This window comes from Polyodon spathula, chromosome 11 (assembly GCF_017654505.1).
Source record: "Polyodon spathula isolate WHYD16114869_AA chromosome 11, ASM1765450v1, whole genome shotgun sequence".
NCBI classification, from domain to species: domain Eukaryota; kingdom Metazoa; phylum Chordata; class Actinopteri; order Acipenseriformes; family Polyodontidae; genus Polyodon; species Polyodon spathula.
Window position 1 is genome coordinate 600986 of NC_054544.1, and position 121896 is coordinate 722881.

The 121896-nt window shown below is 43.6% G+C and overlaps 4 protein-coding genes and 1 non-coding gene across 34 annotated transcripts in view; 3 read left to right on the forward strand and 2 right to left on the reverse strand.

The window, feature by feature from the left end:
- Positions 1-3827, forward strand: part of LOC121322918 — a 54498-nt gene extending 50671 nt beyond the window's left edge. For 3 of the 4 annotated variants that reach the window (XM_041263520.1, XM_041263523.1, XM_041263524.1), the window contains 4 exons: positions 157-361; positions 1245-1822; positions 2097-2242; positions 2646-3827. In XM_041263520.1, the coding sequence (XP_041119454.1) occupies positions 157-361; positions 1245-1822; positions 2097-2242; positions 2646-3444 (1728 nt within the window). In that variant the 3' untranslated portion in view covers positions 3445-3827. The remainder of the gene's footprint in view (positions 1-156; positions 362-1244; positions 1823-2096; positions 2243-2645) is intronic. The other variant, XM_041263522.1, reaches the window with a different exon arrangement.
- Positions 3828-9744: 5917 nt separating this feature from the next.
- On the reverse strand, positions 9745-14619 carry tsn (translin). 2 transcript variants are annotated; one of them, XM_041263525.1, is made up of 6 exons: positions 14394-14616; positions 14168-14261; positions 13069-13165; positions 12653-12768; positions 12248-12327; positions 9748-12139 (listed from the first exon to the last, which is right to left on the reverse strand). In XM_041263525.1, the coding sequence occupies exons 1-6, from the start codon at positions 14610-14612 to the stop codon at positions 11909-11911; spliced, it is 837 nt and encodes a 278-aa protein (XP_041119459.1). In that variant the 5' UTR covers positions 14613-14616; the 3' UTR covers positions 9748-11908. The 2 variants fall into 2 exon arrangements, with proteins under 2 accessions (XP_041119460.1, XP_041119459.1); XM_041263526.1 differs by lacking the exon at positions 12248-12327 and having other exon boundaries at positions 9745-12139; positions 14394-14619.
- A 3423-nt stretch (positions 14620-18042) lies between these two features.
- On the forward strand, positions 18043-22015 carry LOC121323656 (MKI67 FHA domain-interacting nucleolar phosphoprotein-like). The gene is made up of 6 exons (XM_041264843.1): positions 18043-18270; positions 18827-18955; positions 19380-19488; positions 19918-20129; positions 20353-20412; positions 21314-22015. Exons 1-6 carry the CDS (start codon positions 18151-18153, stop codon positions 21464-21466), a joined length of 783 nt encoding a protein of 260 aa, XP_041120777.1. The 5' UTR covers positions 18043-18150; the 3' UTR covers positions 21467-22015.
- Positions 22016-23382: 1367 nt separating this feature from the next.
- Positions 23383-121525, forward strand: LOC121323149 (CLIP-associating protein 1-like). Of its 26 annotated transcripts, none has more exons than XM_041263982.1 (45): positions 23383-23436; positions 27375-27927; positions 49695-49773; positions 50560-50663; positions 51620-51711; positions 54371-54446; positions 55486-55583; positions 56629-56693; positions 68031-68180; positions 68692-68765; positions 74418-74510; positions 74716-74861; positions 75549-75684; positions 76521-76591; positions 76735-76794; positions 77380-77457; positions 77775-77942; positions 78979-79028; positions 79254-79418; positions 80875-80898; positions 84001-84105; positions 84361-84387; positions 84742-84897; positions 87935-88042; positions 91754-91816; positions 92556-92659; positions 92886-92909; positions 93529-93773; positions 94438-94501; positions 95218-95220; positions 95690-95853; positions 95951-96029; positions 97122-97265; positions 99316-99411; positions 101865-102008; positions 102303-102409; positions 103402-103518; positions 107512-107659; positions 108953-109190; positions 112342-112398; positions 116965-117155; positions 117584-117712; positions 119348-119554; positions 119771-119887; positions 120960-121525. In XM_041263982.1, the coding sequence occupies exons 2-45, from the start codon at positions 27745-27747 to the stop codon at positions 121044-121046; spliced, it is 4836 nt and encodes a 1611-aa protein (XP_041119916.1). In that variant the 5' UTR covers positions 23383-23436; positions 27375-27744; the 3' UTR covers positions 121047-121525. The 26 variants fall into 26 exon arrangements, with proteins under 26 accessions (XP_041119916.1, XP_041119919.1, XP_041119926.1 ...); XM_041263985.1 differs by lacking the exon at positions 23383-23436 and adding an exon at positions 25913-26060 and having other exon boundaries at positions 79257-79418; XM_041263981.1 differs by lacking the exon at positions 23383-23436 and adding an exon at positions 25914-26060.
- LOC121323727 lies at positions 48993-49119 on the reverse strand. The gene has a single exon (XR_005951169.1). It is a non-coding gene; the product is annotated as a U4atac minor spliceosomal RNA (small nuclear RNA).
- Positions 121526-121896: the final 371 nt, after the last annotated feature.

Sequence of the window (121896 nt, forward strand, 5' to 3'; positions counted from 1 at the left end):
ATCTAAAGAGACATACACACACACACACACACACACATACGTACAGACAGACAGACAGACAGACAGACATATATACACATACAGAGAAACAAAATAGAAATGTTCACCCTGCAGAACTGCTCCCTTTTCAAGGTGTCCCCTCCACTATCCTTTCAGCACCCCAGCCCTGCTTGCCGGAGATCCAGCTCAGGCGCTGCCTCTGACGCCTCCGAGTCCGTGAAGGCTCAGAGAGAGTGCCGGCTGCGGCCCCACTTCAGCGACCCCATGCCTGCCGACGCTGCCAAGAGGAAGCAGCTGGAGATGAAGATCGCCGCAGCAGCCCGGCTTCACAGCCAGCGACGGCAACAGGAGAGAGAGGCCGGTACGAGCTGAAAGCACAGCGCAACACATTGGGACAGACAAAGGCAGAGCGTGAAATAGTCTGGGGCCTCTCTATGCAGTGTGTGGTAGCTTACATGATGTGGACGAACAGACATCAGACTCACTGTAGTGACTTGAGCCGGATTCTTTTCTAGACCAATGCCACTCTGCATTCTATATGCTATTCTTCATTCTATATGCCACTCTGCATTCTATATGCTATTCTTCATTCTATATGCCACTCTGCATTCTATATGCTATTCTTCATTCTATATGCCACTCTGCATTCTATATGCTATTCTTCATTCTATATGCCACTTTGCATTCTATATGCTATTCTTCATTCTATATGCCACTCTGCATTCTATATGCTATTCTTCATTCTATATGCCACTTTGCATTCTATATGCTATTCTTCATTCTATATGCCACTCTGCATTCTATATATTCTTCATTCTATATGCCACTCTGCATTCTATATGCTATTCTTCATTCTATATGCCACTTTGCATTCTATATGCCACTCTGCATTCTATATGCTATTCTTCATTCTATATGCCACTCTGCATTCTATATGCCACTCTGCATTCTATATGCTATTATTCATTCTATATGTTACTCTTCATTCTATAGGCCACTCTTCATTCTATAGGCCACTCTTCATTCTATATACCACTCTACATTCTATATGCCACTCTTCATTCTATCTTCAGTTAACATGCAGCAATTGTTTTAATATTTTTAGAGGCTGTGGTCTCACTATACAGCACTGTAGATGCGGCTTGTCTGTATTGCTTTAACCATTGCCTGCTTGCAAAAGTAGAAACCCTTTTAATTTAAGCCCAGAAAAAACTATTCAAAAATTGAACTTGCTTTCTCCCCAGGTCTGGTTGTTGCCAAAGCGAACAGCGTTCACAACTGCGGGTCAGAGCCCAGAACAGGGCAGGACGGGGGCAGCACAAACACCCCCCACCGAGCCAAGCAGCGTTGGAGCAGCCTGAGCAGCGACAGCGGGGTCGTGGGGCTGACCAATGACAAGGAGGAGGAGGAAGAGGAGGAGCTGCGGAGCGAGGTGGAGCGAGCGGACAGCGGCATCGGAACAGCCATGGCACAGAACTGGAGGAAGAGGCAGACAGATATCAAAGCCTGGGAGTCTCACAGACCGTGCTCGGACTGCGGGGAGCGGGACTCGGTGTCAGAGCCCGGGGCGGGCAGGAGGGACAGTCTGTGTGATAAATGTGCGAAGCTGAGGATCGAACGTAAGGAGGCCATCCTGGAGTTCATGAGCACGGAGTGCAGCTACGGGGAGGATCTGAGGATCATCAGGGAGGAGTTTTACATCCCCATGCAGACGGCTGGACTCCTGACCTCCGAGCAGCTGTCTGTGGTGTTCAGCAATGTCCAGGAACTCCTAGAAGTGAATGAGAAGTTCACAGAGCTTCTGCAAGCTGGTATCGATCAGGTGAGCTGGCAACACCATACTTTGGATTTTATACTGTCAACAAACCAAAGACAATTGCATTCATGAATTTACAATCAGTGTTACACTCTAACAATACACAGAATACAAGCCAAGACAAAGAATCGTATTTTCTGCTGTATAAAACAAATCTCAGATGGTGGTGTGATCCACAGGGTGGTCCAGTTACATTATTTGTCTCACTTTGTTTTTCTCTGGAGTGCTGTGACTTCAGTGCTTACAGTGTGTCTGTCAATGTTTGTTTGTTTTTTTGCAGGGAGATGAAGATCTTCTGAGTGTGTGCATTGGCGAGATATTTTTAGAGTTTGTCAACATGCTTCCAGCATTTCAGACCTACTGTCTCCAGCAATCCACTTCAATCAACATGCTGAACACCTTGGAGAAAGAGAAAGAGCTGCTGAGGTGTGGAGAACTAAACCACATTGTGAGGGTGTAACAAAGTCAGGCTTCAATCACAGTGCCTGTACAGAATAGACTGGGCTTAGTAGTAAAATGCTTTGCCTATCCATCTTTACTGCTGTATTTCTGATCAGAATACTGTGTTTTTTTATTCCTACAATATCATTTTCTGCATAGTCCTTTTTTTCGATTAAATATTATTTCATGTGTAGTTGATATTTCATGAATGGTTTTCATAACTGTTGCTAATTTCATGTACGTTACATACTGTAGGGCTTTACTAGCAAAGCACAGCTTTGTTTGTGTGTAAACAGATCTAATGGAGTAATTGTGTGCAGGATCACTATCGAACCCGACGCTACGCTATTAATGTCCTTCTTTTGTTTGTTTTTTGTTGTTGTTACAGGATCTTTCTCGACGTCTCCCAAAATGATAACAGCGCTCTGCGGCGCATGAACCTGCGGTCCTTCCTGATGGCGCCGCTGCAGAGAGTCACCAAGTACCCCTTACTGCTGAGCCGGATCAGCAAAGCCACCACAGAGAAGCACCCGGACCACAGCAGCCTGCAAGAGGCCAAGAGCCGCGTGGAGTCCCACCTGGAGCACATCAACATGAAGAGCAAGCAGGAGGGCGGCTCCTGGTCCCTGCGCTCCTTCCGCCGGGACAGCCGCAAGAACAGGAATGTGATCAACATCGAGATGAGGGAGCTTTCCTTGAAGAGCACGGGCTGGCCGCGAGAGAGCACGCGCTTCGTCATGGAAGGCCAGATGCAGCTGTCCCAGCCCGCAGACGGGCAGTGGGTCAGGAAGGGCAGCAAGGCCCTGAAGTTCCAGAGCGTGCATGTGCTGCTGATGATTCACATGAACCTCGACGGGGGGGTATCTTTGGACAGCTCGGCCCAGCGGGAGCCTGTGAGGGAGGCCGTCCTGGTGCTCATCAAGGACAAGAGCAGCGGGAAGTTGGCAGTGCTCAGAGAACCCGTCCGTCTCAGCAACTGCGTGGTGTCCGCAGACCCAGACTGTGACGACACCTTTGAGCTGCTCGACATCCAGCGTGAGGCCTTCGTGCTCCGAGCGGCCGAGAGGTCCCGGACGCTGCAGTGGTTCCGCCAAGTCAAGAGGTACTCCCGCGAGCTGGGTCTCTGGAAGAAGAGGCGCAACGCCCTGCCGAACATCATGATCAGCACTGTGCAGACCCGCTCCTAACATCACACTGTGCAGACCCACTCCTAACATCATGATTGGACCTGCTCCTAACATCACACTGTGCAGACCAGCTCCTAACATCATGATCAGCACTGTGCAGACTGGCTCCTAACATCATGATCAGCTCTGTGCAGACTGGCTCCTAACATCATGATCAGCTCTGTGCAGACTGGCTCCTAACATCATGATCAGCAGTGTGCAGACAGGCTCCTAACATCATGATCAGACCGGCTCCTAAAATTATGATCAGACCGGCTCCTAACATCACACTGTGCAGACTGGCTCCTAACACCATGATCAGACCCACTCCTAACATCACACTGTGAAGACCAGCTCCTAACATCACACTGTGCAGACCAGCTCCTAACATCACACTGTGCAGACCCGCTCCTAACATCACACTGTGCAGACCAGCTCCTAACACCATGATTAGACCCGCTCCTAACACCATGATTGGACCTGCTCCTAACATCACACTGTGCAGACCAGCTCCTAACATCATGATCAGCACTGTGCAGACCAGCTCCTAACATCATGATCACACTGTGCAGACTGGCTCCTAACATCATGATCAGCTCTGTGCAGACCAGCTCCTAACATCACACTGTGCAGACCAGCTCCTAACATCACACTGTGCAGACCCGCTCCTAACATCATGATTAGACCCGCTCCTAACACCATGATCAGACCCGCTCCTAACATCACACTGTGCAGACCAGCTCCTAACACTAACATGATCAGACCCGCTTCTAACACCCGCTTCACACTGTGCAGACCAGCTCCTAACATCACACTGTGCAGACCAGCTCCTAACATCACACTGTGCAGACCAGCTCCTAACATCACACTGTGCAGACCAGCTCCTAACATCACACTGTGCAGACCCGCTCCTAACACACATGTGCAGACCAGCTCCTAACATCACACTGTGCAGACCCGCTCCTAACACCATGAGTAGACCCGCTCCTAACACCATGATCAGACCAGCTCCTAACATCACACTGTGCAGACCAGCTCCTAACATCACACTGTGCAGACCAGCTCCTAACATCACACTGTGCAGACCAGCTCCTAACACACACTGTGCAGACCCGCTCCTAACATCACACTGTGCAGACCCGCTCCTAACATCACACTGTGCAGACCCGCTCCTAACATCACACTGTGCAGACCAGCTCCTAACATCACACTGTGCAGACCAGCTCCTAACATCACACTGTGCAGACCAGCTCCTAACATCACACTGTGCAGACCAGCTCCTAACACACACTGTGCAGACCCGCTCCTAACATCACACTGTGCAGACCAGCTCCTAACATCACACTGTGCAGACCAGCTCCTAACATCACACTGTGCAGACCAGCTCCTCCTAACCGCTCCTAACACACTGTGCAGACCCGCTCCTAACATCACACTGTGCAGACCCGCTCCTAACACCATGATGCAGACCCGCTCCTAACACACACTGTGCAGACCAGCTCCTAACACCACACTGTGCAGACCAGCTCCTAAACACACACTGTGCAGACCAGCTCCTAACATCACACTGTGCAGACCCGCTCCTAACATCACACTGTGCAGACCAGCTCCTAACATCACACTGTGCAGACCAGCTCCTAACACCATGATCAGACCCGCTCCTAACATCACACTGTGCAGACCAGCTCCTAACATCACACTGTGCAGACCAGCTCCTAACATCACACTGTGCAGACCCGCTCCTAACACCATGATCAGACCCGCTCCTAACATCACACTGTGCAGACCAGCTCCTAACATCACACTGTGCAGACCAGCTCCTAACATCACACTGTGCAGACCCGCTCCTAACATCACACTGTGCAGACCAGCTCCTAACATCACACTGTGCAGACCCGCTCCTAACATCACACTGTGCAGACCCGCTCCTAACACCATGATCAGACCCGCTCCTAACACCATGATTAGACCCGCTCCTAACATCACACTGTGCAGACCAGCTCCTAACATCACACTGTGCAGACCAGCTCCTAACACCATGATTAGACCCGCTCCTAACACCATGATCAGACCCGCTCCTAACACCATGATTAGACCCGCTCCTAACACCATGATTAGACCCGCTCCTAACACCATGATTAGACCCGCTCCTAACACCATGAGCAGACCCGCTCCTAACACCATGATTAGACCCGCTCCTAACACCATGATTAGACCCGCTCCTAACACCATGATTAGACCCGCTCCTAACACCATGATCAGACCCGCTCCTAACATCACACTGTGCAGACCAGCTCCTAACATCACACTGTGCAGACCCGCTCCTAACACCATGATCAGACCCGCTCCTAACATCACACTGTGCAGACCCGCTCCTAACATCACACTGTGCAGACCAGCTCCTAACATCACACTGTGCAGACCAGCTCCTAACATCACACTGTGCAGACCAGCTCCTAACATCACACTGTGCAGACCAGCTCCTAACATCACACTGTGCAGACCAGCTCCTAACATCACACTGTGCAGACCCGCTCCTAACATCACACTGTGCAGACCCGCTCCTAACACCATGATCAGACCCGCTCCTAACACACCCGCTCCTAACACCTGTGCAGACCAGCTCCTAACATCACACTGTGCAGACCAGCTCCTAACATCACACTGTGCAGACCAGCTCCTAACATCACACTGTGCAGACCAGCTCCTAACATCACACTGTGCAGACCAGCTCCTAACATCACACTGTGCAGACCAGCTCCTAACATCACACTGTGCAGACCAGCTCCTAACATCACACTGTGCAGACCCGCTCCTAACACCATGATCAGACCCGCTCCTAACATCACACTGTGCAGACCAGCTCCTAACATCACACTGTGCAGACCAGCTCCTAACATCACACTGTGCAGACCAGCTCCTAACATCACACTGTGCAGACCAGCTCCTAACATCACACTGTGCAGACCAGCTCCTAACATCACACTGTGCAGACCCGCTCCTAACATCTAACACCATGATGCAGACCCGCTCCTAACATCACACTGTGCAGACCCGCTCCTAACATCACACTGTGCAGACCAGCTCCTAACATCACACTGTGCAGACCAGCTCCTAACATCACACTGTGCAGACCCGCTCCTAACATCACACTGTGCAGACCCGCTCCTAACATCACATCACACTGTGCAGACTGGCTCCTAACATCATGATCAGCTCTGTGCAGACCAGCTCCTAACATCATGATCAGCACTGTGCAGACTGGCTCCTAACACTATGATCAGACCCGCTCCTAACATCACACTGTGCAGGTAGACTCAGGATATGAGCACACACCCACCTGGAGGACTGCCTCCAAAACACTGGGTCCCGAGACCAGTGGAGCACAATGCAGCCACTACTTGTTGTTCAACTTCTACTTTTTTTTTTTTTTTTTTTTTTTTTAAATGGATATAAAGTAAGAAAGTGGAGGAAGTTGGATCGTTAAAAGAAATTACAAGAGAGCCCTTGTTAGAATTAAATGCAAAACTGAAAACGCAAATGAAAAACAATGGCTTAAGAATGGGCCCACCTGGAATTGAGCAGTTTCATTGTTTGGTTTTGTTAAAGAGAACAATCACTGGCTGAGACCATGAATGTGGCTTTTGGTGTCCTGTCCCGCTGGTGAGATGAGGTTACAAGCCCTATAACCATAAATGCAGATGAGCCCGGCTCTTTTGCACTGTGGTTAAGATGCTCGTTTGCGGTATGCAGGGTCACGGGGTCGCTGGTTTGCGCCCAGCCTTCACCCTGTTACACTGAAATAAAAAAAAAAAACATTTTACCTTTTGGAGAAGGAATAATGAAGAACAAAAAAGATATATTCTTACTGTTGGGTTTCTGCGTTAAGTTCTTTAACGATCAAGCATGAGTGATAATTAATAAGGGGTAAAAATGTTATTTTGTGAACGTGCACAAGCTACTGAAAATATGTTATGTTATATACCACATGAACTGTGACACTAAACCCTTCTCTGAGATCTTTTTTTTGTTTCTCACTGCAAGTTTGTTGGAGTGTTCAGGATACCTGATAAAGGGAAGATCAATCCTGTTGAATCTGTAGTTCTGTCTACTTTTATTACTGTATTTAGCAATAATATTTATTTTCATGTATGCATCTGCAGCACAATTTGGAAAAAGCGTAAAAAAAGAAGGCATTTCATCCAAAATAAATAACGTAAAATGTACTGTGAACCAAGACTGGTTTAAATGAATGGGCTCAAAGTATTATAGAACACCCCTTGATTTCTGTAACATTGTGAACATACTGTTTCGTTTGCAAATTCATTTTTAAAAACAATCGCGTTACTGTTATGATGTTGTTATTACCCCAGGGTCATAATCAACTGATGGATTGCTCCTGAAGCAATCTTACTGAGCGTTATGTTGTCCATGTTCCTGTGTAAACTCTTCTACAGCCCTGCCAGGAGGGGTAATTGAAACAGCAGTTACAAAAGCTGCCAAGAACAGGTAAAGCCTATTGATAATGAAATGTGCTGCAGATAATAAACCATAAATAGAGGGAGTGATTCACATTTCACAAATACTCCAGTGAATAAGAGCACAGTACATGGTGTTCTATTCATTCCAGTATGTTTGTGAGCACAGCACTGACTGGATCTCAAAGAGCCTGTGTGTGATGAAGCACTGCAGCGCTGTACCAGTTCAGAGCATAGAAACCGTGTGGAGCACAGCACTGACTGGATCTCAAAGAGCCTGTGTGTGATGAAGCACTGCAGCGCTGTACCAGTTCAGAGCATAGAAACCGTGTGGAGCACAGCACTGACTGGATCTCAAAGAGCCTGTGTGTGATGAAGCACTGCAGCGCTGTACCAGTTCAGAGCATAGAAACCGTGTGGAGCACAGCACTGACTGGATCTCAAAGAGCCTGTGTGTGATGAAGCACTGCAGCGCTGTACCAGTTCAGAGCATAGAAACCGTGTGGAGCACAGCACTGACTGGATCTCAAAGAGCCTGAGTGTGAAGCACTGCAGCGCTGTACCAGTTCAGAGCATAGAAACCGTGTGGAGCACAGCACTGACTGGATCTCAAAGAGCCTGAGTGTGAAGCACTGCAGCGCTGTACCAGTTCAGAGCATAGAAACCGTGTGGAGCACAGCACTGACTGGATCTCAAAGAGCCTGTGTGTGATGAAGCACTGCAGCGCTGTACCAGTTCAGAGCATAGAAACCGTGTGGAGCACAGCACTGACTGGATCTCAAAGAGCCTGAGTGTGATGAAGCCGTGTGCACCTTTATGGAGACATTATAATGTATCTATTAGAATAGTTACAGCAACCTCCATGAGACTTCAAGATGGTGACCATTTTTTATGTTTAAATTTGTATTATTGTTTTTTTTTTTTTTAATAACATTTAAGAGACCTATAAGTTACCTCTGCCTTTTGTGTGAAATACTGTGAATTATATAAAAAGTGACTGTAAACTAATATCTTGTCGTAAATTTGAACCGCTTCTGGAATACCGAGAGTATTATCTTGCCAGTGCCCTTGGTTTATATGCAAATGTGACAACATGAGTGGTGATTCCAGTCTTCTCTTCCTGGATGCTTTCGGGACACATGGATTCTGAAGAGTCTGAACAGGACAGCTTGTGACCCAAACAGACAACTGGAATAACGCTGCAACTGGAGGCAGTTTATACACAGCACAGCTGAGGGGTGGGATGATGTCATTGCTTCTTTAGGGTTACAGCAGGGATGGACACTCCTACTGCACAGCAGTTTCACTCACTCCAGGTTTTAATATGTGCTTGATTAGCCAGTGTGTAGGTAACAAACTCAGTTGTGTCTTATTACACTCACAGTAAACCCAGGAATGGATCAAACCGCTATGCAATAGGAGTCCGTCAGTAGCAGAGTCAGTGTGTGTGAAGCATGTACTGACTCACACCGAAATAGCCAAGCCCACTGCCTGCCTGCTTACTCTACTCACCAGCTTGGGTGCTATAATTATTGTATTTTGTATTGTGTAGCCTGACATGCATCGAGTACCAGTGAATATCTCAGCGCCACAAAGCACTGCCTTTTATGCGTGATGCAATATTTAAAAAAGACTTCAAATGAATATGTAGGTCTTGGTTGGACCTCATGTTTACGGTGTTTTGTGGTGTCCAAACTGGATAGGTATTGCAGTAGCAATACTAACAGAGGGGTTCGGATACAAGAGGAAAGCTTCACGATGGCAGGAAGCGCAATGCACAGCGAAACAATGTTAAGCCATCAGTGTGTTTTGTTCAGCTTGTATGATCCTGAACCAGGCTCAGACCGTTTAATCAGCTTCATATGTCTTTTATTAAAGGCTTTTTCATTACATTTTTGAACAGGCTTTACAAATCAGTCCAAAAATAGAACATTAAATCTTATTGCTGAACACATAAGCCGACAACAACTAGCGCACTTTCTAAAACAGTTTAACATTTTCACAATTACAAAACAGAAATAAAGCATGTCTACGCAATTGAACAGAGCGGTCTCTCAACGTCACACCAAGTGCTTCCATGAAAAGATGTTTTTCCCATTTCTGAAGCCCTTTCATCGTGTTAAGTGCACGCACTGCGCTGTCAGGATAATCAAAACAGACTCCTGCTTTTCATTTCGTTTCTTTAAACACAACGTTCCTGTTCTGCAGTAGTGGAGTTTATACCAACTGAGGCACAGCCACGCAACGGACCTGGCTGATTCGGGAGTAGCAGTTTCAAAAGTATATAGCATTCACTTAAACAGATACATTATGTTATTGAGGCACGTATGCATCTGGCTGGTTTCCGATCTTTACTGGTGGAGATTCCTCAGTGGACGTTACCAGGCTCTCACTGCACAAGCATCCTTACTTTGCACGCGATAGAAATGGAGAGCTGTAGAGCGAATCACTGCATTGTTGTGACACAACACTGCAGACACAGCAGCGACCAGTGCACAAGCACTGAGGCCACCCTAATGTCAAGGACACATTGTTTAACTGGGAATTGAATAAGACATTATGTAGACGATAGAGAGAGATAGTTTTATTGTAATGTATTAAGACTTTAAATATAACTTAAATGTTTATTTTCTCAGAAACTGAAGGGAAAACAAGAAGGAACACGAGACAAGGTATATGTAAACGCTGACTGTACTTCAGCTGCCCAAACAGTTTTTTCTGTTGTCTAAAAGAAGAATTTTCTCTCTCTCTCTCTCTCTCTCTCTCTCTCTAGTTGGCACACAGATTTGCTGAGGTAAGGATGTGAACAATAACCCTGTAATTCTAAGGTTCTTGGGCAGTAATGGAAACTCTTAAGCAACAGGTATATGATTCAGTGTCTGCTCCACACGCATGCAGCTCCTGACTGACAAACACAGCACTGATTGAGGTCTCCTTTTACAAGCACATTATACAAGTTCAAAACCATACAGTTCATGTGATGAAAAACAAACAAAACACTTTGGCATACATTATAATTCAAAAATAGTGTTACTGCCATGCTTGTGAGTATCGAAAGCAAACTAATGAAACAGAGCAACGGAGTAACGGAACAGAGTAATAGGTTTCACAGAGGGGACACGGTTACCTTGAATGTGTAAATATACACTAGCCATGCACCAAAGTGTAAAGTAACAAAATGCCTCTTTCTAGCGTGCCCAACTGTGTAAATTTAAAACACAATAAGAAAGAGTCTGTATCGAACCATTTAAAAGATCTAAATGTCACTATGAACTGTATCGCTGGATGTGTTCTGTGATTAAGTTCTACAATAGCAGTAAATGAGTGTCCTGGAAGATGAGGTGGTGCATATCAAAGATTTCAGGAGAGTGAGTGTGGACAATAACTACATTGTATTCAATACATGCATGCCTACAGTACATGTTTATAAGGGATATTGTTTGAGATTTCCGGGAACATTTCTAAAACGCCATTTATAATGCACCATGAAATCGAGATTGGTGCAAAAAAAAGGCATCATTTTGAAATATGGCTACACTGTATCACTAAATCATTAATACAACAAAACCTTGCAACAGGCGCAGAGCACAGCAGAGCAGAGCGCAGCATCAATTGCTATTGCTTTGCAATGCACGGTGAGGCTTATGAGATGTAGCAGGGGGTTATTTGTATTCACTATCATTACGTTTTCTCTGGAGGAATTTTAACGCAATAGGAAACAGAGTAGAGTTACTGGTCTACTCTGAAGATGTATGGCGACTAAGCGGCGACCATTTCAAAAACGTTTGGTTGCCCCTGTTCTTCACACCATTCGCAAATTACAAGTTAAATGAACAGAGCAATGCAAAGAGAATGTAGCTTTATTCTGAAAGAACATGGCGTTGTTCTGAGAGAACGCGGCTTTGTTCTAACAGAACACAGCCGTCCCCCTTGTTCCCTTGTTTTGAATACTGGCTCCTATCTAACACAAAGCCGAGTGATCGCGTTCCCGGCCCCCTCTCGTGTTTCTATTCCTCTCCGCCGCTCCCCGGCTCCCTGGCCAGCCCCCTGATGGAGAGATCGTACACCACCTCTTCGATCTTCTTCACGTCGTACTTGAGCCCGTCGTAGCGCTTGCGCAGTGGGTCGTTCTTCAGGTTCAGCAGGCGGAAGCCCGAGTCCAGCTCGTTGATGAAGTTGGAGATTCGCAGGGGCCGGCTGTAATCTCCTGCAGTGACGCTGTTCACAGCCAGTCTGGACTGATTGGAAAAACAAACAAACAAACATGGGGATGCTTTCACAGCAGCCGTTACAATTCCACGGCTCCACAGCCACTAAACAAAAATGCTTTCTTTCCAGCTTCTTACCAGCTCACTGGCCATAGTCAGAACCCCGGACAGATAATCTTCAATGTCAAGGTGAAAGCCCTTTTCTCTGTTCACTTCAACTGCAAGAGAAACAGACAGAGCAATGAAAGGAGTACGCTCCTAACAGTACTGCAGGGTCATCGGCACGGACTCTATTGAAATGGTAATCAGCATTTTAAAAGTAGGCATAATGAAAGCATGCGGGCGCTTTTTAAAAATCACTCATGGTCTCCTGATATTACAGTGGGAAATAAAACTATACTAACAGAGTGATTAATATGGAAAAAATAGATCAAACATCACCTTTTAAAAGATCATCATTAGAAATAATCTGATTACCACTGAGGGTGGCTGATCCTTTTATACTTAGATTGAATTGTATAGAATACAGACAAGTGAACTCACTGCCTAGTATCTGTGTGACCTCTTCTCGAGTCACGAGCGTTTCACTTTCCAGATACACAACGAAGGCTGCTAGAAACGCCAGACGCTGCAACACAAACCTCCAGTGTTCATGAAACCTAGAGAGAGACAGAGGGACAGAAAGAGGGACAGAGAGACAGGCAGAGCGAGACAGACAATAAGTACTCTCATTACTGGATTTCTCTCATTGGTCTAACCAATGAACACAAAAAACAGACTGCAGTGACATCTAGAGGCACTACTGGAAAGACACTTTAATCAGCTAAAAAGAGGAGGGGAGCCTGTCAGTATTTTATTGCAAATATAAGAAAGTTAGCATCATTTTGTATTTGTGGGACACATGTCCCTTGTACCTTGAAGGGTTAAACAAAAGACTGCAGGTTCTTGATAAGCCTCACCTGTAATACTGCTCTGCAGGAAACTTAGTCTTCAGGTCTCCCAGGTGATTCCTCACTGCACAGAACAGCTCCCGGCCCCTTTGGCATTTACTAGGAACTGGGGAAAAAATGAGTTACAGGCTGTGTGATCACTGATATTCCCGAGCGAGTTACAGGCTGTGTGATCACTGATATTGCCGAGCGAGTTACAGGCTGTGTGATCACTGATATTCCCAAGCGAGTTACAGGCTGTGTGATCACTGATATTCCCGAGCGAGTTACAGGCTGTGTGATCACTGATATTGCCGAGCGAGTTACAGGCTGTGTGATCACTGATATTCCCGAGCGAGTTACAGGCTGTGTGATCACTGATATTCCCGAGCGAGTTACAGGCTGTGTGATCACTGATATTCCCGAGCGAGTTACAGGCTGTGTGATCACTGATATTCCCGAGCGAGTTACAGGCTGTGTGATCACTGATATTCCCGAGCGAGTTACAGGCTGTGTGATCACTGATATTCCCGAGCGAGTTACAGGCTGTGTGATCACTGATATTCCCGAGCGAGTTACAGGCTGTGTGATCACTGATATTCCCGAGCGAGTTACAGGCTGTGTGATCACTGATATTCCCGAGCGAGTTACAGCGAGTTACAGGCTGTGTGATCACTGATATTCCCGAGCGAGTTACAGGCTGTGTGATCACTGATATTGCCGAGTGAGTTCAGCTGACAGAACCTGGAATAACACAGCTCTGGTGTAGCAGTAGAGGAACTAAATGGTCACTGCAGACCTCTCACATCAGGACTGGAAATAAGACTCCTATTGCATAGCACTTAAATTCATTCCTGGTTTTACTACGAGCCTGATTTATCCCAGGGTGTAGGTAACAAGCTCAGGTGTGTTTAAACTCCTAGTCTTATTCTCATCCCTGCATAGAGTGCACATTTTCATATCTTTAATGACAAATACTCCCCCTTCACCCCATAAACTCTGCTCAAGATTTTAGTTAAGATAAATAATTGCGTTCCTTAAAAACACCTCTGTATATTTCCCAGAGTCTCATGATGGCAATATTATCATTCATAACTGCAACAGCGTTGAGCTGTACTGTGGCACTCACTGTCTTTAAAGCCTGACGCCTGATGCACGCTCTGGAGCACAGTAAGAATCTCTCTCGCAGTTTGTTCCAGTCCCTGCACGACTTTTCTGATATCCTGCATGAAATTAAATCAGAAAAACAACTTCGTATTCACACATATTTCATTAATAACAGCCTCGCTGCAGCACAGTAGCAATAAATCAATCAACAAAATCAATCCATCTAGGCATTCGTATTGCATTGGTACCTCTCTCACATCCTGATCGGCACTGAGGAATCCCTGAATGGCGCTGAACATTTCATTCACCGACATTTCAGTGACACGGGTTGCAAACGACACAGATGAAGAGGAATTACTGAGAAGTGATAAAAACGCGTGTGATCGAAGCGCACAATCCCAGACAATACGAGCCACAGCAAGCATGCGGCAGCCGCTGGCGGTCCTTCTCGCCTCGTCGCTTACCATTGGTGTAATAAGTGTGCACCCTGGAAATACACCGCGCCCTACCGTAAAGGAATTTCTTTACAGATTCAGGTAGCTTCGCGTGTCACGTGTCACCCATTTGAATGGTGTGATTAATCTGTGGAGGTGAGATGTTGTTATTTGCAATAATGTGATGTATATTGCGTCAGGCATAGCCTATCTGCCTTTATTATCGTTTTCATTTCTGTCCAATGTTATACAAATAGTCAGGCGAACGACGGGAAAACGTGAACTATAAATATTGTAGTGCGTGTCCTAGAGCACTCTGCATGAATGCATTATAATTACATCAATACCTTTTCATTATTGCTGATTGTGCATGTGACTGAAACTACCGGCACTCTTTCCTAATCTCAATTGTGTTACTATATTGTTAACTCTAAGCAAATGCTATGCTGTATGAGATTGCTCAGCGTGAAACACAGAAAAAGTGTATACCCAACATGTCCACAAGGTGGCAGCATGTTTCGCTGCAACTAGATTAGAATGGTAGATTATTTTGGAACGGTAAAGGAGTAAATAAATAATAATAATAATAATAATAATAATAATAATAATAATAATAATAATACAACCTTGCGTGACACAAATGTACTAATGTGTTACTGATATTGACAAGATTTCACTTTTATAGAGCAAAATATGTGGAGAAGATAAAATACCACCCCCCCCCCCCCCAAAAAAAAAAAAAAAACAAAAAAAACCAAACAAACCCCCAAACAAAACAACCCAATGTATTGAAATGTGAACCATTCCTAAAACTCACTGTGTCTACGGTAGATACATGTAAATATAACCATGAACAAGACAAACCAAAGCTTCAGTAATTGTGTAGAAAGGGAAATATGTCAGACATTTGTTAGTTCTGCAGTCCATGCTCTGAGGATATCTGAAAAACTGATTGCTGTTTGGTCGAAGTCAAGTCTCTGCCTTTTGAAGACAGTTTTTTTATTTTTCAATATATCCTATACTACACTTTCGTATACTGGAAGGTAAGCATATATCTGAATTTAATATCTCTTTTATATTGATGCATTGCTATAAGGTATAGAAATTATGTTTTAGTCTTAAGAAAGTGACCTATATATATATCAGTATCAGTTTGTAATAGCACAGTATTTCCAGCAGTGTGTACTTGCTTTATAACCTTGCTCTATTGCTCAGTGTCAGTTTGTAATAGCACAGTGTGTAATTGCTTTATAATCTTGCTCTAGTCCCGTTGCTCGCACTGCTGCTCAGGCATGTAGACTCATTACCCCAGACCTCCTCAGGGTTTATACTGTGGGAAGCTCACTTGATATTCTTTACATCTACAATAAGTGGTGGTTGTTTTTAGCTTTTTGCATTTTACTGCCTAAGAGCTAAATGTATAATAACCACGTTCGTATTACTGTATTGAAGTACTAATGCTGTTAAAGCCAGGCTTCCTATTAGCAGGGATCCAAAGTAGCTTGTAAATACTCAAGCCATTTAAAGCATTTAATAAACCAAAAAGAGCACTTGTACTGCTCTGATTCATTAAAACATCAAATTAAATGAGTCTGTGTGTTTTTCTTGATTATTAAAAAATCATCTGGATACGTTGCAAGCCCAGTGCACGAACAAAACCACTAGAGGCATTTAAAACATTTCTGTCCTCCTTGAACATCTCCCCTGAGTTTAAGAGTGTGCTCAGAGCATATAATCAATAAAAAGAGTATGTGAGAAAAATCTGACAGTTTAATAAGAACAGAAGAATGAGAAGAGGCCGCTATCTCTGTTCTTAATTGCAACATGATCAGCCAAGGTTGGTAATATATTCCCTGCGGCGCGGCTCCTCCAGCACGGTAATATATTCCCTGCGGCGCGGCTCCTCCAGCAGGGTAATATATTCCCTGCGGCGCGGCTCCTCCAGCAGGGTAATATATTCCCTGCGGCGCGGCTCCTCCAGCACGGTAATATATTCCCTGCGGCGCGGCTCCTCCAGCACGGTAATATATTCCCTGCGGCGCGGCTCCTCCAGCACGGTAATATATTCCCTGCGGCGCGGCTCCTCCAGCACGGTAATATATTCCCTGCGGCGCGGCTCCTCCAGCAGGGTAATATATTCCCTGCGGCGCGGCTCCTCCGGCAGGGTAATATATTCCCTGCGGCGCGGCTCCTCCGGCACGGTAATATATTCCCTGCGGCGCGGCTCCTCCGGCACGGTAATATATTCCCTGCGGCGCGGCTCCTCCGGCACGGTAATATATTCCCTGCGGCGCGGCTCCTCCGGCAGGGTAATATATTCCCTGCGGCGCGGCTCCTCCGGCACGGTAATATATTCCCTGCGGCGCGGCTCCTCCGGCACGGTAATATATTCCCTGCGGCGCGGCTCCTCCGGCACGGTAATATATTCCCTGCGGCGCGGCTCCTCCGGCACGGTAATATATTCCCTGCGGCGCGGCTCCTCCGGCACGGTAATATATTCCCTGCGGCGCGGCTCCTCCGGCACGGTAATATATTCCCTGCGGCGCGGCTCCTCCGGCACGGTAATATATTCCCTGCGGCGCGGCTCCTCCGGCACGGTAATATATTCCCTGCGGCGCGGCTCCTCCGGCACGGTAATATATTCCCTGCGGCGCGGCTCCTCCGGCACGGTAATATATTCCCTGCGGCGCGGCTCCTCCGGCACGGTAATATATTCCCTGCGGCGCGGCTCCTCCGGCACGGTAATATATTCCCTGCGGCGCGGCTCCTCCGGCACGGTAATATATTCCCTGCGGCGCGGCTCCTCCAGCACGGTAATATATTCCCTGCGGCGCGGCTCCTCCGGCACGGTAATATATTCCCTGCGGCGCGGCTCCTCCGGCACGGTAATATATTCCCTGCGGCGCGGCTCCTCCGGCACGGTAATATATTCCCTGCGGCGCGGCTCCTCCGGCACGGTAATATATTCCCTGCGGCGCGGCTCCTCCGGCACGGTAATATATTCCCTGCGGCGCGGCTCCTCCGGCACGGTAATATATTCCCTGCGGTGCGGCTCCTCCAGCATGGTAATATGTTCCCTCTCTCTCCTCTCTCTCTCCTCTCTCTCTCTCTCTCTCTCTCTCTCATCACACACGATTCTAATTGGTGCTCGGTTCCCTAAAGTGTTTAGTTGTTATGAATCACAGTTCAACAGTGTTCAATATGTATGTGTAATGTATTGTAGGCACCATAGCGCTACAGTTTTCATGAATGCATGCTTCTGTAATATTCATTTTACACGTGTGTGTTATCATACAGTGTTGTTAACGAAATCAAATGATTCATTACACACACACACACAACAGAAGAGTAGTCTACAGTACACTGTACTTCTGCATCACCTGATCATTAGGATATACTCCTCCTCGTCGAATGAGGGCGCTAGCACACATGCTGTAGTCTAGTATATTGTGGACCCGGAGCTCCTCTGTCCTGTCTTTGGTAGCTTGTTTTTGACTGAGTGGAGCAGCGTGGTTGGAAGTTGTCGTGTGGATTTCCAGTTTCCAAAGAAAAAAAATACGTTTTTCAAGCAATGACTGAATCAGACTCGACGTCCGCTCCTGCGGGCAAAAATCTGCTCTCCCTGGACCCGGCGCAGGAGACCGCATTTCGGAAGAAAGTGCAAGAAGTGAAGAAAAGGCGACCAAAAAAGGTAGAGCGTGTTTCAATGTGAATATCCCATTGGGCTTGGCGTGCCCGAGTCGAAAGCCCCAGTGATACCTCACTGAGAACACACACTTCATATATATGCGTAAACGGCCGTTAATAACACTGCTTTTAACAGTGTTTCATGTATAAAGTGGGTAGCCTACAATTGAGAGAAAAGAGCACTTGGTGCGTGTGTGTGGGTGAACATGTACAGACAGCCTGTTACTCTAAATATTCTGGATCAGTATTTTCACAACGCCACAAATCTGTGATCATGATTGATAAACGATTAATAGAGAGTCTGGAGAAGGAACGTGTGACGCGTTCAGCACGTCACCGGTTCTACGGTCGCTAGGAAGAAGTATGGTACTGAGAAATAAGTTTACAGAACGAGTTTCATGTATTTTAAAATGCTTAGCTAAACATGCAGAGAAATATTTGTCAATAATTTGGTAAATGTTAATGTTTGTAATGAGTGCTTCCAGTTACTATGTTAACTCAAATGGGTTATTTCTCCTTGCAGAAAGTTGTCGTGTATTGAATTTTTTTTTTTTTTTCAGTATGAGAAATTGACACCAGGAGTGATTTACCTGGGCCACATCCCTCAGGGCTTTTTCGAGCCCCAGATCCGGATTTACTTCAGCCAGTTCGGAAGCGTTAAAAGGGTCCGACTGTCGAGGAGCAAAAAGGTACCCCTGCGCGTCTAGAGCAAGCAGCTTGGCAGTTATGGTGAAGATCAGGCATGGCTTCGGTTATATCTATCCAATGCTAGGGATGGCAATAAGACTCCTGTTGCATAGCAGTTTCACCCATTCCAGGGTTTACCACGATTAGCCACGGCTTGGCTTATTAAACCTCTAGTAAAACCAGCAACGGACTGAACTGCTATGCAAATATCCATCCCTGAATCCCAGCATAAGAGAAGGCCTTGTCTTAGTCTCCTTGCAGCTACTCTGTGGTGTTACTGGCATGTAAAGCGTTAGTGGGACATTACTGTTTTTGGCAATTGAATTGGCTTCTGGATCAACCTTAGCGTTGGATTTGACTGAATGAAGTCTTGCAGTGAACAGTTATTCAGCTACAGTAACTGTGCATGTGTTGTGTGTTCTTCAGACTGGCCGCAGTAAAGGCTATGCGTTCGTGGAGTTCGAGTGTGATGAAGTAGCAAAGATCGTGGCAGATACCATGAACAACTACCTCCTCGCTGAACGGCTCCTCAAATGTGAGTACAGCAGGAATCTGCAAACGAGAACTGGAGTCAAGGCAGTGACAGTTTTTGTACAAGCTATGCACTCAGAAAATACAAAATGAGACTCTTGATTGCAAGGTACTGTTATGTGCTTGCAAGACCACACTGTTTCTAGTAGCAGTTTTTCTAAAATGAAATTGTGCAGTTCTCTTTTGGAACTGCACTGGGAGTGACGACATATCGGGAGACACGCTTTCAGGGTCACCAAGACTTCTCAGGAATATCACAGTTCCACTGTTCAACAGGGTAGCCATGGTCATTACAATAGCGCACTGTTCTCTGCAACTTTCAGTGCAAGTGTCGTGTGAAATAGTGATGCCTGTGTGCCTCTGTCTATCTGTATGAGTGATGTGCTGCTGGGGGTCTGATTTGCTTTGTGTGTTGTTTCTTTTCATTGTGTAGGTCATTTTATCCCCCCTGAGAAGGTGAATCCAAAGCTTTTCATTGGAAGTCAAACCCAGTTTAAGAAGCCTTCCTTCCCGGCTGTTAAACGATACAACAAGAAACGAAGCGTCCAGGAGAGAAGGAAAATGACAAGCAAGCTTTTACACAAAGAAACACATTTACGCAAAAGACTGGCACAGAAAGGAATAGATTATGACTTCCCTGGATTTGTGAGTCCTCCATACAGCTCCTAACAGCTTCTTAATTGTGCCTGTTATATATTTAAATAGACAAAATGCATTTGACTCTTTCAGTACCTGCTTAAGTGACACAAGTTTCTCTATAGAATTATATTGCACACACTGTATTCATGTTTTTGTAAACCTCAGTAGGTGGTTAATTATTAAGAAGCACATTTTCATTTATGTGATATTGTTTTCCTATGTCCAATAGGCCGCACAGGTACCTAAAAAGAAGGCAGCAGAAGACATGAATACATCCGTCAGCAGACAGGTGTGTTTGATCAGGGCCGTTCTTCAGAGAAGCGCTTTCTGACTTCTAGGTTATGTTACTGACACACGTTTGCATGTGTCCTGACCTGTTACATTCAGAATGGCTGGGCGGAGATGAAACTATATTAAGCTTTGGTACAAGAAGCCTTTCCACATATTGCAAATGTAGTTCATTGCATTCACAGTATTGATGCAGGGGTGGAAGTAAGACTCCTATTGCATTGTACACCCATTCCAGGTTTTACTATCGGCTTGATTAGCTACAGTGTGTATAAGTAACAAGATCAGGTGTGTCTTTTTAAACTGATAGTAAAAGCAGGAATGGCTCAAACTGCTGTGCACTGGGAGGCTTATTTCCGTCCCTGCGGTGCCTGACGGGGAGAGATTTATTAGTAATGCACTGTCATGCAGTGTTTAACTTTTTAAGGTGCACAAAGAATTGAGCAGATCCGACCTGTCAGTACATTTTTAAACCCGGTTTCATGCACTCGTTTATATTATATATATATATATATGTGTTAAACCTGTTGCAGGAATGTTACTAATGTACCTTGATTTTAATTTTAGTAGTGTGCCGTTTGATTATTCACGTACATCTTTTGATGTCCTGCTTCATTTAAAAATGTCCAAAATGTCCATATTGAATGTGTGACTTTACAGTTGGATGAGCAATAAGAAGTTAACCTATGTAGGACACCTGACGTGTCATAAAATGCACACAGACATGGCACTGGACGTTTCATTCTGCAGAACGCAAATGACATGTTATCACAGTGGTTTTTAGACATTCAGGCACATTTTTATGTGACCAGTATTTATCAATTGTGTAATTGCAGTGCAGTAAAATTGTGCTATTGTGTTGTGTTTTGTGTTGGTTAAATACGATTTTTGTTTGTTTGTAGGATCTTACTCCAGTCTGCACACCCAGTGTAATAGAGCGCAGAAAATCAATGAAAATTGAAGAGGGCGAGGAGGGCAATGACACTGAAATCATCATTAAAGCCACACCTGCGCCAAAGAAATCAAAAAACAAAAAGAAAGCAAAGTCATCCTGAACAAACAAAACAACATGAAAACGGACTGCTGGCTAGGAAATGATCTTTCAGTGAAATACTAATTTGGACCCATTTTCAGCAGCACTCGCTGCTTTTTTTAAACAAACAAAAAGTAAATCCCTTTGTATAGAAATGCTCGACGTTGCCTGACGTGGGGAGGCAGTGGAGAATGCAATGTGGGGTTCTGTGCATTGAGAAAGGGCAGCTGGCTTTATTCTTGGGTCACCCTGAAAGTGCACTGGACTCTGCAGACAGGGTGTAAAATACTTCACTTCAAGGTGTAAAATACTTAAAGTGCAGCAGTGCTCATTCTGAACATGATGGGAGTTCCTGTGAAAGCTAGGTTTGTTTTAGTTTTCTGTCAAATTCTCTTCTCTTTCTGTGGAGATGTGATCTAGGACATGAGGTGAATACAGCCTCAATTGAAGAATCTTATTTAAATAGAAAAACCCATTTACTTGAAAACGTACCCCTCGCCCACTCCCTGCCTCCCGCTCCGAAAATGTTGAAATAACATCATTTTGTTACAATAAAGTGTATGTAAGGGAATTTGTTTGTTTTGTTTTTTGTTTTTGTCTTTTGTCCAACATTTTACTTGTATTCTGGCATGTAAAGGGCACATTATGTAGGATACAGAGATATATTTAAGCAGAGCGTACTAATAAATAATATTTCATAGTCACAGTGTCGCCTAAACAAAAGTCTCCTGCTCTTGGCAGCTAGCAAATCGCTCGAGTGTCCAGCCCGTTGTCTTCTGCCTCCCCTAGCACTGTAGAGTCTGTCTTGTATAATACCCTTCAGGGACTTCAGTTGCATAGCAGTTCCATCTGTTACAGGTTTTATTACAAGCTTGGTTAACCTAAGTGTACAGGTAACAAGGTGTCTCTTATTAAAGTTGTAGTAAAAGCAGGAATGGATCAGATGGCTGTGCAATGTGGGAGGCTTATTGCCATCCCTGCCTTTGCTTCTGGGACTCCATGGCTTTGGGCCTGCTCTTGATTTTATACGCTAGACTCTTGTTTTGTTACTCCCACCCCTCGTCTGAGTTATTCCAATACTTGAGAGGATTGTTCAACCTTACCAGAGGGTTACTATCAGTTAGGTGTGCATGTCAGGTCAGGGTCCAGTGGTCTTGAAGCTGAAGAAAGATTGGTGACAGAAGTACCACGCCCCTGACTGTTAGAGACAAGGTTTCTGAACCAAACCAGGATTGTTCCTGATAGGGCAAGCATTTTTGTAGCCTCCAGGTCCCCTCCTGCAACAGTGCCATTGGGGTACAAAAGACATCAAACAGGCGCCTCTCCCTTACCATGGTGCACTACCAGTCTTCCAGAACTGCAACAAGAGAAGATCAACTGGCCTCGAGTGAGGACCACAAGGGGGCGCAATTGATTGTACAGCAGTCACTGACGTCAGTGTGATACAACTACAGTATTAGATTTCAGGTGATATACTGTATTACCCTTAATACACAATACATTACAAACCACACCTCGACTCAGCCATTTTCTACAAAAGAAAATCCGCATCTCTCTTCTCATTTGTATTCATATGTAATAATGTAATCCCCTAATTTGGAACAATATACCGGCGATTTACCATGTGTGTTCTGCCAGAGATACAAAGCACGCAATTGAAAATGGACAGCGCCGTTCATGAGAATTGGTCACAAAGCGTATGGAAAGAGAATATGCAATTATTAAATGAAATACGCCTAACAGATGTAATTATGCAATCTAGTAAAGTACAGACATACAATACAGCTTTCCGATAACAGAATTCATTTTCTGTGTTAATGTTCGTAGCTTTTTAAACCGTGATTATAAAATATGAAAACCCTCTCTCGGATGTGACATCACACACATTAAATACGCACAAAAACTTCCAACAGGACCGGGATACGTGCTCTAACTGCGTAATGACGCCGGCAACGACGTCCGGCTTAATTTACACACACAGCCAGAAAGCTGGTGAGTACGTTTCCCTAATAGAAATGAATAAATACCAGTGCTTTTTTGTTTTGTTAAATGGTGTTGCAGTCGATGCATTAACCCAATACTCGCACTAATCTATCTCTCTATAATAATAATAATAATAATAATAATAATAATAATAATAAGATAGCCGCGTAAGTATTGGTATGGCAGTAAATATAACATAATTCCATGCTGCAGATGATTTTAAATAGGAATAATGCATCATTAATTTAAATTCTTTATGTAGAAAAAATACCGATTATACAATTTTACAGCGTGCTAGCATGTCGTTGACAAGGATTATTTGCGAAACTGCATGATAGAATTGAGTAGAGTATGTATGTGTGTGTGTGTGCACGTATGAATGTATACATGTATACATGTATAGGCAAGCACTATCTACACACATCAATGACACTGAACTGGCAATCCATAATTTTAAATAAACTAAAACGTATGCATTGATTTTAAATAAAGACACGTCTTAATAAAATGTTGCAATATCCTTGTTGAAATATTATTTTTTTACAGTAAAAAGTATTTAAGTGTAATTTTGTTTTGTATCCAGCATTTTGCTTGTAATTTGGCATGGAAGGGGCACAATTTGTAGGATGCAGAGATGTCATATTTAAGCAAGCGGAGTGTGACTCTGAAGTCACCTAACAGTGCAATGTCCTGCTCTTAGCAGCTGGAGAATCTCTCTGTTGGTCTGTTTCTTCCATTTCATAATGCACCTTAATAAGCAGCCAGTTCAGGTTTACTGTAAATTAGCTGAATCCCGAGGAATCCTTGTGAAATGTTAAATATTGTCATGCAAATATAAGACGCTTTAATATTTCTTATAGATGTATAATTAAGTATGACTGATTACAATATCTGTCTGTTTGTCTGTCTGTCTGTCTGTCTCTAGACACTGTTCCTCCTACACTGCTAACTTGCCAGGGACATGGTATGTACTTGTTAGTAAGTAAGTACATACAGTTCAGCTCATTCTCTCAAGGTGGTGTGTATCTGGCTTGCTTGCCACATTCCCTACAGTACAACCAGGCGCTGAACGAGGGTTCAGTGTGAAAAGCGATATGTGTGAGAATCGAGTTGGCAAAGTGGTCTTTCACTTCTACGCTGATCAATGCGAGCTGCTGAGACAGTTCTCTTTGTAGCAATATCAAGTTAGCCTTTGAACTGAAGCACAGCTCACTGTGTAACATGCAGGATTTGCAATGAATAGAGCAGTAAATCATGATGTGTACTGCCTGTATCCTGTAACTGCTCAGCCCTCAGGATCCAGCTCAGGCTTTGAGGTGGGCAATAATACTGAATGAGGTTACACTTCAAACACTTTCATTGCAGCCTTCCCAAATGGAGACTGTACAATGCACAAGCTACATATTAAACCTGTAATAATTTATTATTATAATATAATTATAATAATAAGGTAACTACGACAACAATAAACTTCTTTTTTTGAAGATACAAAAAATGTATACCACTACAGTATTGTGTGTGTGTGTGTGTGTGTGTGTATATATATATATATATATATATAATATATATATATATATATATAGATTTGTGAACCAAAGCTGTATGAACTTGAAAGTGTGAACCAAAGCTGTTGAACTTAGTTCTTGCTCTATTGCTCAGTATCAGTTTGTAATAGCACAGTATTTCCAGCAGTGTGTACTTGCTTTATAACCTTGCTCTATTGCTCAGTGTCAGTTTGTAATAGCACAGTGTGTAATTGCTTTATAATCTTGCTCTAGTCCCGTTGCTCGCACTGCTGCTCAGGCATGTAGACTCATTACCCCAGACCTCCTCAGGGTTTATACTGTGGGAAGCTCACTTGATATTACTTATTAACGCTCTTTGAAAGACTGAAGCCTCTCTGATTATAGGGGTGAAGTCATGTATTGTATGGCAGAGGAATGTGTTTATTACAAAGCTGCACTTACTGCCCTAGGAATTGAAAATAAGTATGTAGGGTGGGGGTTAGGAGTATAATACTGACCTGTATATAATACAGCCCCAGAGGAGAATGGGGAAGAAATGGAACCCCCACTACACCCCGATTTCAGTGCACTGGCTCCACTTTCCTCTGGTGGTCTGACTGCTGAAGCATGCTGACCATGTGTCTTTTGCGAATGATGGAGAAGTACAGTACTGTCCTCCTTCCCAGCATTTACCCAATGTGATACCCCTTGTAAACGTTTACCAAAGCAGATTTGAATTGCAGCTTTGCACTTTCGTGCCGTTTCAACCTTGCGTGCGCCGTGCTGTGCATCTTGAACAGTGACTCAAGTGTTAAAATCTCATCGGCCTTCCTCCTCTCCACTTCTTCTTGTAATAATAATAATACTAATAATAATAATAATGGTATTTAAATAAGTAAGCACTGCCCCTTTTAAATTCTCAGCCGTTGGCTGGAAGCGTGCGTCAATTTCTAAGTGCCATTGCGCATGCGCTCTGGATCCTCCATTCTCGTCCAGCAGCAACAGCAGCCTGTGTCGGTTGGAGAGGAGCTGCAATTTCTACCGACTGCTGGGTTAAAACACACAATTCCCCGCAAGTTAAACAACCCCTCTGCAAGTAACATCTTCGGTAGCAAGGCGCTCGACATGGTAAATACTGTGCAGGACGGCTATGGGTGCTGTATCATTGAGAAATGCGTTTTTCAAAGACTAGCATGAATTTGGGTGATCAATAGAAATGTATGTGTTGGGGCACTAATAATTTATCACCATCACAAGGAGGCTTTACTAGGTCTCTGCGATAATTTGCTGCGCCTGTCTTATTACAACGGGGTGTTTGCATTGTGTTTATGTTTCATTTCAAGTCGTTTTTGACAGATCTGCGGGTTGGGTCAGTGTTCGTACAGCAGGAGGGACAATAATAACCGAGAACGGCTTTTCTGTGTCGCTGTTTACTGTCGAAAAGCAGCAGCTGTAGCGCCTTAACAAAAAATAAAAGCTACGTTTAAGTGTTCTTGTCATCGACGTTTATTATTAATGCAAGTGCAGTTTGTAGGTGTCCTGTAATCAGGGCTGCGTCGAGATAGAGGTTCAGTATTTCGATCAACGACAAGCTGTGCTTTTTACACACAGCCCCGTTGTAAATAACAGGGCCTTATTTTAGTAGCTTTTCTTTAGGGGTGGTGATGGAGATCTAGAACAATGTGCCAGTGCAGAAAAAATAAATAGGTGGAAATGGGTTTAGTTGCACAAGAAGAAACAGGACAGCGGAGGGATGCTTAACTATAGACAGTATTGTACATTGAAAACGATACATGCATAAAGACGCCCTGTCCAATTCAACATAGCATACACTCTGACTGTTACATGAATGTTGACGAACTGTATCAGAGGTGGACTGTAGATGCAAGCTGTATTGCTAAGGTAGTTTTAATCGGTAAGTATGCAACAGTTTCTGCAAAGTTATGAACAGCACATATTTTACACATTGACTTCATCAGGTCAGCTATACTCCATAATACTGGAAATTGGACTTTCAAGTTGATCCAGTTAGGAACTGCTTATATAATAAACGAATGGCGCTAGATCCATAATATAGGCTAGCAGAAATACTATGCAGGCAATTTACAGCACAATAAAATATTTCTGTGATCAAGATAAAATAATTTAAATTTTCAACTTGAGATGCACAAAGATTTGTGTTTTAAACCAGTTGTGATTTAAGATCGCTGTTTAAAATATTGGCTGCATGAACTTGGTTTGCTGGAGCTCCCAGGAGTGCTCACTTATTCTTATGCACTTACTGTGCAGCAAAAAAGGGCTGTGTTGTGTTTTTTTAAATTAATTTATTTATTTTTTACTTCAAGTTTTGCTCTGCTTTGTGTAATTAGGAAATGTGAAAACCCTTTTGATAAATAAACTGCCAAACTTGTCGTGTTATTTAAAACAATTGTATCTTTGCAGGGCTGCCTTGGAATGATGGATTGCTAAATTATGAAGAGCTGTGTTTCCAGCCCCTACTCCATCTCCTCCTCCTACTTCTGAACCCGTCCCCAGTGCTGCTGCTGCTAGCTGTTTGGTTTGAACTCTTCAGAAAGCCTGCCAGCTGCTGTCCACACACACACACACACACACACACACACACATGGTGCATTGCTGTCGTTCCCAAGCTTGCATCTCTATATCCCAACCTTGCAGTAACCTTCTGCAAACAGAGGGTCAACCCCAGGGATAAAAATAAAGCTGTTTCTGTTTTCCAGAGCGGTCATCCCCGAGCCTTTGATTTTTGGTGCTTCTGCTCTAGTATACCGTAGTGAGAAACACTCAGCCCAGCATGGAGTACTGCTTGTCACAAGTGATGCAGAAAGACGTGGGGAAGAGGCTCCAGGTGGGGCAGGAGCTGGTAGACTACATCTCGGACCGAGAGAAGTCTTCAGATCTGGAGCACGACCAGACCATGCTGGATAGACTGGTGGATGGGATTGCCACCTCCTGGGTAAACTCCAGCCATTTTAAGGTGAGGCCTTAGGGAGGTGCTGAATGCTGTGCTGCGCTTTGAAAGGTATGAAAGGGGCACACGTCACGTTTGGTTGTAATTGTCAAGCCCACTCGTCTGAGACTGATACTAATGTGAAGCGCCAAAGGGAGACGTGTTTGTTTTGTCATCCGTCTGCATCCTGGCCGTCCTAAGGGTTATGGTTGGGGTGAGGTGCAGGGGGCAGGGGGGAAGGGGGGAGAATCAAGGTGTTAATGTGGAACCACGTAAGCAATTCTCTTTGACTCAGATTTCCGCGTTGTGGTTTTTGCTGTATTTGTCATGTGAGCACTAGGGGAGTTGTACAAGAGTTGTCCCCGGAAGCCTTAGAGGAAGTGTTGCTCCTCTGGACCGTGTATCTGCTTTCATGTAAGATAAAGTTTACAGAAAGACTTAAGTTAACAGCAATGAATTATCAATGAATAATGAATCGGTGCATTATAATTTAATGAACAACTGAATATGATTGTTGAGCAAAACCATATATATTAAAATTATTTATTTATTTATTATATTTATTTCTTAACCTAGGCTATACTGTATAACGGACGGATACTTTATTTGGACTTTATTTTGACAGGTTCGTCAGTAATACTTCCACCAATCAGAGAGTTGCCTACAGTACTCGTAGCGATCCCATCCTCTGTCAGACTGGTGTATAGAACAGATTAAAGCATTGCTGGACGAGGGGAATAATGTGTTAGATATCAAAGCGGATATGAGAATGGCAGTGATGAAGCCAATTTGCATGAAAACATTAAAAGTAAAACGGACAAAACTGAGCTGGTTTTGTCAGTGCTAACTGGTCTATTGATCAGTTTGAAATGATTTCAAAGCAAATAAAAGCATTTTTGTTTGGGCTTTGTTAAAGATTTCACACGTGGCAATACTGCCGTACAATTACTGCATGATAGTACTGTGATCGTTCCACTGTGTTACATTGTGAACCGTAGTTTTAAAACTGAGCGACAGCAAATGCTCATCATAAAAGTGTACAGGTTTTTAAAATTAAGGGCCATATAAGAATGATAAACACTAACTGATTGGAAGGCCTTTTTTGTTGTTCTCCAGGTTGCTGCAGTGATATTGTAGATGCTATAACGAGTAACTGTAAATGAGATACTGTTTTAGCAGACATATTTAATTAAGTAAACATTTATTTAAATGTCTTTGGAATTAAAAGTTGAAATGCAAAACTATGCCTTTTTTTGTGAATGTGCTGTGAAAAAAATCCCCTAACGTATAAATCCGCCGAGTTTAATACCAACGAAAATTTCCCATTATACGGTATATATATATCAACTTAAAACAAGTGTTTCTGCTGACACCTCCAGGCATGTCAAAGTGTGTAGATGGCGCTGTGCATCTGACTGGTGCCTTTTAAGGATAAGGATGTGCATATTTTTGGATGAAGTCTGCTGGTAATGTACAGTACTGTGCAAAAGTTTTAGGCAGGTATGAAAAAATGCTGTAAAGTAAGAATGCTTTCAAAAATAGACATGTTAATAGTTTAGATTTATCAATTAACCAAATGTAAACTGAGTGAACAGAAGAAAAATCTACATCAAATCCATATTTGGTGTGACCACCCTTTGCCTTCAAAACAGCATCAATTCTTCTAGGTACACTTGCACACAGTTTTTGAAGGAACTCGGCAGGTAGGTTGGCCCAAACATCTTGGAGAACTAACCACAGTTCTTCTGTGGATTTAGACAGCCTCAGTTGCTTCTCTCTCTTCATGTAATCCCAGACAGACTCAATGATGTTGAGATCAGGGCTCTGTGGGGCCCATACCATCACTTCCAGGACTCCTCGCTCTTCTTTACGCTGAAGATAGTTCTTAATGACTTTCGCTGTATGTTTGGGGTCGTGGTTATGGTGGAGAATAAATTTGGGGCCAATCAGATGCCTCCCTAATGGTACTGCATGATGGATAAGTATCTGCATGTACTTCTCAGCATTGAGGAGACCATTAATTCTGACCAAATCCCCAAATCCATTTGCAGAAATGCAGCCACAAACTTGCAAGGAACCTCCACTATGCTTCACTGTTGCCTGCAGACACTCATTCGTGTACTGCTCTCCAGCCCTTCGGTGAACAAACTGCCTTCTGCTACAGCCAAATATTTCAAATTTTGACTCATCAGTCCAGAGCACCTGCTGCCATTTTTCTGCACCCCAGTTCCTGTGTTTTCGTGCATAGTTGAGTCGCTTGGCCTTGTTTCCATGTCGGAGATATGGCTTTTTGGCCGTAAGTCTTCCATGAAGGCCACCTCTGACCAGACTTCTCTGGACAGTAGATGGGTGTACCAGGGTCCCACTGTTTTCTGCCAACTCTGAGCTGATGGCATTGCTGGACATCTTCCGATTGCGAAGGGAAGTAAGCATGATGTGTCTTTCATCTGCTGCAGTAAGTTTCCTTGGCCGACCACTGCATCTACGGTCCTCAGCATTGCCCGTTTCTTTGTGCTTCTTCAAAAGAGCTTGGACAGCACACCTGGAAACCCCTGTCTGCCTTGAAATTTCTGCCTGGAAGAGACCTTGCTGATGCAGTACAACTACCTTGTGTCTTCAGCAACCTCACCTTGTTAGCTGAGTTTGGCTGTTCCTCACCCAGTTTTATTCCTCCTACACAGTTGTTTCTGTTTCAGTTAATGATTGTGTTTCAACCTACATATTGAATTGATGATCATTAGCACCTGTTTGGTATAACTGTTTAATCATACACCTGCCTATATGCCTACAAAATCCCTGACTTTGTGCAAGTGTACCTAGAAGAATTGATGCTGTTTTGAAGGCAAAGGGTGGTCACACCAAATATGGATTTGATTTAGATTTTTCTTCTGTTCACTCACTTTGCATTCAGTTAAATGATAAATATAATCTATTAACATGTCTATTTTTGAAAGCATTCTTACTTTACAGCATTTTTTCACACCTGCCTAAAACTTTTGCACAGTACTGTGTGTTGTTTATCAGCTTGCTATGTAGTAAGTGTTGGTCACAGTCGGTAAACTGTCATTTGCAGTGTTAAATTTGCTCTTGTTATGATGGATCGGTGGCTGGTTCGTGAAAAAAACAGCAGTGACATAGAGAAGCTGCAGGCATGTTGGGCTTTACCTGTGTGTGTGTGTTGGGGGGTTGGGTTACTATAACTTCTGTTCTCTGTGCAGTTCACCAAATTCCCCCTTAAGCAAAATGTAAAATTCCCTAGCTGTGAATCTTTCTGGTCCAGGGTTTAGTTTCTGTCGACCTTGTCTGTTGGTGTTGCTTTGAAACCTGGCCAGCCAAAGAACAGTTTTCAGAGAAAAAGGTACAGGTCCACGTTCCCTGTGAGCTGTGCATGGTGCTGCTCTCCAGAGAATCCGATTGTTTTTTGAAACCACATGGACGCTGATCCTGGGCTGTGGTGTAAAAGTGGAAGAAATCAAATGTTCGTTTTGTCTTCACGCCTTCCTCGGCTATGTCAGCTTGACTTCATTTCTGAGAGATGAACCCCGTGAATTGTGGCTGGAGTGTTTCTGAAGTGGTGGTTAAACATGTTCCTTGGTTTATGTTCTGCTCAGGCAGGCTTAAGACTCCCACCATACCCAGAGCTCATGTATTCTGTAGTACTGCATGCAGGACTTTGAGATGCTGAGTCATAGTGCTACAGTACAGTAAACAGGGTCCAGACTAAACTCTTTCTACTCGTCTGGGGTTATCTAGACAGGAAAAGTGTTCCTGGAGAAGATTCGTTTTTCATTGTGATGCAGTGTGCTGCACAGGAAAGACCTGTTAAAAGCCATACAAGGCTTGAGCTAAATACAGTCCAAACAAGCAATGTGTTATTTTCCTGTAGAACACATAATGTCTAGATAGTATGAGGCTTGAAAATTGAAATCTAGTAATATCCAGCTGCAGTGTATTCACGATTATTAATAAATCTACTGATGAAAACGTGTTGGTCTGAACCCAAAAGGACTGAAAGGAATACTGGTCTGCCGGTACAGCTTTTACATTGTGACAGTGATGTACAAAATAGCCTTAAGTCCATGAACTTCAGTGTCATTGTGACTGTCCTAGCAAAGTTCAACTGAGGCAATTAGGCCGGGGGACACAAACCCATGAAACACGCCTTTCATTGCAGCAGTACCAGTCCAGTGCAGGTCTTTGTCCTTCACTATTCAATTATGCAAAGTAAACCTTTGACCTAGTTACAAAGTACTTGAGTCATTTATTTAGACCCTTTATCTTACTGGAATGGAATGGCTTTGCCCAGCAGTGTCCTATGGGCAGGCCTGCTTTTTTTAAGCACTCCTTGTGTTTTCTTGTACAGTCGTAGTCTGGACCTGTGGGTGAAAGTCCCCTCTGTGGGTAAGGCCAATGTGTTTTGTCCTCCAAGTCGTGACTTGTTAAATACCTGTCATCTTCCCCAGTTCTGGATTGGACATCATTGGGAGTGATTTCCCAAAAGGGATCTGGGGAACGTCGCAAGTTTTAACTTTGCAACCTGCAGTTCACAAAACGAGAGAAGATAAGCTGGTATCTTAAGTGAATCCAAAAGCCTCCTGCTCTGAATCTCCAATATGATGTTCCTGCTGCTGCGCAGTACTACAGTGTGCATGATGCGCACAGCCCTTTGAGAGCAGGGTGTCCATTGTGATTGTCTCTGGAGGCTTGCTGTTCTTTAGCAGGTCAGTCTTTGTGACTGGGTGTCTCTGGGGGCTTGCTGTTCTTTAGCAGGTCAGTCTTTGTGACTGGGTGTCTCTGAGGGCTTGCTGTTCTTTAGCAGGTCAGTCTTTGTGACTGGGTGTCTCTGGAGGCTTGCTGTTCTTTAGTAGGTCAGTCTTTGTGACTGGGTGTCTCTGGAGGCTTGCTGTTCTTTAGTAGGTCAGTCTTTGTGACTGTGTGTCTCTGGAGGCTTGCTGTTCTTTAGCAGGTCAGTCTTTGTGACTGGGTGTCTGGAGGCTTGCTGTTCTTTAGCAGGTCAGTCTTTGTGACTGGGTGTCTCTGGAGGCTTGCTGTTCTTTAGCAGGTCAGTCTTTGTGACTGGGTGTCTCTGGAGGCTTGCTGTTCTTTAGCAGGTCAGTCTTTGTGACTGGGTGTCTCTGGGGGCTTGCTGTTCTTTAGCAGGTCAGTCTTTGTGACTGGGTGTCTCTGGGGGCTTGCTGTTCTTTAGCAGGTCAGTCTTTGTGACTGGGTGTCTCTGGGGGCTTGCTGTTCTTTAGCAGGTCAGTCTTTGTGACTGGGTGTCTCTGGGGGCTTGCTGTTCTTTAGCAGGTCAGTCTTTGTGACTGGGTGTCTCTGGAGGCTTGCTGTTCTTTAGCAGGTCAGTCTTTGTGACTGGGTGTCTCTGGAGGCTTGCTGTTCTTTAGCAGGTCAGTCTTTGTGACTGGGTGTCTCTGGGGGCTTGCTGTTCTTTAGCAGGTCAGTCTTTGTGACTGGGTGTCTCTGGGGGCTTGCTGTTCTTTAGCAGGTCAGTCTTTGTGACTGTGTGTCTCTGGAGTCTTTGTGGGCTTGCTGTTCTTTAGCAGGTCAGTCTTTGTGACTGGGTGTCTCTGGGGGCTTGCTGTTCTTTAGCAGGTCAGTCTTTGTGACTGTGTGTCTCTGGAGGCTTGCTGTTCTTTAGCAGGTCAGTCTTTGTGACTGGGTGTCTCTGGGGGCTTGCTGTTCTTTAGCAGGTCAGTCTTTGTGACTGGGTGTCTCTGGAGGCTTGCTGTTCTTTAGCAGGTCAGTCTTTGTGACTGGGTGTCTCTGGAGGCTTGCTGTTCTTTAGCAGGTCAGTCTTTGTGACTGTGTGTCTCTGGAGGCTTGCTGTTCTTTAGCAGGTCAGTCTTTGTGACTGGGTGTCTCTGGAGGCTTGCTGTTCTTTAGCAGGTCAGTCTTTGTGACTGGGTGTCTCTGGAGGCTTGCTGTTCTTTAGCAGGTCAGTCTTTGTGACTGGGTGTCTCTGGAGGCTTGCTGTTCTTTAGCAGGTCAGTCTTTGTGACTGTGTCTCTGGAGGCTTGCTGTTCTTTAGCAGGTCAGTCTTTGTGACTGGGTGTCTCTGGCTTGCTGTTCTTTAGCAGGTCAGTCTTTGTGACTGTGTGTTTGGAGGCTTGCTGTTCTTTAGCAGGTCAGTCTTTGTGACTGGGTGTCTCTGGAGGCTTGCTGTTCTTTAGCAGGTCAGTCTTTGTGACTTTGTTGGTTTGGAGGCTTACTCTTCCGTGGGTCAGATTTGTTGTGGTTGTTCATGTGTCCCTGCTATTGATGTTCACTGCTGCATGTCAGATCATCAATAAGCCTATGTTTGTAATTGTCCATTCTCGGTGGGTTTTGATGTTGCCAAACTTAAACAAAAAATAAATAAATAAATCTTAATATTCTGAAATGTTAAGTTTAAAGTTCAGAGGCCAGTAAAAACTCAACAGCAATGTCTACAGTAGTGTATTGACATATTTCAAGTGCAGTTTCACGTACGCTGTGTCGTGTGCATCTCGGCTAAGGCGTGCTCACAGTTTTCTCATCTTCAGAATCCTGACCTCAATGTGACTAAAGCTGAGGGATCTGCAGGGCACATCAGGGGAGACTTGGGGTTTGATATTGCAAAGCTGCCTCAAAATAGGTCTCCCGGTCTCCTGAAACCAGGTTTCAAGCCCCTATTCCTGAATAAGTGGCTTTGTGTTCCCTCAGCTTTAGAATGTAGAGAATTGATTGAGTTGGATTTGATATTTTAGAGACTGAGCAATTGTTGGGCTTGTTCAACTGCTTTCATTTGAAACGAACTTCATTGAAGAACAGTGACTTCAATTGAAGTAATTTGACTGTGAGAAGCTCATTTTAACAGAATACTGCTAATTGATCAGTGATGTGTTAGAATTGACTAAAAGGGGATTAGAATTGGAAATGATTTAAAAAATTGAATTGAAAGTAAAACAAACAGGAATTGACCCCGACTCTGATAGTAACAGTTCTGTCATATTTAGATTGGGGTGTAGGGAGTAAGATTGAACGACTGATGCATGTAATATTGAGCAGTTTTAAAATCCTGACTCACCACTTGGTGTAGAACAACCCTCTGTGATTTAATACAAAGCCCATTCCCTGACTCTTCACGCACACTGTGGCTAGCTCCACTCACATGCTTACCTGCTTGTATTCAGGGGATATGTTTGCTGCTCATAATGAATTCTCTGCACTGAGTGGCTGTATGGATGCACACGCTGTACTGTACAGTCTCTGCATTAAGGAATGACTGAGATCTGTGTGGAATTTCCAAGCAGAGCTCAGTGTTGTGCTTCTGCAGACTGGCACATTGCCAGCTTGCACAATAACTGCTTCAGCTGTGCTCTGCTCCTTTTAAACAGTTTTATTGTTTTATTTTCTTTGATGATTGAACTGATGATCACACGTCTGTCTGTTAGCTTTGAAAAGGTTATCCATAGAGCCCATATCTCCTAAACCCTGCAGACACCCATGCTCTGTATCACAGAAGTATTCTTTGCTATTGCAAGTTGATGTCACGAAGCAATGTGTTCCAGCCACGGGGAATAATAGCAGATAGACGATTTTGTATTTAAAGCAAACCCTGCTTATCTACAGCAGTCCTCTGTAAGCACAGTGGTATACAGCTCCCGGCAGTGACACTGGAGTGTATTGAGAGAGATCTGAGAGACACGGTCCAGGCAGTGGCACTGGAGTGTATTGAGAGAGATCTGAGAGACACGGTCCAGGCAGTGACACTGGAGTGTATTGAGAGAGATCTGAGAGACACGGTCCAGGCAGTGACACTGGAGTGTATTGAGAGAGATCTGAGAGACACGGTCCAGGCAGTGACACTGGAGTGTATTGAGAGAGATCTGAGAGACACGGTCCAGGCAGTGACACTGGAGTGTATTGAGAGAGATCTGAGAGACACGGTCCAGGCAGTGGCACTGGTGTGTATTGAGAGAGATCTGAGAGACACGGTCCAGGCAGTGACACTGGAGTGTATTGAGAGAGATCTGAGAGACACGGTCCAGGCAGTGGCACTGGAGTGTATTGAGAGAGATCTGAGAGACACGGTCCAGGCAGTGACACTGGAGTGTATTGAGAGAGATCTGAGAGACACGGTCCAGGCAGTGACACTGGAGTGTATTGAGAGAGATCTGAGAGACACGGTCCAGGCAGTGACACTGGAGTGTATTGAGAGAGATCTGAGAGACACGGTCCAGGCAGTGACACTGGAGTGTATTGAGAGAGATCTGAGAGACACGGTCCAGGCAGTGACACTGGAGTGTATTGAGAGAGATCTGAGAGACACGGTCCAGGCAGTGGCACTGGTGTGTATTGAGAGAGATCTGAGAGACACGGTCCAGGCAGTGGCACTGGTGTGTATTGAGAGAGATCTGAGAGACACGGTCCAGGCAGTGACACTGGTGTGTATTGAGAGAGATCTGAGAGACACGGTCCAGGCAGTGACACTGGAGTGTATTGAGAGAGATCTGAGAGACACGGTCCAGGCAGTGGCACTGGAGTGTATTGAGAGAGATCTGAGAGACACGGTCCAGGCAGTGACACTGGAGTGTATTGAGAGAGATCTGAGAGACACGGTCCAGGCAGTGACACTGGAGTGTATTGAGAGAGATCTGAGAGACACGGTCCAGGCAGTGACACTGGAGTGTATTGAGAGAGATCTGAGAGACACGGTCCAGGCAGTGACACTGGAGTGTATTGAGAGAGATCTGAGAGACACGGTCCAGGCAGTGGCACTGGTGTGTATTGAGAGAGATCTGAGAGACACGGTCCAGGCAGTGACACTGGTGTGTATTGAGAGAGATCTGAGAGACACGGTCCAGGCAGTGGCACTGGTGTGTATTGAGAGAGATCTGAGAGACACGGTCCAGGCAGTGACACTGGTGTGTATTGAGAGAGATCTGAGAGACACGGTCCAGGCAGTGACACTGGAGTGTATTGAGAGAGATCTGAGAGACACGGTCCAGGCAGTGGCACTGGAGTGTATTGAGAGAGATCTGAGAGACACGGTCCAGGCAGTGACACTGGAGTGTATTGAGAGAGATCTGAGAGACACGGTCCAGGCAGTGACACTGGAGTGTATTGAGAGAGATCTGAGAGACACGGTCCAGGCAGTGACACTGGAGTGTATTGAGAGAGATCTGAGAGACACGGTCCAGGCAGTGACACTGGAGTGTATTGAGAGAGATCTGAGAGACACGGTCCAGGCAGTGACACTGGTGTGTATTGAGAGAGATCTGAGAGACACGGTCCAGGCAGTGACACTGGAGTGTATTGAGAGAGATCTGAGAGACACGGTCCAGGCAGTGACACTGGAGTGTATTGAGAGAGATCTGAGAGACACGGTCCAGGCAGTGACACTGGAGTGTATTGAGAGAGATCTGAGAGACACGGTCCAGGCAGTGACACTGGAGTGTATTGAGAGAGATCTGAGAGACACGGTCCAGGCAGTGACACTGGAGTGTATTGAGAGAGATCTGAGAGACACGGTCCAGGCAGTGACACTGGAGTGTATTGAGAGAGATCTGAGAGACACGGTCCAGGCAGTGACACTGGAGTGTATTGAGAGAGATCTGAGAGACACGGTCCAGGCAGTGACACTGGAGTGTATTGAGAGAGATCTGAGAGACACGGTCCAGGCAGTGGCACTGGTGTGTATTGAGAGAGATCTGAGAGACACGGTCCAGGCAGTGACACTGGTGTGTATTGAGAGAGATCTGAGAGACACGGTCCAGGCAGTGGCACTGGAGTGTATTGAGAGAGATCTGAGAGACACGGTCCAGGCAGTGGCACTGGAGTGTATTGAGAGAGATCTGAGAGACACGGTCCAGGCAGTGACACTGGAGTGTATTGAGAGAGATCTGAGAGACACGGTCCAGGCAGTGACACTGGAGTGTATTGAGAGAGATCTGAGAGACACGGTCCAGGCAGTGACACTGGAGTGTCACTGAATTATTGTAATTCCTTGTTTGTTGGTATACCATCACTAAACTTCAGAAGGCCTCAGCTTGTTCAGAACGCAGCTGCCAGACTGCTGTCTCATACTCGTCCTTCTCAACACATTACTGCAGTGCCGGGGTCCTTACAGCGTTACCAGTGAGATACCCAATTCATTTTGAAGTTGCTATAATAACAAGGTTCTTCGTGGATGAGGGTCATCTTCTCTCCAAGAACTACTAACTCTGTCCTGTTTGTTCCTTGAGATCAGAAAATGCAGAACTCTTAGAGGTTTTTGCTGTTGTGCTCCTCGTTTGGGAACTCTATTCCGGTTGACATCAGGCAGCTTGAAACACTGGATTCTTTTACGCCTTGACTGAAAACCTGTTTTGAATGTGCTTGCATGTAGCTGGTTGTAGCGGGAGTGTACTGTACTCATGAGCTCTCCTGTTTTGAATGTGCTTGCATGTAGCTGGTTGTAGCGGGAGTGTACTGTACTCATGAGCTCTCCTGTTTTGAATGTGTTTGCATGTAGCTGGTTGTAGCGGGAGTGTACTGTACTCATGAGCTGTCCTGTTTTGAATGTGTTTGCATGTAGCTGGTTGTAGCGGGAGTGTACTGTACTCATGAGCTCTCCTGTTTTGAATGTGCTTGCATGTAGCTGGTTGTAGCGGGAGTGTACTGTACTCATGAGCTCTCCTGTTTTGAATGTGCTTGCATGTAGCTGGTTGTAGCGGGAGTGTACTGTACTCATGAGCTCTCCTGTTTTGAATGTGCTTGCATGTAGCTGGTTGTAGCGGGAGTGTACTGTACTCATGAGCTGTCCTGTTTTGAATGTGTTTGCATGTAGCTGGTTGTAGCGGGAGTGTACTGTACTCATGAGCTGTCCTGTTTTGAATGTGCTTGCATGTAGCTGGTTGTAGCGGGAGTGTACTGTACTCATGAGCTCTCCTGTTTTGAATGTGCTTGCATGTAGCTGGTTGTAGCGGGAGTGTACTGTACTCATGAGCTCTCCTGTTTTGAATGTGCTTGCATGTAGCTGGTTGTAGCGGGAGTGTACTGTACTCATGAGCTCTCCTGTTTTGAATGTGCTTGCATGTAGCTGGTTGTAGCGGGAGTGTACTGTACTCATGAGCTCTCCTGTTTTGAATGTGCTTGCATGTAGCTGGTTGTAGCGGGAGTGTACTGTACTCATGAGCTCTCCTGTTTTGAATGTGCTTGCATGTAGCTGGTTGTAGCGGGAGTGTACTGTACTCATGAGCTCTCCTGTTTTGAATGTGCTTGCATGTAGCTGGTTGTAGCGGGAGTGTACTGTACTCATGAGCTCTCCTGTTTTGAATGTGCTTGCATGTAGCTGGTTGTAGCGGGAGTGTACTGTACTCATGAGCTCTCCTGTTTTGAATGTGCTTGCATGTAGCTGGTTGTAGCGGGAGTGTACTGTACTCATGAGCTCTCCTGTTTTGAATGTGCTTGCATGTAGCTGGTTGTAGCGGGAGTGTACTGTACTCATGAGCTCTCCTGTTTTGAATGTGCTTGCATGTAGCTGGTTGTAGCGGGAGTGTACTGTACTCATGAGCTCTCCTGTTTTGAATGTGCTTGCATGTAGCTGGTTGTAGCGGGAGTGTACTGTACTCATGAGCTCTCCTGTTTTGAATGTGCTTGCATGTAGCTGGTTGTAGCCTCATGTGAACTGTACTCATGAGCTCTCCTGTTTTGAATGTGCTTGTGTAGCGCTGTGGGCTGCCATGGCATGAAGAGTGCTTAAATGAATTAGAATTATATTGTATACTGTAGTATGACCTAAACCAGTTTTGCGCTTGTTCACATTCACATTGAAGTGAAGGCATTGCACAGTACATATACTGTAATGTACTGTACATCTCTCCACAGTCCTGCAGAAATGTCAAATGAAACTCCTTCATTAGGGATTTTGTTTTTGGTACATTTCTCGGCATTTCCTTTTTCTTTCAGTGCCTCGCACTTTGTAAAGAGCGCTTGCGTTTGAATGAATTATGAAGGGTTATTGTTCCATATCTGCAGGCGTGCTTGAAGCACTGCAGCCTATGATAATGTAACCCTTGGTAGAGCCGGGATCAGAGTGACACTCCTGTCATATTTGCAGTTCGAGCCTCAAGCATACTCGGTGTGTGTTTAATATTAGCCACCTACAGTACTTGTAACCTATGAGCTGCTGGGCCCAATCAAACTCATAGTAAAATATCTGCTCAAAGTGCTTCAGTGTGCAAATTGAGTCTTCAGTTCCTTCCAAAAAACCAGTTGAGTAGCACAGGGTAAGAGAGTGTTTAGTGACTGTGTGAGTAATCTAGACGTCTCAATGACGTTTTGTAAGGAGATGATATTCCAATAACTTAGAAAAGAAAAGGAGCTGGCAAATACAGTACAGCAGCTTTTGAATGACAGACCGCCTGCTTTACAAGCAGGATGTACCTGGTGTGTTAAAAGATGGTTTGAAGAGATTTCTAGAACTGATTTCACTGTGGATGTGAAAAAATAGGAAAAAAAGAAAGCCTCTTATTGAGATCAATAAAACTTGTATTTTCAGACTGCAAACAGGCTGTTATATTTCAATATATGGAATTGGTAAATATTCACCAAATGGAGTATGCTGTATGCCCATTTTCCAAAGTTACTGTAAGCTATTTTTGGCAAAGCACCGCAACATATTTAGCTGTTTAGGTCAGAAATGGACCCAGTGAAAGAGTCAATTGTAGATACCAGCATAATGAAGTCCTTGGTTTAAAATAGGCCTGCAGACCAGATTGTGTTTGACACCGTTCCAGAACTAGTGCTTTACGACAGCTGTGTGTTTGAACCCTAATGGAAAGCCCCCATATACAGTAATACAGTGGACAGGCTTGTTACTGTATGGGCAGAATGCATCAGCTGGTCAAGTGAAAAGGATTCGCACAGGAAAATTATGATGAATGCTTTTTTTCGGCTTTGCATAGTAAGAAATTAGGTCACTTTGAGGGGGGAAGGGGAAGAAAGCGTGCAACTGTAGTGTTGGCTTTAGGGTTCATGTTGAATGTGGAGAGGGGTGTTGCTTTTGGGTTCATGTTTGAATGTGGAGAGGGGTGTTGCTTTTGGGTTCATGTTTGAATGTGGAGAGGGGCATTGCTTTTGGGTTCGTGTTTGAATGTGGAGAGGGGCGTTGCTTTTGGGTTCGTGTTTGAATGTGAAGTGGCGTGTTGGCTCGGCTATACTCGTGCCTGAAGTTCTTCCACGATGAGGGGCTCTTTATTTATTTTGCTGGAGGGGCTCAACTGCTTTAATTGACCAAACAAAAGGTTTCCACTGCTTTGGTGCACAATAGACAGTAGTTTGTACGTCAAGTATTTTCCTTTTCTTTTTTGTATTCATGTTGCAATTAAATATCCCAGGAGACTGTCCCTCTGTTTAAACCTGTGTTTGAAAGTTGTGAGAATGCGTCCGAGAGGACACAAAGTAATTGCATAGTGGCCTATTTATTTTCAGAGCTATGTTCTCTTCCAGCTTACTGAAGCAGCAAGTTTCTGCCTTAATGAGAAGAGGGTAGATTTACATACTCTGTTCCAGGTGTCTGGCAGGCATGTCCTCCGATATTTCAGTCTTGTTTATAAGTCATGCTGTCTTTGACATTTCTTCATTATGTTTCATAGTTTACTGGGCTGAGGTTTAGGGGACAGTTGAATAACACTGTCGGCTCGGATTCATTTTTCAGGTGGCTGCTGCTCTAAGGAGTGCTGCTATTCAGTTCTTTGATCATGATGACACGCCAAACTGCACTCAATGAAAACTTCTGAAAGGAATCCAAAAGCTTCTGAGATCCGCAATACAGTACTTCTCTTGTATTTGGTATTGTTTCAATCACAGCTCGCTAATGAGGACTGGATGGCTGGTAGGAGCTGTGATGGCCTGCGTCTGTCCCTGGAATCCAGCTTCTGGTATTCAGGAATGACCAGCGGAGAGCGAGCAGGACCTCTCAGCTCGGTGTGAGGGATATTTTCTTCCCCTTTGTTCTAGTGCTTGTACAGTAGCTCTTAGCTGTTCTGTTGATGGTGGCATGAACGCTCATTAAAAGGGAGGTATTTAAAGTGCCTGGAGACTGCAGCACTCTTCTCTCTTTACAGGAGGTGCTTTTAAACCGCTTCCCTCCCACGGAGCTCTGCCCCTGTGCCTCCCCTGTGAGGCAGAGACTCTGCCTGGGCACACGTGCCCCTGCAGCTCCATGATTGTAATAGTTAAGAACAGAACACGGACCATAATGCTGAGACCTAAACCAAAAGCTAAATCCAACAGACTCACTTTTGGCTAATGCAGTGATGAAGGCATTAGCTGAAAAGTTTGATTTTGTTTCTATGAGGTTGCAGTGCTTGAATCAGAGAGAGTATTTGTAGAGATCTTGCTGTACGACCCAGTACTGCCTTATATGAATCTTCACTTTATATGGAGCTGTGTTTTTCTCAGTATGCTTCTAGAATATAAGAACTCCCATTGGAGAGCAGTTTGATCAATTCCTGGTTTTGCTATGAATTTAATAAGACACACCTGAGCTTGTTACCTGTACACTGTGGCTAATCAAGCTTGTAGTAAAACCTGGAATGGGTGAAACTGCTATGCAATAGGTGTCTTATTTCCATCCCTGTATTTGTTTGAAGGGAAAGTAAAAACATGAAACTTGTGGTATAATAAAAAGTTCTACTGTAACAAGCCATACCTAATAATGACATAACCCCACATACTGCACTGAAATCTAACAAGCCATACCTAATAATGACATAACCACACATGCACTGCACTGCAGGGCTGCCAGGAAGCCGTGGATTTCACAGGATATGCAGCGGTTCTGGATTGCAGGGAGACTGTATTGGTTTAACTCCAGAGTAGATGTACAGCATGGAGGCTGTTAACACAGCACAGTATTTGCAATATTCTCGGCTTCTGATATTTTTTGCCAAGGTTACATTTTGTTGTTAACGTTTCAGTCCCAAACAATGATCATGGATTTTTCGTATCCAGCAGCTGTTTTGACCCAGTTTTTTTGAAGCTGCAAACCAAGATTGTTTAATTATAAATTGAGCATGCTGTGAGCTGGCTGATCTGTTTCTGCAGTTTGCAGCCTGGTTTTCTGTGAAACCCCTTGAATAGTTCTCACTGGGGAGCCTGCTGTGAAGTCGCAGGAGCTCAGCACATACAAGCTTTAACCCTACAGCCTGTATCCCAGTATCTTCATTGTAAATGAACCTGTTCAACTCCTGCAAGGAGGCCTTGGCAGTAAAACGTTGAACCTTAGCATTGTACTTCCAGTAATGGTACAACTAGATATAGTCATAGACCGATAATAAAGCCACTAACATAAGAACATAATAAGATAAGAAAGTTTACAAATGAGAGGAAGCCATTCGGCCCATCTTGCTCGTTTGGTTGTTAGTAGCTTATTGATCCCAGAATCTCATCAAGCAGCTTCTTGAAGGATCCCAGGGTGTCAGCTTCAACAACATTATTGGGGAGTTGATTCCAGACCCTCACAATTCTCTGTGTAAAAAAGTGTCTCCTATTTTCTGTTTTGAATGCCCCTTTGTCTAATCTCCATTTGTGACCCCTGGTCCTTGTTTCTTTTTTCAGGTCGAAAAAGTCCCTTGGGTTGACATTGTCAATACCTTTTAGAATTCTGAATGCTTGAATTAGGTCGCCACGTAGTCTTCTTTGTTCAAGACTGAACAGATTCAGTTATTTTAGCCTGTCTTCATATGACATGCCTTTTAAACCTGGAATAATTCTGGTCGCTCTTCTTTGCACTCTTTCTAGAGCAGCAATATCTTTTTTATAGCAAGGTGACCAGAACTGCACACAATATTCAAGATGAGGTCTTACTAGTGCATTGAACAGTTTTAACATTACTTCCCTTGATTTAAATTCAACACTTTTCACAATGTATCTGAGCATCTTGTTAGCCTTTTTTATAGCTTCCCCACATTGTCTAGATGAAGACATTTCTGAGTCAACAAAAACTCCTAGGTCTTTTTCATAGATTCCTTCTCCAATTTCAGTATCTCCCATATGATATTTATAATGTACATTTTTATTTCCTGCGTGCAGTGCCTTACACTTTTCTCTATTAAATGTCATTTGCCATGTGTCTGCCCAGTTCTGAATCTTGTCTAGATCATTTTGAATGACCTTTGCTGCTGCAACAGTGTTTGCCACTCCTCCTACTTTTGTGTCGTCTGCAAATTTAACAAGTTTGCTTACTATACCAGAATCTAAATCATTAATGTAGATTAGGAATAGCAGAGGACCTAATACTGATCCCTGTGGTACACCGCTGGTTACCACACTCCATTCTGAGGTTTTTCCTCTAATCAGTACTTTCTGTTTTCTAGATGTTAACCACTCCCTAATCCATGTACATGTGTTTCCTTGAATTCCAACTGTGTTCAGTTTGAGAATTAATCTTTTTTGTGCAGGACTTTGTCAAAAGCTTTCTGGAAAGTTAAACGAGGCAGTCTTCCCAGCGACAGCGAGTGGAAGCGACAGCGTGGGAGAAGTACAGGCGTGGAAAAGTGCAGAGCAGTTTAGAAGCAGTAAGGAGAAATTGCATCTTTAATTGCTTTAATCAGAAAACACAGGACATTGGGGAAACACAGCAGCTCAAAGTCAAACAGCCGCGTGTGTTTTTCTGATAACAAGCTGAAACTCTGAGCAGCTGATTCAGGCTAACATTGCTACCATCTGTGTGAGTAGCCCTTAATTCAACCATGCTCTTGCTTCCACAATCTCTGAAACGATGCTCGAGAGACGACCTGCCTCTGCCCCTCTATTTGGTTATAATAATAACCTTCATCATGTAAATAGGACACCAAAACCAGTTATTAATACCTTGTCATAAATCAGAAGAATAAAACACTTCTGTTTTCAGTTTACTGTGCAAGGATTAGTAAACAAGGGTCACAAAACTGACAAACAGGGCAGTGGTTTGAAATAATGTAAAAATCTAAAGCCTGTGGGCTGTATTCACAAAGCATTACCACTGTCACACATGGGCACCAAACTGCAAAATAACAAACTACAGCAAGGGGCATGTACTGTAGGAACTCCTAAATGACCTTCTTTGGTTATTTCTTAAAGGTTTTTAACTTTACTGTTTTGTTTTCTTCTCGCAGTTAGCTGTGCGGTGCTGAACTGGCTGGTATTAACCTGGCAGTCTACAGCAGCACGCCCTTCTTCAGCTGCAGAATCCTGCTTCTGCTGCACCTATCTGCACTGCATTCTGTATAAACTGACTAGACTGCGTCATGTGTACTGCTTGAAAAATGTTGCCATGCTACAGCACAGAGGCAAACTCTTATCTGAAACACTATGTCACAGGGCACAATGCATGCTGTGTGCTGTGTTCACGTGGCCATGGCGTGTACCCTGGAGCTGCTATTGAATTTCACCCTGTCTGCTTCTGTATTTTGGGAGTCTGACAGTCGAAACAAAGCCTTGTATACTTTAATTGGATTGTTCTGGGGTGGGGTGATACAGTAGCTTCTACATTTCAAATGATGCATTCTCCACTACTGGAAATTATTATTATTTTTTTTAATTTTGGTCATCTAGGTAGAAGCCTTTGATGGTGGGCAATAAGGCAACAATCAATGACAGATCTGCCCCGATTTCTGTTATGCAAGGGTGTCTGTCAACACCGTGGCATCCTGTTTTACCGTTCGAACGCACACAAAGTGCTGTTTCTTTAATATGCAATGGCTGTTTCCTTCTAGTTTGGATAATTACTGCGTGCGTGTGTGCATGTGCGGGATCCTGCATTGCAGTTAGACAAACATGAATGGCTGCTAAATAAACAGGCGGGGAGCTTAAAAAAAAAAAACCTGTGTAGATGGTAAAGTGCCCTCCAGAGGCTTGCTGTGCTTTCTGTTCATATCTCTCGGCTCTTTCTTTGTTAAAAGGTCAGCAAGGGTTTGGTTAGAGAGGTCCAGTGTGAAGTGATTTTAAAATGGTCAGATGCTTTGAGGTGAACAGCGGGGCTGCACAGAAACGAGGAGCTTCTCCAGAGAATAAAGAAGGAACAGCACTTGCTGTACCAGACCCTTTCTAGCATCAGTGTCCACTTTTGAAGTTTCTAGCAGGTTTTGGGTCGTAACGAGAGCTGGTATTTTCCTTCTTTTTGTTTCAGTTTTCTTTAGCACAGCCAGTCCAGTGACCAGCTACAGTACTGCAGTGTTTTGTCTCGAGAGACTTGCATTGGTCAGTAAAGGTGTAGCCATAAGGAATGAAAGACAGTCCTATCAATCCCATCACTTGTATTTTAGGGAATGTTTTTAAATATTTCAGTTTTTAGCTGCAGCAAACTTTCCACATGGCCAGTCCAGTGTTGTTGTTGGTCGGATCCCTGCAGTTTGCAAAGAGCAAGTTTCACACCTGTAAGAAGATTGAAACAGAACAGGCTTAAGAATATGGTCTGCTGTGTGTGCTTCAGGATGGGAACGTTACTGACATTTCAGCCAGGGGCTGTGTTATTATACAGCCTTGTCCAATTCAGGGGAGTACGTCAGAAAATAAACTTTGAGTTTTAGCAAGGCAGCATTTTTATAGCCACTCTTGTACTCTGCCATCGAGGGTCCATATCGTCTTCACCAGGTGGTACATTACCGCCAACAGCATCACACAGGAACTGAAGTGAGATGTGAGGTTTCACAGAACAGCCTGAAACTTGGTGGGAGAGACTCAGATGGAACCAGGCACCTGATCTCTAGTTTCAAACTGGCTCAAATCCATTGCCACTGCTATTACAGTTTAAAACTTCAGAATTACAAAATGCTGCAGAAAGAACCATTATACACAGAGGTGGTGTATTTAACACTAATACTGTAAGAACATAAGAACATAAGAAAGTTTACAAACGAGAGGAGGCCATTCGGTCCGTCTTGCTCGTTTGGTTGTTAGTAGCTTATTGATCCCAGAATCTCATCAAGCAGCTTCTTGAAGGATCCCAGGGTGTCAGCTTCAACATTATTACTGGGGAGTTGATTCCAGACCCTCACAACTCTCTCTGTAAAAACGTGCCTCCTATTTTCTGTAGCCTCTACAGTACATCAGGGATGGCAGTAAGACTCCTATTGCATAGCAGTGTCACCCATTCCAGATTTTAATACAAGCTTGATTAGCCCAGATGTGTCTTATTAAACTCTTAGCAAAACCAGGATTGGATCAAACTGCTGTGCAATGGGAGCCTTGTTTCCACCCCTGTGCATCCTTGTTTTTGCAGCACATGCTCACCATGTGATCGGCTGTATTTCAGTTAATTTGGCAGTTTGGGTGTGTTGGTGTACATGCTGAACACACTGTTTCTTTGAACTGCAATGACATATTGCTGTCGTCATTCAAACACACCTGATACAGGTGCATTTCAAGTGTGTTTTTAAAGTTGCAAGGGTAAGGTTGGGAACAATAAACAAACAACTCCCACCTGGAATATCCAAAAGAAAAGCACAATTTTCCAAATAATGTACCAGTACATCTTGTGTCTTACAGCGAGAATGACCTGGTCTGCTATATGATAAAATGCAGAAAGTTAGACTGCAGTAAACAGGCATTAGTGAATGAATTACATACAGTTATACATTGAACAAGAGTGTGGGACACGGTAGCTTTAATTCAAAGAGACAAAATAGGGTTTAATACACAACCAGAGAACTGCAGTACATGTCTGCTTCACACAGTTGTGCAGATTTAGCACGGCAAGATGGAAAACAGCACAAAAGCACAGTAAACAGTGGGCAGAGTCAGCAGACGAGTCATTTCCAGATTGCGAAGAGCATGCTGCTAGAAAGATGTCAAGATGAAGGGTCCCTGTCTCTGCTTTGTTGAAAAGGAAATGTAATGCAGATGAGCAGTGCTGCCTGTTCCAGTAGTGGAAGTGACGGGGCGTGCATTGAAGAAAGCGAGGAGGAAGGCTTGGAGCTGTGCAAACAGATCCTGCAAGGCTGGGGGGAGCTGGGGAGACTGCTGCACGCAGGCTAACTTGTGGTGATCTGGCAGACAACCAAGTCTGGAAGATCTGTGTGTTTTAATGGAGTCATTGATTACAAGTACAGAAAATGGCAACCGAGTTCCCAGAAAATGTGTGCAGGGTCCTTGTGGGTCCGGACTGCAGCTTTGTTGTATTGATTCTTGTGGGTCCGGACTGCAGCTTTGTTTTATTGATTCTTGTGGGTCCGGACTGCAGCTTTGTTGTATTGATCCTTGTGGGTCCGGACTGCAGCTTTGTTGTATTGATCCTTGTGGGTCCGGACTGCAGCTTTGTTGTATTGATCCTTGTGGGTCCGGACTGCAGCTTTGTTGTATTGATCCTTGTGGGTCCGGACTGCAGCTTTGTTTTATTGATTCTTGTGGGTCCGGACTGCAGCTTCGTTGTATTGATTCTTGTGGGTCCGGACTGCAGCTTTGTTTTATTGATTCTTGTGGGTCCGGACTGCAGCTTTGTTGTATTGATCCTTGTGGGTCCGGACTGCAGCTTTGTTGTATTGATCCTTGTGGGTCCGGACTGCAGCTTTGTTGTATTGATCCTTGTGGGTCCGGACTGCAGCTTTGTTTTATTGATTCTTGTGGGTCCGGACTGCATCTTTGTTGTATTGATTCTTGTGGGTCCGGACTGCAGCTTTGTTGTATTGATCCTTGTGGGTCCGGACTGCAGCTTTGTTTTTTTGCAGGGTCCTTGTAGGTCCAGACTGCAGCTTTGGCAAGCCTCTATTTTAGGTGTAATGGGTCTTTACTGATAAACTTTGTTTTATCATCATAAAGTTTGTTATACTTTCTTTTTTATACTTTTATTTATGTGGCTAGATTGTATTTCTTGTACAGAAGACTATTTTTTCCCTATCTGGCAGCATAATGTACTGCATATGAAAGATTCTGGCTTGTCAGGCTGGATTAAAAAAATAATAATATAGAGGGGTGGCTAAGCGTTCTATCACGTGTTCCAGAAATTGACATAGTTGCACAATAACTTGTACAGGAAAGTATCAAGTACATTGGATTTAACACAGGACTGATGTAAAACACTAGGTGGCACTGCTGCAACAGTGTAGGTAATTCAGTCCAGTATTTTTTTATTCAATAAACAATAGTAAAACTGTTCCAAAAATTACACCACAGCCCAAACTAGTGCTCCGGTGATGCAAATGTGTTGGCATGGTGTTAGCAGGGCTTCTCTCACTACATGTTTATTGAATAGCCACACAACCCCAAGACAAGGGAAGCTAGCTTTGAAGCAGCGGCACATTGATAGAGACAGAAAGGGATCCACTAACCACTTATGGTGGGTAAATCACTGTCAGTTATCTGTCTAGTCTTTGTCATTTTGTACAGTTCAGTGTATGTATTTGTTATAAATTCACATTTCTTTGAATGCAAGCTCAGAATATTATGATTTTTACTGGTTTTTGTACAAAAATACAGTACCCATAATCCTTTGCAACATTAACGTGAATACATGCTTCTGCTGGAGAGGTGATCTTGGATGAATCAAAACACAACTGTGTTGCATATGAAACAAGTGCTGTATTATCAGTGTAGATTTTCTGTATTTATTTCCATTTTAACATGTATTTTAATATAGTGTAGCTTTGAAAGTAATCTTAAAATCCATTGATTTTGTTGTAAGATTTGTAAGGTTTAAAAAAAACATTTACTCACTTAAGCTGTAAAATGAGAACTGTTGATGTTAATTAGATGTTGTTTTACTGCAGAATTAGAACACATTTGTTTTCAGTGCTAAAAGCTTCTGTAATTCGGTAGTTTTTCAGTGTATTTATTGAGTTTCTTCTGTTTTCCAGGTGGCTTTGCTGGGTATGGACATTTTATCTGCCTTAATCGTGCGATTACAAGAGCGCTTTAGACCCCAGATCAGCACAGGTAAGAGCCACACGTCTTCACTGAATGCATGTGATCTATAGAGCCCAGATCAGCACAGGTAAGAGCCACACGTCTTCACTGAATGCATGTGATCTTCAGACCCCAGATCAGCACAGGTAAGAGCCACACGTCTTCACTGAATGCATGTGATCTTTAGACCCCAGATCAGCACAGGTAAGAGCCACACATCTTCACTGAATGCATGTGATCTATAGACCCTAGATCAGCACAGGTAAGAGCCACACGTCTTCACTGAATGCATGTGATCTTCAGACCCCAGATCAGCACAGGTAAGAGCCACACGTCTTCACTGAATGCATGTGATCTTCAGACCCTAGATCAGCACAGGTAAGAGCCACACATCTTCACTGAATGCATGTGATCTGTAGACCCTAGATCAGCACAGGTAAGAGCCACACGTCTTCACTGAATGCATGTGATCTATAGACCCTAGATCAGTACAGGTAAGAGCCACACGTCTTCACTGAATGCATGTGATCTTTAGAACCTAGATCAACACAGGTAAGAGCCACACGTCTTCACTGAATGCACATACATGATATTAATGTACAGTGTTCACGCAATCCATTTATTTTTAAATGCACTGCTACCTTTAACTTGCAGTATGATCAGCCACTGCTGTATAACCCTGATCACCTTTAACATGAGCTGCTTTACACACGCCCCTTCTCGTCACAAAGCTTCGTTCTTCATGTAGCTGTCAGAGTGCTGTTAGAGAACACGCCTTCTAATGGGGATTGCTGTTGTTGTTTTAATGTCTTGCAGTCCTGCCAAGTTTAATTGACAGGCTAGGCGACGCTAAGGATCAAGTTCGAGACCAGGATCAAACTCTGCTGCTAAAGATCATGGAGCAAGCTGCTAACCCACAGGCAAGTGCCGTACAGTGCTGTGCAGTGCAAGCAGTGATGATTCCAGACTGCATTAGTATTGCACTTCCTAGTGCCACACCCTCAGTCGTTCTGACACTGTGACCATGTGTTGCTACAGGCAGCCAGCACTATCCTGCCATGTCCCCTTTCAATAACCCAGGTGTGATGCTGCACTGGCTTAGTTAGCTGTTCTGTTACTGTGTGTGTCTGTATCACACACACGCACACACACACACACACACACACACACACACACACACACACACGCAGTTATACTCAGCACAGCATGTGCAAGTCAATGAATAAGTAGCATTCAGAGTTTATTTTTCATTAAACGATTAAACAATTTAACTGTAGGAAAAAATAAACAGGAGATTAATTTATAACTGAAATCATTTGCTTAACTGAGCATGTTTTGCCATTTTCTGCTCCCTTACATTCAGGAATGACAAACTTGTGCCTATGCTACCTATATTTATAGTAATCATGGACCCTCACCTGTTAACAATAATTGGTGACAAAAGGTTAATTAGGTAACATGCTAGTTAACTCAGAGACATCTAACAAAGATAGAAGATGTACGTTTTCATTTAAAAGTTAAATTTTTGAATGCAATTCACTTATGATTATCAGCTTATATAAATACATGTATCATGTAATATTGAAATATTAAGTGTTTATAGACAAGTTTATACAGTTAAAAGCATAGATAATCATGAAAAACCTGGTTTCAAGCAGGTGTACTCAAACATTTGACTGGTACTGTGTGTGTATATATATATATATATATATATATATATATATAATAATAAATATATAAAAATAAATAGATCATTTTGGAGAGAGAGATGCAGTGTCTCGAAGCTGGTTGAATGAGCTACATGAAAGGGAATGGTGTGTAAAGTCCCTGCTGTCTCTTTACTGCGATGTGCATTTTGTTTTCACTGTGCCTGCAGTATGTTTGGGACCGAATGCTGGGAGGGTTCAAACACAAGAACAACAGGACCAGAGAGGGAGTCTGCCTCTGTCTTATTGCAACTTTAAAAATGTAAGTAGAGTCCCGTCCCAGTGCAGACTGGTCTAGGCATTCTTTTACAGGGATGCAGAATAGCTTGTACTGTCAACCATGGGAAAGTCAGCGCTGTCCAGTATTACACTGAGCCCTGCTCTCTGTCCAGTGTTACACTGAGCCCTGCTCTCTGTCCAGTGTTACACTGAGCCCTGCTCTCTGTCCAGTATTACACTGAGCCCTGCTCTCTGTCCAGTATTACACTGAGCCCTGCTCTCTGTCCAGTATTACACTGAGCCCTGCTCTCTGTCCAGTATTACACTGAGCCCTGCTCTCTGTCCAGTATTACACTGAGCCCTGCTCTCTGTCCAGTATTACACTGAGCCCTGCTCTCTGTCCAGTATTACACTGAGCCCTGCTCTCTGTCCAGTATTACACTGAGCCCTGCTCTCTGTCCAGTATTACACTGAGCCCTGCTCTCTGTCCAGTATTACACTGAGCCCTGCTCTCTGTCCAGTATTACACTGAGCCCTGCTCTCTGTCCAGTATTACACTGAGCCCTGCTCTCTGTCCAGTATTACACTGAGCCCTGCTCTCTGTCCAGTATTACACTGAGCCTCTCTGTCCAGTATTACACTGAGCCCTGCTCTCTGTCCAGTATTACACTGAGCCTCACTCTCTATGCAGTATTACAGTGAGCCCTGCTGTCCAGTATTACACTGAGCCCTGCTCTCTGTCCAGTATTACACTGAGCCCTGCTCTCTGTCCAGTATTACACTGAGCCCTGCTCTCTGTCCAGTATTACACTGAGCCCCTGCTCTCTGTGCAGTATTACACTGAGCCCTGCTGTCCAGTATTACACTGAGCCCCGCTCTGTCCAGTATTACACTGAGCCCTGCTCTCTGTCCAGTATTACACTGAGCCCCTCTCTGTCCAGTATTACACTGAGCCCCACTCTCTGTCCAGTATTACACTGAGCTGTCCTGCTCTCTGTCCAGTATTACACTGAGCCCTGCTCTCTGTCCAGTATTACACTGAGCCCTGCTCTCTGTCCAGTATTACACTGAGCCCCGCTCTCTGTCCAGTATTACACTGAGCCCTGCTCTCTGTCCAGTATTACACTGAGCCCTGCTCTCTGTCCAGTATTACACTGAGCCCTGCTGCTCTCTGTCCAGTATTACACACTGCTGTCCAGTATTACACTGCGCCCTCTGTCCAGTATTACACTGCTGCCCTGCTGTCCAGTATTACACTGCGCCCCCTCTCTGTCCAGTATTACACTGCGCCCTGCTGTCCAGTATTACACTGCGCCCTGCTGTCCAGTATTACACTGAGCCCCTGTCCAGTATTACACTGAGCCCTCTGTCCAGTATTACACTGAGCCCTGCTCTCTGCCCTGCCCCGCTCTCTGTCCAGTATTACACTGAGCCCTCTCTGTCCAGTATTACACTGAGCCCCGCTGCTGTCCAGTATTACACTGAGCCCTGCTCTCTGTCCAGTATTACACTGAGCCCTGCTGTCCAGTATTACACTGAGCCCTGCTCTCTGTCCAGTATTACACTGAGCCCTGCTCTCTGTCCAGTATTACACTGAGCCCCGTATTACACTCTCTGTCCAGTATTACACTGAGCCCCTGTCCAGCTCTCTGTCCAGTATTACACTGAGCCCCTCTCTGTCCAGTATTACACTGAGCCCTGCTCTCTGTCCAGTATTACACTGAGCCCCGCTCTGTCCAGTATTACACTGAGCCCTGCTCTCTGTCCAGTATTACACTGAGCCCCGCTCTCTGTCCAGTATTACACTGAGCCCTGCTCTCTGTCCAGTATTACACTGAGCCCTGCTCTCTGTCCAGTATTACACTGAGCCCTGCTCTCTGTCCAGTATTACACTGAGCCCTGCTGTCCAGTATTACACTGAGCCCTGCTCTCTGTCCAGTATTACACTGCGCCCTGCTGTCCAGTATTACACTGAGTATTACACCGCCCTGCTGTCCAGTATTACACTGCGCCCTGCTGTCCAGTATTACACTGAGCCCTGCTGTCCAGTATTACACTGCGCCCTGCTCTCTGTCCAGTATTACACTGAGCCCTGCTCTCTGTCCAGTATTACACTGAGCCCTGCTCTCTGTCCAGTATTACACTGAGCCCTGCTCTCTGTCCAGTATTACACTGCGCCCCTGTCCAGTATTACACTCTCTGTCCAGTATTACACTGAGCCCTGCTGTCCAGTATTACACTGCGCCCCGCTCTCTGTCCAGTATTACACTGCGCCCTGCTCTCTGTCCAGTATTACACTGCGCCCTGCTGTCCAGTATTACACTGCGCCCTGCTGTCCAGTATTACACTGCGCCCTGCTGTCCAGTATTACACTGAGCCCTGCTCTCTGTCCAGTATTACACTGAGCCCTGCTCTCTGTCCAGTATTACACTGAGCCCTGCTCTCTGTCCAGTATTACACTGAGCCCTGCTCTCTGTCCAGTATTACACTGAGCCCTGCTCTCTGTCCAGTATTACACCGAGCCCTGCTCTCTGTCCAGTATTACACTGAGCCCCGCTCTCTGTCCAGTATTACACCGAGCCCTGCTCTCTGTCCAGTATTACACTGAGCCCTGCTCTCTGTCCAGTGTTACACTGTGAGCTTCAGTGCCGCTGATATTCTGCAGAATCTACTCAAGCTGTTTTTTTTATTTTGTTTTACAGATATGGAGCTCAAGGTTTAACACTAAGCAAAATTGTACCACACATATGTAATTTATTAAGCGATCCAACTAGCCAGGTAAGTTGTTGATTATAATGTATTTTAGTTTTTTTTAAAATATATTTTAAATAACTTACCAGTTAAATGTGTACACAGGGCCAATGGAAACTATCTGCATTGGTATTGTTTACTGACAAGCACGGAGCAGCCCCGCTCTCTGTTCAGTAACACGGAGCAGCCCCGCTCTCTGTTCAGTAACACGGAGCAGCCCCGCTCTCTGTTCAGTACACGGAGCAGCCCCGCTCTCTGTTCAGTAGCACGGAGCAGCCCCGCTCTCTGTTCAGTAACACGGAGCAGCCCCGCTCTCTGTTCAGTAACACGGAGCAGCCCCGCTCTCTGTTCAGTAGCACGGAGCAGCCCCGCTCTCTGTTCAGTAGCACGGAGCAGCCCCGCTCTCTGTTCAGTAGCACGGAGCAGCCCCGCTCTCTGTTCAGTAGCACGGAGCAGCCCCGCTCTCTGTTCAGTAGCACGGAGCAGCCCCGCTCTCTGTTCAGTAACACGGAGCAGCCCCGCTCTCTGTTCAGTAACACGGAGCAGCCCCGCTCTCTGTTCAGTAACACGGAGCAGCCCCGCTCTCTGTTCAGCAGCCCCGCTCTCTGTTCAGTAACACGGAGCAGCCCCGCTCTCTGTTCAGTAACACGGAGCAGCCCCGCTCTCTGTTCAGTAACACGGAGCAGCCCCGCTCTTTTTGTGGCTGAAAATAAACCCGCAATGTATCGGGCCATTTCATTGAGCTTGAGCACTTTGTCTCAAGTGCAGTTAGACCACATGGAAACTCCCCATTGTGAGGACGTGCCCAATATCACTCTTCCAAGCACAGGGTTCTTACCCTCTGTAATCAAATATAAAAGCATCCCCTTTTAGTTTTCATCTTACTTTGTTAATCCACATGCAGTACTGAACTCTTTGTGTTCTGCAATGGGGAAAAAAAATAAAAAAATGCCTGAAAGTCTTAAATGTAGTTAAACAGTGCCCTCTTTTGGCTACTTATATTATTACAGTTAGGTTGCTTGATTCCATTTATCACTGACTTGAGTGTTTGTGTTGTTTTTGCCAGGTTCGCGACGGAGCAATGAACTGCCTTGTAGAAATTTACAGACATGTAGGGGAGAGGGTGCGCTCAGATCTCAGTAAAAAGGGATTACCCCAATCAAGGTGCGTATTAATACTTCATACAAAGATTAACTTTGTGCCTTTATTTTTAGCAAACAGCTTCTTGGTTTTGAAACCTAAAAGAAGGGGTTTTAAGTGGTCCAGTCTATTATAACATGGAGGCAGGTGCCTTCTGACAGTCACATTATCCTAAGAGACTGGAAATGTGCATGTGTGTATCTACAGAATAGATAATGCATGTGCATTGAAGGTACAGAAGAATGCTGAATTGTTGTAGAATGAGTTTGCTGATCAAACCGAACTCCTCTCACTAGGGTGGAATTTGAACCCAGAGCCTCCATAGCATGCAGTGATAGTTTCACGTTGCAGGAATAAGCTGCCACAGTCTCTTCTCCAGCCAGTAGGACTGTACACAGGGTTAGGGCCTGTCTGTAATGTCTAATGAGGAGGTCGGAGGGTGATGACATTATTACAATAGATGATGTGACGTGTTATTCTGTATTGTCTTCTGAGTCTTTTTTAAAGCCACCTGTTAATAGATTCTGCCAGAGGTGGTGGGTAACGCTGAGAAATACATGATTTCCAATTGCCTGAGCCCTGTAGTGGGTATGGGTCTGTAATCCTGAGCAGTAACTGCAGAGTGACAGCGCAGAGAGCAGTAGCGAGATGAATGGCATCGTCTCTCTTTGAGTAAGGCTGTGTTTCCCAGGGCTCTGAGTAAGTCTGCTTTTATCAGGCTGCGTTTCCCAGGGCTCTTTGAGTAAGTCTGCTGTATCAGGCTGGCTGGGGTGTGACTTTGGTATCAGGAAGTGTGTTTGTGTGTGTGTGTGTGTGTGTGTGAGAGGGAGAGGGAGAGGTTCTTTAAGACAGGTGACTGCTTATTCAAGGTGCCTTTCTTTGACTTGTGTTTGCCTGCTGGTAAGATCAGGTTGGTATAAACAGTTTATTTTTATTTTTTTTTTTTCCTGTGAATTGGTCTGGCTAAAAGTGTTAATCTTGTTATATAATTTGATATGTGTTTTCTCAGTACTTTTGGATTCAGGAATAAATGCAAATGTTACTTTTTTTCTGTTTTTCTCCCCAACAGATTGAATGTAATTTTTGCAAAATTCGATGAAGTGCAAAAGTCTGGGAACATGATGCAGTCTTCAGGTGAGTCATGAAGCAATATTTACTTTGGATTTAAGGGCAAGTATGAAGGAGTTTGAGGTACTGAATCTGTTAAGATAGCTTTCTGATTTGTTTGATCAGTATCTTTCTGAGGCTGAAGCGTGTGTACATTCCCTTTTAGTAAAGCCATTCCTGTTTTTATTAATGGACAGTTTGTGGTTTTGTTTCTGTAATTATCACTCCAGACCTGTCTGGTTGAATGCAGCCTTCAGGATACAATAGCAAGACCAACGCTGGAAGCGAGACCTTAATGAACCCTGCATGCAAAATGTAGTACATCCAGCGCTCGCTGTGCGGGACACGTCCAGGACACGTCCAGCGCTCGCTGTGCGGGTCAGGTCCAGGACACGTCCAATGCTCGCTGTGCGGGAATAGTCCAGCGCGTGTTGTGTGGCACACATCCGGGACACGTCCGGGACAAAGCTGTTTGATGAAATGCATTAGAATGAGAACAATCCAGTCATTGCAAACTGTGGTCTCAGTATCAGGGCACCTGCTGTTCTGTTATAAGGATTGACAGAGGTATATATCATCTTACTCCTGAAACCTCTACTATACATAAACTGGTGTTTGAACTACAGTAGTTATGGGTTCTTTTTTTTTTTTTTTTTTTTTTTCCCACTTGCCCAAATGGCAATTTATAAATGTTTAAAGAACTTCACGCCATCTGCTAAATTAGGCAAAATGCCCTCCCTATGTTGCGCTTGAAAACATCCTTCAGAATGTCATGGTGACTGGCACAAGCGATTGCATTGGAAAATTGATTTTGAATCCTTCTGAATTTGTGGTTTTCGTTAAAAGTGTAACAGCTGAGCACCGCAGCTGTGAGAGGGTGGCAGGGGGGCGGTGCAGTTGTCAAAAAGGACCTGTGTGCTGTTCAGAGCCTGTTTTAATGCACACGATTGCTGCCTGATTTAACTTTTCATATTGGGGCGTTTGGTCATTTCAACTCATTGTTAAGGCGTGCTTCTTCTGCAGTGCTGGGTGCTTTCCTGTGGAAATGGACGTGGAAACTCCAGGTTCCGTTACGGATGATAGGTGCGGGATTCAAAAAAGAAATACCGGTATTTAAAACAAAAAAAAAACCATTCATCTGTTTGCCTCTGTGTGTAACTCTGCGTTTATTAGACACGCAAACGTATAAACAGAAAAGCTCACTGCTGCAGTCTGCTGTGCCTCATTACCATGGAAGGAATGTCAGCTGTCTTGTAAACTCAAGGCTGAAGCTGAGACATAGATATTATACTAGAGGGAGGTGGGCTGTGAGAAGCAGGAGGGAGCTGCAGGCTTTTATTTTGGAGAAGGGTGGCAGTTGTTGTCTGCGAGGTCACAAGACTAGTTGGAAGGGTGGCGATTCTAACAGAGATGAATCTAGGGCTCCTTGCATAGCTGTCTGTGTGTGTGTGTCTGAGGAGAAGGAATCGCTATGACTGCTGGAGAAGGTAAGATTCCAAACTGGATGGCATTTTTATTTTATTTAAAAGGGGGAAAGGTAATCGGGACTCAGGGATGTGTGTCCCTTACAACTGTCTTACAAAACGATGACAGTTTCTCTAATCGATCAGTGGATGATTTTGTATTGGTATGCTGAAGAATCTCATTCACGCTTTCATAATGTGTTGCTTTTTTGTATTGCTTCCAAGAATATTAAAATACCAGCTTCATTACAGTTTCATTGGAAGGATGCTTTGCATAGTCTGAAAATAGGCATGTACTGCTTTTTGTGATATTGGTGTAATGCAGTGCTGTATTCTTAATGACGTTTAAAGCTGTGTTTAGCGCTTTGTTGGGATTTAATAAAAAATGGTGAGAAATGAATTGTGTTCATATACAGTAATAATAAAATGATTGTTTAGGTTCAGTATTACTAATATTGATGTAGAGTATTCCCAAATTGCTCTTCTAAATATCCTGTGCCTTTTTGAAGACAGCTTTGCATGAATTATTGAAATGGGGTGAACATGAGCATAAGCTGTAGTGGTATTTAAAGCCTGTTTTCTTTACCGTGTCTCTGCTTGTGAATATTGTTTACATGAGGCAGAGCCTATGGTGTTGTCCTCATCACTGGCTGATCCTAATGAGGAGAGTGGCGTTCCTGTTTCTCTTTAAAGAACAGTGCATTCTGGGCAGAGTGTTTAGTGATAGGTAACCCCTGAGGCAGCCCTGTGTGTGGTGCACGTTTCTGCACCAATTCAACCAGGCTGACGCGTGCGTTGAGCAGGATTGTGTCAGTGTCAGGATTGGGCCAGAATGCATCAGCAGCCTGACCACCGTAGATCAAGAGAAAACTGTTAGGTTACCTATATATAGTTACAGTAGTTAGAAAGCAGAGTGGTCCATTGAAGACTATAATCTCAGACCATGAGTATTTCTTAATTGTATATGATTTCCGTTTGATTTGCTCATTAGAACCGTTTTAAATGTGTTACAGTAGCTCAAGGGCTGCCTTCTTCTCGATAAGATGAAGATAGAATTATTGCTTTCCATTTTTGACATCCTCTTTGAAAACAAATGTTATTAGTGAAATGTGCTTTGTTTGTGTTGTTTTGGCTGGAGCGTATGTTCCCAAGGACGTGCTTGAAACAGAAACACAGTCTGAATGCAGCTTTTGTTCGCTTTCCAGACAAGTCCATTAAGGTGTTCTTTGTGTGTCCTGAATAGCCTGCTGGCCATGTGACCTTGAAATTATGAATAGATCCCTTTAGGGGGTTCTGAATACTGGGGAAGTGCACCCTGTTCCAGTGCAGTGTTGAGTTTCGTTTTGCGATGGGAAGGCTTTTGTTATTTGTATTAGGAGTGGTACACACAGTCCTCGCCAGGAAGAGAAAAAAACAAAACGGTGGGGGGGTATGTGTGTGGTAGGTATAAACCACGATGGGCCGTGTGGTTCCTATGATATATGCCATGCCTGGGGTGGTGATAAGTCCCGAGGCGTAACCCAAGGTCCTTTTATAACTACCCCAGAAGTGGTGTATGTCATCGGAACCACACAGCCCAAAGTGGTTTATACCTGTCATTTGGGGGAATTAAAGTAATTAAAACACATTTTAAATTAAGACAAAACCAGAAACTTAGATTGTGTATACATCTGCAGTGTTATACAGTCCCACATTAATTTAGTTCAATTTATTGATCACTTATTAAAAACACATTGCACGTCTCTGTTTATCGTGAATTTATGCATCGAAAGTGGCATCTTGAAACTAGAGGACTGAACACAAGCTAATGAAGCTGATGGTCTGGGCAGTTTCAAATAACACTGAGGAAGGCAGGACAGCTGCTACGGAGGCTGAAGCCGGATCTTGAGGTGAGTTTAGGTGTGCCTCGCATATAACGAGGCCACGTTCAAGTCCGTTTTCATCCTTTCGGATCTCAAAAGATGTTTTTGTTAGTTGTTGAACACCCTCGTGTCCATGTCGTGCCAGCTTAAGTTTAAGATTGAAGCAGACTTTGCATACCAATCTGACCGCGGTGACAGGGGCACTTCAAATCCAGGCCGGTAATTCGGGGGAGGGGGGGTGGTGTCTGGGTTTGTCTACCTGCTTTTCTAAAAGTTTTCATGACTGACAGGAGTACATTATTGCTGGTTTTAAATTCTCTGTCTAACACTTCTGCAATTTAAAATATCTATTTAGTCCAGCTCTCAGCGTTATAAAACTGGAGACTGAATACTGGTCGCTAGTTGAACTTCTTGCACTGGCTAAAATCCCATTTAATGTAGAATTTTTTTGACTTATTTCCTTAAAATCAATGTCCATATTTTTTTCTTTTAAGCCAGTCTTTAAGAACATTAACAGCCCATGCTGTCGTTTTTTTGAGGTTTTCATTCTTCGTTTTCTTTTTCATTTAGCTGTTCCTCATCTGCTGTTGAGTCCACTCTGACAGTTGCTGGTGATGTTTTATTTATTTATGTTTTTCAGATGGGCTGCTGTCTTCACTCAGCAAGTTGGTGTTGTACCAGTTATCTGTTTTCATCTCCAAATATATTAAAGGAAGTAGGCGGAATGTCACTCATTTTTGTAACTAAAAACTAATGAAATGTCAGCTTGTCGTGGAATTTAGAATGTAGTGGCGAGTAGTGATTTATTCAGTGTGAAGCGGCTCATTAGTATGCAAGCTGTGCTATATGCTATATATACACACACACACACACACGCACGCACGCACGCACACACACACACACGCACGCACAGTCATGTGATGCTGTTTAACCAATCAGAGGTTGGGAACATGGTGCTGGAGGCTTGGCCTGGGATAGCGCTTGCTCCCGTTCTGTAGAATTGATTGTTGTTCTTGTTTTTATGAGCATGTTTTTCTGTCCTGTAATACTTTTTCTTTTGTGTTTTGTAAATGGAAAAAGCCCAGCGTCGCTCTGCTGTGCTGATAAACAGCAAATTCAGTCTGGCTATCTGGTTACATAGCTGCTCAAACTGGGCCTTGCATGCAAACCAGTACAGTGTTGGCTGCCACACAGGCCCACAGATGCGCTGTTAAGTTACAGCTGGCAAGGGTTTGCATGCTGGCAGGGCCCCAAATGAAGGACTGTACAGAGACTTGTGGTGTTTTGAATTCATCTATGATTCTATTCAGAGTACGTGGCTGGGTTGAATTTCAGTAATAAAATCATCCTGCCTGTAACTGAATGCCTGAGTCCTGCATTGTACTGGGAGCCACTTCCTTTTCATTCTTGTTATATCAGTACTGCAGTCGGGTAGATGCTGAGATTTCCAGTAGCGCTCAGTGGATATTTAATCAGTTCCCATGCCATCTCTCAGCTTCTGTTCAGGTGAACCCAATGGATGGGTTCAGTGCAAGTACATATATGTTGGAGTTTATACTGTAAACATGAACAAAGTAGAATTTGTGACAGGTTCCCTTTCTCACATTGGGACTGGGGTAAAGTATTCCATTCCCTTTCCTGTGTTGGGACTGGGGTAGAGGATTCCGTTCCCTTTCTGACATTGGGACTGGGGTAGAGGATTCCGTTCCCTTTCTGACATTGGGACTGGGGTAGAGGATTCCGTTCTCTTTCCTGCGTTGGGACTGGGGTAGAGGATTCCGTTCCATTTCTCGCATTGGGACTGGGGTAGAGGATTCCTTTCCCTTTCTCACATTGGGACTAGGGTAGAGGATTCCGTTCCCTTTCTCGCATTGGGACAGGGATAGAGGATTCCGTTCCCTTTCTGACATTGGGACTGGGGTAGAGTATTCCATTCCCTTTCTCACATTGAGACTGGGGTTCCCAGCTGTTGACAATATCTTGTTATTCAGGGTGTGTTTCTATGACCCTGGCTTCAGTCCGGTTCTATTTTTACATGTTGCTTCTCTAACGAAAGGGCATTCGCTTCCCAGGTTGTGCTGATGGAGTCGTTTTTACTGTTTTCACACGCAGTACTCTTTTTACTTTTCCTTTCTCCACATTAGAACTCCTAAGCAAGCTCTCCAGAAGTCTCTGCAGATTTAGAATTGCTTTCATGAAAGCCTGAGATGGAGTTTGCTGATTTTGAAATGAAATCTTTCACATTAGATACTTGTTATTGTCGTCTTTGCACTGTAAACGTTAACAGCAGCTCAGTTAAATTATATCTTTACTCCGACAATTAAATAGAATCCAGTAAACCTGAAGGCGTGACTGTGTCTGTATTTAAGATTTCAAATTCAGTGCCGAGTGCTTTTGATGTCGCCTTTTTGTACGACTGCCTCATCAGTATGTGTACATTCAGGATGCTAATGAGGGCTTTGGAACTGCAAAAAGACACAGCGACTGCATTTCTTCTGAGTGACTAGAGTAAGGGAGAGAAGACATTCCTCTGCGTGGAGATATTTACATTCTTATTTCATGCTTTGGACACATCATTATTAAAAGCATCTTGAAGCACTGATTTCAGGGAGCCCGATCCACGGAGAGCCTCGGCAAGCTTTAGGACCAGCTCCTGCGACGCTGTGCGAATTGTCTTTGCAGACTGGCTAAATTGCTGATGGTGAACCAAGGCGCTGTTTATTGGAAAGGGTTTCCAAACCAGGTTGTGTTTAATTATGGGTAGGATTTTACATGCTGAAGAGCTCAGGGTTTTAATACTATTTTCTAACTTCTGGAGGAAAATAACAAATACAGGCAGCACTGCAGACGGACAGAGAGAGGACCCCTCGGGTCACTGCCCACACTCCGCTGTCTTCTTTGTCGGCAGGGTAATGCATCACTTCACATAAACAGAACCCTTCTCTCATGTATTTTTGTTAATGTTTGCCCTGCACTGTTATTTCATTTTGGCCTCAGTCTGTCAAATATTTCCAGTAACTACATTGTAACAAAGTCTTCTTCAAAATGCAAGCCATGACAACTCAATGGGGCATTTTTTGTGGTAACTACACACATGCTTTTATAATGTGTTAACTTTTACCTGTCTAAATGTTGTCATCTTCTTTTTTTATATTTAAATATGTTTATCTAATGCTTTTGTTTTTGTTGAACAATAATGTATTTACATGCAGTATAATCCATTTTTTTATACAACAAATATTCTCTATTAAAATTTAATAAAAATGAATATACGAAAGTCGGATTCATGTATAGGAATGTAATGCTCTCTCATTGAAGAGTGATGGCTTCAGCAGTAAACGTGGAGTTTCAGTGTTTACAGAGGTGTACTTCAGGTTTGAAGTAGCAGTACTGCCATTTCTGAAGTAATCTAGGGAAGTGAGACGACACAGGCTCCTTTTCATGCTGTGCACTTCGCTGAGCAGTGAGCTTTCCAGCTGAATTAGGCCTGCAGTGGTTGAAGGTATTATCCTACTTTTTAATGTCATGTCTCATGAAGTGGAAATAGTGCAACCTGACAGTGCGCACGATTACCAGAAAGCCAAATTACCCAACTGGTTCATGTCAGACAACAAAGAGAAACCCATTTAGAGAATGACTCGACACAGATTATTGATCATCATTGATTCGCTGATAGATCAGCAGAAGGGATGCATGTCTCAACTCCACGCTGAATAGCAATGCACTGAAAACCCTTCCTGATCTCAACGGTGATGGCTGTTCACCTAACAAACTCATTGACTCGAGCCACATTGTAATCACTAAACTGACTCTCTACTGAGGAGGCAGGGAGACACAAGAGCACTTACCATACTGCTGCTGCTGCCTGGCTGATTGAAGTGGAGTTCAAGACTCGCATCTGGAGCTCTTTGACATTTTACTGTCAGATTCCAGCTTTATTTTAATTTTAATATGTAAACTAAAAAAAACAGCAAGGCTGCCAGATACCTTTTATGATCGTGCTGTAAATGCCATTGAAGGCATCCTATAATAATGCTTGGACGATTGGACATTCCCTGTCCTGCACATTACACCCAGTTATGCCAGCTTTGTTTTCTTTTATATAGCAGACCCTGTTGTTATTATTTTGTTTTCTAAAGTCTTCTCTTGTATTGCACTGCTATAGAAATCTTTTGTGCACAGAATCTGCAATCGGACACCACGTTGCTGTAGCACGATGGGGGCAGCAACTGTACTGCAGCTGTTTGGGCACCAGATTGTATGTTTTATTTTTTTGTTACTTTAGTTTCTGAACCTATTTTTAGCTCCAAGGCCTTCTTAAAAAAAAAAAAAAAAAAAAAAAAAAGAAAAAAAAAATGTATAATCCTAATCAAAAGCGATCTGTGAAGTCCTCTTGTCCTCTGACAGGTGTGGTGGAGACCAGAAAGCAGCTCTCTGCCATTGCTAGATATTCAGACCCACACATTGCATCACAAAGCAGCTCTCTGCCATTGCTAGATATTCAGACCCACACATTGCATCACAAAGCAGCTCTCTGCCATTGCTAGATATTCAGACCCACACATTGCATCACAAAGCAGCTCTCTGGCATTGCTAGATATTGAGACCCACACATTATTGTTTTAATCTATGCACAGTGCATATTTACATTTCTAGAAGCTTTTTTGCACTTCATTTCTTTATCCCACAGTTCGGATCACCTTCAGCCCTGAAAGTACAGAATTGAAACAACTTTAACATTTCCTTGTAAGGCAAAAAAACCCCAAAAACCTTTTTTTTTTCATCTCCAGCCTGCATGTGGCCCAGATGGAGTTTATTTATGATATAATTTTCAAGCAATTTATTACCATGAGCAAAACTGAGCAATGATCAAATATGATTGCATTATGGTTATGTAAAGCAAACTCCTAGTTGTTTTTAAATTTATTTTTGTTTGTTGTTCTTTTGAGGTATTTTGGGGTGTGTACCGGAACACTACAAATACTTTCTTTGGTAACTTAAATACTTAGATTTAAGTTGAAGTTGTTAAGAGGTTTAGCCAATCAGAGTGCTGATTTTGTGTCACAAACAATCCCTGTTTATGACATCACTGGTGCGATGTTGAGGCTTCACTGTAAAATATTGTGAATGTCTACACTGTCCATGGAGGCAGATGCAGAACGATAGAGTACTTCAGCACCGCGGGAGTCTATCAATGAAAGGACGGGCACAGAATTTTGTCAATGAAAGGAGGGGTAAATCATTATCAGAAGCATAAACTCAGTATTGTTAGCTACTTAAACACTAATTTCCTTCAGGAGCATGTGCATAATTTGCTCAAGTTGTAATATTATTATTATTATTATAGACCAGCTTTAGCTGTATTATTACTTTTATATACTATATTATGCATTTAAATGAATTAACTTAACTCTTCTTTTTGGTCCTTAAATCCTTCTGATAGCTACAGAATAATCATTCTTCTTCTAAGAAGATACCTATTGTAATTAATTACATTTTTTTATTGGTTTGAGGCCTTTTCACTTCTCTTCACTGTTGTTTGTCACATTCTCTTGTTGTGTGTTTTTTTATGTTGTGTAAAATCATTGTTTTAGTTTTTTAACCCATATGCATGCAGTTTCTGTCAAAAATAATGGCTACATTCACCTCATTTTATGATCGATTCATCAGTGGACCTATTCATTTAGTTGGTTCTGGATTCTTAGTGCATTTAAGATATTTATTATAGAGCGTTGATCATAAAAAAGGGTAACGATGACTCTGTGTATTCATCACCGACAATTGATGACAGCTGCTTAGTCTTGCTCAGCTGTCATCAACGTCATCCCTAACCCTGTCGAACCTTAACCCGAAACCTGGGACATGTGCCAGCTAGCCCTGGCAGGTCCGGATAGCGAGAGCCGCTTGCTGTTACCTCCTCCACCATCTCGACTCAGTAAAACAGTCCTGAAGGAAGCTATACTGCACCTCTGAATGACAACGATCACTAGCAAACCAGGATAAGAAGCCTTTCCCTTTAAGATCAAAGAGAATACCTAGATGAGGGAGCGAGAGAGAGAGACGGAGAGAGAGAAACAGAGACGGAAAGAGCACTGTCTGTATTGATAGCAAACAGACCCTTGAAACAGTGTCGGATGTGAGTGAGAATGGGAAAGCATGAAGGAATGTTGAGGAAACTGGTGTGCAAGAGGATCTGTACTTGTAAGCAAAAGTCTTTGTGTTCTTGTCTTTATTATTATTATTATTATTATTATATTGCATGGAATGCATCATTGTTAATGTTTGCACACAGCCACCGCACCGGAGAGCTTGCTTGCTGCTGAATGATTTCAGAGTTAGGGTCAGCAGGCCAATGTGAAATATTAAACTCTTCAGGGTATTGGACCAGCTGGTGATACTGCTGGCAGCTCAGTGATGATCACTCTGGACAGTTCTTTGCTTTATTTATGTAGGGAACAGAGAGGAAATTAAATTGAATGCAAAAAAACAAATGGTTACAGTTCTGTTTGTGCTGTCAAGTAGTGGATATTTTTAATGCCCTGTTTCAGAGGGGAGCGTGTTTCTGAAGGCTGTATGTTCTGCGGTGCATCACTGAACTAGTCCTGAATACTGCATGCTCTGTGCAGGACTGCAGCCCTTATTGGGGTGTGCAGATCGGTTCGGTTATTCTGTGTTGGGGCGTGCGGATCGGTTCGGTTATCCTGTGGTGGGGCGTGCGGATCGGTTCGGTTATCCTGTGGTGGGGCGTGCGGATCGGTTCGGTTATCCTGTGGTGGGGCGTGCGGATCGGTTCGGTTATTCTGTGTTGGGGCGTGCGGATCGGTTCGGTTATCCTGTGTGGGGGCGTGCGGATCGGTTCGGTTATCCTGTGTGGGGGCGTGCGGATCGGTTCGGTTATCCTGTGTGGGGGCGTGCGGATCGGTTCGGTTACCCTGTGTGGGGGCGTGCGGATCGGTTCGGTTACTCTGTTGGGGCGTGCGGATCGGTTCGGTTATTCTGTGGTGGGGTACGGATCGGTTCGGTTACTCTGTGGTGGGGCGTGCGGATCGGTTCGGTTATTCTGTGGTGGGGCGTGCAGATCGGTTCGGTTATTCAGTGGTGGGGTACAGATCGGTTCGTTATTCTGTGGTGGGGTACAGATCAGTTCGGTTATTCTGTGGTGGGGTACAGATCGGTTCGGTTACTCTGTGGTGGGGCGTGCGGATCGGTTCGGTTATTCAGTGGTGGGGTACGGATCGGTTCGGTTATTCTGTGGTGGGGTACAGATCGGTTCGGTTACTCTGTGGTGGGGCGTGCGGATCGGTTCGGTTATTCTGTGGTGGGGCGTGCGGATCGGTTCGGTTATTCAGTGGTGGGGTACGGATCGGTTCGGTTATTCTGTGGTGGGGTACGGATCGGTTCGGTTACTCTGTGGTGGGGCGTGCGGATCGGCTCGGTTACTCTGTGTTGGGGCGTGCGGATCGGTTCGGTTATTCTGTGGTGGGGCGTGCGGATCGGTTCGGTTATTCTGTGGTGGGCCGTGCGGATCGGTTCGGTTATTCTGTGGTGGGGCGTGCAGATCGGTTCGGTTATTCTGTGGTGGGGTACAGATCGGTTCGGTTATTCTGTGGTGGGGTACAGATCGGTTCAGTTATTCAGAGCTATTGGTCTCACTGATTTATTTAGTTTGTTTTTGATCCACATGCAGTGAATGATTCTTCATAGCAGCAATGTAGCAACTATAAACAGTGCTACAGTAAATATGACTGCAGCTTGAAGTCTTTCAGTTCCTTGTGTTGTGGGTCACGGATACGAGGAGGAGTGTGTGCTTGTGAATGCGGATCTGATGAAGTTGAGGGAAAGTGTGTCTGCTTTTCCTCTCAATGCTGGACAAAAAGAAAAGGAACACTTTCACAAATACTATTGGACGGCTCCTTTTTTTGTTGTTGAGGTGGCTTCTACAATCCCCAAAGTTTGGGTGAATGATCTTGTTTTTGATGGTTGGGGTTTGGTATGCAGTTCACAGGAAAGTTTGTATTTCTTTTTTCTTTTCCTTCCAGATAAGAATGTTGAAGATGAAGACTCTGTGGATGGGAACAGGCCTTCCTCTGCCAGTTCCGCCTCCTCCAAGGCTCCCCCTAGTGGCAAGAAAGGGGCTAGCATGGGGATGGCTCGCAGGCCAAGCTCTGCAGCCGGGTCCAAGACTCCAGGTGGGACAGAAACATCCGTCTAGTTCTGCGCACAAAATTACACTTTAACAAGGCAAACCGTATGAAGAAACAATGTATAATTATATATAATAGGATTGGGCTACTTGTTGCAAACTTTGCTTGGGTGTAAGCACATATTACACACAGTCAAGATTGGGGGCAGAGAAACGGTTATTGAGGGTGTTAGATGCATTGGCAGAAAGTCAGAAACATGTACGTGTTTGCTTTATTGGTTTAAGATGTTCTGACACGCAACATGGACTACAATAGGAAGCGGTAATGGCTATGAAATTGAAGTGTAGGAAACACCTGTTACTGCAGGATATATTCCTACCCACTAGTACAAGCATCACACCAGATCATTCTATCCTTCAGTATTACACAAGATCTGCACTGGAGTCTGGGCACAGCAGTAGGTGTTCAGCACACACACACACACACACACAGATTAATTTGTGATTGTCACAAATCAACTTGTCGTCCGTCTGTCGTCCCCCCCCACCCATTTTAGGAAAGGAAGCAAGTGCAGGTGCTATAGATGAAGAAGACTTCATTCGGGCATTTGATGATGTTCCAGCTGTACAGGTGGGTGTGCATAATAGGGTATTTATAATAAAGAGCCATGAAACTTCTCCATTTGTATTGAGCAGATGGATTCAAGGAGTAGAAGTGCTGACTACAGTGCTTTATGGATGCAAAATATCAACACAAAATCTGCAATGGCTGAAAATGCTATGCAATTGTAGCCTGATTCCCGTCCCTACAGCATGTTCAGGCATTTTCCAGCGTGTTCAGGGGGTGCTGATTTTAAGCTTTTCCCGTGGTGACAATGTATTGAAAAACGTCACTTTGAATTGCTGGAAATGTTGATACAAAAAGTTATTTTAAAGTTCTTCGGTGTTGTGTAGGCTTTTAGCTCTCAAGGTGTTTTGTTTTTGTAACATTAAAATATATACATTTTTTTATATCCCGCGGAAAAAAAATAATAATAATAATAATTACAAACTGTGCTAAAACATTTTCAGAATAGGCCATGTACCTGTTGTTCAGCTTAAAACTTTCTTTTTTTTAACTGTAAACTACACAGAAAAACCCCCACAAATTAAACTCCATCGATATCAATAGCAATGAGGATTGCGTATCTAACACAAACTCCACCGATATCAATAGCAATGAGGATTGCATATCTAACACGAACTCCATCGATATCAATAGCAATGAGGATTGCATATCTGACACGAACTCCATCGATATCAATAGCAATGAGGATTGCATATCTGACACGAACTCCATCGATATCAATAGCAATGAGGATTGCATATCTGACATGAACACCGATATCAATAGCAATGAGGATTGCATATCTGACACGAACTCCACCGATATCAATAGCAATGAGGATTGCGTATCTAACACGAACTCCACTGATATCAATAGCAGTGAGGATTGCATATCTGACACGAACTCCATCGATATCAATAGCAATGAGGATTGCATATCTAACACGAACTCCACTGATATCAACAGCAATGAGGATTGCATATCTGACACGAACTCCATCGATATCAATAGCAATGAGGATTGCATATCTGACATGAACACCGATATCAATAGCAATGAGGATTGCATATCTGACACGAACTCCACCGATATCAATAGCAATGAGGATTGCATATCTAACATGAACTCCACCGATATCAATAGCAATGAGGATTGCATATCTGACATGAACTCCACCGATATCAATAGCAATGAGGACTGCATATCTGACACGAACTCCACTGATATCAATAGCAATGAGGACTGCATATCACATGAACTCCACCGATATCAATAGCAATGAGGATTGCATATCTGACACGAACTCCACCGATATCAATAGCAATGAGGACTGCATATCTAACATGAACAGATATCAATAGCAATGAGGATTGCATATCTGACACGAACTCCATCGATATCAATAGCAATGAGGATTGCATATCTAACATGAACTCCACCGATATCAATAGCAATGAGGATTGCATATCTAACACGAACACCGATATCAATAGCAATGAGGATTGCATATCACATGAACACCGATATCAATAGCAATGAGGATTGCATATCTAACATGAACTCCACCGATATCAATAGCAATGAGGACTGCATATCTAACATGAACACCGATATCAATAGCAATGAGGATTGCATATCTGACATGAACTCCACCGATATCAATAGCAATGAGGATTGCATATCTGACACGAACTCCACTGATATCAATAGCATTGAGGATTGCATATCTGACACGAACTCCACTGATATCAATAGCAATGAGGATTGCATATCTGACATGAACTCCACCGATATCAATAGCAATGAGGATTGCATATCTGACACGAACTCCACTGATATCAATAGCAATGAGGACTGCATATCTGACATGAACTCCACCGATATCAATAGCAATGAGGATTGCATATCTGACACGAACTCCACCGATATCAATAGCAATGAGGACTGCATATCTAACATGAACTCCACCGATATCAATAGCAATGAGGATTGCATATCTGACACGAACTCCACCGATATCAATAGCAATGAGGATTGCATATCTGACACGAACTCCACCGATATCAATAGCAATGAGGATTGCATATCTGACACGAACTCCACCGATATCAATAGCAATGAGGATTGCATATCTGACACGAACTCCACTGATATCAATAGCAATGAGGATTGCATATCTGACACGAACTCCACCGATATCAATAGCAATGAGGATTGCATATCGAACTCCACCGATATCAATAGCAATGAGGATTGCATATCTGACACGAACTCCACCGATATCAATAGCAATGAGGATTGCATATCTGACACGAACTCCACTGATATCAATAGCAATGAGGATTGCATATCTGACACGAACTCCACCGATATCAATAGCAATGAGGATTGCATATCTGACACGAACTCCACCGATATCAATAGCAATGAGGATTGCATATCTGACACGAACTCCACCGATATCAATAGCAATGAGGATTGCATATCTGACACGAACTCCACCGATATCAATAGCAATGAGGATTGCATATCTGACACGAACTCCACCGATATCAATAGCAATGAGGATTGCATATCTGACACGAACTCCACCGATATCAATAGCAATGAGGATTGCATATCTGACACGAACTCCACCGATATCAATAGCAATGAGGATTGCATATCTAACATGAACTCCACCGATATCAATAGCAATGAGGATTGCATATCTGACACGAACTCCACCGATATCAATAGCAATGAGGATTGCATATCTGACACGAACTCCACCGATATCAATAGCAATGAGGATTGCATATCTGACACGAACTCCACCGATATCAATAGCAATGAGGATTGCATATCTGACACGAACTCCACCGATATCAATAGCAATGAGGATTGCATATCTGACACGAACTCCACCGATATCAATAGCAATGAGGATTGCATATCTGACACGAACTCCACCGATATCAATAGCAATGAGGATTGCATATCTGACACGAACTCCACCGATATCAATAGCAATGAGGATTGCATATCTGACACGAACTCCACCGATATCAATAGCAATGAGGATTGCATATCTGACACGAACTCCACCGATATCAATAGCAATGAGGATTGCATATCTGACACGAACTCCACCGATATCAATAGCAATGAGGATTGCATATCTGACACGAACTCCACCGATATCAATAGCAATGAGGATTGCATATCTGACACGAACTCCACTGATATCAATAGCAATGAGGATTGCATATCTGACACGAACTCCACTGATATCAATAGCAATGAGGATTGCATATCTGACACGAACTCCACCGATATCAATAGCAATGAGGATTGCATATCTGACACGAACTCCACCGATATCAATAGCAATGAGGATTGCATATCTGACACGAACTCCACCGATATCAATAGCAATGAGGATTGCATATCTGACACGAACTCCACCGATATCAATAGCAATGAGGATTGCATATCTGACACGAACTCCACCGATATCAATAGCAATGAGGATTGCATATCTAACACGAACTCCACCGATATCAATAGCAATGAGGATTGCATATGAACACCGATATCAATAGCAATGAGGACTGCATATCTAACATGAACACCGATATCAATAGCAATGAGGATTGCATATCTGACACGAACTCCACCGATATCAATAGCAATGAGGACTGCATATCTGACACGAACTCCACCGATATCAATAGCAATGAGGATTGCATATCTGACACGAACTCCAACGATATCAATAGCAATGAGGATTGCATATCTAACACGAACTCCACCGATATCAATAGCAATGAGGATTGCATATCTGACATGAAACCGATATCAATAGCAATGAGGACTGCATATCTGACATGAACTCCACCGATATCAATAGCAATGAGGATTGCATATCTGACACGAACTCCACCGATATCAATAGCAATGAGGATTGCATATCTGACACGAACTCCACCGATATCAATAGCAATGAGGATTGCATATCTGACACGAACTCCACTGATATCAATAGCAATGAGGATTGCATATCTGACACGAACTCCATCGATATCAATAGCAATGAGGATTGCATATCTGACACGAACTCCACCGATATCAATAGCAATGAGGATTGCATATCTGACACGAACTCCACCGATATCAATAGCAATGAGGATTGCATATCTGACACGAACTCCACTGATATCAATAGCAATGAGGATTGCATATCTGACACGAACTCCACCGATATCAATAGCAATGAGGATTGCATATCTGACACGAACTCCACTGATATCAATAGCAATGAGGATTGCATATCTGACACGAACTCCACCGATATCAATAGCAATGAGGATTGCATATCTGACACGAACACTGATATCAATAGCAATGAGGATTGCATATCTGACACGAACTCCACCGATATCAATAGCAATGAGGATTGCATATCTGACATGAACTCCACCGATATCAATAGCAATGAGGATTGCATATCTGACACGAACTCCACCGATATCAATAGCAATGAGGATTGCATATCTGACACGAACTCCACTGATATCAATAGCAATGAGGATTGCATATCTGACACGAACTCCACCGATATCAATAGCAATGAGGATTGCATATCTGACACGAACTCCACCGATATCAATAGCAATGAGGATTGCATATCTGACATGAACTCCACCGATATCAATAGCAATGAGGATTGCATATCTGACACGAACTCCACCGATATCAATAGCAATGAGGATTGCATATCTGACATGAACTCCACCGATATCAATAGCAATGAGGATTGCATATCTGACACGAACTCCACTGATATCAATAGCATTGAGGATTGCATATCTGACACGAACTCCACTGATATCAATAGTAATGAGGATTGCATATCTGACATGAACTGCATCGATATCAAAAGCAATGAGGATTGCATATCTGACACAAACTCCACCGATATCAGTAGCAATGAGGATTGCATATCTAACATGAACTGCATCGATATCAATAGCAATGAGGATTGCATATCTGACACGAACTCCATCGATATCAGTAGCAATGAGGATTGCATATCTGACATGAACACCGATATCAATAGCAATGAGGATTGCATATCTAACATGAACTCCACCGATATCAATAGCAATGAGGATTGCATATCTGACACGAACTCCACTGATATCAATAGCAATGAGGATTGCATATCTAACATGAACTCCACTGATATCAATAGTAATGAGGATTGCATATCTGACACGAACTCCATCGATATCAATAGCAATGAGGATTGCATATCTGACACGAACTCCACCGATATCAATAGCAATGAGGATTGCATATCTAACATGAACTCCACTGATATCAATAGCAATGAGGATTGCATATCTGACACGAACTCCACCGATATCAATAGCAATGAGGATTGCATATCTGACATGAACACCGATATCAATAGCAATGAGGACTGCATATCTGACACGAACACTGATATCAATAGCAATGAGGATTGCATATCTGACACGAACTCCACCGATATCAATAGCAATGAGGATTGCATATCTGACATGAACTCCACCGATATCAATAGCAATGAGGATTGCATATCTGACATGAACACCGATATCAATAGCAATGAGGATTGCGTATCTAACAGAGCTTTCTCTTCATTTTCAGATCTATTCCAACAGAGAGCTTGAAGACTCCATGAACAAGATCAGAGAAATCTTATCGGATGACAAACACGACTGGGAGCAGAGAGTAGTTGCAGTACGTCGATGTCTTGCATTCTCTTTGCAGCAGCTATGTTTGAGCCAGCTGCTCTCTCATCTGCTTTCCCTTTTCAATTGTATGAACATTTCACAACTACCTCTGGAGACTCATTCATATCATTGATTGCTACCCTTTGTTTCTGATACGCCAGAAGCGTCCAGCTCACTCGTTTCGTGTGTTTGTTCTTCCTTGTTTTTTCCAGCTGAAGAAGGTTCGCTCTTTGCTTCTGGCTGGTGCTGTGGAATACGATGGCTTCTTTCAGCAGCTGCGTCTTCTGGAAGGAGCCTTCAAGCTATCGGCTAAAGATCTGCGCTCACAGGTCGTGAGGGAGGCTTGCATCACCCTGGGGTACAGATTACTCATTTTCAATATTTGAGTTTAGGATTATAGCTTTTCTTGTGTAGCTGACTGACCTGAATTTCCAGTTTGATTGCACTTAGCAGACTAGCCAGCCTTTGCCCTTAGTATAATCTATTTGGTGATGTCTCCCTGTTAAATAAATACACTTAATTAAGGGAGTGTTGACAAACTCAGCAATATGTGTAGTTTTGTTTTACCTATATAGAGAAGCACCAGTGTAGTTCCAACAATATTGCACACTTGCATTCCCATTAATTTGCTTATGTTGCAGAAAATGTCAAGTTAAACTTGTATATTGCTGCCTTAGTTTCAGATTGCTTTGGCATTTCACATCTCATTAAAACTTAGAAGTCAGTTTGGACCTGATCAGTATTTTGTAGGTTACTGACAAAGACCCTTCTTGTTAATATGTTTGTCTAATAGGGAATCTTCTTAAACGCTGAAAATGTGGTCCTAAGTTTCTTAATACTGAATATCTTATAAATGTAAGTGTTCGTTGGTGTCGGTGACTCTTTTGGGCAGACTAAGCGCTCTTACCAACCCTAGACATAGGAATGGCACATCATTTGATGTAATGAGAAGTTCCCAATCAATCGAAGCGTTAATGAAGATGAAAACTTGTGATTTAAAGCATGCTGCTCTTTCTTATCAATGCACATCTCTTGTTCTTTCCAGGCATCTCTCTACAGTTCTGGGAAACAGATTTGACCACGGTGCTGAAAGCATCATGCCAACTCTCCTCAATCTAGTTCCGAACAGTGCCAAAATCATGGCTACATCTGGCATAGCCGCTATAAACCTCATCATACGTGTGAGTAGACGTCATGGCAACATCTGGCAAAGCCGCTATAAACCTCATCATACGTGTGAGTAGACGTCATGGCTACATCTGGCAAAGCCGCTATAAACCTCATCATACGTGTGAGTAGACGTCATGGCTACATCTGGCATAGCCGTTATAAACCTCATCATATGTGTGAGTAGACGCACCAGCTTTGTGATCAACTGGCTAATTTATTACCTGTATCCAATTACAGTCTGTTACAGTAGCAGTAGCAATATTCTCTAAACCCCAAACCAATTTGTCACCATATACAAATGATGTAAAAACTAGAACTGATTGTAGGTTTGTCTCTCTGTTAGATGCTTACTAGCCCTCGTTTTTTGAGGTTCTGCAGGGATGAAAATGTGATTCCTGTTGTATAGCAGTTTTATCTGTTCCAGGTTTTAATACACTCCTTGATTAGCTGCACTGTCTAGGTAACAAGCTCAGATAAAACCAGGAATGGATCGCAGTGCTATGCAATGGTCTCCTTTCCATACCTCTAGTGTATTCAGTTGTCTTGAACGAGCAACCTTCACAAATTATTCCTGTTGGGAACAGTGGAGATTCCTTGGTTCTGATTAAATTTGCTGAGTGCGTACGACTGCTCTTGTGTGTTCAGCACTACGCAGACCTAACCCACAGTGTGCAGTTCACTCTGACCGGGCTGCTGGATGGTGCAGCGAGGCACAAAGTGCTCATCTCTACCTATTTGGACAGTGTAATGGAAGTGTTTTACAGGATGTGCATTTCTGTTGAAAACGTACTCCCGCACTTTCAGATCCGCTGCTTAGCGATGTAATCCTTTCCATTTTGTTTTCCAGCACACACACTACCCCAGGCTGATTCCCATCATGACCAGTAACTGCACGTCGAAATCTGTAGCTGTTAGAAGGTAATCATGGGTGAAATCATTTCACTCGATTTTTGTGATTTAAATTATAATGCAAATGGATATTGCCTTTAAGCTGCACTGCGTGTGCTTTGAAAACTGCAGAAGAGCTTTTTTTTTTTTTTTTTTTTTTTTTTTTGTCCCAGGCGCTGCTACACATTTCTAGACCTGCTGCTCCAGGAATGGCAGACGCAGTCATTAGAAAGGTAAGATGTCAAGGCATGCCGTTTATTAAGCAGTCCTGGATTGGGGATTAACAGCCCTCTATGGGTTAAACGGATGAGGAGTGAAAGCGCGCTGAGCCCTGTATCTCAGCAGTTTCTATAGCAACTCAAGGAAGTCCTTTTAAAAATGCATTCTGAGTTCAGATTCCCATTTTGGTTCACAAATGGCTTTGTGAGGTAAAGTGAAGGAGCTTGTTTGTTGAGCTTAAAGGCCATCAGAGATACCCTGACCAGGTTCCTTTCCAAGCTGGAGTTTGTGGAAAGGTGAGCCATGCTCCGTTCTTCACGCAGAAGAAGGAAGAACCAGGGGTCACAATTGGAGATTAGATTAAGGGGCATTCAGAACAAAGAAAATAGGAGGCACGTTTTTACACTGAGAATCATTTGAATCTGGAACCAGCTCCTCAGTAATGTTGTTGAAGCTGACGCCCTGGGATCCTTTAAGAAGCTGCTTGATGAGATTCTGGGATCAATAAGCTACTAACAACCAAACGAGCAAGATAGGCCAAATGGCCTCCTCTCGTTTGTAAACTTTATGTTCTTAACCATGTTTTCTTATTATCATAGACACCTCCCAGTCTTGACTGAAACAATTAAGAAGGGTGTCCACGATGCAGACTCAGAGGCCAGATCAGTAGCAAGAAAGTATGTTTATTGTTTCATATATTTATCTGCCGCTATTATTTTTGGTTTGCTTTAAAATATTGTAACATGTATACAGACTGTACTTTGTCTATTATATTTTCCCTTGGCTAAAAGTATCAAATCAAGTTTAAGTAAATAAAAAGAAAGGCACACAATAAGGTGCCTCCAATTTCTAAGTTGAATTTAACATCAGCTTTTATGTTAATAATTCTAGGGGGGGTGTGTGTGTAAATATTTGGTCTACATTCATTCTATTGTATTTTCTTTAAATACTGTAATAACTGGAGCCGATAACCCTCGTCCGTCCCCCTAATCAGGTGCTACTGGGGATTCCATGGTCATTTCAGTCGGGAAGCAGAGCTCCTTTTTCATAACTTGGAGTCTTCTTACCAGAAAGCCCTGCAGTCTCACCTGAAGAACTCGGACAGCATTGTCTCCTTGCCTCAGTCAGACAGGTCCTCCTCCAGCTCCCAGGAAAGTCTCAAGTGAGTGGAAAACACCACACCGCACTGCACTGTACCACACTGCACCACACTGCACCACACTGCACAGTGCTTGAATCAAAAAGGCTGCTGTGCAGAAGAGCTTAGGCAGGACATTAGGCATTTATAAACTGCTGGATTAAAAGCCCCTTCTAGTTTACATCCAAAATATATGAACATGCTGACAAAATTAGCTTTGTCATAGACACCAGATGTTTTTGTGGTAATAATCAGTTACTCACTGTCTCGTTTTTCAGTCCTAATATCTTTCTGTATTTCTTTAAAAAATATTAATTGATTAATAAAAATAAAAAAAAGTGACGATAGCTCCTGCAGTGTCACAAAGAGAAAATGAAAATAATGGCTTTCAAAGATCTGGCTTTGCAGTTATTTAAAGTACCTGTGGCTTTATTTAAAAGTGTTAAAACCCTGGTGTTTAAACGAGCCTTTTTAAAGCGTCCAGGTGTCTGACTGACTGATTTGACACTCTCTGTTTCTCCTCCAATGCTTGCGTGTGTGCTTCGTTGGAAGTGAGTTGCACAATAATGAATTTGACGGAGATGCTGGGATACTCTGCTGTGCAGTTCTCAGACCTCCCAGGCTGTTGAAACAGAGAGACTCACATGCTCTGCTACAGATGTTGATTTAAATAACCTTTAATGATCTAAGGGGCTCGGGTACACAGATCCACCACTGTTTTCAGCCCATTCAATAGAGCCCTTTGTCTGCAGTGACAGAATGCAGTTAGTTTGGCACAGTGTTTGTGCACACTTTACTGAAGCGCTCCCTGTGCAGTGAAGTACATTGCAAGTCTTAAATTCTGCTATATGGGTCAAACCCGTTCTTCCTACAAACTCGAACAGTGAAGCAAAGCAGCAGGGCTGTTGCAGCATGCCAATAGAGTTTCCAAAGCTTTTACAAGGACGTCGGGTACCCTGGGGGGAAACGGCTCAATATTTCTTTTACAGGCTGGTACTGCAGAAATATTATCGCAAAACGTTTCTGTTTCCCCTCATTGAATCTGCTTTTATTTTTTCAGTCGTCCTTTGTCTACAAAGCGGCCCCCTGCTGGAAGTAGCATGTCCAGAGGTAAGGATTCGGTTGCTCTAGTTGTTGGTAAGATCTGTGTTGCTCTAGTTGTTGGTAAGGATTCTCCAGGACATTCGAATAACACCTTGCCACAGCAAGTGTGTTCAAAGTAATGCATCCGTGCTGTTCGAGCACTTCACTGCAGGAGTTTCATGTCACCTCACCTTGTCCTGTGTGTGTGTCCTGATAACTGCTGTTCTTTCTGTCGACCCCTGAAATCATCAGCAGTGAGTTCCAAGCCTGTGAGTACCCCCGGATCCCTGCAACGCTCTCGCAGTGATGTGGATGTGAACGCGGCGGCCAGCGCCAAGTCAAGGATGACGGCAGCTCCCAGCGCCACACCTTTCAGCAGTGCGGCTGCCCTGCCCCCAGGCTCCTACGCATCTTTAGGTAAAACAACCCACTGTCCACTTAATCTTGAGGAGTGGATTATTATGTTATGCACTGGTTAGCTGGTTGGGTTGAATATGGTATTAAAGACACAGCTTGCCAGCAACCAAATTAATAGTAATTAGCTGCATCTGCCAAGTGCAGAGCTTACAGGACCTTATTTATTCCTAGATGCCAGTGTCTAGTTCAGTATTCAGGACTGTTGAACATTTACTCCCGGCTGCTCAACCATTTGCTGTTCCTTCAGCTTGCATGCTTATAAATATACAGTGCTCCATTTAAAGAAAATATATAAAGAATATTGACAGCTAATCCTGAGTTAATATTAAATTCAGTTGAAGTGTATTCCAGAAGGAAACAAGAAAAAGAAAGCTCCTTTATATTATTTTTATTTTAATTTCTTTCTTTCTTTCTTTCTTTCTTTCTTATTATTCTTCTTATTTTTTTTTTTAATTGAATGCTTTTTAATGTTTTGTTTCACCTGTGTTTAATGCCATGTTTATATTGCAGTGGAGTTAATAGATCCATGTAGCGTAACTTCAATACCCCTGCCCCTGCTAACCTCTACTTCTCTTTCTCTGTTACCCCTCCCCCTGCTGACCTCTACTTCTCTTTCTCTGTTACCCCTCCCCCTGCTGACCTCTACTTCTCTTTCCCTGATACCTCTCCTCCTGCTAACCTCTACTTCTCTTTCTCTGTTACCCCTCCCCCTGCTGACCTCTACTTCTCTTTCCCTGATACCTCTCCTCCTGCTAATCTCTACTTCTCTTTCTCTGTTACCCCTCCCCCTGCTAACCTCTACTTCTCTTTCCCTGATACCCCTCCTCCTGCTAATCTCTACTTCTCTTTCTCTGTTACCCCTCCCCCTGCTGACCTCTACTTCTCTTTCTCTGTTACCCCTCCCCCTGCTGACCTCTACTTCTCTTTCCCTGATACCTCTCCTCCTGCTAATCTCTACTTCTCTTTCTCTGTTACCCCACCCCCTGCTAACCTCTACTTCTCTTTCCCTGATACCCCTCCTCCTGCTAATCTCTACTTCTCTTTCCCTGTTACCCCTCCCCCTGCTATCCTCTTCTTCTCTTTCCCTGATACCCCTCCTGCTAACCTCTACTTCTCTTTCCCTGTTACCCCCCCTCCTGCTATCCTCTACTTCTCTTTCCCTGATACCCCTCCTGCTAACCTCTACTTCTCTTTCCCTGTTACCCCTCCCCCTGCTAACCTCTACTTCTCTTTCCCTGTTACCCCTCCCCCTGCTATCCTCTACTTCTCTTTCTCTGATACCCCTCCTGCTAACCTCTACTTCTCTTTCCCTGTTACCCTTCCCCCTGCTAACCTCTGCTTCTCTTTCCTTGGTACCCCTCCTGCTAACCTCTGCTTCTCTTTCCTTGGTACCCCTCCTGCTAACCTTTGCTTCTCTTTCCCTGTTACACCTACCCTGCTTTCTTGATTTGCTCAGATGGTACACCCGCTAAATCAGAGGGTAAGATGTTTGTTTCTGTAACGAGTCTGTCCACAGCCTTGTATTCTTCTTGGTATCTGTTCCCCACACAGTGTGTGTGATATACCTGATATTCCTCATCTGTGAGCAGTGGTGCTCTGCATGGTTGGTTTGCATGGCTGTACCTTCGTCCTTTTATAACAATGTGGGAAAAAAAGTAGCATTCACTGTGAATCTCTGTTTGCTTTAACATGAAGTTCAACAGATAAATGGACTGACATGTTGAGGCTGTAGTGCTTTCATCCATCATGTGATTTGTAGAGCACTGCAGTCTGAGATCCCAAAGGCTCCTGGGAGATGTTTTTATAGGAAAGAAAACAGATCAAGTCCCCTAATACTGTTTTTCCCCCCTTTAAGTCCTTTGAGATTGACAGATTGAACACGTTGCAAAATCCCAGCGGAAAGCGTTTCAGATTTTTAAATAAGTTGGTAGAAAAAGGGAAGCAGGTGTTGTGTTTAAGTATGTGATTGTGAAGGATCCCTGGGATTGGATTCGCTGCTCTGTATTTCCTGTTTATGTCTGTGTGTTACACTTGTGTGTTGATTCACTGCTCTCTATTTCCTGTTTTGTGTCTGTGTGTTACACTTGTGTGTTGATTCACTGCTCTCTATTTCCTGTTTTGTGTCTGTGTGTTACACTTGTGTGTTGATTCACTGCTCTCTATTTCCTGTTTTGTGTCTGTGTGTTACACTTGTGTGTTGATTCACTGCTCTCTATTTCCTGTTTTGTGTCTGTGTGTTACACTTGTGTGTTGATTCACTGCTCTCTATTTCCTGTTTTGTGTCTGTGTGTTACACTTGTGTGTTACCTGTACTGTGATGGAGCTCTTGAAGCTTCTGTAGGGGGGGGTAGAAGATTGCTCCCTCCTTTCAGAATGCAAGGTGCTACAGTGTGCACAAACCCGCAATGACTGCAAGAAGCCTGAAGGGATTGAAAGGCTATGCAATGGGGGTCTCGCTTCTATCCCGACAGACAGTTAAGGATTCTTTTCTTGTCTCTCCTGCGGATTGTTGGCTGTGACCCCCTCTGGTCTTGCTGACCTGTTTTCCTTCATTGTTTCCTCCTTACCCAGGGCGTGCCAGAGAGGAGGATGGTAAGCCTGGCTGGAGGGTGGCACTGGTTTAAACGAGTCTCTGAATCATTAAGAGCATGCTCAGAACAGAAGCACATGTACCCATGTGTCTGTACAGCAGATACCATTGAGTACACCTCCGGATCAGTACTCAAACTGAAGAGTTTGGTGACAGCGTTTGTATTGACTGTAAGCAGCATACAAGTTATGAAATAGATATAAATACATCCTGTGAAACTATAGGGTACGTGGAAGTAATCCACAGTGTGTAAAGTACTGTAGATTCACATTCGTTTTGGTTTTCAAACGACTATAAACATTCAAACTAGTTTTTGCAGGTTGCGCACTCTTTATTTGTGTGTTTTATATAGTGCTTGCACATTTATCAGCCTGTCTTGAAATCTCATTAGCAATGCTATATTTGACTGAGGGCATGTTTGGAAGTATAAATCAATGCAAATTAGATTAGTTTGCAACCAACGTGCATTGACAGAGGAATTGGCAAAAGTAATTTTAAAGCATTCTAATTATTGAGTATAACTTTAATTAAAAATGTGTGTGTTGATCATTGATATATTCTTTCTTTTCTAAAGCCACAATGTTAGCAGTCAAAAGGCAGTACCACGAATGAATTCTTTACAGAGTTCATTAACAGACCGCTGGAACTCTTAACGTCTCAAACGGGACTGTTTCGTGTACAAACCAGAGTGGTTGCATGGTGCTTCTTTTTGTAATAATCTTGGATGTGTTCTTCCCGCTGCACAGTGGCTTTGACCTGTAGAAGTCATGTTTGTGTAATGTGCAAATTGAAAAAATAAAACAACTTTAGCAAGTGGGTGCTCAGGAGAGCAGACAGCCCAGAGCAGTCATTTTCTACTCCTGCAACTGCTATTAAGTGACTGGAAAGCAAACATCGCTATGTGAAAGGCTCCCTTGATTGATGCAGAAAAATGAAATTGTCAGTCGTGAATAGAATGTCGTCTTTGTGACACTGAGCAGCATAGCCAGGAGCTGGGCTGCTGTTGGAAAACATGGATCGAGAATTGATTAGCAGTTTGCTACGCACGTGGACTGGTAGAGCTATACTGGTGTTCTTTTCTGAAAAGAGACTATTGGTTTGGTTCAAATTGCATGTACTGCTAACAATTGATAGAGACATTGCGTCTACAACCTTTTTGCCCAACATTGACTGCAAGCTAACAAGATAACAATGCTGTGAACTACAATTAGCACAGGCTCTAAAGATGTCAGAGAGATCGAAAGAGATAATGCCACTGGGATCAAAGGGGTCGCAAGAAGATAACAAAAGGCAGATGTATGGACCTTTTGTCTCCAGGAGTGTGAAGAATGCACTGAGTTCAGAGGTTGTCACACTAGACTACACACACAGACACACACTCACACAATAAATTAAATTACCTTTGCAATTGGTTAAGTGTCAGAGAAAGAGGAGGTGGACCATCTATACAGAAGGGTATTTAATGTCATGCAAACATTGTAATGATGAGTATTCTGTTTGTCCTGTACCTGGGACCAGACTCTGCATATTTCAATAAACCTGGCAACTGATTGAAGAAAAGGACATTTTCTTGAATCTACTTAATCACCATCATTTTTTGTAAGTTACTTCAGCTGCATTTCCATTTTGCATCACTTATCAGAGCGTCAGCAGCTAAGGGCTATTACCTTCTAGTCATGGGAGCAGGAAACGAGCCCAATAAAGCAACATGCAAGATTCTTGTAGCTGAAAAGAAAAAATAGCTAAAATAGAGGAAGAAGTCAGTTAAAATCCATGCATCCATGTTCTGTGCCAGTTCGTATTCGTGACTGTGTGTGTGTGTGTGTGTGCATCGTATGTGGGGTCCATGTGGACCTGAATGGAAGCATTAAGTTGCACTTGCTACTGATTTAATAAAATGTTTTGCCTCCCAGTTATATGTTTAAAAGACCAGGTTTTTTTTAGGTTGCGTTTGCTGTTTTCGTGGTTAGTAACGCTAGCTTCCCTCCCCAGGCCGAGTGCGCACCAGGAGGCAGAGTTCTGGCAGTGCTGCAGGGGGCAGCGCAACTCCAGCGGACAACCGGGGCCGCACCCGGGCCAAGGTCTCCCAGTCTCAACGTGAGTGTGTCCCCTCCTCTCGCATTGCGTGCTGGGGGAGGTTATTACTAATAAAGTGGGGCCTCCACTAAAATAGCATTTTAAATCTTCTCACTCTCTCTTTGTGTTTTGATAAAAAGGTTGAATTGTAAAGTGAACACTTGGAATGCTCTGTTAGTTTAAAAGTTATCACACATGCATACTTGGCTCTGTCTGTTTGAGTGTGTGTGTGTAACTCGCTTCTTTTCGCTATTCTGTCTGGCTTTCACATACAAGGATCCAGATCGGCTAACCCTGCTGGTGGTAAGGCTCTCTATTGTCTCCTCTGGTTAATGGCCCTCCCTTCATACCACTCTGGGTTGGGAGTGGGATAAGGCTCTCCTTGATCATAATGATCCTTTTGGAGCTGCTTGATGTTTTAAGGTTGCAAAGAAGGTTGTTCCCTGGTAGTTCTTAGTCATCATCATCATCATCCCTGCATCAATTTTCCTAGGAGACGACCACAATCCCTGAATAAAAGGACAGTACTTATTATAGATATGCTTTGTTTTTTTGTTTCTTGGTTGCTAATGCCATTTTGTAGTAACTGTCTTTGAGAAAGTGTGTGTGTTTCTCCTGCACTGAGCTGTGCCTCTGTTGGCTGCTGTTTGTTTGTAGCGGGCAGTCGCTCCGGCTCTCCAGGGAAGCTCCTGGGACACTCGTACGGGAGAGCTCAGCGGGGGGCTTTGGTGTCCACTCCCTCAGAGAAGAAAAGCAAGATCCCTCGCAGTCAGGGCTGCAGCAGAGAGACCAGCCCCAACAGACTGGGATTAGGTGAGGATACCGAGCCGTCAAGGGTTTGGGTGCTTGGCCCCTCGGGAACTTCGCATTGTCAGGGTGAAACGAGAGGGTTTGGAATGGCTTGTATCAGATAAGAGATACAGAGAGATATAGCTAATGGAAGAAACTACCCAATGCCTGCAAGTATGTGCTTAAACAAAATAAAAGTGCGGCTGCAGTGTGAATATCTGAGCGCTAGTAATGTGCTGAATGACTTCTTTTTAGAAGTAGCAAAAGGGTTTCTCTGTTAGGCTGTGTAACAGGGCAGCATCACGACCCAGGCTGGCAACCTGCAGGAAAAGAGCTGCACACGTTTATTAAACACAAAAACAAACAGGAAAAACCAAAAGGTTCAAACAAAAGAATAACACACTACCAAGTTGAAACTGTATAAAACACACTCACACGCACGCACGCACGCTCGCTCCCTCACTCACGCACTCACACACACACATTCTCGCTTACACACACACACTCGCTCGCAAACATTCTCATGCTCGCTTGCTCCCTCCCTCACTCACACACACACATGCTCGCTCTCTCACTCGCTCACACACACACACACTCGCTCACAAACACACTCGCTCCCTCACTGACTCACTCACTCATACACTCACACACATGCTTGCTCACAAACGCTCACTCGCTCCCTCACTCACACACATGCTCGCTCACACACACACACACTCTCGCTCCCTCACTGACTCACTCACTCACACACATGCTCGATCGCTCGCTCACAAACACTCTCACTCTCGCTCCCTCACAGACTCTCTCACTCACTCACACACATGCTCGATCGCTCGCTCACAAACTCTCACTCTCGCTCCCTCACTGACTCACTGACTCACTCACACACATGCTCGATCGCTCGCTCACAAACTCTCACTCTCGCTCCCTCACAGACTCTCTCACTCACTCACACACATGCTCGCTCGCTCGCTCACAAACACTCTCACTCTCGCTCCCTCACTGACTCACTGACTCACACACATGCTCGATCGCTCGCTCGCTCACAAACACTCTTACTCTCGCTCCCTCACTCACTCACACACATGCTCTCTCGCTCGCTCACAAACACTCTCACTCTCGCTCCCTCACTGACTCTCTCACTCACTCACACACATGCTCGCTCACTCGCTCACAAACTCTCACTCTTGCTCCCACACTGACTCACTCACTCACTCACACACATGCTCGATCGCTCGCTCACAAACACTCTTACTCTCGCTCCCTCACTGACTCACTCACTCACTCACTCACACACTCACACACATGCTCGATCGCTCGCTCACAAACACTCTCACTCACTCACACACATGCTCGCTCGCTCACTCACAAACACTCTCACTCTCGCTCCCTCACTGACTCGCTCACAAACACTCTTACTCTCGCTCCCTCACTCACTCACACACATGCTCGATCGCTCGCTCACAAACACTCTCACTCTCGCTCCCTCACTGACTCACTCACTCACTCACACACATGCTCGCTCGCTCGCTCACAAACACTCTCACTCTCGCTCCCTCACTGACTCAATCACTCACACACATGCTCGATCACTCGCTAACAAACACTCTCACTCTCGCTCCCTCACTGACTCACTCACACAAACACTCTCGCTCCCTCACTGACTCTCTCACTCACTCACACACATGCTCGCTCGCTCGCTCGCTCGCTCCCTCACTCACACACATGCTCGCTCACTCACTCACAGCTTCAGTAGAGCTCCCATCATGCATCAGGGAAGCTGTATCACTAAGAGGAAGGCAGGGAGATGTGTCTCACCAGTGTTCTGGTTGCCAATCTCAATGAATGTGCGCACATTTTATTTACTGATCTGTGTAATTGTTCACCTTGGCTTCTCACCTGTGTGCTGTTACTCATAGCGACTGCTCAGATCCCCATGACTGGCAGCTCATTACAAAAAATACCATCATTGCGGCGTCCTCCGGGGCTCGGCGACGCTGTCACTGCGGCGTCCTCCGGGGCTCGGCGACGCTGTCACTGCCCGTCCTCCGGGGCAGGGCGACGCTGTCACTGTGCCGTCCTCCGGGGCTCGGCGACACTGTCACTGCGGCGTCCTCCAGGGCTCGGCGACGCTGTCACTGCCCGTCCTCCGGGGCTCGGCAATACCCGGCATCCGGCAGGGATTCAGATGCTGATCAGACACACTAAGAGTAGCTTCTCTTGTCAAATGAGATCCTTGGTTTTCAATGCAGGTGCATATTAATCTGCATTGGAATTGAATTGAGTACAGACAGTAGCTATACTGCACCAGTAGCCAAATTAGATTTGTTTCAGCAAACCGAGGATTTTTTTGATAGAATACATAAACAGCATTTTAAATATGCTTCTATTAATCAGCATGGTCTCCTGGGATTATTACCCATTTAACTATCCTATTTATAAGATCTAGGACCTTGGGGGGATTTTTAATTCTAGCATTTCTCAAATGATTTGTGAATGTCAGGCTTGCCTGGTTCATGTTTAACTCGCTGTGTGTTCTTTTAGAAAATCACAAGGGAAACTTGTTGTCAAGGCAGGTCCAGTTCATCGTTTATCTCCTGTAATGCAGCTAATATCAGTTACTTAAATGTGATATAAATATACTTGTTTAGTAATAAATGTCATATTTTCAAGAGCTGTAATCTGAAACCAAATATTTTCTAGTTTTGAAACTCATTAGAATTTAATTGGTTTGCAAGCAATTCTTACTGTAAAGATGTGGGAAGAATCTCAAATCATAATCTGTTATATAATAAAAATGTGTTTGTGTGTGGGGGTGTGTGTGTGCTGGATTAAGTCTGAAGGTTGAGTGCATTTCTGTTTCTATCTCAAATCTGGCTCGGTTCATTTATTTCTTCTATACTTAACACACTGTTTTGTCTCTGTGGTTGACAAATTATGTTGCTGAAAAAACCCCACAAATCCAAACCCCTTTGAGAGAAAGGGCGGTTGGCTGCATTTGAAAGCCTCGCTCCATGCTAACCCTGCTCACATTGTGCCACTCTTCCCCACTGCACGCCAGCCCGGAGCAGCCGTATCCCTCGACCCAGCATGAGTCAGGGGTGCAGCCGCGACACCAGTCGTGAGAGCAGTCGAGATACGAGCCCTGCTCGGGGCTTCACTGCACTGGGTGAGTACAAGACGGGGCTGGACTCCCCGCTCCCCTCTCCCCACACCTCACAAGAGACTGCCAGCTGGAATGGGCTTGCTTTCTTTCCTTCCTCAGCTACCTGTCACCTCCCTTTTCCTCTCTCTTTGCATGTTCTGACTGTACAGTACCAACCTACTCTGTTGGGAAGCTAGTGTGCCAAAGTACTTTCTTGAAATAACAATCCACACCCAGGTGTGATGAACACAACAGTCTTGACTTGAGGAGCCAGGAACTGCCAGCAACATTGTGATGTGTACAAGCTCTCATTGACTGTCACTGTGTGGAGTGTGTGAGCTCTCAGTGACTGACTGTCACTGTGTGGAGTGTGTGAGCTCTCATTGACTGTCACAGTGTGGAGTGTGTGAGCTCTCATTGACTGTCACGGTGTGGAGTGTGCAGGCTCTCAGTGACTGTCAGTGTGGAGTGTGTGAGCTCTCATTGACTGTCACAGTGTGGAGTGTGTGAGCTCTCATTGACTGTCTTGATGTTGTGTGTGTGTGAGCTCTCATTGACTGTCACGGTGTGGAGTGTGCAGGCTCTCGGTGACTCACGGTGTGGAGTGTGCAGGCTCTCATTGACTGTCACGGTGTGGAGTGTGCAGGCTCTCATTGACTGTCACGGTGTGGAGTGTGCAGGCTCTCATTGACTGTCACGGTGTGGAGTGTGCAGGCTCTCATTGACTGTCACGGTGTGGAGTGTGCAGGCTCTCATTGACTGTCACGGTGTGGAGTGTGCAGGCTCTCATTGACTGTCACGGTGTGGAGTGTGCAGGCTCTCATTGACTGTCACGGTGTGGAGTGTGCAGGCTCTCATTGACTGTCACGGTGTGGAGTGTGCAGGCTCTCATTGACTGTCACGGTGTGGAGTGTGTGAGCTCTCATTGACTGTCACGGTGTGGAGTGTGCAGGCTCTCATTGACTGTCACGGTGTGGAGTGTGCAGGCTCTCATTGACTGTCACGGTGTGGAGTGTGCAGGCTCTCATTGACTGTCACGGTGTGGAGTGTGCAGGCTCTCATTGACTGTCACGGTGTGGAGTGTGCGGGCTCTCATTGACTGTCACGGTGTGGAGTGTGCAGGCTCTCATTGACTGTCACGATGTGGAGTGTGCTGGTTCTCATTGACTGTCACGGTGTGGAGTGTGCAGGCTCTCATTGACTGTCACGGTGTGGATTGTGCAGGCTCTCATTGACTGTCACGATGTGGAGTGTGTGAGCTCTCATTGACTGTCACGGTGTGGAGTGTGCAGGCTCTCATTGACTGTCACGGTGTGGAGTGTGCGGGCTCTCATTGACTGTCACGGTGTGGAGTGTGCAGGGTCTCATTGACTGTCACGGTGTGGAGTGTGCAGGCTCTCATTGACTGTCACGATGTGGAGTGTGTGAGCTCTCATTGACTGTCATGGTGTGGAGTGTGTGAGCTCTCATGGACTGTCACGATGTGGAGTGTGCAGGCTCTCATTGACTGTCACGGTGTGGAGTGTGTGAGTGACTGTCACGGTGTGGAGTGTGTGAGCTCTCATTGACTGTCACGGTGTGGAGTGTGCAGGCTCTCATTGACTGTCATGGTGTGGAGTGTGCAGGCTCTCATTGACTGTCATGGTGTGGAGTGTGCAGGCTCTCATTGACTGTCACGGTGTGGAGTGTGTGAGCTCTCATTGACTGTCACGGTGTGGAGTGTGTGTGAGCTCTCATTGACTGTCACGGTGTGGAGTGTGTGAGCTCTCATTGACTGTCACGGTGTGGAGTGTGTGAGCTCTCATTGACTGTCACGGTGTGGAGTGTGTGAGCTCTCATTGACTGTCACGGTGTGGAGTGTGCAGGCTCTCATTGACTGTCACGGTGTGGAGTGTGTGAGCTCTCATTGACTGTCACGGTGTGGAGTGTGTGAGCTCTCATTGACTGTCACGGTGTGGAGTGTGCAGGCTCTCATTGACTGTCACGGTGTGGAGTGTGCAGGCTCTCATTGACTGTCACGGTGTGGAGTGTGCAGGCTCTCACTGACTGTCACGGTGTGGAGTGTATAAGATTGTGTAACAGGGCTGGAGGGGAGGGCAGTCCTGCCTGTGTTGCTGCAGGTGCTGCTGCTCTTGTGATCTAAGTAACATGTGTTACAGTGTGTTTCTAAGGGGGGTATAATATGCAGTGAATAATGTTCGCAGTTAGATTTAATCACTGGTCATATTTCGTTGTCGGAACAAAACAATGGTTGCTACATGTCAATGCAGTTGTGTCCTTTTATGACTGATAGTTGGCCAGTTATCCTTCAGTATGATATGTAATCATCTGGTTTTGACCACATAGAGTGGTTTGACCTATTAGCAGGATATGCAATATTACATAAGAGCGCTATTATAAAAACCCTTTTAGGCTGCTTAAACAAGCCTATAGACAGTTTTATATCTGTTGTAAGCACAACGTACCCATTAATGGTGCATTCAAACGAAGCCAGGAGCAGTAACGTATACATTCATCATCTGTGTAATATCACACTGCAACCATTGGACCCTAGTTTAAAATGTGTATAATTTGCAAGGTATTGCATTTATTTAGAAATACTGTAGACTTCACAGCAGCAAGAGTTGACTTGTTTGCTAATGTTCCAGTAGTTTCATCATCCTAACTGAATTGTAATCCCCTTGTTTTGAACACTCTGTACCCGAGTGGTAACCTGGAATGATCTGGTGCTGATTTATCCACAAAGCACTTCTCCACTGTATTTGAATTCATTATAAATGTGTGAAAGATCTGAAGGAGAAGCTGGAGCTGTTAGTTGAGTGTCCAAATTATTCAATTTTCTTATAGCTTATTCAGTTTTTTTCCTGCAGCAAGATGCTTAGGAAAATGATACCCTTTGTTGAACATTAAGCGTGTTTGTGTTAAACCCCAGAGCAGCTCCTGAAACAATGTGTTCGGTGGGGACCAGGGCTGGCCAAAGCTGGCCCTTCCACTCCTGGTCTTTGTTCCAAAACCCTGTTCTAAATTGTTTGATTGAACCAAAATTTAACCTGCATGCAAACCCTGGAGTAGTTCATTATCGAGTCTTACGTATTAAACCTGGAGTGGAATGGCCGTGCAGGACTGTGATTGGACAGCCCTGGTGTAAACCATGTACTTTAGACTTCATTTCAAATGTAGCTGTCAAACGCGTGCTGTATCCTGAATAACTGCGGTACGTAGGGTGCTTTTACACTGTCACGTCTCTGATTGATGTTTGTGTTTTCATGGTTTCCTTTTACATCCGTCCTTCCCAGGAGGTTTGAAAGTTTGTTTTTTTTGTATGGTATGAATGCTGGGCATTGGTTTCATTTTGTGTATTGTTACTACAGTGGGCCCAACAATTTTTCTTTTTACTCTGGGCTTCACTGTAACACTTGTCATGTAACTGGTGTTTGTTTAGTGCAGCCACCTCTGCATAGGGATCTTGTCTGGAGAATGGTAGGACAGTCTCTGGTGCTTGTGAATGTAGTCTTTCTTGTCTGTGCTGAAGATCCAGAGTCCAGCAGGGTGCATCAGAACCACTTTGCAGTGTGTGGGTAGGATCCCTGTCATGATCCCAGTGCATATCCCTGCATGTCACCGTGTCTCTGAGAACGCATGGAAAGGGATTGCTCACGTCCCTCCAGTCCAGGTAGTAAGGCTCCCTGAGGAGCTGTATTAACCCCTGGGGTGTTGCCCTTCCTTTCCTTACAGCTTCCAGGCGTCACTCCAGGTCCACCAGTGCTCTCTCCACTGCCGAGTCTATCGGACAGCCAGGTGAACCCGTGCTAGCCACTCGCATGTCTTTCAGTGTCACACACTATTTATTTTTAAGTTCACTTATTTTTCCATTCCTTCTTTTGTTGTGTTTTATTTATTTTTTTTACAATTTGTTTAATTTTTTAGCTTCGGAGAAGGACATTGCATCCTCTTCAGGAGTGTTTCTCTTTGTAGTTTGTGTTTCTCATTGGTTTTGGTAGCAGTACATACTGTGTGCTGGTTTTGTAATTTTACACCATGTGTTTCTTCTTCTTTATTATGTATCTCCTAACCATTCCATGCTTCCTTTTTATGTTTCTCACAAGTCCTTTCCAATGTGACTCCTCAGCTTGGTTTACTTTCTAGAGGACATTTTCTTCTGTGTTTCCATTTGTATCAAGCTATTGCAACTTGATCATAGAAACACAGTCTCTCAGAGTGTCCTTTGGACTTGTATATTCTTGGTTCAATGTCTGGTATACAATTGCAGTATTAAGAAGATTGCATTAGTGGTATTAAAACAGATGAAAGAAACAGAGGGATACTTTCTTGTCTGTTTTACATGAGTTACACCTTTTAAAGTGCTTAGGAGTCCCTGGATTAAAATGACTTGGTTGTTTTGGTTTTAGTTCTGTAGTATTAGTTCATTGCAGCCTGTGGTTTTGCTGTCTGATGAATGTTTTCAAGCTCTTGAGGTGTATCCAGTTGTTGAGTTGCATGCACCTCTCTCACTGATCCTGCTTCTCTTCTTTTGTAGATCGGTTTGGGCTGTCCCATCAAGCCAGGATTTCTGCTTCAGTGAACGCCATGCGGGTTCTGAGCACCAGTACAGAAGTGGAGGCTGCAGTCGCTGATGCACTGGTGCGAATCCATAACCAATCCATACATTGTCATATTCCTTGTTCTGCTAACTGGGGTAGCCATGAATATTGCATTGTTCAATGTTGCACTTTCTGTGTTAAAGTAGTGTTCACCTGCTTGGAAGAAGCTATCCTAATTCTTAAGTAACTGTTTTTGTGTTGTTTACTTTCTGTGCTTGTAAAATAATGTTCTGCTTTTCCCTCCTTATTATTCCCAATGTCTTCAGCTGTTGGGAGACTCCAGGAATCAGGTAGTTTGGATTTTATTCTTTCTTGTATGATTTTCAGCTACTGTACTAACCAGACATCCTTTACACTGAATTACACTGCGGTGCTCTGATTCAGGATTCCATACCGCAGCAGTGGAATGATGGGTATATTGAAAGTGTGCTAAATGCCATAGTGTTCAGAGCAGCATGTAACAGTGTTATCATGTGATAAAGGGCCTGCGTTTAGTAACACGGTCAGTGTGTGTGTGTGTGTTTCAGAGCTGCGTGTAGCAGTGTTCCCCACATTGTTCAGTGACACTGTCAGTGTGTGTGTGTGTGTTTCAGAGCTGCGTGTAGCAGTGTTCCCCACATTGTTCAGTGACACAGTCAGTTTGTGTGTGTGTGCGTTTCAAAGCTGCGTGTAGCAGTGTTCCCCACATTGTTCAGTGACACAGTCAGTTTGTGTGTGTGTGCGTTTCAAAGCTGCGTGTAGCAGTGTTCCCCACATTGTTCAGTGACACGGTCAGTGTGTGTGTGTTTCAGAGCTGCGTGTAGCAGTGTTCCCCACATTGTTCAGTGACACGGTCAGTGTGTGTGTGTGTTTCAGAGCTGCGTGTAGCAGTGTTCTGCACATTCTTCAGTGACACACTTTCTGTTTCAGAGGAAGCCAGTGCGGAGGAGGTTTGATCCCCCGGGCCTGTACTCCGACGACGATGCTAACAGCGACGCGTCCAGCGCCTGCTCCGAGCGCTCCTACGGTTCCAGGAATGGGGGCGTCCCTCACTACCTGCGGCAGACTGAGGACGTGGCCGAGGTCCTGAACCACTGTGCCAGCTCCAACTGGTCTGAGAGGAAGGAGGGCCTTGTGGGCCTGCAGAATCTACTGAAGAGCCAGAGGACACTGAGGTGGGTAAAGCATCCCTCAAGAGGCACTGCTGAAATGAGTGGAGCACATCCCTCGAGAGGCACTGCTGAAATGAGTGGAACACATCCCTCGAGAGGCACTGCTGAAATGAGTGGATCACATCCCTCGAGAGGCACTGCTGAAATGAGTGGAGCACATCCCTCGAGAGGCACTGCTGAAATGAGTGGAGCACACCCCATCGAGAGGCACTGCTGAAACGAGTGGAGTGGCACATCCCTCGAGAGGCACTGCTGAAAACCCTCGAGAGGAGTGGAGCACATCCCTCGAGAGGCACTGCTGAAATGAGTGGAGCACATCCCTCGAGAGGCACTGCTGAAATGAGTGGATCACATCCCTCGAGAGGCACTGCTGAAACGAGTGGAGCACATCCCTCGAGAGGAACTGCTGAAACGAGTGGAGCACAACCCTCTAGAGGCATTGCTGAAACGAGTGGAGCACATCCCTCGAGAGGCACTGCTGAAATGAGTGGAGCACATCCCTCGAGAGGCACTGCTGAAACAAGTGGAGCACAACCCTCTAGAGGCATTGCTGAAATGAGTGGAGCACATCCCTCGAGAGGCACTGCTGAATTGAGTGGAGCACATCCCTCGAGCCGTCTTTGAGCGGGGTGGACTGTATTCTTTAATTTTTTTATTTTTTTTTCAGTCGTGTTGAACTGAAAAGGCTTTGTGAAATCTTCACCAGAATGTTTGCTGATCCTCACAGCAAGGTGAGTTTACCTGCTTTTACTGTACAGTGCAAACCACCCGTTCAAGCGGCTCTTTCGGTTTGTTTGTTTTGTTGATTAAAATCATTTGTGTGTCAGTGCATGGCATGCTGTGATATTTAATTAAGGATCATCGAAATGCAAACAGTTACTATTTCTGCAAAAAGCATACTTTCCGTTAAAATCATTTGAAAGTGTTTAAATTGGCAATCTGTGCACAAGAAAATAGTTTTTATTTTATTTCCTGTAAGTCTGGGCAGAGATAGGGGATCCATGCTATTGTATTGTTGAAATCTCTTCTAAAGTCATTGATACAGCACAAAATGGTCAACACTGACCTATAGTGGGACAGCCATCACTTTGAACACGAGTGTAGAAATGGCATAGATGTTATTCACTGCTGTTAAAAACACTTGCCTGGAGAGGGCACTGTTTTGTGTTTAAGTTCCTCTACGAACACGTTCTTACTTTTTTCTTTCCATATTTAAGCACAAAATGTATTTGCTTGAGGAGATACCTTATTCATAACAAAGAGGGAGATGAAGGGACACATTAGGAATTGTATTAGGATTGATTTTATGTCTGTTTTGGCTCAGATAACAAAACTGATCAAAGTAATACACTGTGCAGTTATTCTAGAGTATGTCCTGTGCAAAGTTTTGATTTAAAAACAACAATAATAATGATAAGCGCATCTGCATGTTTTAATAATTCTGAAGAGAGTTTTACTATGTGGTGCTAACAGAGTGTTTATCTTGTTGCATGTTTTGCCTCTGGTTGGATCACAACATCAGAGAGTAAGTGTGTGTGTTTTTTTTCTAACTGGTGAAGTCAGCAGACAGCTGTATTGTAAGAGGTTTTTAAAGTGTACAGTGAAAAGAAGTACACGTGTCTTTTTAATGCATGCTCTTAAAAATTGGATATTTTAGGCTGGCGTGATTGTTATACAGTGCTTTCTTACATAATCTAAGCGATGCGTATAGCTAAGAATATAGATTTTTATATAGATTGTATGTAAACTTTTGATTTAGTGCTTCCGTTTGATTTCTGGAGTGTTTTGACAGGGTTAGGTGAAGGTTTTCCAGTTCTCCTGTATAGAAGTGCTTGTGTTCACTCTGTATACGGGTAAGGAACATGCCCTTGGCGATGCTGGCCTCTCTATGTGACGGGTGTATGTGTTGTACCTGCCAGGTATTCAGCATGTTCTTGGAGACCCTGGTTGATTTTATTACCATCCATAAAGAGGACCTGCAGGACTGGCTGTTTGTGCTGCTGACACAGTTGTTAAAGAAGATGGGTGCTGACTTGCTGGGCTCTGTGCAGGCAAAAGTGCAGAAAGCGCTGGATGTCACCAGGTCAGTTCATCTCCTTTTCTCTTTTGAAATCTTCCTCCTATTTTGACTTGCTGGCAGTGTTCACCAGCGATGCTTCTTGTTGTTTTTGTCTTCACAGGGACTCCTTCCCTTTCGATCAACAGTTTAACATTCTGATGAGGTTTATAGTTGATCAAACACAAACGCCAAACCTCAAGGTACGTATCTGGAGTGTCCCTCGGAAAAAAGCAGCAGTGTTGTATCAGTTTATTTGGCCAATGTCTCAGTGTGAACTTCCATCATTCTACTTGAAGAGGTCACACGAAGCACGTGGAAGAGCAGAGTTGCCTCTGGGAGTTTCACACGAAGCAGTGTGGAAGAGCAGAGCTGTCTCTGGGAGTTTCACACGAAGCAGCATGGAAGAGCAGAGCTGCCTCTGGGAGTTTCACACGAAGCAGTGTGGAAGAGCAGAGATGCCTCTGGGAGTTTCACACAAAGCAGCATGGAAGAGCAGAGCTGCCTCTGGGAGTTTCACACGAAGCAGTGTGGAAGAGCAGAGCTGTCTCTGGGAGTTTGACACGAAGCAGCATGGAAGAGCAGAGCTGCCTCTGGGAGTTTCACACGAAGCAGTGTGGAAGAGCAGAGCTGCCTCTGGGAGTTTCACACGAAGCAGTGTGGAAGAGCAGAGATGCCTCTGGGAGTTTGACACGAAGCAGCATGGAAGAGCAGAGCTGCCTCTGGGAGTTTCACACGAAGCAGTGTGGAAGAGCAGAGATGCCTCTGGGAGTTTGACACGAAGCAGCGTGGAAGAGCAGAGTTGCCTCTGGGAGTTTCACACGAAGCAGCGTGGAAGAGTAGAGCTGTCTCTGGGAGTTTCACACGAAGCAGCGTGGAAAAGCAGAGTTGCCTCTGGGAGTTTCACACGAAGCAGCGTGGAAGAGTAGAGTTGCCTCTGGGAGTTTCACACGAAGCAGCATGGAAGAGCAGAGCTGCCTCTGGGAGTTTCACACGAAGCAGTGTGGAAGAGCAGAGATGCCTCTGGGAGTTTCACACAAAGCCTCAGTCTCTTACTGCTGTCTTTCATGTGATCTGTGCAGGGAAGTGGTACAATTGCAGCTTTGAAATAGGATTGACATTCAGGTCATTAGTAGCCTTTAAACAGGAATGTTTCAGACCTATGAAATGGTGCTGATACATATTTGGTAAGATTTGACTTTAGGGATCCATAAGTAATTATATAGCGTTGTACTTTTCTGTCTCCTTTTTCTTTCTTTCTTTCTGATGTTTCTGTTTATTTCCCCGTGGTCCAGGTAAAGGTTGCAATCCTGAAGTATATAGAGTCTCTGGCTAGGCAGATGGACCCCACTGACTTTGTGAATTCCAGTGAGACCCGACTGGCTGTTTCTCGAATTATAACCTGGACAACAGAACCAAAGAGCTCTGACGTGAGAAAGGTAAGCTGTCTGGATTTGGTCACAATCTCCAGGTGTCTTTTAAAAACACGTAAAAGCAATCAGGAAAACAGCAATTTAGTTTTTTCCAAGAAAGGAATGGATAATCACACATATCCAGGGATGGAAGCAGGACTCCCAGTGTATAGTAAAACCTGGAATGGCTCAAACTGCTATGCAATGGGAGCCTTACTTCCATCCCTGTTTCTGCTATGTGTGTATTTCTATTTTTATGAACAGATTTGTTTAAGCTGTTGGTGGTGAATGTGGTCAGGTAGATCCTTTCTAGGAGTTCCTCTTGAGTTCAAACCCAACCCCATTCCCGCCTGCTGAAGTGTCTTCCCCACAAAGAAAGGTGTTTCATTGCGGGGCTGATTACCTGAATCAGTGCATTGGGAGGATACTCAGCACTCAGGCAAAGCCAGCACATCAGTCAACGGTTTGAAAAAGATTGCAGAGATGGTGACAAAGGGGGACCCTTTTTATAATGTTTCTGTTTCAAAAGTAAGCATTTAATTCAAGATCTGTACCCACATACAGTGCCTTAGAATAGAAATTCCTGACATACTGTTAATAGCACATGCAGTTGTGCTTCTGCTTGACTCTTATTAAAGAAGACGGGAGCTGACTTGTTGAGCTCTGTGCAGGATGGAAAAGGTTAGAACATAAAATCTGTTTGCTAGTAAATGCATTGATATAGTGTTGTTTATTCTTGTTTTTTTGTAATAATGAAATGCCCAGATCAAGCTCATGCCTGCTTTGACCTCCCCTACACCCGCTCTAATGCACTTCTCTGTTTTTATTGTATATTGCGGTACTGATACCGAGGGCAGCAGTAATTCAGTCTCAGAGTGAATGTACTCTGCAGGCTTGGCCGGTCAGGCTGTAGCTTTTTATTTTACTCCCGGTACAATTTGGCTTACGAAGCATAGCAGTGCATCCCTTCAGGCTACAGCTGTAGCTGTGTTCTAGCCTTGAGAGCATGCTGCTGCATTGTAAGCAGCTTAAAGGAGGGTTTTACATTCTTTCACTAATTACTGTACATTATGTATAGTTCTGATGACCCTTCCCAAGCCCCGTCTCAAGCCCACCTGCAGCATGTGAATATCATGCTTTGGATTGAGCTGCTCATTGATATGGGGTTTTAGTTTAGCTTTATTGTTTCAGGGATTCATTGTTTCAGATTGATTTCAGGGGTTTGATACAAATTGGGTTAAACTGTAATCATGGTATATTCTTATACATGATATCTTGATTGCAGTGAAATGCTTTGCACATTTCTTTATATGTCCTTCATAATGACTTCTGCTATGTGCAGTAATAATCCCTGACCTTTCCTGATAATTTATTAACAAGGAAAAGTGATGAATGACCTTCCTATCCTACCAAATCCCTTTAGAATGGGTTTTCTTTTGTATTGTATTATTGGGCTTCGCCCGCAACACACATTAACATTGGCTCTCATGGTGAAGTGAAGAGCGTTTGCCTTCCAGTAACTTCATGAGAAAATGTCCTGCATTACCACAAGCCTTGCCGAACTGTGCAGGCTGAACCTTCAAACACTGCATTTTCTTGTTTCCTGAGAAGCGCGGTTGCAAAGACCTTTATCAACCCCCAGCCATAAAACTGAGTGCTGGTAAACAGTACCGCTCCTTCTCAAAGCTTGAAAGCCAGCTGTAAAGTGTTAATGGTGGGAACTGCCTTTGTAGAAGTAATGCCTGTAATGCAGTAGTTGTTTATGTAGGTTTTTTCCTGTGTGTTTGTGTTGCTCTTGTGTTGATACCCAGATGTATAGTGGAACACGGCTGCTAATCTTGTTCCCCTGCCTGGGTGCAAGGAAGCCCAGCACTGGCTTGTGCCACAACACCAGGGGAACAGGGACTGTGTTTATACAGCAGCAGCAGCACACTGCGAGTAATGCTGTGTCTCTGTGGCACAGGCCACTGCTACACCTACTCTCCCAGCATCAGTATTGTGCTGGTATTTTAAAAGAAGGTAAACCTGTGTTTGTTGTTTTGTTTCCTAACCCTACCATTCTACCTGTTAAACCCAGACCCTTCATAACTGGGTGACTGATGCGTTGCCTAGCAGGTCCAGTACCACCCCTTCAGTGCCTGGGGAAGGAAACCTGGAAGAAAGGTGCAAGCAGGTAGACTGAAATGCAAGCAACTGCACAATATACTAATCACAATGAAACGAAACATTAAACCAACAGCGTGGCCTGTCTCAATAACCTGGCTCTGTCTGGCTGGCTTTAAATCACTATTTGTGTGTGCATCCGTCTGTCTGCTTGTCTTTTTTCAGTTTTGTTTTTTGTTTTGTTTATTTTGAGCTGGGTTGAGGGCTGCTGGTAGTGTATACAAGAATGTTTGTTACTGGGTTACAGTATGTTATTGGCAGGCCTGCTATCAGATCTCAAACCTACAGGACAGCCTCTGGCAGCAGAAGAATCTGTGCTCTGTGGAATTGTTTGTTGTTAATATCTTCGTTTAAGTTACAAGCATTGTGATCTTGCCACATGTCTCTGTGGAGGGAGGTTGTGAATGCTGAGCTAAAGTCAACAGCTCAAATGCTGTTGAAATAAAGTGTATCATCTAGAACTTGTCTTCCGAATTGTTATTATTACATTTCTCATTAAAGTTTATAAAGTGCATCATCTAGAACTTCTCTATTATTATTGTTATTACATTGCCTATTAACATTTCCATCTAGATACAGTTAGAGCATCAGATTTTCCAATCCTAAATTAATATGTTTTATAAATCTTCATGCTTCTTGTAGGGGGTAAAAAGGGGCAAAGAAGAAAGTAATGAAGAGTGACTGGATTAGTTAAACAAGGGGACATGTTAATGCATTTTTTCAGAAAAAAGATACAGGAGTAAAAAGTAGAAAGCTACAAAGGCATGTTTACTTTCTCAACTCTCATGTATATGATGATAACCCTATGATCATTTTATAATTCATGTCCTCACAGGTGTTCAGTACTGTACAGTCCCTTCAAAACGCTGTACTAAACAAATGCATAATAAATCCTGCATTAGCTGACTCTTATAAACTTGGGATTGCCTGCTTTCAAAGCACAATCAAAGTTGTGTGCTTGACTGCAGCAGTTAACCTTGCCTGTGTGTGGATCTCCAGTGTGAGAGCTTATTAACTGAAGACTGCAGCACCGCGCTACTAAAACTAAACTGAGAGCTGCGTGCTGCATTCCCTAATGTGAAAGCTTGGTGTAGCAGCAGCTGCATGCAGGCTTGGTAATCTAGTATGTGTTTAGAACCCGACCCTGTAACCGGGCAAACCCACACTATTGGACTCATCCTAAGAGAGATTCTGCAGTCGCGGAGTTACAGAAGCACTTGCTTGGTTCTGTTCTTTAAGCCTCCAGAGGTGCTTGGGTGCATCATTGCATTTGCTTTTTATTCTGCAACTGGTTCTGGAAATCCTGAAAAAACTAACTAAATAAATAACCTGTAAAATGTATGTATATGTTTGCACACATATTCCCATACATTAGGTGTGTTGCAGTTGACATTCTTTAGTATGTATACCAGACATTACAAAAAGAAAGTTTGCCCAGTTTAGGGTTGAGTCCTAATCACTGTATAGCTGTGTGTTAATAACAGGTTTAACATTAATGATTCCTTTTTAAATTCCATGGTCTAGCAAGAACGCATTATATTCCTGTCCAACATGCATCCCACTGAGGGGTCCTGAATTATAATCTGTTACATGACTTGACTAAGTCTTCCTACATGAGACCCACAATAGTATCATACAGTGCACTTAATCAGGTTATCTCTGTTAAGGTAAGAGAACAAGTGATTTTGTAATAAAAAAAAAAAAAAGAGGAGAGGGGTGGAAGTTGTCAGATTTTTATATGCCGTCCATTTTCACGTTATTTCAGAATGTAGATATTGCTCCTTTTTAAAAAAAAAAAAAAAAAAAAAAAAAAAAAAAAATTAAATTGTATGCCTCGTTTTCTTTTCTCCGACATGGTCTCTTTCTTCTCTGAAGTGATTGTCTGTGTTCCCCAGGCTGCTCTGGTCTCTCTTTTCTCTGAAGTGATTGTCTGTGTTCCCAGGCTGCTCTGGTCTCTCTCTTTTCTCTGAAGTGATTGTCTGTGTTCCCAGGCTGCCCTGGTCTCTGTTTTCTGAAGTGATTGTCTGTGTTCCCAGGCTGCTCTGGTCTCTCTCTTTTCTCTGAAGTGATTGTCTGTGTTCCCAGGCTGCCCTAGTGTCTCTCTTTTCTCTGAAGTGATTGTCTGTGTTCCCAGGCTGCCCTGGTCTCTCTCTTTTCTCCGAGTGATTGTCTGTGTTCCCAGGCTGCCCTGGTCTCTCTCTTTTCTCCGAGTGATTGTCTGTGTTCCCAGGCTGCCCTGGTCTCTCTCTTTTCTCTGAAGTGATTGTCTGTGTTCCCAGGCTGCCCTGTTCTCTCTCTTTTCTCCGAGTGATTGTCTGTGTTCCCAGGCTGCCCTGGTCGCTCTCGCTCTCTCTCCTCTGAAGTGATTGTCTGTGTTCCCAGGCTGCCCTGGTCTCTCCCTCCCTCTCTCCTCTCTCTCTTTCTTTCTCTTTCTTCTCTGAAGTGAATGTCTGTGTTCCCCAGGCTGCCCAGGTGGTCTTGATTTCTCTCTTTGAGTTGAACACCCCCGAATTCACCATGCTGCTGGGTGCCTTGCCAAAAACATTCCAGGACGGTGCCACCAAGCTCCTGCACAGCCACCTGAAGAACTCCAGCAACACCAGTGTGGTAAAAAACACACCTATTGGCTTTCTTTGCATAAGAGACTTTGGTTTGCTTTTTAAATTGTCTAATAATTGTACACAATTGTTATTCTAACAAATAGCATCAGCTCTTCAAATTTATCCACTTGATTGAATTGTCAGTGTATAAGAAATGTGAAAGATCTCAGATGAGGCTATCCTCATTTTTTACAGTTCAGTTTGAGTATGATAAACCCACTGCTTACAACCAATGTATTTGCCTTGCTGTAACCCACAACCCCCAGCCATGGCTTCTGATGGATTCTCTTCCCCTCTCCAGGGCTCTCCAAGCAACACGATTGGACGAACCCCCTCACGACACTCCAGCAGCAGAACCAGTCCCCTCACCTCGCCAACCAACTGTTCCCATGGAGGACTGTCACCAAGGTAACGCTGTGCGTCCCAGCACACCCATGGTGACAAGCTGGAGTGTCTGAAATGGGAAATTAGGTCAAATCAGTTTCATGCACAATTATAGCCAGTGGCTTAATAAAATCGCACCCACGTCATACTGACCCAATTCCTAAAAAGAACAAATGCCCCTTTTATTACTGTAGTGTGAATACTTGGGTATAGCAGTTGATACAGTAAATGTAGGACATTATAGAAGTGTATAGAAACGAAACAAGACAGGCAAAAAGATTTCCCTATAAATCCTTGACTAATTTCCCATTGCAGCATGTTTTTTTTTCATTCTGCTGTCTTTAGTTCAATGCTATTACCAAAGTGGAGTGCTCTGTTATTAAAGTGTGACTCTATACAGTACGGATGGGGTGGTCTTGTTGCTACAGTGTAGCGTGTCAGCGTGGCACTTCATTGATCACTGATTACGGGTTTTGTCTGTTTAGTTTTTGGAATGAAGCGGGACTATTAATGTGACTTGGTATGAATGACTATACAGTAAGCCCCTATGGAAAGCACAAACTCCATTGGCTATATATAATAGGCCTTTTTTAAGTGCGTTGATCCTAAGTAAGCAATTCCAAACCATGCAAGTCTTTTAAAAAGGTAAACACAGAGTACGGTTTCTGTTAGTAAAGCTCTCCTGTGTGCTGGGATTGATAGTAGACTGTTCTGATTGTGACACCGTGCCTAGCTGACTGAACTCTGTAACCCAACATATTCCTTTGATCATCTCCTTTTTAATTTTTTTTAAGAATCAAATATCCAAAAAAAGTCTGTTTATTTTATCGGACTAAAAAAAGAGCATTCCCATTTTGTTTCCATGCTTTAATTCTTTACAGTTTTCTCTAATAATTGCATGCCCCTAACAAGCCAATGGAACTATAGTTTTCTTTTTTCTCTTTCTCTTTCTCTTTTTCTCTGTTTTTGTTGACCCTCCCTTCCTTCCCTTCCTCCTGACTGTTGTGTGGCTGCAGTCGCTTGTGGGGTTGGAGTGCTGACGGGCTGTCCAAGCACCCCCCTCCCCCCTCTCAGCCTCACTCCATCCTTGCTCCACCCCCTCACAGGGCCTTCAGACGCTCTTACTCTCCCAGGTAACCAGCAAGCACCAGCCGGGGTGCCACGGTATTTACAGGGAAGGAAGAGAACCCGCATGCCCTATACCACCACCCCCCACCCCCCCACGTTTGACACTAATTTATATGTATGACATGTGTTTTGACTGTTAAAGTTTGCCCCGTAACTTGACATGTAGCATTGACTGTGCCAGACAACCGTTCGAAGCCACAGCTGCGAATATGTATATATGTATGTATGTGTGTGTGTGCGTACTTTTTAAATCGTCCTTTTTTATCTGGTATAGTGAGGTATCCATACCAGGTTAGCGTTACCTCTTCAGTGGCGAGAAAGACGTTGTTTGCATTCTGGAATATCCGGTTACTTCTCAAACTGACTTTGCAGTTTATGGCTGGACAACGTGGAGAACTGCTGGGACTGTTTTAAGAAACCATGCAGGGCACGGCAGAAGAGATGATGCCAGCGTACCTAGATGAATGCATGTGCAGAGAAAGGTACGGCAGGAATTGTCGAGATGCCTTTGTAAATATTCTGGATCAGATCACACAGCTGCGCAGAGGTGGGACCGGGGGCAGCGGCAACAAACCAGCCATTTAACCACCAAAAGGTCTTTCAGGAGAGATCCAAGTCTTTAAAAAGAGCTGAAAGTTTAAGATTTTTTTTTTTAAACAATTTTTTCGGGAAATACTGTAGTTCACGGAGAAGGAGCAAAGAGTTATCGGAATGGCAGGTTTTGAATTGATTTGAATACTTTTGCTTTTTTTCAATACTTGTAATTTAATCCTTGTTGTCCGATTCAGACTCATTCAATATCTCATGTACACTTCAGTTTCTCAAAGGTCAGCATTTGCATCAGTGTCATCAGTCATGTTTATTGTGATAAATGAAATACCAATCATATATATATATATAAGGAGAACCCACACCCTGGAGCAAAATGAAGCACATTTAATTATGGGTATTGTTATTGATCTGCAGCAATACTTTTAAAAATTGGATACATAACACATATTGCAGAGCTAGTGATCAAAACTGCTTATAGGAACATAATATTATGAAACCCCAGTGAAACATCGTCACAAGTACAATACTGCAGTGAATATCTCATCATATTGAAACCCCAGTGAAACATCGTCACCAGTACAATACTGCAGTGAATATCTCATCATATTGAAACCCCAGTGATGTATCCTCACCAGTACAATACTGCAGTGAATATCTCATCATATTGAAACCCCAGTGATACATCGTCACCAGTACAATACTGCAGTGACTATCTCATCATATTGAAACCCCAGTGATACATCGTCACCAGTACAATACTGCAGTGAATATCTCATCATATTGAAACCCCAGTGATACATCGTCACCAGTACAATACTGCAGTGAATATCTCATCATATTGAAACCCCAGTGATACATCGTCACCAGTACAATACTGCAGTGACTATCTCATCATATTGAAACCCCAGTGATGTATTCTCACCAGTACAATACTGCAGTGAATATCTCATCATATTGAAACCCCAGTGATACATCGTCACCAGTACAATACTGCAGTGAATATCTCATCATATTGAAACCCCAGTGATACATCGTCACCAGTACAATACTGCAGTGAATATCTCATCATATTGAAACCCCAGTGATACATCGTCACCAGTACAATACTGCAGTGAATATCTCATCATATTGAAACCCCAGTGATACATCGTCACCAGTACAATACTGCAGTGAATATCTCATCATATTGAAACCCCAGTGATACATCGTCACCAGTACAATACTGCAGTGAATATCTCATCATATTGAAACCCCAGTGATACATCAGTCACCAGTACAATACTGCAGTGAATATCTCATCATATTGAAACCATATGGGAGATATTGAAATTGGAGAAGGAATCTATGAAAAAGACCTAGCAGTTTTTGTTGACTCAGAAATGTCTTCATCTAGAAATGTGGGGAAGCTATGAAAAAAGGCTAACAAGATGCTCGGATACATTGTGAAAAGTGTTGAATTTAAATCAAGGGAAGTAATGTTAAAACTGTACAATGCAGTAGTAAGACCTCATCTTGAATATTGTGTTCAGTTCTGGTCAGTGCTATAAAAAAAGATATTGCTGCTCTAGAAAGAGTGCAAAGAAGAGCGACCAGAATTATTCCGGGCTTAAAAGGCATGTCATATGCAGACAGGCTAAAAGAATTGAATCTATTCAGTCTTGAACAAAGAAGACTACATGGCGACCTAATTCAAGCATTCAAAATTCTAAAAGGTATTGACAGTGTCGACCCAAGGGACTTTTTCAGCCTGAAAAAAGAAACAAGGACCAGGGGTCACAAATGGAGTTTAGAAAAAGGGGCATTCAGAACAGAAAATAGGAGACACTTTTTTACACAGAGAATTGTGAGGGTCTGGAATCAACTCCCCAGTAATGTTGTTGAAGCTGACACCCTGGGATCCTTCAAGAAGCTGCTTGATGAGATTTTGGGATCAATAAGCTACTAACAACCAAACAAGCAAGATGGGCCAGAATGGCATCCTCACCAGTAAACTTACTGCAGTGAATATCTCATCATATTGAAACCCCAGTGATACATCGTCACCAGTACAATACTGCAGTGAATATCTCATCATATGTTTGTTTCATTTTGCATGGGATTTTTTTTTTTTTTTTGTCCTGCTTTTCTTATTTTAGTATTGTATTTGTTTGCACAGCCCTTCTTATTCTTCTCATGCTGTTTAAGTAGGGGGTTCCCTGAGCCCTCCCCTCGGGAACAGCTTATTTGAGTTTCGTTTGGTCAAACTTTCAATCTGCCGGACACCTGATTTCTATTAAATGTATGTTGCAATCGATCAGTTTCAATAGATTTCTTTGCAATCAATGGCCTGCTTTACATTTCATAAACAAAACAATCCAACACTAAAATAACTTGTTCTCTGTAACATGAAGAAAAAAAATGTCAAAAGCTTTAGCAATGTCACCTATTCTGTAATTGCAATAGTAATTGTCAATTTGATTTTATTTAAGAAATGTAAAGATTCTTGTGAAGTATTATTTTTCCTTTGAAGTTCTGGTGCACAGGAAATGCTCGGGAACAGCCCTGTCTCCTAGCGCTTCAGACATGCAAGGTTACAGACCGTTTCAAAGACATGCCCTGTGACAGCCCTGTCTCCTAGCGCTTCAGACATGTAGGTTACAGACCGTTTCAAAGACATGCCCTGTGACAGCCCTGTCTCCTAGCGCTTCAGACATGCAGGTTACAGACCGTTTCAAAGACATGCCCTGTGACAGCCCTGTCTCCTAGCGCTTCAGACATGCAGGTTACAGACTGTTTCAAAGACATGCCCTGTGACAGCCCTGTCTCCTAGCGCTTCAGACATGCTGGTTACAGACCGTTTCAAAGACATGCCCTGTGACAGCCCTGTCTCCTAGCGCTTCAGACATGCAGGTTACAGACTGTTTCAAAGACATGCTCTGTGACAGCCCTGTCTCCTAGCGCTTCAGACATTCAGGTTACAGACCGTTTCAAAGACATGCCCTGTGACAGCCCTGTCTCCTAGCGCTTCAGACATGCAGGTTACAGACAGTTTCAAAGACATGCCCTGTGACAGCCCTGTCTCCTAGCGCTTCAGACATTCAGGTTACAGACAGTTTCAAAGACATGCCCTGTGACAGCCCTGTCTCCTAGCGCTTCAGACATGCAGGTTACAGACAGTTTCAAAGACATGCCCTGTGACAGCCCTGTCTCCTAGCGCTTCAGACATTCAGGTTACAGACCGTTTCAAAGACATGCCCTGTGACAGCCCTGTCTCCTAGCGCTTCAGACATTCAGGTTACAGACCGTTTCAAAGACATGCCCTGTGACAGCCCTGTCTCCTAGCGCTTCAGACATGCAGGTTACAGACGGTTTCAAAGACATGCCCTGTGACAGCCCTGTCTCCTAGCGCTTCAGACATGCAGATTACAGGCATTTTCAAAGATATGCCCTGTGTTTTGCTCTTGCAGCATGCTGGATTATGACACTGAGAACATGAACTCGGATGAGATCTACAGCTCGCTGCGTGGTGTGACGGAAGCCATCCAGAGCTACAGCTACCGGAGCCAGGAGGATCTGCACGAGCCAATCAAACGAGAGGGAAAGAAGGATGATGGAGTAAGTGCTGTCCCAGAGATTTGAGCCCTGTGAGGCCCGTGTTTGTATCCCATGGGATAGACAATGCTTAGCCACCCCACTACATTTATTATAAAATCCAGCCTGCAGGACATTGTGTCGCCGGACAGGAAAAGAAATAACGTGTTTGTACAAGAAACGGAATCTAGCTACATAAATAAAGTAGCTTTTCTCATTTCAGACATGCCTGGGCATTCCAGTGAACTTGTGAGCCAGGTTTGTCTTGATGAATTAAATGCAGTATTCATGAAACTTCTACTGGGAGTCCTTTGTGAATCCCAGCCATGTCACGTTGAGATCTTGGACAACGAATGAAATTGTTACGTCCTTCGCACAATGAAAATACACTGTGACCATTCAGTTGATAGTCTATTGGCCATTAAGTTATAGGAAGGGTGTAGTAATGTTATAATGTAGTGATATTGGATTTACTGAATTATGTCTATGTTCTCTATTTGTTAAGCAAAATTTCCACAACCAAACTAAAACTTTTCCATCGGGATTGAAAACGCATACCTTTGGGCTTGTGTAATAGAGTAATAAAGGCATTAAATTGTTCAAATTAAAGGTCAGGTCATTGAAAAAATCCAAGGTAAGGTTTTACCTTTTGTATCCCACTCTTAATCACCTGTAGCCTGCAGGGACTCATTTTATTGTACAGTTAACCATGCATCTATAATATGCACTGGACTAAAAGAAACCTGTACTTGGTAACACTCTGGGGCATTCTCAAAAGTAACCTCTTGATTAGCATTTCAATTTTTTTATTTCAAGTTAGTCAGCTTGCATTCCAGCCTGTTAAGGAAAGAGCTTTTAATTAAAATAAATGGCTTCATTTAAAAGAAGAGCTGTATTTTTAATGTATAAGAGAAAAACTGGATTTCTTGAGTTGAACGAACAGGATTTGGAGAGACCAGATATTCTCTGTTCTGTTTGCAGGTGTGCAGAGAGGGTGGGATGGTGTCTCTAGTGATCAGATGTTCTCTGTTCTGTTTGCAGGTGTGAAGAGAGGGTGGGATGGCATCTCCAGTGTTCTCTGTTCTGTTTGCAGGTGTGCAGAGAGGGTGGGATGGTGTCTCCAGTGTTCTCTGTTCTGTTTGCAGGTGTGCAGAGAGGGTGGGATGGCATCTCTAGTGTTCTCTGTTCTGTTTGCAGGTGTGCTGAGAGGGTGGGATGGTGTCTCCAGTGACCAGATGTTCTCTGTTCTGTTTGCAGGTGTGCAGAGAGGGTAGGATGGTGTCTCCAGTGATCAAATGTTCTCTGTTCTGTTTGCAGCTGTGCAGAGAGGGTGGGATGGCGTCTCCAGTTACAGACCTTCGTGTCGGTGTTGATGTGGTGGAAGGAGGGAGAACAGCTCTCGATAACAAAACCTCTTTACTCAACACGCCTCCCCCGCGCTCCTTCTCGGGGCCACGGAGTCGCGAATACAACCCTTACAACTACGCAGACACAATCAGCACCTATGACAAGGGCGCTCTCAATGAGGCTGTGTTCGATGATGATCTGGAGCAGGGTATGTACTGGCACACCTTCGCTTCACACTGTCCAGTGCCCTTCATAACCTCTCAACAACCCCAGTCACCCAGTCACACTCTGGGGTTTTTAACTTTTGTTCCATAGAGTTGTTTCATCTCTTTCTGTTTTTTTTTTCTATTGGCAGCTAGTATAAAAACATGGAAATAATGTTGTGCAGAGTAATTTTAAGATAGCAAGGAGGGATGTGTCCATCTTAAGAGAATGACATTTAAAACAAAAACAGTAATAACACTATTGTATAAGAGAGGATAAATGTTGAATTCATTTTCTGAACAAAATGCTTCCTGCACCATCAACGCGACAGAGCACTGGGTTGCTTTTTGTAAAAGGCTTGTTTTTAAAAAGCCTGTATTCTAAAGACGCCAGTCGGATCATATTTCTGGATCTTGGCTCAAAGTAGGAAAGGGCACTGTGTTGTACCTGCATACAAATCCTCCTTAATGCAAACTGTAAAACTGTCCCTGTGCTGTTTGCAAAACACCCGAATGCTATAATTAAAGTGAAGTTTGCAGTTCAAACCCCTCTGCCATCGCTGAGTGAGATCTGATAAGTGCTGTGCATCAATGTTTACCTGAAAACGGGTGTATATTCAAATGCAGTGTTGATGATTCGAAACCCCAAACCCAGCCTGGCTAGCACCAGTTAGGTAGGGGAAGCCTCACTTTTTGTTTTGTTTTTGTTAAGATCTCCATAATTTCAGGAAATGATTTTGAAATATATGCTGGTATTTTTTGTTAACATTGGCTACACTGCAGCACAGAAAAGAGGATTCAGCATTCCCACTGGTACATATTCTGACATGATTAGAGAATTCAGCATTCCCACTGGCACATATTGTCACATGGTTAGAGGATTCAGCGTGCTCATTGGTACGTATTCTCACATGGTTAGAGGATTCAGCATGCTCATTGGTACATATTCTTACATGGTTAGAGGATTCAGCGTGCTCATTGGTACATATTCTCACCTCTTAGTTAGAGGGTTCAACATGCCCACTGGTACATATTCTCACATGGTTAGAGGATTCATCATGCCCATTGGTACATATTCTCACATGGTTAGAGGATAGAACATAAGAACATAAGAAAGTTTACAAACGAGAGGAGGCCATTCGGCCCATCTTGCTCGTTTGGTTCTTAGTAGCTTATTGATCCCAGAATCTCATCAAGCAGCTTCTTGAAGGATCCCAGGGTGTCGACTTCAACAACATTACTGGGGAGTTGATTCCAGACCCTCACAATTCTCTGTGTAAAAAAGTGCCTCTTATTTTCTGTTCTGAATGCCCCTTTGTCTAATCTCCATTTGTGACCCCTGGTCCTTGTTTCTTTTTTCAGGCTGAAAAAGTCCCTTGGGTCGACACTGTCAGTTCCTTTTAGAATTTTGAATGCTTGAATTAGGTCGTCACGTAATCTTCTTTGTTCAAGACTGAACAGATTCAATTCTTTTAGCCTGTCTGCATATGACATGTCTTTTAAGCCCGGAATAATTCTGGTCGCTCTTCTTTGCACTCTTTCTAGAGCAGCAATATCTTTTTTATAGCGAGGTGACCAGAACTGCACACAATATTCAAGATGAGGTCTTACTAGTGCATTGTACAGTTTTAACATTACTTCCCTTGATTTAAATTCAACACTTTTCACAATGTACTCGAGCATCTTGTTAGCCTTTTTTATAGCTTCCCCACATTGATAGATGAAGACGTTTCTGAGTCAACAAAAACTCCTAGGTCTTTTTCATAGATTCCTTCTCCAATTTCAGTATCTCCCATATGATATTTATAATGTACATTTTTATTTCCTGCGTGCAGTACCTTACACTTTTCTCTATTAAATGTCATTTGCCATGTGTCTGCCCAGTTCTGAATCTTGTCTAGATCATTTTGAATGACCTTTGCTGCTGCAACAGTGTTTGCCACTCCTCCTACTTTTGTGTCATCTGCAAATTTAACAAGTTTGCTTACTATACCAGAATCTAAATCATTAATGTAGATTAGGAATAGCAGAGGACCTAATACTGATCCCTGTGATACACCACTGGTTACCACACTCCATTCTGAGGTTTTTCCTCTAATCAGTACTTTCTGTTTTCTACATGTTAACCACTCCCTAATCCATGTACATGTGTTTTCTTGAATCCCAACTGCGTTCAGTTTGAGAATTAATCTTTTGTGCGGGACTTTGTCAAAAGCTTTCTGGAAATCTAAATAAACCATGTCATATGCTTTGCAATTATCCATTATCGATGTTGCATCCTCAAAAAAATCAAGCAAGTTAGTTAGACACGATCTCCCTTTCCTAAAACCATGTTGACTGTCTCCCAGAACCTTGTTACTATATAGGTAATTTTCCATTTTGGATCTTATTATAGTTTCCATAAGTTTGCATATAATAGAAGTCAGGCTTACTGGTCTGTAGTTACCTGGTTCAGTTTTGTTTCCCTTTTTGTGGATTGGTATTACGTTTGCAATTTTCCAGTCTGTCGGTACCACCCCTGTGTCAAGAGACTGCTGCATGATCTTGGTTAGCGGTTTGTAAATTACTTCTTTCATTTCTTTGAGTACTACTGGGAGGATCTCATCCGGCCCAGGGGATTTGTTTATTTTATGAGCTCCTAGTCCCTTTAACACTTCTGCCTCAGTTATGATAGTTATATGTACCAATGGGCAAAGTTAAACATGCCCATTGGTACATATTCTCACGTGGTTAGAGGATTCAACATGTCCATTGGTACATATTCTCACATGGTTAGAGGGTTCAACATGCCCATTGGTACATATTCTCACATGGTTAGAGGGTTCAACATGTCCATTGGTACATATTCTCACATGGTTAGAGGGTTCAACATGCCCATTGGTACACATTCTCACCTCTTAGTTAGAGGGTTCAACATGCCCATTGGTACACATTCTCACATGGTTAGAGGGTTCAACATGCCCATTGGTACATATTCTCACATGGTTAGAGGATTCAGCGTGCTCATTGGTACATATTCTCACCTCAGTTAAAGGATAGACATGTATAGACGTGTTGATTATCAATGATTTGTTTCTTTGTAATGTTTTCACTGCTTACCAATGTGCCGCAGTGTGCCGTTCTTCTGTTAACCCTGAGTGTTCCTGTCCTCTCCAGGCCGTCGCCAGGACTGCCTTGAAAACAAGATGCTGCATCCCAAGGGTTTTACACCTGGTAAAGTCATTTTAAATGCACAATAAGTCACGAATCGTTAAGTTGCAAACCCAAAGTGATCATCTTGTATGTATTTGGTGGCGTGTGTGTGTGTGTGTGTATTGTTGTTGTTGTTGTTGTTGTTGATGTTGTTGTTGTTATTAGTATATTTTTTTGAATTAAAGAAAGCTGTATTGAGTTTCCACAGGTCATGATGCACTTACCCTTGATGATGATGTAGTTGTTGTGCTGTTTTTACCCCCAGGTTGATAGTTGGGTTATTCAGTTCACTTTAAAATGTGTGTTATTGTGTCACTGGAAAGAATGAAAGCACAATGGTGGAGTCACCTGATACAAGTAATACTATTACAAACAGTAGGACATGGCAGCAGTGACAGACCTGATCTTTTTACACAGTGTTGGTTAAAAGCAATGCAATAAATAAATACCAAAGATTGCCCATTAGAGTGACGACTGAGCCATAGAAACATTTATTCAGAACTCGTAAGGGAGGGTGCCTATTGTTTTAACGTGTAAGAGCCGGAATGAGGGAGCGGCCTAAGGATTTCATCAGTGAGACTTGATCTTACACGACTGTAAGAAAGCAGTTGTATTGTATATGTTACGGGAAAACTCTGAATCTGGTCAATTTTAAGTTTTACCAGTAACTGTCAACATTTACCAAGTCTGAAATTACGAAGAAATAAATTGCTCTTCAGACATTTACCCATGTGCTGTTATGATTCACCGAAGCGTATTGGTAAATGCAAATATATCATCGAAGAATGATTTTATTCCTGCAAATAAATTGTCCATTAACAAAATAATCATTAATGTCAAACACTGTTTATTTCTGCATACACATATTCATGCCCAATTGAACAATTCGAACTCGTCACAATGGTGTTGAAGGCTATTGTACTCGAAATACGTAGTCGTTTGATGAAAAATAAATTCTGTTAAATGCAGATTAATTCATTTAGGACCTTGATTTTTTCAACAGATAATCACACCTTGGTTTTGACACAAAATGCCACAAGACAGGCACTGAATAGATATCTTTACTTACCGCAGCATGCAGTCTCTTGTGGCTCTTGGTGTTGCACAGGAGTCTTGGAGTCTTGCAATGCACAAAGCGAGACATTCGGTCACGAGCCAAAGACACGTGGTTACTCTTGAGATTTACTTGGAAATGTCCGAAATAAAGCATTGTCATGTTCATTTATTTCTGACGTTTACTGTTTTGTTTGGTAAAGGTTGACATTTACCAGTAAATCTTAACATGTATTCAAATACAAAATGTAAAAATGTATTATAGCAACGTTTGTGTATAATGTAATGAACTAATACGTTTACTTTCTGTTTTAAACATTTAGAAAAAAACGAAATAAAAGTGAGTTATTAAATGGGGGTGGGGGGGTCCTCAAATGGCGAAATTGTAAATTAAAAAAAATAAAATGCAAATAAATCAGTCGAGGAGAAGCTCAATAACAGTCACTGTGGTTTATGGGTAAAGTGAGATTGATACAGTGCACGCTGTTCTCCTCTTGTGTGGGCTGTGTTTTGTATTGCATGTTGGGATGATTTTGGGCACCTCTGCCAGTCCTAGATAACAAGCAGGTGTGTTTTTGTATACAAATGGACGTTTTTTAAATAATTGTCAATCAATCAATCAGTCTTTATTTTTGTATACACTTTTTAATGGGGGTCGCCACAAAGCGCCTTACATGATAAAAAACACATACAAATCTATATAATCATCAAATAAAACACACATAGAAATATATATATATAATCAGCAATAAAACACTTAGAAATATATATATATATATATATACACACACACACACACACACATACACAGTACTGTGCAAAAGTTTTAGGCAGGTGTGAAAAAATGCTGTAAAGTAAGAATGCTTTCAAAATAGATTATATTTATCAATTAACTGAATGCAAACTGAGTGAACAGAAAAAAAATCTACATCAAATCCATATTTGTTGTGACCACCCTTTGCCTTCAAAACAGCATCAATTCTTCTAGGTACACTTGCACAAAGTCAGGGATTTTGTAGGCATATAGGCAGGTGTATGATTAAACAGTTATACCAAACAGGTGCTAATGATCATCAATTCAATATGTAGGTTGAAACACAATCATTAACTGAAACAGAAACAGCTGTGTAGGAGGAATAAAACTGGGTGAGGAACAGCCAAACTCAGCTAACAAGGTAAGGTTGCTGAAGACAGTTTAATGTCAAAAGTCATACACCATGGCAAGACTGAGCACAGCAACAAGACACAAGGTAGTTATACTGCATCAGCAAGGTCTCTCCCAGGCAGACAGCAGTTTCCAGATGTGCTATCCAAGCTCTTTTGAAGAAGCACAAAGAAACGGACAACGTTGAGGACCGTAGACGCAGTGGTCGGCCAAGGAAACTTACTGCTGCAGATGAAAGACACATCATGCTTACTTCCCTTCGCAATCGGAAGATGTCCAGCAATGCCATCAGCACAGAATTGGCAGAAAACAGTGGGACCCTGGTACACCCATCTACTGTCCAGAGAGGTCTGGTCAGAAGTGGCCTTCATGGAAGAGATGCGGCCAGAAAGCCATACCTCTGACGTGGAAACAAGGCCAAGCAACTCAACTATGCACGAAAACACAGGAACTGGGGTGCAGAAAAATGGCAGCAGGTGCTCTGGACTGATGAGTCAAAATTTGAAATATTTGGCTGTAGCAGAAGGCAGTTTGTTCGCCGAAGGGCTGGAGAGCGGTACACAAATGAGTGTCTGCAGGCAACAGTGAAGCATGGTGGAGGTTCCTTGCAAGTTTGGGGCTGCATTTCTGCAAATGGAGTTGGGGATTTGGTCAGAATTAATGGTCTCCTCAGTGCTGAGAAGTACAGGCAGATACTTATCCATCATGCAATACCATCAGGGAGGCATCTGATTGGCCCCAAATGTATTCTGCAGCATGACAACAACCCCAAACATACAGCGAAAGTCATTAAGAACTATCTTCAGCGTAAAGAAGAACAAGGAGTCCTGGAAGTGATGGTATGGCCCCCACAGAGCCCTGATCTCAACATCATCGAGTCTGTCTGGGATTACATGAAGAGAGAGAATCAACTGAGGCTGCCTAAATCCACAGAAGAACTGTGGTTAGTTCTCCAAGATGTTTGGGCCAACCTACCTGCTGAGTTCCTTCAAAAACTGTGTGCAAGTGTACCTAGAAGAATTGATGCTGTTTTGAAGGCAAAGGGTGGTCACACCAAATATTGATTTGATGTAGATTTTTCTTCTGTTCACTCACCTTGCATTTAGTTAACTGATAAATATAATCTATTAACATGTCTATTTTTGAAAGCATTCTTACTTTACAGCATTTTTTCACACCTGCCTAAAACTTTTGCACAGTACTGTGTGTGTGTGTATATATATATATATATATATATATATATATATATATATATATATATATATATATATAATATATATATATAATCAATAATAAGACACAGAAATATATATAATCAGTACTAAAACACATACAAAAATATATATAATCAGTACTAAAACACATACAAAATAAATAAAATAAAATAAGACTGCAGAAGCGAGAGAATATCACTTTAAAAACTTGCGTAAGCCAAGCTATACAAGTGTGTTTTTAAACAAGATTTAAAAGCATCGGCAGGAGGAGCTTCCTTTATAGTACTAGGCAAGTCGTTCCATAATTTCAGTGCAATGCAGCTGAAGCATTTAGAGCCTTATAGGTTAATAATAGCACCTTTAAAATCTATCCTAAATCGAACAGGGAGCCAATGCAAGGACTCCAGCACAGGGGTGATATGATCATGTTTCTTACTCCCAGTTAACTCTTGCAGAAGCATTCTGTACAAGTTGCAGCCGAGATATAACATTGCTACTACTACCATTACTGTCTACTAGCACTCTTTTTAAAGCTTCTAAGATACAATGGGCATATTGTATAGTGTAATTTATTTCAGTAGATAAAGATGCTTGATCCGTAACTTTTAGACACACCTAGCATTGAATTTAATGCTTCTAATTTTGTCTGACAGTTTGATGTATTTGATTGAAGTTAGTTTTGCTCTTTGCTGGAGAAATTTAGGCAGTTTGTTGGCATATATGGAATTAAAAATATATATAATAGTAATTTAAAAAAGCCTTTATGCTGTTCCGCTGCTTAATGACATGCAAATTGTATCCTTTAGCAGCATATAAAGCCAGAGGGAAACCCTATTAACAATCATTCCATTGCCATTTCTACCGTGCAAATGCAGGCTTCACCGTGTCTTGCATGTGGAATTCAAAGACGCATGGTGCTTTATAGAAGTACTTTTAGAATGCCTACCAGCACTTCTGTCCTTCTCAGACAAAGCTATCATAGAACAGGGCACAGATGCCAGCAGGTGTTCTAGGAACCTAGCAGACCGGCGCCCGTGGGCATTGCAGTGACAGTCATTCACACATGTGTTATGTTTTTATGGGACTGAGCAGACGGGTTGCAGGTAGCTTGTCACCCCCCCGGTGGTAACCTGCTTTTACATTTTGTCTCTGAAGTTCCCATTGATCACTCGGACCTGGTAGCTGACCTCCTGAAGGAGCTGTCCAATCACAACGAGCATGTGGAGGAGCGGAGGGGTGCCCTGCTGGATCTCCTGAAGATCACCCGCGAGGGCAGCCTGGCCGTGTGGGACGAGCACTTCAAGACCATCCTCCTGCTGCTGCTGGAGACGCTGGGAGACAAGGAGGTGCGCCCCCTTTCTTTGCAGAGACCCCGAGCTCCGGTTATCCGTGTTTTAAACGGGCTACACTTCTAGCATGGGATGCGTTTTTAAGCATCGATGTGCAGGCGCTACTTTTTGATACTGACTGTGGTAAGAGTTTGGTATTCCCAGCCAAAAGTGAGAGTGCTTCTATTCTGCAGGCAATGAACTGCCATTACATACCAAATGCTAGTTAATGAGGGGTTTCTGTTCCTAATCACCAGTATCCAGATCTATTGTCGGATTCTGCAGTTCGTTTTTTTGTCGTCTTCATGTTGCCATTAAGAATTCTGGTCATAAGAAGCCTTTTCAAGTTGGTAATCACAATCTACTGCGGGCGCATGTAATGTGATTTTTTGGTGTGATTTGCATGATACAGTAGTTTTGATTCTCATTGTGCCTGTCTATTTTAGCACTCCATCAGAGCCCTGGCACTGCGGGTATTGAAGGAGATCCTGAGGAACCAGCCGGCACGGTTCAAGAACTACGCAGAGCTGACAATCATGAAGACGCTGGAGGCACATAAGGATTCCCATAAAGAGGCGAGTGCCAGGCAGACTGTACTCCTCTGCAACGCAAAGAGAGTCACACACAACTAGGCTTGTTTTGCTGCGCTGCAGTCTCCCAGGCTCTGTGAATCTTTAATTTCATCCTGCCCGAATCACGAGAGCGATGTGCAACCCATTATCTCATCTGTTTATCTAATCGGGACAATGTTTTGAAGTTGCAGCAAGTGCCATTGCATTCTGTATTTATTTGAGTATCACTTCATGTGATCACACATGTATAGTTAGGCTAGTGGTGTGATGTAAAGGCTGCATTTTTCTTGTACAACTGCCTGTGTGTCGTTTCATTTAAAAGCAAATGAAACAAGCAAGTCAGTGCCGTGCCCCCCTTGTGTAAAACCTTCTCAGGTGTCATTGCATCTTGAGCAGTGGCTCTCCAGGTATATGTCAGACATACAGGAAGTCCGACAGACAGTCTCCATACACACCCAATAACTCGCCCTGAAGAATGCCCTTAGCAAATTCAGCCTCAGTTGCACGAGCAGCTCTCTATTAATATTCAGAACGTCTGGAGTGGTCGTCTGCCCTTGGACAAGTGAAAAGGTCGTTGGAAGTTTGCTTTGAAGAGAGATGCTGTGGAAGATTAGACTCCCTTTTATCTCAGGCTCATAAACTGTCAATTTGTCTACTAGCTGCCTACATTCTGCAGTAAGTAAGGGGCTAGCCGTAATGTTCATTGTAGTGTAAACAACGGCTGTTGAGATTCTAATGAACTATTGAGGCACAGCTTTGTAACTGTGAAGCTCTAGGGCCCCTGAGAAGCGGGCAGCATGAATTCTGCAGATTACCCCTCTTGTAGAGATCTCAACTATCAAACCTCCAGTGTTCTCCACAACCAGAGCCAGCAGCCTCCTTTTCCAGTTGAGCGAAACTTTATGCTTATGTTCCTAAATATTTCATTCAAAATGCTGCTGTTCAAATCACGCCTGTTGGGAGTGCTTAAAGCTGGATAATAGCTTGCATTATGTATGTTTATTCTGCAAACAAATTCACCAATAGTTTGTGAAGGCGAAAATAAAAAGGATTGATCCAAGTGCACACATGCTGTATGTGAAGGTTTGAGAGAAAAAAAAACAAAAAAACTGCCTGGCTTGCTTGAGACTGGGATGTAAACTGGGGGTAAAGTTTTTTTATTTGAAAGCTACATTTTATTTAAACTTGGCTTTTTTGAAGCATTGGAAGCAGTTTTGTATTCTTTATTTTTAATGTAATATGAAATGTTTTTAAACCCCATCTTGCCCTTACACCCAGCTGGAATATGCAGACAGTGCTGCACTATAAGTAATAAAGTTCTGCAGAGTCCTGTAACATCATTTCATGTGTCACCTGCAGCAAAAGTGTCAGCAATTTATCGATAGGGTTGCATTTTGAAATATTTGCATTACCTTAAAAGCAAGCAGAGAACAATAAGAAATGAAAGAAAACAGGAGAGGTAATACTGTACAGTAAAGCTAGCGAGGTGAGAGAGTGGATTGAAAAGCACTGGTTAACACTCCGAGGAACACAGTGTGCGTTCCTGCTTGCCTTGTCCTTGGCCTGCTGTCTTGCTTGTCTTTGCAATGACCTCTAATGGAAAGGGCTCGTGTGTGCTCTGTTGAATTTCTCTCTCAGGTTGTGAGGGCTGCGGAGGAGGCAGCTTCCACTCTGGCCAGCTCCATTCACCCTGAACAGTGCATCAAAGTGCTGTGCCCCATCATCCAGACAGCCGATTACCCCATTAACCTGGCTGCCATCAAAATGCAAACGAAGGTCATTGAGCGCATTTCAAAGGAGAGTCTCCACCAGCTCCTCCCAGACATTATCCCTGGATTGCTTCAGGTAGAGCCGCAGCTAGTGGTGTGCGCTTGTGAAACAGTGTTGTTTTAGTATTGTGTTACAGTTTCACAAGCTGCATTCAAATCATGCAGGAAATACAAGAATATTGTAGGGGAGGGTGGGGGGGGGGGATTTGTTTGAATTCTATCTTTTTTTGTTTTTCGTGTTTGATCTGTCAGCTATTTTTGTTTCTGTGTGTGTGTGTATATGTGTTTTTAGGGCTATGATAACACAGAGAGCAGTGTTCGCAAGGCCAGTGTCTTTTGCCTGGTTGCCATCTATTCAGTAATTGGAGAAGAGCTGAAACCACACCTTGCACAGCTCACTGGAAGCAAGGTACAGTAACAGTGCTGAAGTACTGTGTTGTGTAGGAGTGCTTGTACCTGTCAGTCCGGTCTCTGTTGCCCTCAAAACTGGATTAACAAAGGCTTTAGAAAACATATGTCTACTCAGTAGTGTGAGCAACCTTCTCACTGAACCATCCTCCCTCTTTATTGTGATGGAAGAGATATTGAACACAGCAAAGGAAGCCCGTGGTAATGCTGTAACTGTGCTGATAAGATCTGAGATCTTTGTTTGGCACAGAGCTCTGCTCAGTCCTGTTCCTCAGAACAGTGCTGATAGTAGACGATGGCTGCTACCAGTTAACCCTGTAAATCACACGTTCACTGCCCCCCGTCCATTGCTTTCCTGTGTTTCATCCTTCCTTCCTGCTTGGGTTTCTCACTTCATCATCACATGCTCTTTTGCTATTATTAGTTTGCCACTTGATTGACAGGATTCAACCTGTTTGTGTTGAGCAGTTGCGCGATTACCCACAATAGTGTAGTTACATAATTACACAACTATGACTGTCTGCCATTACAGAGTCCTGTTAGAGAGCTTGTGTTTCTGTCAGGAAAAAAAAAAACGATTGCTGTTTTTAACAGTAATTACAATCACAGTGCAGGATATGGTGGCAAATGTAAAAATGTCAAACCGATTCCCATTAGACTCTCCAAGGATTGCAGTGAATGGCTGCTCAACTTGCATTCCTAAACATGGCTCTAGAAGCTTGCAAAGTTGTAAAATCTGAAGGTATTCAGAATGTTACAGTGACTGAATGAAAGCACTGAGACTTTGGATTTAGTGTTTTATATATTGTATATCTGTGTGTTTAAGAAGGGGTCGATTTTGATAACCCTTAAGGTTAAGGCACAGCTGGATTTTGCTGGAGTGTTTTACAGCATGCAGAATCACTCTGGATTGTACTCCCTCAGTTATACTCCTCAGTGATAGAAGTGTGTGATCAGTCCGGGAGGTTCGGCAGTGTACAGTCTACAAGTGTCTTATCCCAGCAGGGTGGAAGCTGATCAGATCAACCCCTCAGTAAACCGAGGTCTCACTGAACAAGCATTGTGTGTTTCAGATGAAGCTGTTGAATCTGTACATCAAGAGAGCCCAGACCACCAACAGCAACAGCAGCTCCTCCTCGGACGTGTCGACTCACAGCTAGCAGAGCAGCGTGGGACTGAATCCTCGTCCGTCAGGATCGCAGAGCTGCGCCTCCACAGAGACCTTTCTGCTCTAGTGTTCACATCAGCACAGTCCTTTCTACAAAGCTAGGGGCAAGACCCTGTTGCAGTCAATGTTTCAAACGCTTCTCCACTTCTCTGTGTAACATTCTTTAGCTTTCTCTTCTTTTCAGTCCCCTTTCTTAAAGAGCCATGAATGTAGTCGAGGTCTGAGTAAGTGTCGGGTCGTGTTTTGGTTTTGTTTTGTTTTTAATGTAAGCACTAACTCACAGGATTCTGACATATGGAAGTTTCACACTGTATATTCAAGTCAATCAGTTTCTGAGTAAGTGTCGGATCGTGTTTTGGTTTTGTTTTGTTTTTAATGTAAGCACTAACTCACAGGATTCTGACATATGGAAGTTTCACACTGTATATTCAAGTCAATCAATTTCTGATATTTGAGCGAAGGTATATTTTATTTCTTTTTTAAAATATATAAATGAAACGGCCAACTTTTTTTTATTTTTTTTTATTTGTTCTTCGCTTAACATTATTTAGAAATATTAATTTAATTTTAAATAGGAAATTGCAACCCGAAAAAAAGCTGCTTGTCCGAGGGTTTGAGAGGTAGGAGTGTTATTTCAATCTGAAACGAGGTAAACAATGGTCCAGCATTTCCACAAGGTCCTTACTGAATATCCATTCTTGATCATTTTACATGTTGGGAGAGGGAGAGGGGGAGGACACGACCTACACACTGGTTAGGATTAAATAGTTTTAATCTTCAATATAAATTCCAGTTAAAACTTTGAGATCATTTGGCAGGCCCACTGGTACTGTAATGGAATA

Excerpts from the sequence above, each read along its gene's own strand:
- tsn (XM_041263525.1), bottom strand. The coding sequence starts at position 14,612 with ATGGTAAGCGACGAGGCGAGAAGGACCGCCAGCGGCTGCCGCATGCTT. Across the intron at positions 14,262-14,393 it reads CCGATCAGGATGTGAGAGAG|GATATCAGAAAAGTCGTGCA; the intron begins GTACCAATGCAA and ends AATTTCATGCAG. Across the intron at positions 12,140-12,247 it reads TGACTATGGCCAGTGAGCTG|TCCAGACTGGCTGTGAACAG; the intron begins GTAAGAAGCTGG and ends TTTTCCAATCAG.
- LOC121323656 (XM_041264843.1), top strand. The coding sequence starts at position 18,151 with ATGACTGAATCAGACTCGACGTCCGCTCCTGCGGGCAAAAATCTGCTC. Across the intron at positions 18,271-18,826 it reads AGAAAAGGCGACCAAAAAAG|TATGAGAAATTGACACCAGG; the intron begins GTAGAGCGTGTT and ends TTTTTTTTTCAG. Across the intron at positions 18,956-19,379 it reads GACTGTCGAGGAGCAAAAAG|ACTGGCCGCAGTAAAGGCTA; the intron begins GTACCCCTGCGC and ends TGTGTTCTTCAG.
- LOC121323149 (XM_041263982.1), top strand. The coding sequence starts at position 27,745 with ATGGAGTACTGCTTGTCACAAGTGATGCAGAAAGACGTGGGGAAGAGG. Across the intron at positions 50,664-51,619 it reads AGCAAGCTGCTAACCCACAG|TATGTTTGGGACCGAATGCT; the intron begins GCAAGTGCCGTA and ends CTGTGCCTGCAG. Across the intron at positions 88,043-91,753 it reads TCGGGGCTTCACTGCACTGG|CTTCCAGGCGTCACTCCAGG; the intron begins GTGAGTACAAGA and ends CTTTCCTTACAG.